Genomic DNA, 144,179 nt, shown 5'->3' with positions numbered 1-144,179 from the left:
CACTAATTGGCTCATCTACCATTTTAATGAGGACAAGAGAAGTCTGAGCGATAACGCGTACAGCATCAGCATCATACTCTGATACTAAAATCAGTTCCTGTTCTAAATGTGTAAAGATCAAGCCGTCTGCAGACGACTCTCATGTTAAATGTCCTGTGATGCAATTCTTCTTCTTTGTTTTTCATTTCATACATAATCATAATCATGTTCGTGTTAAGGCCTACAGCAATTATGTCAGAACAGTATAACAGTAACTATTCATTAATACAGAAACTTAGAAAGATAGTAACATGCAGAATACAAAATGTCTGGAACATTCATATTATGGTTTAAAGTGCCATCATTAAATCATTTTTACATACAGTTTAAATCTTATTCTCCTGTATACGTGCATGTTTTGCTGGTTTAAACTCACATCAATCAGCTGTTTGACTTCTTGTTTCTTGAAATCGCTGCTGATTTTGGCGGCCAGCAGGAGGCAAGCGGCAGCCACCAGCTTCCTGTTGTGCTTGTTGAGGCGTCCCTGAAGGACCAGCTTCTCGAAGTAGGCGAACGCCATGGCGATGGTGACCGGCTGCAGAGCACACTCCTCCCCCACCGCATGCATCTCTCGCTTCAAACTGATCCCGATGTCAGAGAGGGAAAGAGAGAGAGAGAGAGAGAGAGAGAGAGAAAGAGATTATATAATATATTTATTTATATATAAGCAGTAGTATTGTTTAGGAACGTAGACCATCCCAAGAAAAGCTTAAACTGCACGTTAACCTTCGAACTAGTTCACCTTTTTACTAATGTTTCCTCTAACTATATTCTGTGTGTGTATACATGAAATGTGTGTAGGCTTTAAAATACCATTATAAATTAACCATCAAAATAGTTCATAAAGTACTTCAAACAAAACAATTAAATTACTGTCCCTATCCCATTTCTCTGAAATTAAAACTTTGGCCAATTTGGATTTTAAGCAAAGTCAGTGTGTGTGCTGACTTTAAGCTGTTATTTACCGCTGACAACAAGGACGATTATACTATACAAACCTTCTAATCTTGCTGAGCGTGAGCTTGATGTGAGGAAACTTCTCCTTAAATGTCTCATTCATGTCTTTTTTCAAATCTGATGGCTTCACATACTCGATTACTGTAGTCTGAAAGACGCAGAGGAAGAAAGAGCATGAATGGATTAGGAAAAACACAACCAGACCTTTATGTTACAGCTTTAAAAACTATACATATTACCCCAAAGCATCCTACGTTGTTAGTGCCTTATGTAATGCTGATACTGCCTGTGCTTAAAATAGCAAGAGTGTGTTTTTTGTTATGCCATTTTTAAAAAATGAGGTATGAACTAAACATTTGTTTAAGAACAATTGTTATTAAATCAAATTATAATATAAATGGTCATTAAGCAATAAACAAAGTAATTAAATTACAGCAATTGTTTATAAAACAAAGTTTGCTGTTTAAACTGCCTGATACATCGTGTTACAGAAACACCACCCTTGCTAGAACGGTTTAACCTGTGAATACATGACTGAATTGTCTTAATGAGCTACAGTATATAAAAGGCCAGTACATGAGCTCTTATGTTGTTAAATCTATACAGTCTATTAGGGATGGGAATCACCAGTCACCACCTGATATGATATTATCCTCATGCCTAGGTGTTGATTCCATTTAAACTGTAATTTTACAGTATAAGTATCATGATTTTATAAATATACTGATTTGATACAATATTTTTCCAGATTTTGCTACAATTTAAACCCTTTTAAAATGTAAAAATTTTTACGATTCCTTATAACATTGGTTTTCTCACTTAAAAACCAAGTACAGCATTTAAATAATACAAACTAACTTAAATTACTAGAGTTTAACATTTAACTTCAAATTAAATTAGGCAAAAAAGATCTGTCATCCAGCATTATTTTTCTAAGCAAATCGTCTCAAATGCCTCCAAAATCGCAAAACACAACTTAACAGTGAGCGTGTGATTTTTTTTTTTTACTAATTCACACTCATGGTGTTTTGAGACCGGTGTAAGCGTGTTTAATAAGCGAGTTTGAAACTAATTCGCTCACAAAGTTTGGAGAAAAAGGCAAAGGCTTTTAACGAGTGTGATTTCGGATAATGTAACACCAAAATATGTTTCTGTTGCGCCACACTTAAGATTCACGGCCAATCAAACCAAAAAAAAAGCTGAATATGCAAAACTGAATCAATTTTCATCCCCAGTTCCATAGCCTATGCAGTCAACAAAGTCAATACTTTCATACAACTTGATCTCCAAACTGAAAAAAGGACACAACTGAGCAGTTATTTCTAAAATGTCCCACAGTTGTATCATTTTTAACTGTATTACAGACAAAATTTTACAGTGAGCCACAGTGAGAGGAAGCAAAATGTCTTTCTGTGCCAACTGAAACTATATGTCTCTCACTAAACTTCACAATCCAGAACACTGTTTTTGTACAGAATTGTGTAGGGATACAGGATGAAGTGGATCTACAATATGGGATACAACAACAGAACATATTTTTGTGCCTTTATCAACTTAGTTTTTCAGTCAAGGGCTGAGAGACTTTATGGATAGCTGAAAAGGAGTACCTAAAGTTTCCAGCAGTATTCAGTCTCTGCTTTTTTTGTTTTGTTTTTTTGAGTGCACTAATTTATTGACCTGGTGTCAAGCAAACATTGTGTCCCAACAAAATGATATTCATAAAATGTGTACTATATGGTCAAAAGTTTAATTTGATGTCTTTTTTCAACATCAATTTTCAGACTCGCTCCACATTCTGATTCTATAAAGACCCACTCTACAATAAAAAGGCTTTTAATTAAAAATCACAAGCAAACCTGTGTGAACGATATTTTCAGTAGTGAAGTCAGGCACTGGTGTTGGATTTTCAATGTAGATTTAATTTACAGTATTAAGGGAACACAGCTGTCCAACGCTCCCTGGCCCTAAGTGACAAAGTTATTACTGACAGCACCCCCTCCCCAGCCCAGCCCCAGAGAAGGATTAGCAGAAGATCATGGATGAACCTGAATCTGGCCTCCACACAGACACTGTAATAAATCACTGACAGACATGTCATACACTAATCCCTTCCTACAGAACAATATAAGAGGAAAAAGACAGTGTCGCTGACTCACAATAACAGTGTAGCTCTCGTGTAATTTAACATAAAAGGCAAGATATTTCATAAGTCTGGTTTTTATCATCATACCATATATGAGGCAAAGATCAGAACTCTCTTGTGCTTCCCACAAGGCCACTGAGGGTCACTTAGCAGGTTGGGGTCATAATCAGCATCATCCAGACCTGCAAAATCACACACACACACACACACACACACACACACACACACACACACACACACACACACATACACATACACATACACACACACACACACACACACATACACATACACATACACACACATACACACATACACACATACACACATACACACATACACACATACACACATACACACACACACACACACACACACACACACACATACACACACACATAGGCTTGATTAATATTCATAGTCAGTCAGCTCTTTTTCCTGGATTTTGATCCTCATTTATTACTTTTGCTTTACCATATTTTCGCATTTAAAATTTTGAAGTTTATGTTTTAATGCAATGAAAATAATTTAGCACGCTTTGCATGAGGATGCGCTTATATGTACACTCCTGATCATGTACACAAACTAAACCCTTGTAGCAAATACAAACTGTAAACAGATGACACTGATTAAATATAAAGTAAAATTGTATATTAAACAATTTGGATGTTTGCACCAATGAATGTCTCATTTCAGATTTGAAATTGGATGTCAGATTTGGTTCATGCAGCTTTTTTTTCGAGGTAGACTCACGTTTTAGGTACCACTAGAAACTCTGCCTTGAGCCTGAGTCAGCCGGTTTTGTTAATAGAATAAAAAAACTGAATTTTAAAAACTGGAAGCAGAAAATGATGACAGCCTTAAAATGTAATCTGTAATAACAAATTTTTTGGTTTTTAAAAAGTTGTGCTGTTGGCAACATAACAAATGGGATAACATTGGTATTAGTTTTTTGTAATATTATTATACTGATTAAATGACATCAGAACAACACTGACTACAAGACACCAGGATAACATTAAACAAATGCCCCTAACACAATGGTGCAAAAAACATAGACACCCAACTGGTGGCCTGCACGAGATTTAATGTCCAGACCCTGCAGTAAGGCCAAATGAAACAAACAAAAACAAAAATACTTAGCATTTGAGATCTGTTCTATGAAACCAGATATGATGCAATTTGGACGCTCAATATTACAGCAGAGTAGTTTCGGACTTACAAATCCTTCTTAAGATTAGAATGAATAACAAAAGAAAACAACAACAACTATCTAATAGATACATCTTTTTAAACAGCAAATAAAATTAAAAAAAAGTTTTTAATCCAAAATGCTCTTAGATCTACGGTAAATCTATATTGTTTCTTGTGTTTTTCTCAGTAGTTCCGCATCATTTTATTTTGTTGCATATTTCATTTTTACTTCTGCTGAATTTTTATTTTTCTAAAGAACACTTTAGAAAGCAAATAGTAGAATCATCTATAAATACTTCAACTAAACTAATATAAAATGTCAAACATTTAGCTTGTTCAGTTTTTGACTGTAGTATGATTAGATAATAGTCGCTTTATAAGATCGCCTATTCTTTAGCACTCTCATGTTAAAGTTTGTAACATTAGAAAAACTTATACAGACTCTGGAAAGGGTTAGAGAAGAAGAGCAATTGAGTTTCTGTATGAGGAAGTCTGGTTAGAATTAGAAATTTGGCATTAGCAGATTAGCAGAGTGAAAGAGTGATGACTCTGCAGTATAGCTAAAGTTCCTTACAGTATACCAGACATCCTGGATTAATGTCCTCACAAACCTTATAACTGACCGTTTAAAAATTATAACCTAAAGGGAATCAGACAAAATTGGCAGTATTTAAAACATAAAAGGAGAGCCTCCTGAGGCGCAGAAAAGCTGCTAGATTGATATATATTACAGAAATATATACAGGGCCTCGACGTGCCAGACCCAGGCTCTGGGGTTGTGGAACTTCACATCTCTGTAGGGGAAGGAGCCGGAGCTTGTGCAGGAGGTAGAGCGTTATCAGTTAGATCTGATGGGGCTTACCTTAATGCACAGCTTTAGCTCTGGATCCATACTCCTGGATAGGGGTTGGACTTTGTTCTTCTCCGTAGTTGCCCAGGGTGTGAGGCGCCAGACGGGTGTGGGGATACTCACGAGTCCCCGGTTGAGTGCCACAATGTTGGAGTTTACTCCAGTGGATGAGAGGGTCAACCCTCTGCGCATGAGGACCATGGGGGGGAAAACTCTTGTGCGGTGAATAAGGAACATCTAGAGGAGGCCCCTGTTCAAGAGGCCTTCAACTCCCACCTCTAGCAGAGCTTTTCCAGCATCCCTGTAGGAGCTGGGGACATTAAATCAAAGTGGTCCATGTTCATAGCTTCTATTGCTGAAGCTGCAGCTGTGAGCTTAAGGTTCTTGCCTTAAGGGACGCCAACCCTCAAACAGCTGTAACCCTCGAACAACACTCGATGTCTGGTATACTGTGGGGTGGACACCTGTGGTTAGGGAAGCTGTCCGACTGAAAAAGGAGTCCTTCAGGGATATGTTATCCCAGGGGACTCTAGAAGTAGTTGCAAAGTAACGGCGGGCTCAAAGGACATTGGATTGGTGTGCAGCTGAGTGTGAAACGGTAGTGATGAGGATCAGCACCTTCAAAATCTGTGGCCATGGTTCTCAGCAGGAAACTAATGGGATTGTCTAGCGAGTCATTACCCCAAGTGAAGGAGTTTAAATATTTCTGTGTCTTGTTTACAATTGATGGAACATTAGGACGTGAGGTTGGCCATAGAAACAGAGCAGCGGGGCAGTCACTTCGGTTGCAGTCGCTTTACCGCACTGTTGTGACGAAAAGAGAATTGAACCAAAGGGCAAAGCTCCAAATCTACCAGTCGATCTTCGTTCCAACCCTCACCTATGGTCATGAGCGTTGGGTCATGACCGAAAGGACAAGATGGAATACAAGTGGCCGAAATGGGTTTTCTTAGAAGGGTAGCTGGCTTTTTTTCTTAGAGATAACATGAGAAGCTCAGTCATCCGTGAAAAACTCAAAGTAGAGCCGCTACTCCTTTGCGTGGAAAGGAGTCAGTTGAGGTGGTTCAGGCAACTAGTAAGGATGTCACCAGGACGCCCCCTAGGGAGGTGTTCTTGGCACGTCCGGCTGGAAGGAGATCACGGGCCAGACCAAGGACTAGATGGAGAGATTGTATCTCCACACTGGTCTGAGAACGCCTCAGGATTCCCCAGTCAGAGTTAGCTGAGGTGGCTGGGAAAAGGGATGTTTGGAGTTCCCTGCTGGAACTACTACCCCCATGATCAACTTTGGATAAGCGGTTGAAGATGGATGAATAAAGAAATATATACAGTATGTAGAAAAATTACTTAGAAATAAGACCATCAGAGAAACATGCACATCATTAATATTTAGAACGGATGACTTTAAGATATTTTAGTGACAAAATTAAAAAAGAAAAAAAAAACTGAAACTGACTATTAATTAAAAGCAAGATAAATTAATAAATAACTGTAAAAATACAGACCAATATTAAATCTCGGCTTTATATCCTAAAAAAAAGTTGTAACACAGCAGTTATGTTGCGAATATAGGATTCATAAAGAGTAACAATATGGATTTAGCTTTATCATAGCACAAAGACAGCCATGGTTAAAGTCTTGTAGGTTAAATTGATCACTAATTGTTTGTTTATGTAAACGGTGCTCTATGCATGCTTATGGTAAGGTTTGGTGTTCTGCATGGTTCTGTTTTAGGCTCAAGGCTTTTTTTCCTCTATGTATAAAAATTATACGTAAACTCTAATAATGATGACACACAGTTGTATATATTTCAGCCAGATGAGAGACACAGTTTATCAAATTTAAGAAATAAAAGGCCTTAAAAACTGGATGTCTTTTAATTCTGACAAGCACACGGCACTTCTGAGATACTAATCCTGACCCCTTCTGATCAAGAGAGCTGCCTGATCCACCTTAATGTCCCCGTCCTTGTTGGAGTTCTCATCACTTTGAGAAACATTTTGCTTTCAGGGCTTGAAACTACAATTGCTGTGTTAGCTTAAGAACAGTTTTGCAGAAAGTCTCCAATAGTAAAAACTTTATGTTAAAACTAGATACATGATGTAAGTATATAAAACTTCTATAATGAATTTAATGGTTATACAATAGCACTTTTTGACAATATAGCAAACAGTTACATATAGAAAGGAGTTGTTTATAATCATACTATTTAGATTCACCCAGATAAAGGATGGATTTCCTTTTGCATCTAGTTCCTCTAAATCTTGAATTTACATATTTCATTGTTAAAAGTCCTACATATATAATTATTAATTGATTAAATTAATATCACCAAATTTCCCTTGCCAACCTTGTTATGCAGAATAATATTTCTCTAAAATCTCATTTTTACATGTTGAATGTATTTAAACCTTCGTATACACAGTCCAGCCAAATATGTTTCCCGGCCTCACCACACTAACACACAGATGGCAATACAATTGATGAAAAGTTGCTAAATTAGGCAACAGGATGCAGTGAGCAATAAGAGCTCGGTTAATGACAGACACACTGAATAACAAAACAACGTAACACACACACACACACACACACACACACACACACCCACACACACACACACACACACACACACACACACACACGTCCCTTAAAGATTATTATTAATGGCCAGCTGCAGCGTGTTCATTGCCACTTCCTTTCACATTCAGTGAGTCACTTAGCACTTTTAGGGCTATTTTAAACCCTCTCTGTGATATTGTTTTGTGTGTGTGTTTGTGTGTGTGTGTGTGTTTAATGCAGCCTTCATTTGGATTCTTCAGACATCATAGTGATCACTATTATACCCATATTTAGCAGACCTGTAGCAATTAGCTACAATGATTATGCATAAGTGCTTAAAGAGTTTAGGGATGGAAATTAACCTTTTAACTTTAAGTTAACCTTTTCGGTTTTGGAACCAACACCCATTAATACGAGAGGCTTGAGTATCATAATGTGATCCTCAACACCTTACATCAAGTTACTTAAAGTTATTATATTACAAACACGACACAGGGGTGTGAAAAGAGACCAGCTGCAGTAAAGCCAATTGCAACTGACTACAAGAACCTATTATCATCATCTACATAAAGTGAATTATGAAAAATGCCAGGAATTATTAAAAATAAAAAAGTAGTGATGACATACATTGCCTATGCAAAAAGGTCGCACTTTTGATGAGGTCTTTAGATGACATTAAAGGTGTGCTACTCCATAGTGTTTCCCAAATTACATTTAATGGGGTTATGGCCAGTTCATGTGTAAAGATGATGCCTCATGCTCTCAGAGTCCTGAAATATGCTTGTACCATCAGGAATGAAAACATGCATTGATGGGATAATCTGATCATTCAGCTGCCGCATAATGATACTGAGAGCAGACCTGACCAACTGAAGCAACCCCAGGCTGCTTCCGAAGGCTTGTTCAGTGGCCACTAGGTGCATTGCTTCATGTCTTCCACTAGGTGCATTGCTTCATGTCTTCCACTAGGTGCATTGCTCCATGTCTTCCACTAGGTGCATTGCTTCATGTCTTCCACTAGGTGCATTGCTTCATGTCTTCCACTAGGTGCATTGCTCCATGTCTTCCACTAGGTGCATTGCTTCATGTCTTCCACTAGGTGCATTGCTTCATGTCTTCCACTAGGTGCATTGCTTCATGTCTTCATGCCCTTCTTACCCTTAATCAGACTCAACCTTAACTCACCAGACCATATGGCTTTTTCTCTAGCCCCTAAGTTCAAAATTTAATATTCCCTGGCAAATTGAAGCCTTTTTTTTAGATTATACCCACCGAGCGGTTTTCTCACAGCTGTTTAGTTCCACAGCTATCCGTCATCACCCAAAACCCGAGGTTGGGTTTCCTGTTGAGTCTGGTTCCTCTCATAGTTTCTTCCTATTGCCATCTCTGGGTGATTTTCCTTGCCACTGTTGCCTTTGGCTTGTTCATCAGGGACTATCTGATCATTTTGATGTATATCATTCCTTTAATTGTGTTAAGCTGCTTTGCGACAATGACAATTGTTAAAAGCGCTATACAAATAAAACTGAATTCAAAAGTTTAGTCCCAATCCTGTGAGTTCTCGTCACATTGCATTACGTTTTACAATGCAGCCTCACCAAGATTTTAAGTGATCTTCAATGATGGTTATTTTTATAATTTTTTCAACCACATTTCTTCTGCAGTTATCGGTTCAATGCTGTGTAATAATAAGAAAAATAATAATAATAATAATAATAATGTGTCAAAATTTCAGTAAAGTGTTGGACAGTTCTTAACCCAGTTCCAATAATCCAGTAATCACCTCACTTGTCTCTTTGCTTGATGCAGGCCAATTATTTAACTTTTCCATGACCACAGTAGACATATTCCAACTTTCCCGGTCCAAAAATTTGACACGATTCAGTGCACCGGTTAGTGCAATTATCTGACTTATTTTGACTTAATTTGCCCAGGCAGGGAGTGTATTTAAAGTACTCTTAATTAAACCCCCCAGCTCCGGCACCATGACAGTGGGAATGGGGAAAAACGTTCTATTTGTACAAAGTATTTAACAGTTTAATTTTAAGCAGCTTTACAGAAACTTGAAAAGGAAGCAGACTCAAAGGAGAACCAGAGCACATCTGGGTGACAGGATATTCCAATCATAAATCATTATGACTGCCAGTAGAGCAGAAATGAAGCATGCCTTTATGAGCAGATTGTTGAAAAGGGTATATGTATGTGTGTGTTTGTGTGTGTATTAGTGTCCATGTACAAGTCATACCCAAGTCAAAGCCTACAGTGCTGTTGAGGCGGGATGGAGGGTAGCTGCTGCATGGGATGCTGTTCCTCGAGTAGGGCCTCTGCAGAGAGATTTCTGGTGGCTTCTCACGAACCAGTGCATTAGTGGGGTACAGAAACTGGGCATAAGAGACCGTCTGAAACACACACACACAATTTGGACATTTTTGTCTGTTATTTTGACCTCCACTGGGTTTTTCACGAGTTTAATTGGCATAATGATCAGTGTCAATTATATGTATCATTAAACACACACACACTGACAGGTCTATTAGCTTAATGGAAAGCTGAAATAATCCAGCGAGACTTGAAGCTCTTACCCTGCCATACATGCCAAGCTCCACCCCCTCCAGGCCAGGGAGCATCTCTAGGGTGGTGGAAATTCCCCCAGATGAGTGCCGCCGCCTGGGGGTGCTAAGTGCTGGATCACTGACGAGACAGAGAGAGAGAGAGAGAGAGAGAGAGAGAGAGAGAGAGAGAGTATGTGTGTGTGTGAGAGAAAGGAGCTTTACTACATTCATGTCACAGTTAAATATAACTTTGCAATAAATAGATAAATATTTTATTAATCACAAGGGACATTACAGGTAACAATCTTCTGCAGCCAATCAGTAATACACTCAGACAGACAGGTAATGCCATCCATGGTCTTAAGCTAACGCATTTCTCTCCTTCGACTGAGTTTTACTACAAAAACCCACAAAAGGCAAGGGAAGGGGCAACTCAATGAACAATACTTCACTGGAAAACATAAAAAATGCTTAGATTTATGAACACACTGCTGAGTGTATGACTTTACTTAAGTGTGTGTAAGGTCCATGTTGGTTATTGAGAATGGTGATAAAGTATATGATACAGAACAGTTACTTCCAACCAAGTGATTTGATTGGATGAGAGACATTCTACGAGTCTTGGTATATGGCTTAACACGAGGGGACATTTAACTAGGACTAAACCATATGTGCGCATTGCACATTTATGGACATTTGCATTAAATCACTTATTTACTTATTAACAACAACCCCTGATGCTATATGAGTCACACTTATTGGTCAAACGCACACTGTGAAAAACAAATAACTATTTATTCATCAGTCAGGCCAGAGATTAGTGAACGATTCAGTCATACAACTCGACCATTCCCTTCCTCATTTACGGCGGTCAATCCTACAATTCTAATTTGGCCTTTAAATTACTGTTTTAGTTCTTTAAACCGGACTGTAGCTAGATATACTAGAACCACACTAGAAGTATGTTAAGATTGAGCAATAAAACTTTTCTTGAAAAATTGTTTCAGCCCTACTTCATAGTAAACCGTGTTTGTGGAATTGTTGTATAAAAGCAATATATCACACTTAATGTTGTGCTGCTTGCTGGATATCAGCATGACTATAATGCCTCCAGCACAGTAGTCGTGCCCTCGTGCCTACAAGCACATCACAGCCATGCTGACATTGCTTAGTTTTCAAATACAGTAATAAGTCGGCATTTAAACAGATTTTATGCTTTTAGCACCAAAAACACACAACACAAAGAAATTTAGAAAGCATGTGAAACAGGCTAAAAGCAAATACTGCAGTGCTGATGCAGGGGATGTACATCGTTCATGTGCACTGCTCTTTCCTCCTCGGTGAATTGCCTTTTCTCAAATCGCAAGTTGTATTTGTAGGTTTATCCTATTTTCATCTCAGGGACGACAATAGAACAATAGAATACTTCTGCCCATGGCTCTCTCATCTGACATATCTGATAATTATGATTTATACACATTTCCTCACACTTTTTAAATTAATTTTCATATTTTTTTAATTTTGTAAAATCGCTATAAAAGTTTTATATAAAACAAATGAACTGAGTTGTTTAATATAACATGCCGCATTAGCTGGGAAAAACAAAAAAAAATTAAGGTGTTTACTGCATCACTGTAGCAAGGTATAAAAACGTTTTATAATTAAGCGAATTCTTATTCATAATTGATAAGCGCATGTTCTATTCTGCTACTTGACATTCTCTATCTTTATAATATATTATTAATGGAGCAGTCTAAATAGTTATTGTGAAAAAAAGTCACCACCAGCAAACCCTAAGCACATACGTTATTTAACCCTAACTGATGCAGTGAGTTTCTTGTTTCTTAAAAAAAAAAAAAAAAAAACTTGTAAAAAGAAACATATCATGGCAAAGATTTCGGAAGGGTCAGATTATTGGCCGGCATCAAGCAAAGAAAACAACCAAGGCTGAAACTACTAAAACTGGGTTAAGAACTGTCCAATGCGTTAATAAAACCTGTGACAGTAGTGAAAGAAAAATGAAATAAAATCATTAAAAAAATAAATAAATAAATTAAAAAACTTACGGCTATGTTTCATAGTGAAAGTAATGGCATTACCACATGCACAATGGAAACAGAACTAAAGCGATTGGGACTAAATACATTTACATTTAGGCATTTGGCAGACGCTCCTATTCAGAGCGACTTACATTTTTATCTCATTACACATCTGAGCAGTTGAGGGTTAAGGGCCTTGCTCAAGGGCCCAACAGTGGCAACTTGGTGGTTGTGGGGTTTGAACCTGGGATCTTCCGAACCGTAGTCCAATGTCCAATGAGCTACCCCTAAATAGCTGTTAAGCCTTAAGAAAACCACACATCAGGAAAAAAGGCTTCAGTGTATGTGGTCTGATGATTCCAGATTTACCCTGATGGGCACAGAAGACAGGCTAATGAAGTGGTGTGCCCATTAAGTCTAGTGCCTACCATCCAAGGTCTGTGGGAGCTGTGAAATAATCTGTGGTTGCTTCAGTTGGTCAGGTCTAGTATATTCAGCAGTGGTATAGGGATTATTAGACATAATTTTCACACATTTATTAAGTCCAGACCCTAACCCCAGTGAGAATCAACAATACAAGATCTTGGAGAGAAACTGATGTAATTCTTAACAAAAATAAATGTTGTTACATTGCTCAAGCTTATTGAAAAAATAGTGTGCAAAAGGTAGTCCAAGAAATAATGAAGTGTTTTCTGAAATTCCACATTTTTTGAAAGCTTGCGGAGAAATGCAGATTTACTGTTTACTTGATCGATTTTTAAATGTGCTAAAAAACAGGAAAATGTATCATGTATGGCATTTTAGCAGTTTTATTTTGACAGTGCCTGCACTTTACTCTTAGAATTATATATATATTTAAAAATCTGTAAACTAGTCTAAATTATGATGTCAGTTTACACTTGCATATGTCTGAAACCTATGTTCAGCTAAAGCAACTGGTGAATATTTTAATATTATTAAAGGTGTGGAAAATACAACCCATCATTAGCAGCTTAATTTTATTTATTACTGAGCACTTATAATTGATTATTCTGTTTGACTGAGACTGGAATGAGGTTTATCCCTGAATAGCTCAGACCATGTAGGCCTGCAAATAATGTAAACATGGCAAAATACTGTTGTACTCTGTACTGAGAGACTCTGTGAATTTTATATACAGCTAGGGTGTCACTGGATACAACAGCTTGGGCAACTCCTAGTCTATGGTTTCAATGGATGTGAGATGAAAGAAAAGATGAAACAGAATCGGACAGAAAATGAAGTGGCGTAGGTTGTGTCTCTTAAAAGCTCCCGGGCTGAAAAAAGTAGACAGACCTTCATCGATAACATTCACAATACATCCTGGCTGGCTCACCTCCCACACATCAGGTTGTGATTCCTTTTTCAGTCCTTTGGACACCTAACTCCTTTAAATAACGTGGTCCTCCATCACGGTCTTCGCTCTGTCACAGTCTCTCTGTTCAGACTTAGCCCTCTACAAATAGCAGCTCTTTACGCACTAACAGATGCGCTTAGGAAACTGACCTGAATCAGCCTGCTTAACACTGGGGCTGTCTTCATCACCATCGTCTGTGTTATGTCATTAAACACCTGTCCATTCTCACATCCATTCTCCATTAACCCATCAGGACTTCTCGGATACAGTTCACACACCGCTTCCTTTCAAGCAAGGCTTAACTTTTCTTTTAGCCCTTTAATATAATGTGAAGAGACTGTGAAGTTTCCCTGCATTCTTAGGATCATGGGAGGACATGTCAAGGGGATGGTGGGAATGCAAGTAAGGTCACAGTCTGGGTCCAGACTATTTGTGGGAAACTGATTCCAAGCCTAAATTTGCCGCCTGCCTCGTCATCCAGTCATATCATTAATCCCCTAGAGGAAGCGATACATCCTGAACACTGTGCGTCTAACACGCATTCTCTCTCTCTCTCTCTTCCTCTCTCTGTCTCTGTCTGGTATTTTATCATGAACTACATGAAAGTCCCAGGAGAAACAGGGCAAAGAACAGAAAATGGCAGGAACAGAGATCACAGTGATGTCGAATATGGGAAAGCGGTGACTCAACTTTGTGGCATCAAGAAAAAAAAAGGGAAAGAAAAGATCACAGAGATTCGATAAATTAGTTTGGCTGCTAGATAAAAAATACTGTTGATCTTGGGTACCTTATGTAGAAACTCTCTCCATATGGCAGCACAGAAAACGCAGCACATAGTGATCTCTTGGCACAGATAAGCACGATCCTGTGAAACACAAAAACACACATTAGAACACACACTCACACACACACACACACACTTCACCTTTTCTATTTCAATGTGCGACCGAACATAAATTCTTAATATCATAGGGACTTTTCTTCTCAACCCTGGCATGGATTATATTGCAGTCCACCTGGTGGACCAGAACTCTATCTCGTTGCATCGCTCTGTCCTTCCTCCTGTCTGCTTACTGCGATTGCGGTGACCGATTTAATTGTACTTGGGCCCCCCATCGCATGCAAAGTGTAGTACACTAGGCCGATCAGATGCAGACTTCATTGATTTGCGTACCAGCCAGTGGAAACTTTTTTATCATCCCATCGGTCCTTACCAGCTCGGCTCTCCTTTTTGCCTCCAAATATGAGAAAGTTATAAAAAGCTGAAGCCTGGGAAAAATCAGTGGAGCGGAGGGGCTGATGGCACTGCGGGACTGTTTATAATGAGGCTTTAATAAACAGAACTGTCGCTCCTCAGCTGGAGGAAGAGCAGAGTTAGGGCAGAAAAAGGCCATAACACTGCATCCAGATTCCTGCCATGTCTACCCCAAAATACTGTCCCATTCCTCCATTCCCTCTCGCCCCGCACATGAACTAACCAGACATGAATATTCTCAGCAATAAGACATAAATACTCACTACCTACTGACATTTTGGATCTTATCAATGCATGCAAAATAAGGCTTTTCATAAATACAGAACTAATAATGTACATTTATTACATGAACTGAGGGGGAGTTAAAAATCAACATCTAAGAAAGCAGTTACTGAGATTCTTGTCTTGATTTTCTTGTTAGAAAAAGAAAAAATACAGAATGCCCTAAGGCATGGCATACTGCATTGCCTAAATACATTGCAGTACAGATATGATCATCATATTGTACTTTATACACTGATCAGTCATAACATTGAACCCATTACCATTTAAACCACCTAAGTTCCTCTTGTTGCATAAAAACAGTTCTGATCCACAAGACCTGTAAAGGTGTGCTGGTACCAGAATGTTAGCAGAAAATCCTTTAAAAGTTGCCAGGTGGGGCCTCCGTGCACCAGACTTGTTTGTCCAGCACATTCCATGGATGCACGATTGTGATCTGGAGAATTTTGAGGCCAGGTCATCAACACTGAACTCTTTTCCTGCTAAGCTCCACACACAGAAAGCTGTGGTGCACTGGGTGTTCTGATCCCTTTCTATCATGGCCAGCCTGGACACGCTAGCCTTTGGTCCCCACAAGCATAGATGAGCCTTGTGTGCCCATAATTCTGAAACCAGTTTACTGGTATATAATATATAATAATTGTTATTCAGTTTGCAAATTTCCTGGATATTGCGTGTTACCAGTGCTTCTATAACTTCTATTAAGTACTTCTTGTTTTTTTTTCCGGTCAATTTATGTACAATTGAATAGCATGCCACATACGTATTAGAAAAACAAATACAGTACAGAAGCCTTGACATAATAACGACAGATACACACGATCAGAATTTCTGCTTTCATTTTATGATATTTATAGATGTGCTAAAAGTATAGGAACAAATAGAATTCAAATATGGTTGCACCGCACTTTCATGTGGTAACTGCATCAGGCCAGCAACCCGCTGACACGGGCAAACTGTCGCATTCTTCTATTGTGTTGCTTTGCCAGGCTTCTACCACAGCTTCTTTTAGTCGTGTTAGGGTTGCCTTATTTCAGTCTCGTAGAACTAGGTTTAACATCTGGTGATAGACTTTTCTTAATCTATAATATTTTCCCTTTTTTCTCTGGATGAAGTCCTTTAATGTTATCAGTGTGTTTTTGGGTCGTTTTGCACGATGAAGAAGTAGATTTACTTCTTCAAGATTTTGCTGTAGCCCTTCAATTTAGCCATTCTTTTGCTCTCACCATGAGTTACATCAGTAATAAAGATTAGTGAGCCTGTTCAAGTAGTAAGTCATGGAAACTCGACCAGTGATCAACCTCCACTCAACTTTTGGATTGTGAGCAGGTGCTTTCTTTGGCCACACTTTGCCTTCTCCCTTTTTTGGAGGTTCACCTTGGTTCCAGAACTTTTTATGGCTCATCTCCGTATTTCTTCTGATCTCCTGATTCTTACTGTTAATGAGTGGTGTGCATCCTGTGAAACACTGTGAGAACTGTAATCATCAGCTGTTACTTGCCTAGGCTGACCTGTTTGTCGTCTGGTTGGAGCAACTATTCTTCCTGTCAAAACAACTTGTTTTTTCTCCTGCAGAGATCTTTGTGGTCTTTATGCTAGTTTATCCTTTTTAACAAAAAATGCAGTCTTCACAGGCAAAATTCAGGACATGACACTGGGAGCTATTATGTAGTCTAACAGAGCACACTTGGACTGACACCCATCAGTCACATCGTCCAATGTTTTTTAACAGTTGAAAAATGGGCGGGTTAAAAAAAAAAAAAGGTCCAATCAAGTAAGCTGTTTAACACATGCAGATGTAAATATATGGAATTCAGATAGATCACCTCATATTAATCTTTTGAAATGTCTTTAGTGCAGGTTTGGATCTGATTTCTATTCAAGGTCAAAGGTTGGTGATAAGCAAATGGTTTTTATTAAACTTGTTGATAACTTCCAAGCAAGAAATTTAAGAAGGTCTAAAACAAATTAATTCAACCCTTTCATACATTCAAGTGACAGAAAGATTAAAAATCTGCTCCAAGTTAGTGCAAAAGTAATGGCACTGCCTTCAAATTGTTGCTTGTAAACCTAAATAGCTCCAACGTTTAACATTACAAAATTTACAAGTTTTTTTGTTGACAAGAGAATGCGTGAACACACCATGGTGTATTTGTTGGCATTTATTTGATGACTAAATAAATCGATTAAACAACCAGACCTTAAACAACATCGCAACAACACACTGTACAAGTTACAAGGTGCCCTAAGAGACTGTTCACGTCAAGTCTAGAAAGTGAATAAAACGCCGCTTTCTACTTCTTTCCAAAGTGCTCGCGAGCTTGTGCTTCCGTGGCGTCATTGCGACATAACTACAAGAAGCTCGCTGCATGACGACGCACATGAAAAACGCATTAGCGTCACGTTGGCATTGTGAGTGTGCTTGTCAAGCGTGTTCATTTTAAATAACACAGCTGAACACGCAAAAGGAGATATGTGAATAAAACAAAATACAAGCAGCCTGCACAATCTGAGAAACGCAACAGTGTGACTTGAGCCAGCTGCCTAAACTTTGGCAAAAAAGGTGTGGTTGATAGACAGATATGTGTACTCCATACACATGGAGTATATCAAGATGTTTACTGACATATGCTGTTTGCTAACTCGCTAATTTTTGAAAAGCCCCCTGCTAGCTGACCCTCGAACTCACAGCTAGGGCGAATTTCTAGAACACCGGCTGTGAGTGCTGCCATGAAACAATTATGATTAATCTTAATCTGGGCCAGGATTGCTGTAACAACCTCCAGATTACAAAACTAGCACTTTATTAATATGTGTACCATGTTTTATTTTAAAGTAGGAGACATACACTTTATTACATTTACATCTAGACTGACCTGCCGTGCGGTCTGTATCTGGACTGGAGCCTGGACTTTGAGAAGCACTGCTTTAGCGAGTATAGCTAAAACAAAAGAGTTGGCCTTGCTGTCCTAATACTTCTAAATGTACATATCAACACATCTGTAGCTTGCCAGATAACTCCCAAGCATTTCCAGATGTGCTATTGTGTACACAAAGTATGCTCAAAATAAGCATCTAAGTGACCTGATGCTGACAGCGCCCGTCATATCTGTCATCGCTTGCTGTTTACTAGAACAGAACCGAGCTGATGTCAAGCACAGGTGTGAGTGTGTCGTCAGTGCCCGGGGCGACGACCCCTCACCTATTAAACTGATAATAAACAATAATGATGAACTATTTTAATAACAACATCAGCAACGACACGCGAACACACACACGAACACACACACACGAACACACACACACGAACACACACACACACAAGCAAACGTAACAGAAACACGCAGAGAGAGAAGTGAAAATTTACAATGAGAACAGAAAGACATCATTGTCCACGTTTTCTTTAAATTGTTTTTTCAGAAAATTACACACTCGTATACACTCACACTTATAAGTCTTCCTGGAAGTTTATGAAAGCACACTGGATTCACACAAGGAAAATAATTAATCAGAGAACTTATAACTATGACTTACTGATGCACAATTATGAGATCCTTTTTTGAGATTTTTTTTTTCTTTAAGATAAAAAAAACTCGTCTATAGCCCCTGGCGTGAAGCATGTCGGCTCCAGTAGCTTTGCGTTTTTTTTTTCCCCACTTTAACTGTTGCACAGACAAGGCAAGCCTACGTGGCTACAGTACTGCACTATCTGTTTGGTACTGCCTATGTGGGGTTAAACTGTGGACGAACCCAGGCTTTCTAAAGGCACATATTGTATTTATCTTATATGATGCACAATGCGACAATGATGTGGTTATTAGAGGCAGGAATGACCAGATGACCCAATAATGACCTGTTATCCCTTATCACTTAAATAAGGATGGGTTCCCCCTGTTGAGTCTGGTTCCTCTCAAGGTTTATTCCTACTGCCATCTCAGGGAGTTTTTCCTTGCCACCGTCGCCGACACTCCTGGCTTGCTCATCAGGGACAATCTCATTATTATCTAAACACATTTTTTCTCACTCATACACAATTCCATGAATTTTCTTTCCATTTTGTGAAGCTGCTTTGAGACAATGACCATTGTTAAAAGCGCTACATAAATAAAATTGCATTGAATTAATGATATTATAAGTGCCAAGTCGTTTTTTTATTGTGATACCGTAAGTAATTGAAAATGTTTTAAATATTCAGAGGTCATATATTTGTTAAAGATTTTGTTGCAATTATAAACAATGTAGCAAATAATTAGCCGACTATACAGGATGTTGTGCTGCGTGAACAGTGTTTCATGCACCACCTGTAGGATTATGGAGGAACTGCAACATTTTACCACCTCAAATGCAAACGTACATCAAAAAATATACATATAAAATTTTGGATACATGGAGATGTAATGCTACACAAAATAATCACTATACATAAAACGATTTTTTCCCCCATCTCTAGCAGCTTTGGTTACCTGCTTCTCAACAAGGACTGCAAGGATTAATCGATGTTGTCAGCTTAAATTGCTAATCAAATGACTTGCCGACAAATTTAAGTGTTAATTAGTTGATGACGTCATCATGCTTGATTCTCGAACTGGGAATGCAGTGATGTATAGGTGTTAGGCTTAATGCAGTGAAGCGAGTATGTGTGTGTAATCTCTGAAGTGTGGGAACATTTCACTCTTAACTCAAGCAATAACAGTCACTAGAATCACAGGTAGAAAGGGAGCTGGTGGGGGCGTAGCCGATTTGTGAATAATGTGTATATCTACTGACTGAGTGTTGCTATGAGTCGGGTTTTTACTTCCAGTTTTTCCCCAAAGGATCTTCACACCCACAAGCCTTACTGCTGATTCTCGCCCTCATTGCTCATTGTGCTCTCCACTTTTCTCATGGCAACACACACTAATTAGCCATGTTTACCTCCTGTGTGTGCCTTTGCACACTTACCTCGCTCTCGGGCACTTCGCATGGCCACGCCCAAACACTGATATCTACCCAGAGACTTATGTCATAATGGCACAAAACCTGCAATAAAGGGAAATAACAAGGACCCCACCAACACACACACACACACCTGCTGCCTCTGGTGTCGTACTGTCTCATGTTCTTGATAAAGTGAACTTTCTTCAAGGAGCGTGGCCAGTGAGAACCTGACAGGTTTCGGGTCCTAAAGCAGAAAGAAAGAAAATAAGAAACAAAGATAAAGACAAACATTTGTAAGAATAAATACATATAAGCAATACATAGTCAGACTCGGTTAAAATGGATAAATAAATAAGTAAATGCTGTGTTGTATTCATTAGTTAATTAAGTACATGGCAGTTCTGGCCGCCATCCCAGAAAAAAAAATCTTTGTCCTTACAGCACATTGTTTCTTTCCCTCACGGTTTTATCCTGTAACACACCCTAAAGCGTTACACTCCTCATTCACACAGGCCTTTATGCATTGGACTCCACTATTTCCTAACCTGTTGCACAGTCAGTAATTTACACTTTTTGTCAGGTTATAAGTGGTTAGAAATTTACGTGCACCATGCACCAGCTCAGGTACACCAATTATTGGCCAGACCATTAGGCAGAAATAACGACCAACCGCACAGTGACTGTCGGAAGCAGAGAGCCAATTAGAGACACTGAGAGAGCACGAGGATGTACACAAACAAAATACACAAAGTGGAATCAAAAAACTTTAAGACTAGTAAAGAATTTTTTTCTCTTTTTTTCACAGAAAAGAAAGAAAAGAAAAGAAAAAAGTAATCAACATGCCACCTAGAACACTATTTCCACGCTGGTGTCCTTGATTCAGAAGAAGTGTCTAGTATGACATATATCTGTCGGAAGTACCGCACATACTGCTAGCTGTGTACAATACTCACTAACTGAAATGCTCTACTCTGGGGCTCTACAGACCTCGCTGACACCTCAATTCTCTGTCCTTTTTGACTGCCATGGTCTTTAACTACAAACATCCCGGGTCTAAGTCTTGCCTTTGTGCTCTAGGACTGGCTCACATTTCATGGGCAGTAAAGATCTAAGCATTCATGCAGAAGGTGGGATTTGCTGGAATAGGATGATATTTTTTACATCTTACATGTGATAATGAGCTAAGATGCGTAAGTTTAGCGCAGTTCTGTCAGTTGGAAACATTTAAATTGTTTTTTTATGCAATTAAACAAAAATCAGTCTGATCTGTCTTGTTCTCTGCTGATCATTTAGTTCAGTGTTGTGTGTTGTGTTGTGTTTCACTACAGTTTTGACAGTAGAGTGGCTGATATACACACAGCACACATCTCAGGATGTTAGACCCCTGCTTCATAACTAGGTGCTCTCCCTTTTACACAGATCATGTTTCATCTCTGATTACAGTACCTCCGTTCTCAGCCTAAAGGCGCAAATACATCACCCAATTCCGCCTCTGTGGCTTTCACATTTCACAACTGCACCGAACTGGCTGTGTAGAAGGTGCTTTTGAAACTTACATGAATTTCAAAGTTTTTTAGTACTTGGTAAGTCCCTTCTTTTTAATGACTGTGTGCACTGCAGCATTGACTTCACAAGTTTGTACAAAAACGTCTGATTTATTTTAGATCGAATCTATTAGAGTGTCACCAGGACATGTGCTTTAATAGAAGAGATCACGCATGAGACAAAGCAGTACATGGTCTATATTACAACTCTGCTCATATTTAAATAGAAACCTTTAAGTAGTGAAGAACAGGAAATATTCATGATCTTGAACACTTCTTAACTTTCTTCAAAATTGTACAATTAAAACATTTTTTTGATTACTAATTTAAAATAAAATAATAAAAAAAAAAAAAATGTCAGTTAAGTCCCAGACTTTTGGAAACCACTGTATCTAGCTCGAGTTGTTTATGGCATGTGGAGAAGTGCAGAGTGTTAAGAACACCTCCTACGTTCAGCCGTGGGTCCAGCACACACATCTCTACTCTGCGAGACTACCGTTAAGGCAACCGATTTCCATTTAACCAGATTGTATATCTTAGCTAGCCAGTGTTAGCTGACTTGTTCATTCTGTAGAATAGTATATAAAAGTCGTTCTATATTATGTAATGCGTTCAATTTCCATGGATAAGTACATTTATTTTAAATACTTTCTTCAGCAATATTATATTTTACGATTAAGGTAAAGCATGTTATTATATCACACTAACATTATCATAATAATTAACTATTTGACAAAATTGACTATTTTTGCCACTTCTTGGTTTGAAAATAATTGATAAAAACCGTTAGAATGCCCTATCATCCAGAGATCGCGAGTTCGATTCCAGAGTGATGGTGTAACCTCTCAGAGTCGGAGGTCCAGAGAGAGATAAATGGCCGAGCAGGTTCCCTTGCTCAGAAATCATGGAGGGGTCTACAATTTTCAGCATAGGTGCATTTCCACTGTGAGAGACCGAATCTAAAAAAATAATAATAATCCGGAAATTACATTGTATAATTTATAACAAGTTATTTGTGAATTACTGTGTCAAATAAGTTATGTATTACTTGCTTATCAGCCAGATTTCTGACCCTTAAAGACCTGTTATTTGGCTTTTGAATAGTCCAGCTACACTCTGCTCATGAGTCTAAATTAGTAGCACCTATTTGAGGCCGTTAGCTGTCATAAAGACACCTGTGCACCCCACAATCAGCCAAAGTCTAAGTAGATACATGGGGTATCAATACTTATTTGACACAGTAATTCACAAATAAATTGTCGACCACTCCATGATTTCTAAGTAGGAGAAATCACAGGGTGATCAAATACTTATTGACCTCACTGTATATAATTTTTTTTAAATAAATACTTTATTGATTAAGTTCCAAGTGACCAGCATCCAGCATCAAATGATTTTAAACACACTGTGGTAAGTGATTTCCCGTTAAATTTTTTTAATCTATAATAGCTCAATGTCATGATCAACTATGTAACGTACTGTACACAGTCTTAAAGTCCTTCCACAGATTTTCAATGGGTTTGAAGTCTGGGCTCTGACTAGGCCACGAGACTGTTTTCCTCCTTTCAACCACTGTGTGGTCAGTTTCGCCGTGTGCTTTGGGTTATTGTCATGTTGGAAGGTAAACCTTCTTCTTATAGACTTTCTGGCAGAGGGCAGCAGATTTTCCTCAAAGATCCTAAAGGCATTTTGGAGATCTTTTGACGGTGCCTTGCCACCCATAGCTGAGTGTTTGCTTCGGGTTGCACTACCAGAGAGTGCAAGGCTTCAGGCTGTCATGCTGAGATAATCAAACTGACCACAGCTCATCACAGTTTAATGAGCCACTGAAAAGGAGATCAGCTCCACCTGATTGAGTTTACAAGTCATGCTGGGTGTGTCTGATCCTTATCCATATCAGTGATTCTGGTTTTTTATATTTTTTTTCTGACATGTTGATGTTATACTGTTTCTTTCACTACAGTGTTAAAAGTTGTTTTGCTGGATAAAACAAAAACTGTGTGTCTTCATTTCAGGCTGCAAAGCAACCGAATGTGTTAATTTATAAGGTTGACGAATTTTTATACCCACTCGGGGGAAAAAAAAGGATATGTTTCACTGAAGGAATTTACTAATGTGAACCACTAGAACACTTTGCACTTCTACACCTATGTGAAATGTATCCTAAATTATACAGTGACTCAAGTTGTTTATGTTCTTGCAGAATAATCACAGTTACAAAACAGTAGGTGTGGACAATTTACTTCATCTAAGCAGTTTTATAAAATGAACGATGATATTCAAACAGGAAGTAAAACGATTCAAGCACTTAAATACAGAGTAGCCGTGAAGCAAAGTATTAATCCCTCAGTCTAATCCCTAATTCTTTTCCAGTCTGTTTATCACAATGTTGCAATTGCTTTTAAGATTTACAGAGATTTACATTTTTGGCCTAGGCTTTAGCTAGCGATGTGGAGCAACAAGATCTGCTCTGTATAAAACTGAGAGCAACCTCAGGCCTCTCATCTGTCCTTAATTTACGGTGACCTGGTGCCATGTGCAGTAATGAAAATTACGGTTATCCGCAGTAAATGAGCTGGAAGCTAAAAACGTAGGGGAAAAAGGAGAGCAGAAGCAAAACAAAAACGACCACAAGTATCTCTGAAATCAGGAACATTCAGATTCACTCCTGTTACTTTGTGTTCCAGACACCACAAAGTATTCAAATGTTAGGGAATGTTCACATCCAACATCAGACTCAAGCAAAACCGTGATCTATGTGACTCTGATCACGCCATGGATGTTGAAACCTGATGACTTTTAACTAACTGTTCAAAAATTTACACGATATAGAGAAAACAAACAAAAACAAACAAAAAAAAAAAACAGCCAGATTGCTTCAAGCTGCCAGGACGCATACAGTAACTCAAAACTATCACTTTAAAATAGTGGTGAGCAGAAAATCATATCAGCACACACAAACTTTGATGTACTCTTGACTGACACAAAACTTCAGATTACAAGAGATACAACTTTATCATCATTGTGCAAAGTAAAATGACAACAAAGTTAAACCTAATCTAACCAGACATATTTACAATAAATAATGTGATTAATGAGGGTGTAGGTTCATATGTACAAGGGTGCGTGTGATTAATGTAAAGAAGGTGCAGTTTGAAATAAGGACAGAGTATACCCGGTAAAACACAGTACAGCAGGGGACGCATTGTTTAGTGAAGACAGCATGTCAAGAAGACAAAATGCTCAACACGTTATACATATTAGTAGTATTAGAATAAACTGGGTATCATTCCAGTAGTGCAATAATAAACATAGATCTTGGATGGTGCAAAGATGCACAGTGAACGCAACATGGACTAAAAGTTACGGTGCAGTAGTGTAACATTCCACGATCAGCATGTCAGCTGCGCTAACAGCGACAAGGAAAACGCTACATTCCAGTCCGTTTGTGCGGCCGCTGGAGCTGCTGGAGTGAGGAGTTTCTTTGATAGATGCTCTTCTGCTCACCAAGGTTGTAAAGAGTGATCATTTGAATTATTATAGACTATAGATCCTCCTGTACTGTCCCATCTGGTCAGTTTCCTCTAATCTTGCTTATCAGCAAAGTGTTTTAGTCTGCTCACAGGAGGCGTGTGTGTTTGTGTGTGTGAGAAAATCCCAGGACATCAGCACTTTCTGAAATCCCGACTCCCATCTGGTCCAGCTGGTACGGAGAACCACACCACGGGTCACATTTCTTCCCATTCTGATGAACATTAACTGAAACTCTTGACCTTTATGTGTTATGCTGTGGCCACATGAGGAGCTGACTGAATAACTGCATGAACGTGCAGGTGTACAGGTACTCCTAAGAAACTGGATGTTGAGTGTTTATTACAAAGCCACTATCTGCGTTCTACCTACTGAAGATCCAAATCTTTATGACTTATTATCTGAAAAACACAGAACTGTCAGACAGAACCCTACAACCCTGGTGTTTAATGGTAAAGATATTAAAGCGTCTTTCCTCAACATAAGATAATAGACTACAGTATGTTATGCTTGCAGAGACATGTGTACAGCACCCTTAATAACCATCAATGCTTACGTACCGTATTTGATCCACGTAGCGGTTTAACTAGTTTCACAAGTTCAGTTATTTTCTTTAAGGATCATCTTTTCATATCGATAATAGGTCTTTTTTTTCTTTTTCTGTTGATCAAAGGTGAGCTTTCGTTACAAGGCCTTCTCTTCATTCTGTTGTACTGACTTTATACATTCACCTTAACTTCGATATCATTTTAGACCAATTAAGGATAATCCACTCTCCTTATCACAGGTCTATTATATCTGTACTTCTCCAACTTTCCGACTTCTGAATAAGTCAGAACTAGTAGCTGGACAGCTGTAACAGTCCCTAGTTACATCATTGGATTAAATGCTCTCTGCTAATCCTTGTCTGGCTTGGCATTAGCACGCACAGCATGCTGGGTCACAGGACATATGGTCTGATTTTACAACTGCAGTGTGTCAGCTAATGTGAGTGCTGCACTGGCAGCTTCAGCTCGGGATTCAGACTGGATTATCACAACCACGCTACAAGGTCGAAACAACAGAGTGACAAAGTGGAACATTAAAGAGCCCCAGGCTAGGAATCACCAATGGACTGCAAGTTTAGGGAGACTGTCCATTAAAAAAAAAAAAAAAAAAGCTCAAGCTGTTAGGACAAGTTATTTTTGTCCTCCTGGTTTACCTGGATTTCAGTAGCACCATTTGCGAAGCGTCAGAGACTGTTGTAGAAGTTGCTATTTGTTATAATATTCCTGTACTGTCCAATTGTTTTTGTGTTTAACTTTTATGTTTAGTAAGTTTCTTATGTTGATGCTTGTTTCTTCTTCACAGCTTGCCCTTTATGAGTCATGTGGTCCTATTTGTATTTAGGACTGCACCTACTGTAACGATTAGTTTTGTCCTTTTACCGAGTAATCAATCGAGGGTTTTTCCCCACCCTCACATAGTCGATGAGTCTAATGATTAATTTTTCAGGGTTAATCTAGTGATAAGACAGCACGGTGGTGTTGTGGTTAGCACAGCCGCTTGCACCTCCAGGTTCTGGGTTCGATTCCCGGCCAGGCTCGATTCCAACCTCCTCCCACAGCCCAAGGACCAGCAGGTTAGTCTAATTGGCGTTCCCAAGTTGCCTGTAGTGTGTAAATGAGTGTGTGTGTGTGTGTGTATGCGTGTTCCCTGTGATGGATTGGCACCCTGTCCATGGTGTGCCTGTCCTCGTGCCCTAAGTCTCCTTGGGAAGGCTCCAGGCCCCCCGCGACTCTGCATACAGGATTAAGCGGTGTAGATGATGAGTGAGTGAGTAATCTAGTGATTTTCTGGTTGGAAGATTAATTCTTTTATTAACTTAAAAGAAGCAAACCCTTCAATCCTTTATTCAAGCGTTTTCTTCAAAAATATTTATTCCACAAAAAAAGTAATGTCAAGGATTAATAAGCCCAGCGGCCTTGTGGAGAAAGAATTTATATAGGAAATTATATATTTATAAAAGAAAACAAACAAAAACACCCTGGCACCCAGCTTTGCCTCTTTCCCCGAAAACCTCTGAATAATATAAACTGCGCTTTCTCTCAGAAAGGCTCGTACATTAATCACTTATTGTAACATTTCAGTTCTCAAACTCTAACTCTACATCATTTAGGTTTTGTACACGTGTGTGGTATGAACGCTGTGGTAAGCCATTCCACTTCAGCACATTGCACAGAGCACTATTTTACTAGTCGATTCTTTAAAGCAATACCAAACGTCGGACAATCAAGTTCAGATTTTTTGGGGAAAAGTCTCATATTACACCATGCACCGGCAAAATCGGGAACAAAGCATCAACACACTCCGTGGAAGCCGACATATTTACATAATAGCTGAAACGCAGCCCTAATTGTATTCACATGCGCCTTGTTAGGTTTGATTACTATGTTTATATAGAGGCTTGATTCAGGTTGATTCTTTGTCTTGAGTTAAGTTTACTGTAAATCCTCAACAATTGATATTGAGATGTGTCTGCTACTTATACTCTGTAAAGCCTTCATAACAATGGGTTTTACAAATGCACTTAACAATACTGTTCTTGCAAGCACTATTCCAGAACAGCTGAACTTCTTGTCCTAAAATAACAACTGACTGTTGTTGTTACTTAATTACCCACTGCCATATGTGCTATTTTATAGTTCTGAAATTTCATAGTTTTAAAAATAAATCACTAAACAAGAACAGCAACAAAAAACCCATTGTGTGTCCAAACTTTTGACTGGTACTGTACATACCAACATCCATGACTTCTAGGGGACACAGAGAAAACCATTATAATTAATTAACTTAAGAGATACATTTGATACTAAGCTACAACGTACTGAGAAATTATACTCTGAACTTTGCATAGAGGAAAACAATGTTTCAAAATCATACGCAATTAAAAGTTAAAGTTTCCAGCATAAAAATGTGAAATGAAAGTAAAAACACTGCTGAATGAAAATCTATTCAAATATTAAAAAGTAAATGTGGTTATTTCTTTCCTGAGGAAATACATTTACATATCAAGTTTTCATGCAAAAAATGATTTACTTCAAACTTTCAGATGATCACAAAGGCTACATAGATTGATAATGATTATTAATCAATAATAATAATAATAATAATAATAATAATAATAATAATAAAATCTGTAAATATTCAATATATGGATGATATAAGGATGAGCTAGTGCTAATTTGACCTGGCATTAACGATGAAAACAGGCAAACCTAGTTTAATATAGCTATTTAATATAAAAAGAATTAGCTAAAAGAAATTAAAAAAGTTATATTTTAGTTTAATAAATAAATTACAGTATAGAGTTCATGCCGTCAAATGCCATCTCATTTTACATGAGTATTTGCTTACTTAACCTACGAGTCTGGTTCCTTATCCGTCTACAGCTCTAGTATTTATGATGTAGTGTAGCAAGAGAAGGTCTTTGCTGATGATGAACTGATTCAATTCTTACATTTACATTTAGTCATTTGGCAGACGCTCTTATCCAGAGCCACTTACATTTTTTTTTATCTCATTATACATCTGAGCAGTTGAGGGTTAAGGGCCTTGCTCAAGGGCCCAACAGTGGCAACCTGGTTGTGGGGTTTGAACCTGGGATCTTCTGAACCGTAGTCCAATGCCTTAACCACTAAGCTACCCCTGGCCCCTAACAAGTGATGAACAGTGGATGAGTTGTTGTTAAACTTAAATTCTATACAGTATAATACTTAAGTATAAACATACAGCATCAAAATATGAACTAAATAACAATTATTATTAATTATTAATTAACAATTATATTTTATAATTAATTCATTCATTGAATTTGAATTTAAAAGCATGACCATTTACAGTCATGTCCAAAAGTTAGTATCTCCTCTTTTAATTAAGCAATGCTAAGTCCTCCATACTGCAAGATTTTGATGGTCATATAAACCTAGCTACAATGAAATTCTTATTTTGTCTTAGCCTCTTGAGAACAAGAAGGTAGAAGGGCAGCGAACAATAAAATTACAGTAGGCGATACATATAAATAAGAAACAACATCCCAAAAAAAGGAATAGAATTTTAAATTTACAGTGTAAATAACCCGTAATAGGGTTTAACAACCATCTCCTAATACACTGTGGTACCAGTAAACAATTCAAAAGACAAAGTGAAGGTAAAGTGGTGAATGAGTGGTGAAAGGTGATGTCATGTATAATATGTAAAGTGTTGCAGTTTCCTAATCCTGATAACATGGAGTTGTGCAAGATAAAGCACTTGCACTGTAAACTGTACATTTGAGCAGGAAGGGTAGCCTTAGGCATGTTACATCGTGGAAGTGGTAGTGAGTGACAACTGTTTATCAGCCTGATGGCCTGCAGATACAGACTGTCCCGGGGTCTGGTTGTTCTAGCTGTAATGCTCCGGGACTTCATGAGGATGAAAAATGTGTGAATGGGGTGGGTGGGGTCCCTGATAACGTTGCTGGCCCACTTTTCTGTCCTACTGTTCCACAGGATTTAAGAGGGGAAGTTGCAGCCAGTTGCTGTTACTCAGCAGCCCTTGATTAACTGATCATCCGCAGGTGTGCAGACTTTTACAAAAGCAGATGTTTCGGCAGTTTGCAAAGAGGAGAAGACATAAGCCATGGTCTTAGAAAAGCAATTGTTACTGCACGTCAATCTGGAAAGGGTTATAAAACCATGACCAAACAATTTGAAACGGGAAAGATTATTCACAAGTGGAAAGCAATCAAGTCAGTTGCCAATCTTTCCAGGAGTGGATGTCCTAGCACATTCACCCCAAGGTCAGACTGTGCAAAAAATGAAGAAAGAAAAAAAGACGTCTAGATTTTAGACCCTACAGGCCTCCTCAGCATGTTAAATGTTGAAGTTCAACTTTGTCCTATAAACAGATAAGACCTAAGTGGTGATTTTTGGCCATACTCCCCAGCGCCATGTTTGGCAAAAAGCAAACAGCATTTCAGCAGAAACACCTCGTACCCGCGGCCAAGCACAGTGGTGGTCTTTATACCAGAGGATTCTAGAGCTTGGTTAAAATTGGGACAGACATTAGGACAACGAAGCACACCCAAAAATCTATACCAGGACGGCTGAAAAATGAAAAAATCAAGGTTTTGAAATGGCCTAGTCAAAGTCCAGACCTCAACGCAATTGAAATGCTGTGGTGCAACCTCAAGAGAGCTGTGCATAAGCAAATCCCCCAAAACCTCTGCTGTAAAGAAGGATAGGCCTGAATTTAACCATAATGATGTGAGAGATTATTAAAGGGATATGCAGGACATAATGCAGGAAATTACAAGTTATTACTGCTAAAGGTGGATCTATAAGCTAAGCCAGGAGTCATGGGGGTACTTACTATTGCCCATGTTTTTTGTTGCTTTTGGTTTCATTTTTAAATATCTATCTTTTGAACATTACTGTATAATTAAGAAAAAGCATTTAGGTCAGATATTACAGTCAGTGGAAGTTGTTTACTATAATATTTTTGTGGTCTTGAAAGTCAAAAAAAGAAAAAAAAGGAAAAGCTGACATTTATCTACTTGTTTGTTACAATTAAGCTAAAAGCACAAAAAATTGGAAAGATCGATGTTCCTGCTCTTTTTAAAAACATCAATTATAGTGCGTATGAAGTGTAGCTGCTAGACCAGGTTTGTTTTCATCAGACATATCTGTTAGACTGGTGAGACACTCCTTGCCCACAGGAATCCTTGGAAAATTACCTTCCTGTACTAATACAGCTTACAGGTACAGAGAGATAACTCCTAAGAGCAATGACGAGCACACTGGGAGAAACATTCGGAACACTGTGTTTTTCTTTCACAGTCTGACTGGTGTTACAATGATGCGTGTGTTAACTTCGACTTGGATCAAATTTGTTGTACACAGAGGCCCTGGTTTACTCAGATGCAAAATAATGCGTGGTAGATTTAGGAAAATAATTGAGAGTGCTGAACGTTCCTGGGTCCAAGTCCAACACTGACTAATTCCCTTGTCCTGTGCTGACGTTCCCCATCTCCTAAAAATATCAAAGAACACAGAGGGAACGGGGTCCAAATAAGAAAATTAGCATTTATTAAGTTTGTACTACTTTCTAGTCAAGTCCCTGGCCAGTGGGTTGGTATAAATACCAAGACAGTCGCAGTGCTTTTATTTATGTGAGGAATCGGATTCAGTATTTATACTAAACTCTTTTCTGAAAACCTGCTGCATGCATGCCATAACCATGGTAAGTACAAGAAGAACGTAATATGACCTTAATGCTGCCTTGACAATGTGGTCATGGACCTACCATGACCATAGCACAAGCCTGAAGACGTCGTTGCGAGAACTCTATTGATGTAGCAGCAACGCAGAGACAGAATGATTTTTAAACTTTTCTGTCTGTTTCATGCTCATAGTACGTCACAGGTTTTAGTTATGTTGATAACAGGTCAATGACGTCATTAATACATACTTATTAAGGGCTTCCTTCCCTTTTGCTACATACCTCACCATGCTTTTTTGAACGTGTCCAAAAAAGGCGCAGCAGCTCAACCCCTGGAATAACTGGATGATCATAAACCTTGGGTAACCCAAACACTGACACCACAGCAATTTTAGTATGATACATGTTATATTTAACCCAGAACATTAATATCCAAATAAGAAATGTAAAACAATGACACACAACCTGACTCAACCAAAACCTTTCCCTCACACACCCCCAACACACACACACCCCAAAACATCCTCAGTGGACAACAGCCATTAATATTAACCTTACTGAACTGCCCATTTTGCCTCTGACTCGGACTTCCCACAGTGCTGTTCCAGTCAGTCCACGCTGATGTAAAAACACTTACTTCTTTGTATCATGGACTATAAAAAAACCCATGATGTCAGGCAACTAGAAATAGCCTTTTTGTACTATCTACAGTAATACCATTAAGACAAAATAAAGAAGTCTAAGATTCTCTGCTTTTCCAGCCCTCAATTTTGTCAATACGAGTGTGATTAAAGCCTCAGCTACTAACTGCATTATTGATTATGTAAGTTTGACTCACAAATCACACATGTACAGCTGTTAGGTGTCTGCTTGAGGAAGTGTGTTCAGAGGAAGCAGGTGTTGGCACTCACCCTTTCGGGCTTGTGGGTGGAAGGTGCATTATTGATCATGTAGGTTTGACCAAAGTTGAGGTGGGCAAGCTTAATCATTTTCTCAGTGTACTTTGAAAAGTAAAAATAGCCTTGATTCGGCAGAACTGGCATAAAACATGCGCATACTTGTCCTTATTCACTGTGACCGGTGACTACATACATTGTTCTACATGACATGTACACACATGGAGCGCAACCATCCCACAGACCCAAAGGGCAAAGTGAGATTTTAAAAATGACTTAAACTTCCGCTTGTAGTGATGAAAAGACATTTGCTTTAAACAAGTGTTATAATAATCATTAAACAAACAACACATGAATGTATGAAATAATAGAAATGAGTCGGTGAGTCAAGGCTGCATGTGCCATTTCGCTCGAGTCTTACTGGTGACAAATTACGCATAGAGCTTTTTATCAAAAAGCAATTTTGGGCTTTGATAAACAATAAAAGAACAACAACAACTCTCCAAGATCTGAGTTTGGGGCACATTAAAATATGGTATGGAACATTTCCTTTAAAACTTGGGAGGGCACACAAAAGTCTTTGCACTAAGTCTTATGTAATATGGGTACGGTTAGGTTGGGCTATGACAGGAAATCAGTACTTCACAATAGTAAAAAAGAGCCATAATTTTCAAGCATCTGCACAGAACAAATGTTTTAATTCCAAGTTAATTTGAACAAACGAACAAACAGAAATAGAATTATTTGCTGGTTAAGCAAGAACTTGCGCACTGCTTATTTCATAAATAGCTCTGTCTGCTCTTCTCTAAAACTATATTACAGAAAAGGTCACGCAGCAGTCTCACACATCAGGAAGATTTATGCTTTGAGGAAATGACACTTATTGGCGTCATAGTAGCAGAATAAAGAAAATATGGATGCAATTTGAACCTCCTGCATGTTACTACACCTTTACTAATGTTTAAGGATGATGAGCAAATTAAAAAACTTTCCCACGTCTTCACATTTAGGAACATTTCCTCCAAACTTTCTTTGCCCCTAAAAGGTAGTTCAAGTGCACTCTAAACCTCTTCTAATGCTAAAAAGGGGAACATTTGCAGACTGTTGTTTCAGATATGACCATATGTTCAGTGCACTTTGATCTTTCCAGGTATTTCTGTGCATAACGTCAACTTCCTAACCAGGGTCTGGTAATTATTGTCTTTCTATATTTGTGCTAAAGTGATGCAGATGTGCCGGTAAATGGTTTTGCCACCAAAATTAACCATAGCCACAAGTATGATGAAGAAGAAAAAGCAATAAGGAAGACAGAGGCATACTAGAGAAAGAAAGTAAAACACCACGAACTACTCAATAGCGTGCATGCATCGAACCGCTTATCAGCCAGGGTGTGTGCCAGAGGTCTCTCACTGTTTTCTGTCAGATAAGTCAAGTAAAATGGAGTGTTAATGAGTTGTCCGATGAATCACCAGGTTTGGTTGATCACGACGCAGGAGTTCCAGGGAAGAGGTTGTTCGTTTTAGGGGCTGCTGATCAGCGAGAACGGGGTATGATCCTTCACCATGTCTGATTTAGTACAACACACACCTATAACGTACAGTAATTCCTACTGCAGATGCCTCATCTTCACCCACATGCACTGAGATTTTTGGATCTGTTGATCAGTTTCTTTTTCTTCCTTGTGCTTTTATCTGCTTATTTACACTGGTTCAGCCCCTTACAGGACACGTAAACACAGGAACATGTGGGAGTCCAGGGTTTCTTTCTGCTGATTATGATTTTCCACTTACAGTTGCATGCATTTAGAGGCTCTTCTTTCTCTTTCTTGTTTATTTATTTATTTATTTTTAAATAAGTGTCAAGTCTGTGTTCTGTTTGTGCTGGTCTTTGTACGCTGTTATCTGTGTAAAGCAGGTTGTGTTTCAGCTGACTGCATGTAGTTTGAGCAAGGAGACAAACTTTGCAAAGGTTTTGGAGAACGTGCTTAACAAATGTTAAAACAGGAATATGGAAACACTGTATGTGAGCATGCAGATGTGATGTCACTGTGCGCGTGGTGAGGTTCACGTGCGTTGCAGCGCGTATATATAAACACTACGGATTCAATCAATTCCACGCCGAACGCGGAAGTGTGAGTGACCAGAGCAGCAGTGCGGATTTTATATATTTAAAAAAAACACTGACACATTCGCTTGACTGAGGTTCCTATGACAGGCAAAGTTATATTACAAATGTAAGTTTTTTGTCAGTGTGGTGCGCTCCTCTGTAAAGAATAAGCTGTACATTGTCTCACCTCGGTCGCGAGTCCAGCGAGGACGCGCAGCTCTGGACGGACAGCAGGGTCGGGGACTTCCGCGCTCCCACCGGACTCGGCTGGAGGCTGCAGGGGGACAACAGGTTCCCCTGCGAGGACGAACGGGACCCCGGAAACGCCTCCGTGCTCTCGCCATTTTCAAAATCCGAGTCCGAGGGCAAAACCAGAATAGGAGGCACACTGAGGAGCGCGCTCGCCGCAGACAGGTTAGAGAAGCTCTCGGTCACCACCGGACCGACATCGGTGCCTTCAAAGTCAGCCGCGTCGTTTATATGAATCACCGGCCGTCCGTCCAAGGATATGTTCGTGAGAAACAACAGAGCCTCGCGTCTCTTCCGCGTGTCCTTGCTTCTCCGCGGATGCGCCTCACCGTGCGCGCTCGCCGGACAAACGCTGAGCGGACTGCACGCAGCAGCCGCCATTCTCCACTGAGGAGCTCCGAGCCTGCTCCAAGCCGCTCTACCCGCGGCGCGAGAAAACCTGTCCACGCCCACCTCAAGCTCATTGGTGGAGCGACGCGTATTATGGTAATTAGGTGGCGAAATCTGAGATGTGATTGGCCCTGGTGGTTTGTCACGACCCCTAAGTAACGGATACACATGAACGACACTGAAGCGTTTCAGCTGCAGGTACAGTACAGCTGCTTAGTCATTATAACTTTATTGTGGATTTTATGACATTATGATCATTACATTTAGGATCGACAGGGTAAACGTATATATATATATATATATATATATATATATATATACACAGTATAGTGAACTCTGAAAGTGTTAAATCAGCACTGGGGAATTTACTGGGTATATAAACAAAACTTCTGCTAGGTTGGCAGGTAGATGGGTGGATGGATAGATAGATAGATAGATAGATAGATAGATAGATAGATACACACATACATAATGTATACATACTGTATGTAATACACACATAATCTAGTATAGTTTATATATAGATAATATATTATATCTAGATAACTTATATCTAGATGTTGTATATATGGACAGAAGGTCTTCGTCCCCACCTTATATATATATATATATATATATATATATATATATGTATATATAAGGTGGGGACGAAGACCTTCTGTATAAACTTTTTGCCAATCTAAATGAGGAATTTTTACAGTGGTAATTGGCACAGTGGTGTAGTAATTAACACTGTTGTTTTGCACCTCCAATATCCAGGTTCGATTACCACCTTGGGTCTGTGTGCATAGAGGTTTTGCTATGTTGGTGGGTTTCCGGTTTCCTCCCAATGTCCAAAAACATGCAGATTAGGCTAACCGCTGTTGCCCCGTAGTGTATAAATTAGAGTGTGAGTGTGTGTACAGTATATGTGTGTAAGTGTCCTGGGATAGGCTCCAGGCCCCCCGTGACCCTGTACACAAGATAAAGGGGTATAGCTGATGAATGAGTGAGTAATTTTTGACATGTCTTAAAAGACACACTTTCCAGACACACTTCCAGTCTACATGATTAACGAAAGTGAAAACTTAAACACTGTCCATGCGGAGGATTGTCCTTGACCTGATGTGCCAGGAAGTTTGGAAGGGTGAGCTTGCACTTCTGACACAGCTTTTTTAAGTCAGCAGTTGTGTTGAAAGGTTGCATCTTATCCCTTTTTTTCATTAAAATTCTATAATGATGTTTTAGCAGTTTCATTTTCATTTCTGTAGTGTCCCTATAGCAAACCCCTTCAACTAAAAAACAAACAAACTCACATCTAGATAGTCTATATATCAAAAATTTCTTTTTAAGAGTGTACAATAAATCTTGTCTGTTTATTTGAGCCATGTAGCTATTTATTCCTGAGCTTTCCAGACACACTGCCTAACTGTTTTCAAGTTAAAAAAATGGATTAATTCAAGGGACTAGTCAAATCGGAATATACAACTGTAGTAACTAAGTCATAAATTTTACTTTGATATGGGTTGGTTGTGATTTTCACCGCTGTACCCTTGTATGGTGTTCATGTTTTTGTTACTCAGCCATTGTTCACAGGTCTCGTGGACCCATCACAATATTGGGATTTTTAAATCAATACAGCTTTAAACTATTTATTTAAAATACTAACCAGTTACTTTATCTTAGTTACAATAAATATTGCAGCATACAGTATATGGTTAATATTTGGCATTTACCAAAGTTTTAACACTCTACTCCCCCGGGGACCAGTGGACCCAAATACCACATATGGAATATTAATGTGTGTGTGTTGGGGGTGGGGACATTTATGTAAATGGTTCTCACATACCCAAAGACCATATAAGGGTTAAAAACTAAGAACACAAAACCCCTCTGGGATTTTTACCCCAGACCCTAATTTAAGAACTATTGGCGAATAAGTTCCTGCAGTCCCAGTAGGATTACTGTAAAAACAAAAAACTTCCATATAACCACACACACATAGACAGATATACAAAGTTCCAAATGAAGATTTTGTCAATGTTTTATCGATTTTGGATGACCTACAGTTAGGGTGGGGAGGTTCAAATATTTGACTGCATTTTCTTTTCTTTTTCTTTTTTTTTTTTGACAAGACATAGAGAGAAGATTTTTAAACACATACAGTTGATGTTTCCAGAATAGGCCTTTTGGGAAGAAAAAGAGAATACCATTACTGTGTCCCAGTAGATCTTTCTCTTTGTTGGAAGTGCCTTTTTATAGTTTGTGCTACAGTTAAATTTATATCACTACCAAAATTAAAACAAGGCACAATGAATAAGATTAAACAAGGTTTAATACATGAAATGTGTTGTAATGGGACACCATGTTAGATATAGCCAGACGCTTAGACCTCAGTGTAGCTTATTTTAGTTTTTTACAGTAATAAGTCCCCTACATACGAACATTTACATTATCAGAGTTATGAACTTTAGAAGATACGAGCAAAGCACGCAAAGTGCAAAGCGTGCATGGTCACTCATGGAAGTTAGATCTCGTTATTTTAACATTTAGAATTATAACATGTTCTTTAGAATTGTTCAAGCAGTAGCACAATTCTAAAGAACAAGGACAAGATCGAGGAATAGGTTAGTTTTGTTGCTATGTATAACCAATTATGTTAGTATCCTAGGATTTAGACAATGTTTGTTGCCCTTACGAACAAATTGGACTTATGAACGAGCTCTCAGCTCCCGTTTATATGTCTGGGATTTACTGTACATGCCTTTATAAGCATAGAATAAATACTACAAACAGTCAGTCGATCATAACTTATTTTATTTGAAATATACACTTTTACACAATCTTACTGATATGCTTTTCTCCACACAGGCACTTGTCAGAGCAGGCAAGTGACTTCTGGGAAGAGATACTTCACCAACATGTACAATTTGTTACAGACAAAGTTATGCCCAACTTTGCATTACTTTTGGTATAGCCCTTATAAATACTAGCCTTTGACGGTATGTCAATAACATTTTAAAAGTTGTAGTGAAACTCTTATTATTATTATTTGGTATTACACATTTACATGGTTGTGTAATAAGCATTCTTGCAAAATAATAATAAAAAAGTAAAAAAAAAAATTTAATAGACCATTGCAAATATCATATTACAGTGGAACCTCGGACTGCGAGTAACGCGGTTTGCAAGTGTTCCACAAGACGAGCAAAGATTTTAAAAAAAATGTGGACTTAAAAAAACGAGCAAGTCTTGGTTTATGCCTTAGGTAATCAGATACAGTTTTATTTAAATTACATATATTTGATGTGCTAAGAGATTTATGTTCCGTTCATGTGAAAGTTAGAACACTTTCCGGCAATAAAGTCCCTAAAAAGATCAAGAAAAGCTTAATTAATTATTAATTACATTTATTCTGTATCTTAACTACAGACAAAAAGTCAAGTTTGTTCTGCCATCACCACAACTCTCCTGAGGGGGCGCTGAAGGAGGTAATCAGGGAAGCCCTTCAAAAGGCTAGAACTAGCATTCTAGAGAACAAGTATTATAAAAAATATGTAAGTAATGACTTTAAAAAAATCCAATATACTGTTCAAGTAATAATCAGAGGTAGTAGTCCTCTTCCTCAATGTCTCCGTGTCCTTCGTCAAAGCCGAGGGCCTCGATGTCATGCGTGATATCACTCATCCTACTGTTGAAGTCGTATGATCCCTCGTACCCTCTCACAGCCGTGGCCGACATGTTGCTCATACTCTTCTTGATCCGCCCAAAACTATCAGTCAGTATTCCACCCTCCCGGATGCCAATGCTTTCCAGGAACGTCTCGAAGGTTCCCACATCTTGGTCAGGGATGAAGGGGCGCATACCTGTCCATGAAAGGAGACAGAAGAAACAGAACATTCCACTAATGATTATGTGCCTTAACTCAGAGATTCTTAACAAATTTTGACTTGGAAAACGAACAAGTCTTGGTTTACAGTATGTGTACCGAGTATCCGAGCGTCACGTGATCACAACTGAGCCAATGTTTTTTCTCTCTCTTGCGTTGCGGAATTGTGGGTAATCGTTTCCCCTGCTGTTCTCTCACTGGTATAATCAACATCTGTGCACGTGTGTACTGTTTACTATAACACACATGTTTTTTTTTTTTACTTTACAGCAGTGATTCCATTAGTATGCGCTAACGCGAGAGTCATTAGCGATGTTCCTTGCAAATTTTTCCGTTAATGTGTGTGTGTTTGTGTGTGTGTTAAACTCAAATAAAAGAGAAGGAAGGGTTACTGTGTAAGATGAGAAGAGGAAGGGGGGAGGGGCTGATTCCTCCGTTCTTCTTACTTTAGCGTTACACACATACACACACACAGTGTCTGCGCGCATAAACACTTATCTTTTAGGAGGATTTATTTTAACTTATTTTAAATGTAAAGTGCAGGTTAATTTGGTTTATTTTTACTTTATATTTTGTATTAAGTATTTTTATGTATTTATTTTTTGGGCTATGGAACGAATAATTTGAGTTTCCATTATTTCTTATGGGAAAGGGTATTTTGAAATACTGTATATGAGCTCACAGACTCCTGTCGTTAGTTACTTCCATTATAACTGAGGGGAAAGAGATTACGCCCTCTTTCTAATCTAGAGAACATTTTGCTTTCTTGGCTACCGGGCACTGATGGCTGTGGCATCAGTAGACTTTAAACTTGTGATTTTCCTCCGACTGAAAAAACACTTTTATATTCTACCCCTCAGGAACCTCTTTTTCAGCTTTGCTTAAAAAGTAAGTTGTCTTAGGAAAATTTTTAAGCACTTGATTTAATGTAATCTTATATTCTGGTATCACCCAAATTAGGATGGATTCTCTGTTAAGCTGTTTCCTTTCAAGCTTTCTTCCTGTTGTCATCTCACTGTGTACCCTGCCTTGTAGGCTCCAGGCCCCTCGTGACCCTGCATATACGATAAAGCGGTATAGTCGCAGATTGAATGAGAGACTCAATTTACTGTATTACTTCAAACCTTCAACGCAACTGATGGCTGGTCACAGTGACCTATGGTTTTGCGCCATTGGAAAAAGGGAAGTTACATGGCTGAGGACCACAACCTCTTGCAATATACAAGCACACACACACACTTGCACACCCACTGACAGTATGGTATCGTCTACATGCAGCATGTATTTGGACTGTGAGAGGAAACAGGAGTATTTAAATTCCATGCGCACAAACTTGTGACAAGATTTAAACCCCCAAAGGTTTCCTCGGGTTAGGGTTAGGGTTAGCCCTAACCCTCAGGACATTTAAAAAATGTACCTTAATCTTTACTATTGGCACAATGGTTACATCATGACAAGCTGTTTTAATGGAACTTGGGGACAATCTGGAATCCAGTTAGATCTTGAAAAAATTGTTAGATGTTATGAGCAGGGCTTAGTTATACACAATAAGGCAGAAACACACACACACACATTTATACATGGGACTGACAATGGCAATTCCACACGAAATAAACACACATGGATACATTTAAGTCATTTAAACTTATGTTTTCCCCAGAGGGAATGCATCCAAGACTTGTGTGAATTATTGTTTTGACATGCTTACACTACATTGTTATATATCTGCTGCTTAATGATCTTAGCTCTGCTTCATATCTCTTGAAACATACAGTGTAAAACGTCATAGTTCTGGGCTATGTTTGATGAGGATGTAAGCAGATAGATGTAAAGACCTTGTTGGTTATGTAACTGGGTTCCTGTACAGCTGTTTAAGGACAGTGTAGAGAACAACAATATGGTCTGATAAAAAAAAAAAAAACTTTTATGTGCCATTTATCTTTCATAAATCTATCATGTCCTATCGGCCCCTTGAGCTAGTTCATGACTGGCCTTAAATCAGGGAATCATTTTCTGCAAAAAAAAAATATATTGAAATTAAAAAATTCACACTTGAGGTGATGCTGTTGTGCTGGATCTCAGTAAAGAGTCTGATATCCAGCACGACAACACTACCCCATTTGTGATATTGCTTAAATCAAATAAGCATGTAATAGCTTTTAATTTTTCAATCTTTCACCTCAACTTTTATTTGTTTCCTCAAGACAAGTCTCTTCAACATCAACCCCAAGATCACAATGGATACTCAAAGCAGCAACAATTAATAAAGTAGCACTTCTTATATTTTAATGAATTAAATCTAGTGACAATGCAGTGGGGCTGCACGGTGGTGTAGTGGTTAGCACTGTCGCCTTTGCACCTTCAGAGTCTGGGTTCGATTCCTGGCTAGACTCAACTCCCGTCTCAGCGTGCATGAAGTTTGCATGTTCTCCCCGTCCTTGGTGGGTTACCTCCGGGTACTTCGATTTCCTCCCAAAGACCTGCAGATTAGGCTAATTGGCGTTCCCAAATTTCCCGTAGTGTGTGTATATGGGTTTTTTTTTGTGCAAAATTATGTAAAGATAAATATGTGGTCATTACACGTGTCAGATGACGGTTTGGTTCACTTACCGAGCAGGAGGAACTTGCGCGAGTCTCCATAGAGCTGGAGCAGGTCTGCGCAGAACTGGTCTATGGGAGCACCTATGCGGTACTCCCTCAGCAACACAGCAAACTGCTGAATCTCGTGGGGAGACAGCTTATTACGTAGCTGTAAACACCACAAACATGTCACACTAGTGAGGACTGAAACAAAAACATCTGCGAAATTCAAATGAAGGGCCTCTTAGCTAACAGAAAATAAACTTTATCACAGAGAGTTTTAATCTTAGATAGATAATACACATGTGGCACTGCCGCACAACATGGAGAAACAACAAACATGATGTATATATTGTAGGTTTTGTGATTCTTATTGTCTGTATCCATAATTATTCAATATTAATGCAAACTTTCAATTTTTTAATTCTGGAAAGCTGTTTGGCGAAAATGTCATAATAAATTTGAATTGAATTGAACTTTCAGGTTGTTATCTGACTATGGATCTATGGATCATTTCCATAATTTTCACAGTTTGTTTGTTTATTAATTTGATGCCTCAAGGAAAGTATTACTCATGACCTTATGTGCTGTCACAGATGAAGAGAGTACATTTTTTTTTACTGATTGCATGAGGTCACATCATTACCATGAGTTCACAAGTGAGTAGTACATAAGAAGCAATAAAACATATTATAAATACAAATTAGTATAAGTAATATATATATATCAAAAAAACTCCATGATCGTTCCTGATTTTTATTTCTTTCTACATTGTAAATGGTGAGATGTGTCTGCTACTTATGCTCTGTAAAGACTTCATAACGCCTCTAATCTGAGATGCTGTTAATTGGTCATTTTTCAGGCTGATGACTCTAAATGGACTTCTCGTCTGCGGCAGAGGTAGGTTTTGGTCTCGTCCTCCTGGGATGGCCTTTATGAGAGCCAGTTTCATTATGGTGCTTGACGGATTTTGCAAATGCACTTGACAATACTGTTCTTGCAAGAACTATTACAGAAAGGCTGACCTCTGTGTCTTAAAATAACAACTAACTGTTGTTTTTGTTGTTGTTACGTAATTACCTAATTCCATATGTGTTATTTTATAGTTTTGAAATCCCCAGTATTGTTGTAGAATGTAGAAAATAAATCACTAAACAGAAACAAAGAAATTTGCAAGTGACCCTAAACTTTTGAATGGTAGTGTATATATATATACTGTATATGCAATTCATGTTTTAATTTTTCTAAAGATGATCACTTTACAATAGACATGCATATCTCGTGAGATAGACACAAATGCATGTACGTCTCACCGTAATCATGTACTCTTGCATTAGCTGCAGGCTTGCATTACTGGGTTCCGAGTCACTGTGTATGGATGCCAGGCTGCGATGCGAGTCCTGATAGGAAAGAGACGAATTCTCACTGTAGTTCTCACTGTAGTATGGTTCAAAGGCATACTGAGATCCATCACTGTCGAAAAACACACATAGCACAAAGCTAAAAAAAAAAACCTAAGTGATCTTATCAGACTGATTCACAAGGGTACCATTATAGTTAAAGTCCTAGTCTACGTGCACAGACACATGTTTATATAATCCAGTCTACTGCCCACATACTTAAATACACAAATTCACACACACTCACACACACACACACACACACACACACACACACTAGTGTCTTACTTGTCATTCTTTCTTCCTTTTCTATTTATCATTGGAAAGGCTAAATACTGATACTGATAACACTAATACCTCATGTGTTCATTTCCTTGTTTTCATAAATTTGATCCTCAGTGGAAAAAAAAGACAGTAAAAACAATGTGTACAAACTATGAGCTGCAGCAGCTGAAGTCTGTGTCATAGCCATATGTCATATCTGTCAGACAGCTGTCACCTTAGAAGCACAAAAACAGAAATGAGCAGAATTGTTTTAAAAACATTTATCAGAGGAAGCTAATTTTGTAACAAATCAAAAATTGGCAGTGACTTTAATGCATTTATTCATTTATTCATTCATTATTTACCTAAAACTGTTGTGTGCATAAATTGATATTCCTGGAAAGCAGGTATTAAATCTGCAGAAAATTGTTGTGACCAGTTGATAATTTTTTTTTAGTCGTTAAAAGTTTTAGTCATAATAATCAGTAAGTTTAGGCCTATAACTACTCCCTTAGAAAAACAAGCCAGAACTTTTTGTTGTGGTAGTTTTGTGGATGTTTGGAAACATTTGGTGTAGGTTTTGAACGTTAAAATTACTAATCAGTCCAGAGAGTTATTTTTTTTATGACTTCAATCAGTCATTATGTCCATTTCACAATTATAGACGATCATAGAGAGTAGAGCTCATAGAGTATGTTTGCATTCAATTTATCCCAGTGCAGCTACAAGCTATCACATTCTTTCACAGAGAGAACACACAATGAAACTGCTAAGAAGACTCCTCAACATGCTGCCTTCGCTCGCATTTGGTATTTTACACTGAATTCATCAATCTGATATAAAGATGCCTTGGTGTGTACTTTTTAGGAAGCATGCTGGAATTCTAGACTCTGAAGAGCCATAGCAGAGTCGATGTCGAGTGTGGCGTATAATAATATTTGCGTAGTATAGTGCTCAAAATAAATAATTGCTAGTGAAACGGCTGCCGACTCGCTCACCGCGCACATTTCCCGTAACTCTTTAAACGCAAGAGCGCACAAACAGCATGTTGAGCTCCCAGACCTCACCGTCCTCCCAATTTGCTGCCATTTCTTACTGCTACACTTGTTTCATTTCTGCATTTTGGTTCCTGTTGCTAACTCTTTACTGTTTTTTAAATTTGAACCAGGTGGTGGGTCAAAACATGTCAAAACATTGCACCCCTTCCACAATGCCAGTTCTCCTTTCCACACATATCTTTGCTGTATCTATCCCTGACGCCAGCTTACAGGTGCAACAACAACAAAAACAACAACCCCCGTTCTGTCTCTGTCTCTCACAGTAAAGCGTAATAACGGCACAACAATCCCGCCTGTGTGAAAGAAGCTAATGATTCACCACCCATGTATTTTATTATTTGTAAATATACAGTATGTTCTGGAGCAAGGAAACAGCCAAATACCAGCCCCACCCCACAATGACATATCCAGCAGCATCATACAGTAGTAAAAGTGTGTTGTCTCTTATCTTTGGGTTATAAAAGACTGAAATGTAAATTGTTATGTTTCTGTCACTTACTTCTCTGAAGCCAGTAGCGGCCAGGCATGGTGTAGTGATACCCTGCCCTGTCTACACACTCAATGGTCTGGTGTCCATAGATGATTTGAAACATCTGACAGATGAGAGCACAGTACTCCTCTGCAGCATCCTGTGAATTAGTTGTTGTCATGTGAAGACATAAAGGGAATGACAATCTTAGGAAATCAGTGGGAGATAACGTTAAAGAAACAAGCATTATACAACGCACAAACAAAGACATGTACACAGATTACACATCTGCACAAACAGACAAACTGAAATCTATGGGATAGCACAGTATCCTTTATATTGACAAACCCTGCTTCTTTTAATACACTTGGATTCCTGACGCAGGACCATGTTATGAGTCTCTGTATTACACTGCAGACAGACTCTGAGTAAGCTGCTTACACATCTGTCACAACTCTGCTCATCAAAACTTACTGCAGAGCAAAATAAAGTCATTCGTGAGGTAATGAATGCTGCTCTCTAGTATTATACTGCATTTAACCCACATTAGAATCTTTCTCTATAAACCTAAGATCCACCCATCCATCCATCCATCCAGTTAAATAAACAAATAAATAAACATTTACATTCAGTTTATAAGAATTCAGGGGGTGTCAACAGCTATGTCAAATAAGGCATCTTTTCATGTGTCCGATCATCCATCCATCCATCCAGCGGTTAAATTTATTTTATGATATATACCGTATATATATATCAGCCATAACAAACAAACAATGATTTAGTGATATTTAAAAAATATTAAAAAAACAACAGCATTTTTTCTATTTTAAAAAGTTCTCATACATGTTTGTACACATCTTTATCAAGCATTCCAATAAATTTGAAGTTATCCATCCATATACTTGTCCACCCATTCTTAAATCTAAACATTTGTTTATTTATTCTCCCATCCTCTCTACATCATCATATACACATTCCCATAATCACTTCTTCTCCACCTGTAATTTCTCACCCTGTTCTCCACAGCCAGCACGACCAGGTTGCAGTAAGCGTCAGGGCACGGTGTGGGCTCCAGGGGATTGTGGCTCCTTCTCTCCCAACTTCCAAATGCCTTGCCTCTCTCCCAGCTTCCCATAAAAGCATGCCTTCGTTCCCAGCTGCCCCCTTTCCCATGCTTCCTCTCCCAGCTACCTCCACCTTTACCCCCTGGTCCGTGTCTCTTCTCCCAGCTGCCACCCACACCCCCTCCACCTTTGCCCACAGGACCACGGCGCTCCCAGCTGCCTCCTACAAACCGTCTCTCCCAGCTCCCGCTCATGGGTCTCTTCTCCCAGCTTCCTCCGCATGGCTTGCGGGTTTGGCGTCGCTCCCAACTGCCCCCAACCTGCCTTCGTTCCAGACTGCCACCTCCACTGTTGCCTCCTCCTCCTCCTCCACCTCCTCCTCCTCCTCCCCCGACAGAACCAACTCCCCCCACACCAGTGCCAGTCTGCTTTGACTCATGGCGAGACAACGGCTTCCAGTCCACACCACAGATTGTATGGCGTCGCTCCATGGTGCCCCCTGCAGGCCGAGGGTCAGCATTGCTCATGGTCTGTCTACGACCTTCTAGTCCAGTAGGTCTTTTTTCAAGACTGTCTTCTGCTATAATGGTATCCACATTCAGACCTGAGACATATGCAATAAGGAAGGAAGGAGTCATAAAGGTCTTATGGTCAGTTGCATGATTTGTTTGAATATTAACTGCTGATTTATGAATTGATGTTTTATAAAAAAAAAATAATCAAAAACTAGTCTGCAAATTTTCCTTATTTTCTTAATGGACCATTAGCAGAACTACATAATATTTTGGTCAAAAATATATTTGCATTACAAGTATCACTATGGGGTACCCTGCACTTTTGTCACCTGTTTTCAGCACCAGTAGGTGCAGTGCATCGTCTCGCAAGTAGGAGGCAGCAGCTATCTCATGTGTAGGGATTCGCAGCAGTAGTTTCTCATTGTCTCTCCAAGTGAGCAGTAGACAACGTGCAGATAGACTCAGGATACAGTCCTGTTCTACAGTTGTCTGAAGAGGCAGGACCTTCAGCTTCTACCAGTGATAAAAGAGGATTTATGTACTGCGTTTATAAGCCCAGGCTCAGAATTGTAATAAGGTAAATACTGTATGTCCTCACTCTGGCAGTGTCCAGTAGCTGCAGCAATTCGTCCCTGCTGGAGGGGTTTAGGGAGCAAGACACCCATGTCAGATGACCCAGAAACTGAGGTTTACATTTAGAAAGAATTATATTCATTACTTGGAGCTTTGGACAACCCAAAGATTATCTGTAAGGCAAGTGAGTACTAAAAACTCTGTTAGATTGCTTATAAAACCCAATGCAATTTGATAATATTATTTGTAATATAATAATATTTTTACACACAACGTTTCTTTATCAAAATGTAATAAATTGATAATCTGTAACAGCACAGACTCTTTTGTTTCTCCAAAAATGACATTTATATGGCAGATGTTCCACATTAATTAAATACTAAATTAGTCAATAATTAAAAAAGTGTTAAATAATTGTGGATAATCTGTAATGTTAGTAAATCTTCTGACATGAAAAATTGGTCTTGATAAAGGAGTTTACACATTGTGGATTCTCAGTAACATGACAAACTGCCTTTTATGTCTTATTAACTTAGAGAGAGAGAGAGAGAGAGAGACTGGTGAGGCTTCTATTTATAATAGCTTGATCATTCATATATATACTGTATATACACACTATATTGGCAAAAGTATTCTCTCGTCTGCTTTCACATGCATTTGAACTTGTGTAATGTCCAATTTTTAATCCATAGGATTTAATATGATGTTGGCCCACGCTTTGCAGCTATAACAACTTCAACTCTTCTGAGAAGGATTTCCACAGGGTTTGAGGATGTGTTTGTGGGAATTTTTGCCCATTCTTCCAGAAGTGCTTTTGTGAGGTCAGAGAATGATGTCGGATGAGAAGGCCTGGCTTGCAGTCTCCGCTCTAATTTATCCCAAAGGTGTTCTATTGGGTTGAGGTCAGGACTCTGTGCAGGCCAGTCAAATTCTTTCATACCATGTCTTTATGGACCTTGCTTTGTGCACTGGTGCGTCGTCATGTTGGAACTGGTATGGGGTTGTGTTTTAGGAGTTGGGCTCAGTGCCTTACTTGACTAAAAGGAACTCTTAATGCTTAATGCTCTTAATGCTTTTTGAGCTCCCAACTTTGTGGGAGCAGTTTGGGGATGGCCCGTTCTTGTTGCAACATTACTATGCACTAGTGCACACAGCAAGGTCACTCACCAACCACAAAAAACACCTCCGAGTGATATGGATATCAATGAAATGCTGGAATACTATTTCGAGGAAATTTACTGATTAGTAAAATTTATGTTGCTAATGGTACAAAACAAACAACAAGTATGGAAACACTGATGTCGAGCAAAGTTACTGTCCCAAGTAAGAAAAATGATCTTTCGTACAATGCAATAGTATAATAAAATATATTGTTATCCTTCTAATCATATGAACTTGTTGGATTTATTAATAATTATTAATAACTGCAGTTTTTGGTACTAGACATATACATGTACTCTATAGGGCTCTAGGACATAAATGTGCCAATGTTTAGTGTTTGGCTGACCTTCACTTCCTTCTCCACATAGTCGTAGATGAGGCGCTCAGGATGGATGAAAAAATCTGGTGGGTAAAGAGGCACAGTGTGCAGAGGCCTGCGGTATGCACTGCCCCTGTCTGCCTGCCTCCGGGCTGACTTTGGGAAGACCAGTCGTTTTATTGGTAAAACAAACCCCTAAATAAGCACAGGAACATGAATATATAATGATGAAAATGTGTCATGCCAACATTTCTGCAGGGACATAATGGGAAGTTATAGGAAGCATTTACACACATGGATAAATTTGTTGGTACGATTCCATTAAAAAAAGAAAAAACCCACAATGGTCACTGAAATAACTTGAAACTGGCAAAAGTACTAATAAATCATTATTTAAACATTGATTATTAGAAATCAGACATTGTGATAAATAATATTAATAATAATAATAATAATAATAAAGAAAAACTAATAAAACTGGCCTGGACAAATTAGTCGGTACACCTAGAAAAGATTAAATCTAATTTTAGAATAGTAACATATTAAACTAAGGAGATCAGAAAGAGTAAAGTCCATAAGACCATCTCCAAGGAGTGTAATATTCCTGTGACTACAGTTGCAAATATTATTAAAAAGTTTAGAGTCCATGGGACTGTAGCCAACCTGCCTGAATGCTGCCACGAGAGAAAAACTGACATCAAATTGAACAGGAGGATAATATGGATGGTAACCAATTTCCAGACAATTTTCCAAAGAGATTTAAAGTGAACTCCAAGGTCATGGTACATCAGTGTTGAATCTTACCATTCATCTCTGGTTGATCAAAAGCAGACTTAATAGAAGGCGACCCAGGGGGACTTCGCTGTTGAAAGCAAATCATATAAAAGCCAGACCGGAATTTGCCAAAATGCATACTGACAAACCACAATGCTTCTGGGAGAATGTTCATTGGACAGATCAAACAAAACTTTTTTGGAAAGATATAAAAATGAAGCTTTGAAAGAAAAGAACACTGTTACTATTGTGAAAGATGCAGGGGGCTTGTTTATGTTTTGTTGCATCTGCATCTGGCACAGTGTGTTTTTATTTGTTAAGGGTACAATGAAATCTCAAGACTATTAAGGCATTCTGGACAAAACTTAGTGCCCGGTGTCCGAAAGCTAGCGACATTGCGATTGCCATGAAAGATTGTGCAACAAAACATTAGATTAAGGAGTTTTGTCCAGGTCAGATAGATTAGTTTTGTTTTTAAATTTTTCTGTTGAATTCAAAAGCAGTGCCTTAGTTCATTAATAGATGTTCATTAAAGTATTATTTATTATTACGTTATTTTAGTGATTATTATTTTTTTTTTTGATGAAAGGGTACCAATAAATTCAACCATGTGTGTGTATACTGTATAACATTCACTATAAAGTACGGTTATTGATTCTATTGAGGTATTTGGACCAATTCACAGAACTAGAGTGTACTATTGCCATGTTGTAAAGCCCAACAGGAGGAAACCTTATCCTCAGCCATCACGTACATATTTGAGATATTTTGTGAACCAGATATTAAGTAAGTTATTAGCATTCTGTCCAAAGCTTTCAGTGTGGCTTTGGGGGGGAAAGGTATTACGCAATGAAGACTGATGTAATCAATCAATACATCAGTTTTATTCACGTAACACAACAAACCATCCAGTGATTCTATTTTAGCTTTTTCATGTTCAGCTGTATGACTTAATTAACTACTCTTGCCCAATTTTAGGTACTAATTATTAGTGAACAACCTGCACCTCATGCTGTGACAGTATCGGAGAGAGAGAGAGAAAGAGAGAGAGAGAGAGAGAGAACTATTAGAAAGGACTGTCTCCTGCAGTGTGGACCAGATGAGATAACACATGTCAGATCAGCCACATGCTGATTTACACGTGTGAATGATGGAGAGCATATAAAATCACACCATATTCGAAAGTGTATTCCTAGATGAGACACTCATTTTTCCTAGGATGGATGAGAAAGTCAGGGTTCTCGCAGTATGCTCACTAATGGCCTATTAATCATCTTCATTCAGTGTTTCAGTGTGGAAACGAAGCAGTGTGTTCATGTGCATGTGAATTCTAAAATCAATTGGTCATTCGAGCCTGTGTGTGTGTGTGTGTGAGTTTATGTATATTACAGTTAATGTTAACAACATTTCTTGGATGATATATTGGCAACGAAATACGTTCTGGCATAATGGAAATATCTCCAATTCATTAAAGCTAAACAGACACTTTGCTTTATTAATTTGTCCCTGAGAAAACTGGTTTTAAATAGATCCAGTAGAGGGCAGCTGCAACTATTAGATCTTCTTTTAAATTAAAATGGTTTGTTAAATGTCTTCGTTCTTCTAATCAAAGCTGATCAGTTATATTACCTGTTTTAGCACACACTCCTAGTGTTGTGAATCAAGGCAAGAAAACCCAACAGACCTTTAAAATTGAATTAAAGCAAATGGTTGTTTTACATCTTAATCCATAAATTAAGAGGGAAGAGGAGAAGGTACTGACTGTATATGTGGAAACATTAACACCTAATCAGTGGTTAAGAATGACACCAGCTAATCTGCACTGACTGAGGTTTAGCACTCTTAATTAAAAAAAGAAAAAGAAGAAGCCATTTTAAGCAGAGCGGAAATGCATGGTAACAACCTCAAACCACACGGGACCCTTGCTTGAGCAGATCGACACATAAAAACAGCTAGCTGTATGAGAGACAGTAGGCTAATCTAGTCATATAATAAGCAACACAAACCACAAAACTAGACAATAATATTGCCCATGGCGTGCAAACACAATTAGAGAACTAAGGTACGTCAGTCATGTAAAACAAAATACGAGTACACATACAGAGGCAATGACGGCCTGTGTCAAGCTAGAGTGTTCACAAAACTAGTAATTTTTTTTGTGCGCGGGGTGATTGTCATCACAGAGAACATTAAACAAATAAATAAATAAATAAATAAACACTGAGCAGATCTTACCTTTTTGATTTTCTTGGGCTCATAGTCCATGTCAGTTGGTAGTGTGTAAATTAGTATAATAGTATAGTAACAGTGGGTGAGTGAGTGAGTGTGTGTGCGTGTGTGTGTTTGTGTGTGTGGGCAGGGCTGGCTTGATCTTCCATTAGCCCCCAAGCAGGACATCACAACTAAAGCAGGAAATAAGCTTCCTGTTGAAGAGGAAACTCCACCAGAAAGCCCAATCTAAACTCTCCTGAAGCAGCTCCAAACTGAGTACACACACACACACACACACACACACACACACACACATTTTCCTAAGATTCCTAGCTCTATGCAAAAAAAATAATCCCACACATGCTGTACAATCTCCTGTTAAAATATAAATGGTTTGAAATTCACAACTTACATATATTCATTCGTTATTGAATGTTTCTAGCAGAAACTGAAGACGTTTTCTATGTAAGCACCTATCTGAAAGCAGGGAGGAAGCAATTGGAGCCCCAACTACAGTATGTGGGAATAGTGGCATACAAACATCAACAATTTGACAGCAAAATGAGATATCTCCAGTCATGTCGGTTTTGAGAAACAAACTGCAGAAAATACACAGCTCAGCCATAACATTATGACCACCTGAATAATATTGATTGTTCCCCATTTTGCAGTCGAAACAGCCCTGAGACATGGACACCACTATACTTCTGAAAGCCAACATTAGCAGATCCTTTCAGTCCTGTAAGTTGCGAAGTGCGGCCTCCACAGACCGAAAACACAAACACATTTTTGGATTGAGATCTGGAGAATTTGGAGGCCAAGTCAAAATCCCTAAACTTCTTGTTGTTTTCTTGAACAATTTTTGCAGTGTGGCCTGGCTCATTATTCTCCTGAAAGAGGCCACTGCCATCACGGAATACCGTTTCCATGAAGTGGTGTACTTGGTCAGACAATAATTTAGTTAGGTGGTATGAGTCACGGGAACATCCACATGGATTGCTGGACCTAAGGTTTCCCAACACAGCATTGCCCATAAGATCACACTGCCTCCGCCGCCTCGCCCTCTTCCCATAGTGCATCCTGGTGTCATCTCTTTCCCACCAGGATGCACTATGGAAAGAGCATCCTGGATTTTCTATTACATCGGTTGTCTCTGATGTAATAGAAAATGTAATTCATCAGACCAGGCCACATTCTTCCAATGCTTCATGGTCCAGTTCTGATGCTCATGCGCTCTCTCAACCTGCCATGCACTGGGTGTTCTGACACCTTACTATCAAAAGTAGTATGAAAGTTTTCAGCAATTTGCGCTACAGTAACATTTACAGATGCCTTATCCAAAGTGGCTTATTTCATTATACATTTGAGCGTTAAGGGCTAACTTGGTTGGCATGGGATTTGAACCTGGGACCTTCTGAACCATCGTTCAATGCCTTAACCACTGAGCTCCCCCTGACAATAAGCTCTTATATTGGATCAGACTACATGGGCTGGCCTTTGCTCTGCATTTGCATCAGTAAGTCCTGGCTGTCCATGACCCTGTCACCATTTTTTTTTTTTTTTGATCCTTTGGCAGGTGCTGAAGATTCCACAAGTGCTGCAGTTTTAGAGTTGCTCTTTAGAGTTGATTTCTTTCTGCTTCCAACACATCTATATCAGGGACAAAATATTCACTTGCTGCCGAATGTTGCCCGCCCGTATATATTCCAGGTGCTATTGTACCAGGACAATCAATGTTGTTCATGTCACCTGGCAGTGGTTATAAGGTTATTTACGTTTTTACATTTGGCAGACGCTCTTATTTAAGTGATTAGGTTTTCGTCATTGGTATGTGGGTGCGAGGATTAACCCAATTACTGAAGAAACAGATATGTCTCAAGTAGGTTATGGCTGATCAGTGTATTTTTCACATAGTTTTATATATATATATATATATATATATATATATACAGTATCTCTTTTTACCTTAAAAGTCTTCTTCAACTTCTTTAATAATTTGGTGGCCAGCAGTGTTCGGGGACGTTACTTTTTACAGTAACTAATTACATTACAAAATTACTCTCATTAAAAAGTAATCAGTTACATTACAGTTTTACTTTCTGATAAAAGTAACGAGTTCGGGTACTTTTCCATTGCAGAAAATGAAAACTTCTTTGTGATTCCTCATGCATGTTGTTTTAGTCAGGACCTTTAAAATTATTCTACCATCATCACTCAGCGCAGTTTGGCCCATAATCTGTTAACTACTAATACCCCTATCTCACTTACGCAGTTTCGCGCAGGGGTCGTATGTACGGTTCATCATGATTCACCGCAAGTTTTGGCGCTGTGATTAGGTTTCCATCTTTCCGCACGTCGGTCCTCACATAGTCAAACCGCATAGGTGAGATAGAGGTATAACAGCAGGAATACACATGGGGCGGGTTATCGGGGGCGGGGCTTGTAGGACGACTTTCACACACACACATACAATAACGGATTGGGAATGATTGCTGTCTGGCTCATGCATTGCATAAATTGTCTCGTTTATTATAAACAAGTATAAATTACTCTATTACATTAAAAAAGTAATCCAAGTACTCTGCTGGCCAGTAATCGTTATTGTCAAAATGATCTACTTATTGTTTCCTGATAAATCCCTGGACCCACTGGTGCCGTGGGCTTGTGCTCCTGTCTGAAACCTGATGTGAACCTGGAACCTGTCGTGGTCCCTCCACTTTAATGTGTTGAGAGTTCTGAGATGCTTAAACAGTGTTAATTGAGTTATCATTGCTTTTCTTGTCAACTTGAACCAGACCTTTAACAGCAAGATGTTTCTACCCACAAAACCACTGCTTATTTACTCATCTATTTATTTATTTATTTTTGCACTATTCTATAGTATGCTATGCATGAAAATTCAAGGAAATTAGCAGTTAGGATTTACTTAAAAACACTAAGTAACTGAGCTTTTCTTACCATTTTAATGTTTGATGTAAACACTGGATGCAGCTCTTCACTGGTATCTGCATACATTGCCCTGCTGGCACATGATTGGCAGATCGCAATAATGTAAAGGTGTTCCTCTGACAGCGTCTAATTCATCTGTTATATAGTCAGACATAAAAATATATACACACTTCAGGAAAAGAAAAACATACAAATATTTGAACATTTATTTTAAAATGTATTGCTATATGATGCTTTTATGATAATACTGTAATATTAATATTAAATACAACATACTATTTTTCTTTTCCTGAAGTGTGTATGTATAATTTGTTTTGGCTGACTCTGTATAAGAGAATGAACATTTACTGTAGTTCTCATCTTTGCCCACAGGGGGCAGTAGGAGACCAACACAGTAGTGCTTACCTTCTTGGAACAGAAAACCCCAAAACTCATGTGAATCTCAGATGATTGTTTCCATACCAGCCATGGAGGAACAGCAGAGTATATTTTTGTTCCCCTGATGATCTTCATGAAAAGACGTAATAAAGTAAAGTTAATACAAACACAAAACTTGAGTTTAAAAACATTCCTAGATCAGCTATTCCGAACTCTGGTCCTGAAGGTTCTTCTGCTTTGCACATTTTATTCTTCGCTTTATCACACCTGCTAAAATCCCGAAAAGGCTGTAAAGTAGTTGGTTAGCTGATTAATTATAATGTGCTGGAAGCTGAGAAAACAAGAAATGTGCAGTGCAAAGGGTTAGAAACTGCTGATCTAGTGTAGTGTTTACTAACCATCCTGGTCCACAATCGGTATTTTCCCTCATTTAAAACGAATGTGATAATTAGTGGTTAAATTTATTTAGATTCACACTTTCTATTTGGGTTTGGGGGATTTTAACATTCTTAAGTATGTGAATAAAGGTTGTTTTTACTGGTACAGCACTCAACCTGCAAGTAGTTAAGAGATTATAGGTTTGTAATGCAGAAAGCAGTGTGTGTATATGTCAGGTAGATACAAGAAACGTGTTATTCGTGTCTATGAGTTTTTAAGTGACACGTGGTATGTCATTGTTTTACACAGTTGTTGACGCTAAAACTCACCATATAAGTCTTAAGAGTTGTGGAGCTAATGGGAGTTCCTCCCTCTGTAGGGACATAGTGTGAAAAAGCACTTCAGCAGGGATCTGACGGAGCTCAACAGACCCACAGTTACCACAGCAACCCACCAAAAAGGGGCTTTTATGAATTGCATTAACTGACCTTAGGTGTCTCTATCAGAAAATCTAGAGTCTTGCAATTATCCGGTATACTGTAGGGCTATTAATTTTTCCTGTAGAATCCCCTGTCAGGTAAATTTACAGAGCTGTCTAAACTGGAGTCGATTATTGCTGTTGTGACATAAAACAGTTTAAATATCAACACAGACATAAGATATATTCCCGGTTTTGAAAAAATAAAACTCTGATAGACATGTGATTAGACACATTTCCCTGTTCTGGAGAGGAAAGGGAGCCTGAAACTCAAATTTAGTGCAGTTGAATTCTGTAAAAGAAATTCACAACAACATAATGCAAAAAAGACTGATTTAAAGCTTTGTCTGCGGTGGACCTTATAATACTTATACAGGAACTAATATAACATTAACAGGCTTTAAATGAACCAGTGATGTATATTTATACTGATGCATTGTGTAGCGTTAAAGCTTCACAGCTTTAGTGTTTCTAGTGCTAAGTTAAGCCCTGATTAGCGTCTGTATCAACTGTCTGTTTTCCCCATGTCTGTATGGGTTTCCGAGGAATTTTTCCCCTGTCTTCCAAAAGCATACCAGTAGCTTGACTAGCGATTGTAAATTTCTCCAAATGTGAACCCAGTAGAGCTGTGAATCATAGGTAAGCTGTGGATTTTATTTGATTCAATTTTTTGGCCACTGTGCTTTTTTGATTCGATTCAGCAGAACTAATGTTTACTGTCTGGTTTGTGTTCAGAAGCTGTATTTCCTACAGTAGCTTAAGTAATTAAACCGAATAAAAGTATTTAATAAACACTGAAATGCTGTGTAAGGCGCCCGTCACACTTTGAAAAAGACCATAAAGTTCCCTTTGCATCCTAAAAAAATATTAAAGTATGCACTGGGAACAGGATCCAAATTTGCATGTATCAAGTTTAAACTACTTCTTGACCATGAGGAATTGGATTCAGTATTTATAGTATATTCTATAAATAGACATGATAATAACTTGCTGCATATGTGCCATATACTGTATGTGGTGAGCACCAGAGAAAGAGCTTAATAAGGTCTACTACAAGTGGCATGGTCATAGGACAAGTCTGAAGAAGTCACTGTGAGGTCTCCATTAATGTAGCAACAATGCCGTGACATTCCACTGTAGTAACAACTCAGTCATATCGGCATTCAATCTTATTGTATGTAAATAAAGTCCCTAAGAGGCGTTGGTTACACTGTTATGTGGTCAGTGCTGTTGTTAATACGTCCTGCACTTCCTGCATCTTGCTTTGATCACGTCCTCACTAGGCTTTTTTTTAAACCTGTCCAAAAAAACTAAAAGTGTAGCAGCTCCACGTCAAGGGATCATCACACCAAGAAAACTTTATCCTTACTGGTTTCTCCTGTGTTCCAGCCAAATGTTTGCGGATGAACGTGCCTCAGTATGACTCCTGTCCAGTAGGTGGCGGTGATGTACTAACCAACGTTAATCTCAAAAGAAGAAGCGATACTCGCGCAAAATGTGACTGTTTACGGAAGATGCACATGGTTTCTATTTTTTGCAAAGACTGTGGTGTATTGTTGAAAAATTCATCAATTAATGAATAAATTAAAAAAACAGCTATTTTTAGAATTAAATAATAAGTGACATTAATTTTTTTTTATTCTTTTTGCTGTGCAGCAAAATGTGTTGAAATGACTGAACATGATAATCAGCCATCTGTCAAGAGGGAAGTAGATAGTGAGTATTCTGTCGTATTCCTTTAAGGGACACTTATTTTTAAGCGTTACTACATTAGGCCTGGTTGCCTTTTATAAAAACCAGTGTTTCTTGCGCTATCCAAATCAAACGCTGCCCAGCAGTAAAATGCGGACAGTCAGAAAAAACATTTCCAACAAAACCAGAGTCTCACAATCAGGAGTAGAACCTTGTGGTAAAGTAAAACACAATCTTCTTTAGGTGTCTTTTTTTCCCAGGGCTCTTGACAGCCATTTTACTGAAATTTTTTCCAACTACATTTTAGTCATAATGCATCATTATCAGGGCATTGTTAACCCATTTTTTTTCTTCATAAATATTTTTTTTCTGTCCTTTACCGTTACAGATAAACAATGCAGTATGATCAAAGACCAGTTGAACATACAGACAACCCAAAAAAACATTCATACGTACCTACACAGTGATACCATTCCAATATATTGTATACATATAACAAAATGATTATATGTATACGCTGATATACGATAGAAAATATTTTTTATCATCGCCACATAGTAACAAAAAAATAAATCTACTCAATCAATAAATAAATCATGATGATTCAACTGGGTAATCTTACCATTCACATAAGCAATATAATACACAACTGGTACTGTTTTCAAGTTACTAACATTCATTAGATTTAGACCTGTGCAGCTCCCAGGACAGTCCAGGACTGATTGGCCAGTTCTTCTAGCATTGAACATGTATCACCTGAAATCTCCTACTTATATTTATCACCATCATCATCACACCCATGCATATCATCATCAAAACATCTATGGACAGGTCATCACCCCTCTTTTTAGGTCAGTACTTATGGCTGGCATTGTGGTAGAATTCTTAAATATCACTCTCATTTACAGTTAACCCTTTTCACTCAACTTTGTGAACTTTCAAGGCGAATTCAAGGTCCCATGTTCTGTGCACCCAAATGCCTTAGAGCACCAATGGTTTTCTGGGAACCTCCCAGCATTGCTTTCCTCTTCACTTCTTCTCTACACAGAGAAGCAGAGCCACAGGCGAGGTCCCTACTGACAAGAGGTCAGGAGTTGCAACTACACAGTAGTCTCATACTCCATCACCTCTTTTGGGCTGCCAAGGCTGCGGTACTGAATCCTAGGCGTCACGGGTGATGTATTCTCCAGCACCAAAATGGTTTTTCTTAACCGGCGGTCGATGAAGTGTGCATCCCAGGCTGGATAGCTCTTCCTGGGGAGGTCGATGCGGATAACAGGGCCCTCAAGTTTTGGTGTTCGAGGAGAAGGAGCAGGAGCCACACTGATGGACCTCACCTGAAAAACAGGCAGGCAGCTCTCCTTGTCCCCTGATTCCCGTTCCCCATCCTTAGTCCTCTGCAAGGTTCTTGGGGGACTTGTCACAACATCTGGTTGGGGCAGAGGTGTCCCCAGGTCCCCCATACCCCCAAGTCCTATTGCACCAATTCCTTCCTCCATGCAGCTCCAATGTGAACCCAGGACTGGGCCATCAGGATGGAGCAGGCAGTAATAGACAAACATAAAAAAGGTTCCCAAGGCATAGCTACATACTACCACACACACAATGATAAGGGCATAGAAGTCTGAGGTGTGTGGGCCCCTGTATGCATACCAGGTGGCTGTGAGTACAGCATTCTCCACCAAAATCACACAGTAGTACGTGGTTAAGCGGCATCGCGCTGGACCCTCCTTGACATTGAACCAGCAGAAGATGTAAATGATGCCCACAACCATATTGTAAATTATCTCCTCCCACTTGGACATGCAAAAGTCAGTCTCGCCTTGGATGATCCAGAAGGTCATGGCGCACCAGTGAGCCACAACAAAGATGCCAAAGTACAGCTGGAAGACAGAGGCGAAGAGCGCGAATGCGATGGTACGTGCGCCAATGGTGAAGAGGTGCCATAGCATCTGCACAATCACTGCCTTGTAGGACATGGGTAGCTTGTCATCTCTGGAGTCACGAAGGACCTTCTGGTAGGAGGCAATCATCCAGGCTAAGGAGACCAAGGAGGCCGAGGTGGAGAGACCTGTTTAAAGCAAAGCGACAACTCAGTAAGCTTCACGGATATCATTTCCTTAATTAAAGCTTGAACCAAATCCATGCATCTAATTTTCATTTCATTACACATTTTCGGATATGTGCTGAACATCATGTTAATGTTATTGTTAGGGATGCACCGAAATTTCGGCCGCCGAAAATTTTCGGCCGAAATAGCATTATCGGTTTCGGCCGAAACGTAAGAAAGTGCCGAAAATAAAAGCCGAAATTATCGCCACGCCTCTCCCATCCTCCCGTCTCGTTCGCGCTGTCATTACGCATCAAACACGGAGTATGTCGGCGGTTTGGAAGCACTTCAGAGTTTCAGATGAGGACAGCAAAGTTGCAATATGCAACATTTTTTTAATACAAACAAAAAGAAAATATTTTAAACATGTTTTTAATGAAGCCATTTTCGGTTTCGGTATCGATTTTCGGCCAAGTGCATCCAAAAATTTCGGTTTCGTTTTCGGCCCAGAATTTTCATTTCGGTGCATCCCTGGTTATTGTTATTATACCTCAGTTTACTCTGTGATGCTGAATATAAAGCCTGATCAGAATCATTATGGAAAAATGAATACTTTGCCATTCTCAGAGCACCGCCCCTCAATATTTAATTGGATCCCATGTAATTTATTACTAATTGGACATGCTATTGCATTATTAACGAAAGAACAATGAATAATTCATGCATTAAATTATGTCTCTCATTACCTGAGACTCATTCTTTATAGGAACAACTATGAATCTGAGGACATTTCCTGCTTTTTGACTGTCTAAGGCTTCACCAGAAAATGAGACACTGAAGAAAGCTAGTCACTCTTAAAGTATTGCAAAGCACTGAAAGGCATTCATTTAAATGATATGACAGGTTTCTCATTTAAGAGAAGACAAGGCTTGAATGATGAGCTACATTTGTGGTGTGTTTATCACTTGCGCTTCTACAACTTAAGATATTTTTCAGGAGTGCTTCAACACCTGCAGGGTCAACAAGTTGTTGGCAGCTGCCTGGGATGTTGCATTCCACTAGTGTGTGTGTGTGTGTGTGAATTATTTTGACAGATGCCTATATATTTTTTTTAGTTTGCAGGTACCCTGGAGTGTGACCAGGTAAAAAGTTGCCTTTTTCTGTGTATGTATTTGTGAGAGGGAGCAGGAAGTAACCTCCGGGGCTTCCATAAAGGTGAAAACATTACTGAGATCAGATCTTTAGTAAGTCTAGGATGTTTGTTTGTTTACCTGTCAGGTTCTTGCTGATATCCTGCTGTTTTTCTCCCCATGATATTGCCAGACCCACAGAACAACCAAGACAGCAAAGATTTTTCACCCCTTTTCACCCAGAGAGCTTTAGCTTGAGGGGCTGAATGATAATGTGTCCCCTTCAAAGCGAAACTTTAGTCTCTCTCTCTCTCTCTCGTACATACATACACCTAAATTAAAATTAAAAGGGATCTCAATTAGCAGTGAACTGATAGCTTAATGTACTGTTTTCCTGCTCTGCCTCTGGCTAGCGGATGCTTTCGCTTCGAACTTGCCTATCGTTTTCCTGCTGCTCTCATGGGACATGCGGATAATCTTAATTAAATCAAACATCAGACCACAAAGAACGTCAAAGATTAGAGCATGGATTATTTAAATGCAGAGCTGGCAACCTGCTGTGAGAAAACATAATGGGACAATAGGTTCTGTTACCTAAATGAAGCTACGTAGCAGCTTGTTCTAGAAATCAAATGGGAAACTGTGAAAATGAAAAGGTTTTTTTTATTTGTTTTCGATCTGAGCTATTTAAACATAGATGACTAGATGACTATGTGCACATACACCTGAAGCCAAAGAATATTTCAATTTCAACATTGTGTCTGGAGTATTTAGATTTTTGTTCAGTCCTTTATTCACGCATAGTGGCCTACAGTACACCAGGAACATGAACCATGATTCCAAATTGTGCACTCTGAAGCTGGGAGCATGGGTCATGGGGCAGTACTGTTTGTCCGCAAATTTTTTATTTCTTTTTAAGTACTGTACTATTTATTTGGAAAATCCACTTTTGTACTAATATAAAACCAGACAGAAGAAACAAAACAGAATAGGAGGCCTCCAAGTGGTGCAGTGGTAAATGCTCGCCCTATCATCCGGAGATCGTGAGTTTAATTGAGGAATTAAACACGACTAAATTAGGGAGAAAATCCAGGAAAAATCACCATAAAAAACAGAATAGATGGTATAGGTTTTAAATCATAGTAATTAACACAAAAATAAATTTAAACAGAGAAATCTAACAAGGATTAATGTGTAAAAACATGAAATATTTACTAATTTTGATGCGTAATCTTTGTGGAAACAAGACTGCAATAGACTGCTCTGAGAGAGCAAGGAGAATGAAAAAAATATACACACCATTAGGTGAAGTAATAAATAAATGAAAATGTAACAAACTAGATGTAAATAGACAAATGTTGAATGCAACAACCAAACAACCAGCAGAGTAGAATGCAGATCATATGCATGATCATGCACACACAGATCAGCCATAACATTCTAACCACTTTTTCTTACTATAACAGTGATGCACTGTGTTCTGACACACAACCAGCATTATCATTTTTACCAATCTGATCTACTGTACACTAGCGCTTTTACTGGATCGGACTGGATCGCTCCTCGTGAGCATCAATCAGTATGCCCTGGCCTCCCATGATCCTGTCGCCAGTTCACCGGTTTTCTTTTTTCTTTTTTGCAAGGTCAGAGCAACCCCAAAACTGCAGTTCTTGTTGGATGTTTCCAGGCTGCAGTGGTCAGAATTTAGCAAAAGTGATCCAAGGAAGAAACCGGTGAACTGTGTGACCAAGGCTCACTAATGCACGTGAGGAGTGAAGTCTGGTCCAATTCAATAAAAGAGCGAATGTAGCTCAAATTAAGGAAAAGGTTAATGTATTTTAACAGAAATGTATCAGAACACATAGAGGTGGGTGGTCATAATGGTATGGCTGATCAGTGTATGTATGTGTTTTACTGCAAAATAAATTATATAAAATAAATTGTTGCAAAATATGCAAAGAGGATTACAAACTGAAGAATATGTTGTGCATAGTGCGGAAAAAGGCACAAAAACTTTTTTTCTGTTTGTTTAGTATTTACTTAAAAAAAAAAAGGAAACTTTTCTATTGTGTTTAGTAATAAATCATACTGGCAACAAATAGCAAAAATGGTTTTAGTTTTGTTGCACAAAAAAACTAAACACAAATTATAACTAACCTTATTGATTGACCATAAAGAAAAAAAAATCTAAAGACAATACAAAAATTTCAATGCATCATCAGTATTGTCAAAACACCATTAGCACCTTTCCCCCTTTGATAGTTATCGGGAGTGCCTTATCATAGGAATTCATGTCTGTTGCGGTAAATGCAATAGCAGTAGAAGACTGCAAACATTCTTTTCTCAGCTTTAGCATTCTCCAAAAATCCAAAAAATGCATTGATTTTATTCCCCAGCAGTCACTATTTTGCCCAGCAGTACTTTTGCTGTACTGCTCCCATGACAGAAACAAAGAGCCGGAGGATAATTGTGAATTTACACTCGTGCAGTTGTTAGCTAAATGTGTGGAGGTTCTCATCGCAATGACTAGGAGGAATGAAAATATGTAAAGGCGGTTAAACACATTTAAAATACCCAAGTGTGTCATTATCAGCTACTATTGACTATAATTCACAGAATAACATGCACACTCATAAACAGTGACTAGAAACAAACACAGATTTGCAAGCATGCAATGACATTAACAAATCTGCATCTGATTCATGAAACATTTGTTTGACATCTCGAGTGGTGATTTGAGCACAAACAATGAATCAGCTTCAGCTGCATGGACACAAGCGCCTGTCTGTGTAGGCCAAAGTTTACAAGTCATATGCTTATACTACAGTCTATCCAAATTTACTTTTAAATACATTTAACACATGCCATACACACCTTCATTTATAATAAGGAAAGCATTCGACATGATTAAAATATGAGGGCCAAATAGATCACTGTCAAAAAAGTGAACATATCTTAACATTTTTATGTGAAGCTATTATGTATTAGTAATTTTACATTTATTAATATATAATTTCTTACAATAAGATTGCAAAAATGTTTTTCCATTTTTTACCAAAGCTTAACAATGTCTATACAACTTTCTAATCTTAATACCCAGTTCAAAGTTTTCTTATAATAGGGAACATTACATAAATTTCACTGTAGCCAATATATATCCTCTTAATTAGTCCTTTTTTTCATTGCACTAAATAAAGGAATTTCAGAAAAAGTTCTGGAGTTTTGTCTTCATGTTTCTGCAATAAAAGGACAATCATGAAAATGTTCTCAGTTTTCTATGAAGCAGTTCAAGGCTTGTATCTTGTATAAAAATGAACAGCCTTTCAATTTTATTTGTAGATAATAATTTCTATTTATTCAGTTAGGTGTTTAATTCGCTGTAAAGTCAAAGGCCATGGCGAAATCAGATATTATTTTTAAAGCTGTATTCATCTTATATATATATAAAAAAAGAAACTGGGATGCTTTCTCATTATTTTAACTGAAATGGTAACCTTAAACACTTAATGATATCCAAATGTCTGAATAGCCTCTGGGTGTGCTTCACCTGCACATTCTAATTTAGATTTTTTAATGATTATAATGAACTTTACTTCATTACCCTCAATTTACTTATACAATTGTGGTTACATTTTAGCAATTTTTTGTTTTGCTTTTTAATAAACATATACAGTAGGGCTCAGGATTGTATGGTTATTTTGGTTGTTTTTATAACCAAAAAATATATAATATCATGCTAATTCTGAGAGTTGTACATTTTTGCAACGTAATTTACTTATTCCAGTAGTGGTCAAATTTACCTTAATAAAAATAAATAAATAACTTTCGTTCTAACTGACATATCCAAAACCCAAATACACAGTTTGATGTCTGAAGCCTTTGCGTTAACACACACCAGCAAAGCCTTCATAGAAGCACACACACACTTTTTTATTATTAGTATTTTTTTTACCGTCATTGACCTATGCTGTTTTGCCTGACAGATCGAATGTCATTAGAGAGATTTCTTGTTAATTTTTCAGATAAAACAGTGTTTCTGTTTGTGCGTGCAAGCGCTGTGTATGTGTGTGTGTGTGTGTGAATCTAAAGTAAGCTCCCCTCTCCCCCTTCTTGTCTTACACACTCTAACCCTTCCTCTACTCTTTCCACACACGCGCACGCACACAACGGAAACACTGTTTTATCGGAAAAATAAACAAGAAATCTCTCTAATGACACTCAATTGAGCGACACACTAACGGAATCACTGCTGTAAAGTAAAAATAAAACAAATTAACCTGCCTTTGAAAAGAATCGCAACAGAGCAGTGTTTCTGTGTAGAGCAGAGAGAAAGAGTGTACCTGTGTGTTTGTCGGTGAAGGTGAAAGTAGGAGGGGTCTGTGTGTGTGTGTGTGTGTGTGTGTGTCACGGTGTCCAATGGCACGTGCGCACACGGACAAAGAGCAGGCTAAGACCATTGGCTCACTCATGATCACGTAATGCTCGGCGTCAAAACAAGAAATGCATGCGTGATACATGATACTCAGTAAACCAAGACTTGTTCGTTAAATTATGAAAAATCTTTGCTCATCTTGTGGAACGCTCGCAAACCGCGTTACTCGCAATCCAAGGTTTCACTGTATTTATATTGTATTCTCAAATATATATACACTTCCAATTAATCAGCCTTACAGATCCAGGTAAAATGAAATTGCACTGTAAAAAATATTTTGCACATGAAAACACAAAGTCCGATTCATGTGCAAACTCCCTGAACTACTCTTTCTCAATCTGAGTCTTGGAATATGCCTGCGCTATCAGGGAAGAAAAAACAAATCCATGGATGCGATAACCTGGTCATTCTGATTAGAACAGATTATAACCCTCTCACAGAGGCTTGTACAGTGCACACTCTATGCATGATGGATGCATCGCTTCATGTGTTTCTTTTTTTTACCCTGACACACCCATTGCTCTGGCATAGGGTAAATCTGGACTTATCATACCACATGACAATTTTCAATTGCTCCTCAGAACCACGTGACGTCAGCCGACCGTATCTTTTCAAACTGCTTGCTTACGCACCATTGGTAACACACTCTGAGGACAGTGACTCCTTTCACTTACGTGAGCTCATAGATGCCCCTGATAAGCTGTAGAGTCATGATTAAGCAATTTCCCTCTGAGATTAATAAAGTTCTTTGAATATTCAATATTAATGTTGGAGCACCATGTTCCTCTCATCCCTCCCCTCTAAGAGAGCTCGGCCAATCAGCTCTCTCTAGGCCTCCAGCTGTGAGCGGTTTCAGCATCACCTGGGAATCGAACTCTAAAAAAGTGTTAGAAAGTTTTTAACCCAAATCCAGTACTTACATCAATTTCCTTAGATTACTTTGCTTGACAATTTGTCCTTACTGAAACTGCGGCTTTATTTCAGGCAGAGGACATTGATTAACTGGATTTTTTTTTAGATATTTTACTTATTTTAAGGTGGACATTGTGTCACTTTGCTAGCAGATTGTTCTACTTTCCATTTCGAAAAGGAAATATGCCTAGACATACTGTAGGCTCACAGGTCTTCTACTTAAAATGAAAATTATTAGATAACTTTTCCTGTTATATAACAAATCTTCATTTGCTAAGCGATTTTTTTTTGCAGTGTAATGAATAAGAAAACTGATGATGCGTTCACTTGGTTTATGATCAGATTTAACTTTATGTCAGGAAGGTCAGTGTGCTTACTGATGCATGATCTAGACTTTTTTCTTCACTCCACAGATCCCATTCCCCATACACCCGTCTGTCCTCTGTCCACCTCTCCACTCTCTCAGCCTCTGACAGAACGAGACATTACTCGTATATATCGAATCAGAATTAGAATCGGGTTTTATTCGCCAAGTATGTTAAGACATACAAGGAACTTGGTTCTGGCTGTTTGTAGCTCTTAGAGTACAGACAAAACATTTAGCTTGTAATTAAATAAGATTAAATATGGAAGGAGGATCCTGAGTATGTGCAGTATAGTGTATTTAAAAGGAATATATAAAGGGATTGTAGAGTTGGGCAAGTAGCCCTGTGTGCATCATATGTACTATACTAGGTAGTGCAAAAGTACAAGTACAAGTAGTATAGTAGTAGTGAATTTATGTGCATGTAAGGAGTTCGATGGAGGCATGGTGGTGCTTTTACACAATATACTGTATGATACTAGATGTTCTATTTCTAGTGCCTGCCAGAAGGGAGGAGGTAAAAGAGATTGTGTCCTGGGTGTAAGGGGTATGTGGAGATTTTTCCTGCCCGTTTCCTGGTTCTTGTAGAGTACAAGTCATGGAGTGGGGGCAGGGAGCTCCAATGATTTTTTCAGCTGTTTTGAGCAGTTGTTTTCTGCAGTCTGTTCCTGTCCTGTTTTGTGGCTGCTCCAAACCAGACAGTGATAGATGAGCACAAGACAAATTCAATGACTGCAGTGTAAAACTGTTTCAGCAGCTCCTGAGCCAGACCATACTTCCTTAGTTGGCGCAGAAAGTACATTCTCTGCTGGGCTTTTTTGAAAAATGTTGAGTTCCAATTTCAGGTCATGGGAAATGGTAGTTCCCAAAAACTTGAAAGACTCCACGGTTAACACAGGATTGTCGAATATTGTGAGGGGGAGTAATGTTGAAGGCTGTCTCCTAAAGTCCACTGTCATCTCCAAAGTTTTGAGCGTGTTCAACTCCGGGTTGTTCTGACTGCACCAGAGCACCAGGTGTTCCACCTCATGTAGCTATGCAAACCATCTTGGATGAGTCCCATGAGCGTAGTGCCACCTGCAAATTTTAGAAGTTTGACAGCTGGGTCTAGCTCGAGATGTTGGAGAATGTAATGAAGTCCAATGTTAACTGCATCATCCACTGACCTGTTTGCTCTGTATGCAAACTGAAGGGGATCTAAGAGCTGCTTTGTGATGTTCTTTAGGTAGGCCAATACAAGTCATTCAAAGGACTTCATGACCACAGATGTTAAAGCTATAGGCCTGTAGTCATTCAGACCTGTGATGGAGGATTTCTTGGGGACCGGGATGATGGTGGATTGTTTGAAGCATGATGGGACTTCACACAGCTGGAGAGATCTGTTGAGACGTTGTCGTGAGCCAGTGCGAGAGTTCAAAGCCAATGAGTCAGTCAGCGAGGCAAAAATCCGAAAGGGGAGCGAGCAGAGACGTAACCGTGAACCGAAGCAAAAGGTCAAAAACAGCCGGGAAACACGGACAAGGGGTTGGTGACAAGGCGCTTGATTTGGGAGACATGAAAGGTGGGGTTTATCCGGTGCATAGTGGAGGGCAGGCGTAACCTGACAGAGCACGGGTTGATAATCTTGGTAACGGTGAATGGGCCAATGAACCTAGGGGACAGTTTACGTGAAATGGTTTTGAGGGAAATGTCTCGCGTGGCAAGCATCACTCTATCGCCGATCCTGTATCTAGGGGCAGCCGAGCGTCGTCTGTCTGCTTGTCGCTTGAAGGTTTGTACTGATCTTGGGAGTTGGGAACGGGCTCTCTGCCAGGTCATTTTACAGCTGAAGGGACTGTAACCTCTTCTTACTGAGAAGGAAACAGGGGTGGTTGATACCCCAAACAGCACTGGAAAGGAGACATTCTTGTAGATGAGGTGGGAAGGGAGTTGTGGGCGTATTCTACCCATGGGAGCATCCTGCTCCATGAAGTCGGATTCTGTGATGTCATGCACCAACGCGGTTTCCAGTTTCTGGTTTGTTCTCTCTGTCTGTCCATTTGACTGAGGATGGTAACCCGACGACAGGCTAGGCGTAGCACCGATGAGTCTGCAAAAGGCCTTCCAGAAGTGTGCAGAAAACTGGGGTCCCCTGTCAGAAACAATGTCAACAGGAAGTCCGTGGAGCCGAAAAACATGGAGGATGAGCAGCTCAGCAGTCTCCTTGGCTGAAGGGAGTTTAGTCAGGGGGACGAAATGGGCAGATCTGGAGAAACGATCAACGATGGTCATAATGCGGGAGTTCCCCTCTGAAGTTGGAAGTCCTGTGACGAAGTCAAGGGCGATGTGAGACCAAGGACGGTGAGGGATGGGGAGGGGTTGAAGGAAACCGGCTGGAGGTTGGTTGGGTGACTTGTTTCTTGAACACGCCTCGCATGCAGCCACGAATCCAAAAACGTCTTCCCTCATAGTTGCCCACCAGAAACATTGCTAAATCAGGTACAAGGTGCGGGCCCCCCCGGGGTGACAGGCCAGTCTGGAACAGTGTCCCCATTCAAATACCTGTGGGCGAACTGATTCGGGGACAAATAGGCGGTTGGAAGGAGCGTTGCTTGGGCCTGGTTCTTGATCCAGGGCCTGTCTGACCAGGACTTCGATGTCCTGTTGGGTGGCAGCCACAAGGCAGTGTGGTGGGAGGATGCTTTCAGTCGGGGAACGATTCTGGGGCGACAAGAATTGTTGTGAAAGAGCATCTGGTTTGGTATTCTTAGAGCCTGGGCGGTAACATATAGTGAAGTTAAACCTTGAAAAAAATAAAGACCAGCGGGCTTGGCGAGCATTTAACCTCTTGGCTAATTTTAGGTATTCAAGGTTTCTGTGGTCTGTCCAAACCAAAAAAGGATGCTGAGCCCCCTCCAACCAATGTCTCCACTCTTCAAGGGCTCTTCAAGGGCTAGCTTGACGGCTAGTGGGAACAACATTTAAAGACACCAACATGTCATCAGACAGTGATAAATCAGTAATAGTAAAATTATCGGGGATGATGCAGACCAAGTCCAAAGTATGACCTTTTGAGTGAGTAGGCGCTTTGATAAATTGCTGCAGTCCAAAACTATCCAAACATGATGAAAACTCTGTTGAAAAGGAGCTTTCTGAATCATCTACATGAATATTGAAATCACAAACCAACACCACATTAGGGGACAGAGAGCAAAGAGAAGTTAAAAATTTTAGAAAATTCCTGTAGAAATGCTGGATTGGCCTTTGGAGGTCTGTACACCACAGCAAGAACAGTAGAAACAACTCCATTAATTTGCATTGCTGCCGATTCAAATGTTGTGTATTCGATTTCAGGAACGGTTACAACTTTTCATTTCGCCTTATGCAATATTGCAATTCCCCCGCCCCGGCCAACAGTTCGTGGTTTACTGGTAAAGACATATCCAGGAGGAGTAGAATGATTTAAATGAAAAGAGCCATTGCTTTGTTGCCAGGTACACATAGGCATTTGGCAGACGCTCTTATGCCAGGTCTATGTTAAGCAGAGGAAATCGAACTTACGATCCGTCAGCAGGTCATAAACAAAAGGCCCCTTGTTGGTCAGTAAACGTAGATTTCACAGTCCGAATGAGAGATCATTCTTACCAGTATTTGTGGAAGTCACCTTAGTGAGCCTTACTAGCAGACTAGGATCAGCGGTACGAGTGTGTTTCCTTCGAGGACGGGGATTTAAAGACCAGAAAGATGGAATTGGTTGTGTAGAGTCGAACTGAAACCTCCGACGCGATCCACGGCAAGGTAAATAAACAATTTTATGTTGTTTATGGTGAAGATACAGCGCTGGTGAAGATTGGCTATAATGGACACGTAACTGAAACAGTTCCGCTGCCAAGTATTGATGTAAAGACGACACCCGTGTCCATTACAGCCAATCTAATTTGCCAATCACCTAGGAGCCGAGAGGAATCCAGCTAGCGGCGATATCCAAACTGGTGTTAGTCCAACCAAGTTCTTGCGATGTCGCGTACAGTCACAAGATAGCAGCGTTAAACTTGTCCAACATAAATAAAAAAAAAAACAACTAAAATTAGAGATCTAAAAATCCAAAACCTTCCATGGAGCAGCGGCTACTAATAGCGCCAGCGTTCGACCCAGAAGTGCGTCGACCACACAGGACAGACGTGCCCTACAGAGGGTGGTGCTATCAGCTGAGTTCATCATCCGCACCGAGCTCCCTGACCTCCCTGCACTTAATCTACGGCAAGCAGTTTCTATAATTTCTAATAATATATATTTATATATAATATATATATATTTATAATAAATTTCTATATCTTCTATATTTTTCTATATTGCACAGAATATTTTTATTTGTACAGAATATTTGTATTTTTATTTCATCCTAGCTAAATTAATTTTCTATTGTATTTCTTTTTTTATTCATATTTTTTTTTTTATCAATTGTCACGTTTTGGGTGTCTGTGTCGGCGTGGCATAACTGCAGAGGTTGTGATGACAGTTTTAAATATGCTCTTTATTGATAAAGTAAAAAACTAAAACAAACTTTACTTAGAACACTTCGAGATCTTTGATATAACTATTACTAAAAACACAACAATAACAACAACAAATGCTAGACGCCTGACTGAACTTCAACAACTACAACACAAAAAACGAAGTCTTTGGGCGCTTTGGCGCCCTCTAGGGGTTAACCCTTACAGTACCCCCCCTCAAAAACCCTCCCCAGGAGCGCCAGCAGAGGTCCAGGACTCCTTCCCCATGGTTCTGCATTCGGCCTCCTGATATAGAGGCTAAAGGTCCTGGGCCAATGTTCCCGAAGCAGGGTGACGTGGCTGGCATTGGGGCTTTAGTGCCAGGCAGCCCAGCTGGCACAACGTCTGCGGGGCCAGGTTGAGGTACTGATGTGATGCCCGCGGAGATTGGTGGCAAAGAAGCTGACGCGTTGTCCTCGGAGCTTGGCGGCGGTGGAAGCACGATGTTCTCGATGTCGAGCTGAAGCGGAAGAGGAGGAAGCATGATGTCTTCGCTCTCGAGCAGCGGTGGAGGAGGAGGAAGCCCGACGTCCTCGCTCTCGAGCGGAGGCTGAGGAGGGAGCGCGACGTTCTCTATGTCAAGCTAAGGCTGAGGAGGAGGAAGCCCGACGTCCTCAATGTTGAGCAGAGGAGCTTGCACGATGTCCTCAAAGCCGTGTGGCGGAAGAAGAAGTGTGATGTCCTCGCTCTCGAGCAGCGGCGGAGGCGGAGGAAGCGCACTGTCCTCGCTCTCGAGCAGAGACAGAGTAGGGAGCGTGACGTCCTCTATGTCGAGCTGAGGCTGAGGAGGAGAAAGCGTGACCTCCTCGCTGTCGAGGAAAAGAAGAGGAAGCGCTGTCTCCTCCGTGTCGAAGATCAGTGCCCGCAGCGGGGCTCTTGTGAAAATCAGTGCCCACAGGCCAGCTCTCGTGAAAGATCAGTGCCCGCGATGTGGCCCTCGTGAAGATCAGTGCCCGCAGCGCAGCTCTCGTGAAAAATCAGTGCCCGCAGCATGGCCCTTGTGAAGATCAGTGCCCGCAGCGCGGCTCTCGCGAATTTGGACGAGCAGGTTTTGAAGCTGTTCTACCTGCTCTGGCTCAGACTCTGTATACGCTCCTGATCTTGCTTCGCCCAAAGCATGCAGATATTTCTTGTGACTTCCCCCCTCCATTGCCACTCAGCCTGGGGTTCTTCTTCCCCCTCTTCACCGCCATACCTGACTCTTCTGGCCCGTACCTCGTGGTCGGTGCGGGAAATCCTGTCTCCCCCAGCTGCGTCCTTTTTAAACGATGTGCGTCAAATGGCAAGCCTGCAGCCTTCCCAGCACTGCTGCGCCCCTCGCTTACTTGCTTCCTGTGCTCCTCGAAGTCGCGCAGAACGTCCGTTCGCTCCGGCTTCATAGTCACTGCTCCCCCCCAAAAAACATCTAGGGGTGAAACCTCTGCTATGCCAATATATAGGTCTAGCATTCTGTCACGTTTCGGGTGCTGTGTCGGCGTGGCATAACTGCAGATGCTGTGATGACGGTTTTAAATATGCTCTTTATTGACAAAGTAAAACAAAACTAAAACAACTTCACTTAGAGCACTTCGAGATCTTTAATATGACTATTACTAGAAACACAACAATAACAACAACAAATGTTAGACGCTATTTATAATAATTAACTTAATTACTCGCCTCACCTGGTGCTGCCCTCACCTGACCGAGGTGCAGTCTGGAACATGAAGTTTCCCGTCAAAAACTACAACACAAAAACAAAGTCTTTGGGCGCTTTGGCACCCTCTAGGGGTTAACCCTTACATCAATAAGATTTTTTTAAAGGTCACTGGCGGTCGTATTAGCATTTCACTGCATATCGTACTGTGTATGACTATATATGTGACAAATAAAATTTTAATTTGAAATAAAAACTGGAGAAAAGTTGATTGGAATGGCTTTCTGACTGTTAAGCAGTTCTTCTCTAGTGTATATGGTAGAGTTAGGGAATCCAAATACACAGACAATAAACAAAAACAAAGAAAGTACTAGAGCACGTTGTGCAGAGGCTGCCATCGTGAAAGCGATGTAATATCCTATATCATATAGCAATGTTCAGCATGTGTGTGCACATATTGGCTGGACAGGTAAATCTCACACCACACTACACACAGAGGCATAAATTTGTAAAGTGACACATCTGGACCTTTTCTTTCACCTTGTATTATGACTTCTTCTCTTTTTCATTCTCTTTCCCCCCCTTTCTTTTCAATCTCATATGATTTTTGCCTCTTTATTTCTCCAACATGCCATGTATGTGTTAGGAATCATGATATTACATTAAAGCAGAAATGGAGAATGTGTGTGTGTGTGTGTGTGTGTGTGTTTACCCTGTAGGCTGTGATAGATCAGGATGCCAGAATGCAGCCCCAGCTGAAAATCACATATGTGAAGGCAGTGTACATGCATTGATGCCATAGGCAAAGTATCTGTCTGCACTGTGTATGTGTGTGTGCGTGTGTGTGTGTTAGCACTCACCCTGCAGTGGCAGGATGTGTTTGCTGTGGATCATGATGCTGAGCTGCAGGACAAGCTGTGGCGCGCTCTTCAGGAAAGCCTCCAGCAGCCTTAGCATGTTCACATCAGCCGTCTCAAACATCAGGCGCCAGTAGCAGTGGCGATACCAGTGGTTCTGCACACCCAAGTACAGCGTGTGTATGTACCTGCACACACACAAACACACACGCAAGATGGATTTCTTTACTTCTGTTTAATTGGATTTTTTTTTTTTTACAGCAATTTAAACAGCATTCAAGGGTGGCGCTAAAGAAATCCAGATCTGGCCTCATAATATTACATTCAAAGGTGACAAAGATAAGAATCAGCACCCTGGGATAGCATGAAAAAGAATCCTCAAGAGGAGTCGAACACAAAAAAAGCAACCTGTTCTCCTCTGATTGGCTTTGAATGAAGTTCGATTGATAGTAAGCTTGTGGGTGTAGGACACGTTCCTGAAAAGCATGCTTTAGTGGAAAATGTCCTCCACAGCACTGTATTTCAGTTCCCTTTTTTTGTCTCGATGAATGATTGAAACACAAAATGAACAACAATCCAACATTGCACATAACGTGCTTTGTAATGTCTAGAAACCTGGAAACCTAGAAAGCATTTCCAATCTTAGGTGTAGTGTACTTTTCAGGTGATATGTGTGTTAGCTGTATAATTCAATCCCACTATCTTTATCTCTAAGGTAATCTGTTTCATTCTCTTAATAAATTTTTTTTTTTAAAAAGCAAAAAGGATTAAAAAATGCCAAATATTTGCGCATGTTTGCTTTAAATCACAAGGTTGTTAAAAAGCACAAACAACAAATATTTCATCCAAATCCTTTTGGTCATATTAGTTTCATCAAAATTAATCAATCAGCTTGCAGCTCTAAAAAATATAAACTTCCATGTTTACATTCTGTTTTTCTAGTAAGTCACTGGCAGTAAATTATTGTTGGGGGAAAAAAAGTGTTGAGGTTTGTTGCGTGGAAAACCTTTTTTAATTATAAAGATTATAACACAAATCTTCAGTTTACAGCATCATCAGTCTTCTCCTCTACCAGTTTTAGTTTTACTTCTGTACTTGACTACAGAGTCTTATTATACAGTGGTATACGTAGGCATGTGCATCTCATCTGTGTATGCTTTGTCCATCTGCATAAATGTCTGTGGTCCTCTAAGGCTTTATCACAGGTCAGAAATCCCAATAAAGAAAAGGACATAGCGGAAAAAAACAGACATAGCAAGCACAACAGCTTCCCCCACACACCGTGTGTAACTTATGTCTCTTGTATACATATCTTGTGCATTTTACAGTGTCGGAAAGGTTATCTCTCTGCTTAATTTTCTTTTGAAAATATTACCGCAACCTGCATCATGGCTCCCAAAAGTAATAGCATGAGCAAGAGAAAACAAACAAGAAGTGTAGATTTGACAGAGAAACGGAAGACTACACTTCTACAATCCCATATAGCATTGTTAAGTTTATAATAGATAGATACTTTATTGATCCCGAAAGAAATTCCAGATACCATACAGTAGCAATAGAATCCAAATCAAATAGTATCCTGTTTTAAAGAATGTATTGTACGTATTTACATTAAGTGACACAGACCTGTGCTAATAGAGTGACAGAGTGTAAACATTGTTATTAGTGGTTTCAACATTCTCCAAAAATCCATTAAACACATTTAATTCACTCATATTTTGCACAGCCAGTATTTTTGCTTTACTGATCATGTGACAGAAAGAAGCAAAATGATTGCCTAATTAGGATGAGTCAAATTTAGCTTTGAAATGCGGCTGTTCCATAAGGTGGAAGTTCAAAGTTTCTAAAAGAAAGATACAGTATGTAGCAGCTTTGCAATCATACAAGCTTGCTCTCTCCAATCAATCACAATGAAATCACATGTCTCAGAGGAAACACATGATGGCCTTCGCCCTCCCTCCTTGGTAGTTGTATCCTTGATGGGAGTGGGCCCTATGATTAGTAAAAAAATCTGAAGGAATCTGGAGGAAAATAAATAAAAAATAAATACATTTGGGTGTGGCATATTGTGGAAGGGATTTTTTATATATATTAAAAAAGAGATGTGTGCAGGATCTGCAGAAATCTTCTGTAAAAAATGTAGAAATCTTTCTGAAAACACTTTTCAATGAATTTTTACTTGGCTGAATCTCCTAAAATATATCTGCTCTCATGTCTGCATGAAAGCAGGTATGACGTTCTAAATAAAACCTGCACCTTCTATACTTATACGCATTTGTGCTGCTCTGAACACATTAACCGTTCTGTCCAAATGTGGTATTGATATTCATAACAACCCGTGAAGGAAACAATAAAAGGTGTCAAAGAGAAACTATTACGAAAAAGAAGGGGCAAAAGGTTTTAGTGAGCATATTTGGGAATAATGTGAGGACAATATTAAAGAGTTGAACATTTTTATGCATACAAAAAAGAATTGAAATAATGATTTGCATGGGACTGTTTTTTTATTATTATTATTTATCCTTTTCATAGAGTCATTTGTTTGCACCTGCCTGTGACATTTTCTAATAAATTTACCTTTCAAAGAAACACTTAAAAGTGTCCTATTCCTATCTGTATTTGTCCTGTTTAGAACACATTACCATTCAATCTGAATAATGCATTCCTATTCGGCTTTTAGAATAATGCTGGTTGAAATGTCTTGAATCAGTGCAGAGACACGTTGTGTGGGAGAGGAAAGGAGGATAAGGACAGGTTCGCTCTCTTACATCCATTCAAACATACTCCAACATGCAACTGATAGTGGTGAAAATCATCCATTTTTAATGTGCTGTGAATTTGGAGGGATGAGCAGAAACGCTCTCTCTCGTTCTCTGCCTCTCTCATGTTGAACCAGCTTTAGGCTGCTTCTTTATCTGGAAAGCTGCAGAAGAGGCAGTATTCCATGCCCTCTGCAGTGGGAAGAATTTTGGCTCATGCCTTCGTCTATTAGCCCCCGCAGAAGATTGTGTTTCAGGCATAGCTATGAGGGCTTTTATGGGGAAACAGCATAAGAACATGAGCATTTCACATTTCAAATGGACATTTTAAAGTGTGTGTATGTGTGTGTGTGTGTGTGTGTGTGTTCGAGGTCTCAGACAGGCTCTAAGCAGATACTGTCTTTATCTGGATGAAAAGACTGCCTGATCTAAAGGCATTTGTGGCTTGAAGTGGTACAATGAAGGAATTACAAAGAAACCTTCCAGTGCCGTGATCTACTTTCTCCGGGCTGATCTCTCAATGAGACCCATTTGTATAGTTTCTCAGTGCATAGCTGGCTGTGATGACCTGATGACTGTAGCATAACATGCACAGCAGTGAAGCCATATCAACGTTTAATTAGATGTTATTGATCTTGATGGTGTTACTTGCTAGATGGCACTGACCCTTCTGCTCAGAATGAATGCCTGTAATTTCTCCTTTGCTGCTGTTACCAAGTAGCCTTGGTTACTTGCATATACTATAGTCTTCAGATTCCTCCTGTACTTATCATCTTATGCCATGCAGTTTAAAGACAAATAAAGGGGGTAATAGCTTTCCTCTCTGAGTCGCATGACTGGCATGTTTTAGCAGCTAATGGCCTCATTTGAATCCTCAGAAAACATGCATTCAAGCTGTTTTATACAGACCATTTGTGTATAAGCGAGAGAGATGGGGAGGGGTGAGAGAATAAGAATAGAGCATGTTAATATTGTCCTGACCTCACTCCGGGCCATTTCCACATGTTTGGGCCATTAAAGGAGGTCCTGTGAGGCCAGCGTTTCAGAGCTGAAGCAGGCAGTCCAATCATGGCTCTTTTTATCTTGATAAGGATGAGGGTAAGGGCAGTTGTGTAGAAAAAAAGGTCATTTCTGTTCTCATACTGTGACAGTGTTCTGTTATTCTGCAGAATTAAAAGTTCTGGTTTGACTTGAACACCCATCATAATTAACCAGAGAGCTTGGAGAAAAGCAATATGGACACCTGAACACATCCAGAACCAATTCTCTCCATCTGTTCTGTACTTTTCTACCCATCCTGAGGCATCGGGAGATTGTGCCAGCTTCAGTAGACAAAGACATCCCTATGTTAAACTGGACTTCATGTTAATTTAAAGAATTTCTGGTATATTGAACTTTCAGCTGCTTAACACACATAATGTTATATAATTTCTATTCGTTATCACCCAAATGAGGATGGGTTCCCTTTTGAGTCTGGTTCCTCTATTGATATCTCAGGGAGTTTTTTTCTTGCCACCGTCGCCGTCACCCTTGGCTTGCTCATCAGAGACATTTCATTCATCATTTATTCATCTCATTATTATCTAGACACATTTTTCTCACACATACACACTTGCAAAAATGTTCTTTTCATTTTTGTGAAGCTGCTTTGAGACAATGACTATTGTTATAAGCGCAATATAAATAAAATTGAATAAAACTGAATTGAATTGATGAACCTAATAAGTGAGAATGACTTGCCATTAAGAGTGCGTGCCTGAGAATTTTGACCTGAACAAAAAGTTTGTGACTCGGGTGGGAGGACCCCCTGATGATGCTGAGTGCTCTGCAAAGGCATCTAATGTAGTGCATGTTCAATAGCTGGTAGCTTGGTGCCAATTATTTTAGGTGGTTTTCACCACCCTTTACATAATTTTCCTTTCAGAAACTGTGGAGCTCCCCTACCAGTCCGTGATAGAGTTGGTCAGGATTCTCTCAATATTATGATGATAAAAGCTTTCTAGCATCTGGGGAGACAGATGCACTTTCATTGTGGTTTCTAAGAAAAAGTGAAGTATTATTGTGCCAGAACAGGCCCACAGAAATGTAGACCCCCAGGAACTTGAAGCCAGGCACACGTTTGTCTTCGGCCCCATTGATGTAAATGGGAGAGTGTTGGCTCATTTTTGATTTGTGGGAGTCCAAAATTAGCATTTTGGTTTTCTTGGCTTTAAGGGTAAGGATGGTGAAAGGACACTATGCTGCTAGGCTACAAATCTCCTCCCTGTAGGTCAACTTATCTACCACTGTGGTATCATCTGCATACCTACTGACCATGTTATGAGTTATGCAGAGGCACAACCCTGTGTAATGCCAGTGTTCAGAATGAGGGAGGAGAACATGTGATTATCAAACCTAACAGATTGAGGTCTGTCCAGAATCCAGTTGCAAATAGAGGTGCCAAAATAGAGGTGAGAAAATATCATGCCTTCGGCATCGTTACTTTGGCAACCAATACAGAAAGGTTGACAAGGTGTCAAATTTGGGCTGGCAATCTGAACAAAGCAAAAACCGATTTAAACACTTTCAAATGACAGCGTGGACAAACAGTCTTAAAGATCAGGTGTTAAACAAATCAGATTTAGCCGCAGTCTGAACCAGACCATGGTGAGTGCAAATGAGTGAGTAGGAGTGTGTGATATGGTGGGTCTGAGGATGTTCTTTAGAGAATTCATTTCTGTGAGTGAATTATTATTATTAATTGTGAGTGAGTGTAAGGCAAAGTAAGAGGGTATGAAGTTAGTTAACATGTGAATTATTGACTAAAACACACATCCTGGCTTTTTCCACTGAACCAGGTGGCACGTGTCTATTCCCTTTGGCTTTGTGTACAGTCTGTGCTGAGGCTTACTTTGTCTAATTAGCATCATTTGGGAGAGTTAATGAGTTTTCACTTACAGACAGTGTGCCGAAAAGGGCAGTGTACTGAGAGCTACCTAAACTGCTTTCAAGTACCTAATGCGTGTGTGTGTGTGTGTGTGAGCATGAAAGAGTTCTGGGTAGTGGGATTGTGAGTGACCATTAATCATCTTAATGAGTGGAGCTTCAGTTCCTGAGCTTATCAGACACTGAATGAGAGATGAACACAAACTGAAACGCAGAACTTGCAGCAACACTTTCAGCCCAGTCTGCTAGTCCACTTTTGCGTACTCTATAAACAGTTAACTAACCAATTACAGACTGTATATGTCATGCTCAGCTGAAGGCATGACAAAGATCATCAAAAAGTATGTATGTATATAAATATATATATATGCTTTTTAATTAATTAATGCTTGAAAATCGCTGAGTTGAAAACATAAAGGAAAAGAGAAGAAAAAAAGAATCCCCAAAAAAACAGGCTGGGTTTAGCAGGGCGTTTTGATTTAGGGAAAAAAAAAATCTGAACCGATCTGTCTATAATCCTGTTTTAATTGCATGCCACCTTTTCTCTCTGGGTTTATGTGTTTCTCTTGTATGCCTTTGTTTATTGTATTATGTGTCTCTCTTATCTATCCATCTCATTTGTCTTTCGATGTCTCTATTGTGTCCGTGTTGTTTATTTAATTCACCTGCCTCTTTACCTGCCATACACACACACCCAAACACACATAAACACACGAGCATTATAATATAATTCCACTATCTACTGTACATCTGTATCTTGCTCCAAACATGCATTTGGCTTTAAGTATTTAAGTATTTGCTCCGTCCAGATTAAAACTTTTTTTTGCATATTTGTCACACTTATGTGTCCGTACTTTTATAAAAAAAAAAAATTCATAAAAATATTATCTATTTGGTATATTAAGGGATATTATGCCATAACATGGGACAATTATTAATAGGGATAAATTAACACTGGGGTGGGAAGAGAAAGAACGAGAAAGAAGTGTTTCTGTAGAAATTATAAATGTGGGTTTAACTAAATCAAGGTAATTATCCTGAATGCAGAAAAAAAACTTTTGCACATTAATCATAAATTAGAAGCTTAATGGAAGAAAGCAGTATGGGTCCCCGAATGATATGGAGTCACCTATACATTAGTCTTGCTAAATCATTACAGTATGCCTCAATGGATAGTAATTAACGATGGCCTTATTGGACAATAATTAATGTCTATAAACTATAAGAGCTTTTTTCTACAAACTCTCCAAATGCTGCGAGCGAATTAGTCTCACACTCACTCATTACACACTCTTATACCAGTCTTATAATATCATGTGCGCTTATTAGTCTCGAAACGCTGGCGGGTTTTAACGTTAGAAGCCTGCCCGCGTTAAAAGCAGTGGGAGGCCGCAATGCTCAACTCATGCTCAAGACATGGAGTCATTTGAGGTGGGAAAAGCGTCACGTTAAGAGTTTCTTTATATTACTACAGGTGGTACACTCTGAACTATTCCCACACTGGCAGCCTGTGTGGTAGGAGAGAATTATTTGCAAAGCTTGAGTAGAAATAATAATTAATTTGGATGACAGAGATATTTGCTGCTTAGTAAAAATATGTTACTAAAAGTTACAGTGGTAAAGTGCTTGCCCTATCATCCTGAGATCGCGAGTTCGATTCCCGGGTGATGCTGTTACCTCTCGCAGCCGGAGGCCTAGAGAGAGCTGATTGGCCGAGCTCTCTCAGAGGGGAGGGATAAAAATACAAAAAAAAAAAAACATTTAAACATTTTGTATTTAAAGGTTTTATATATATTTTAATGCTCCCAGTCTTGTCACAAAAATAAATAATGAATCAATAAATGAAATAGGCTCACACTTCTCCCCAAAATCATCATTCCTTGATATAGCCTTACTATAATAGATGTTTTCGTAGAAAATTTCTTCAATCCAATTGAAATTGTTCAGATTAGTGTTTCCATGGATCCTGATCCGATGTGCATTTACATGCTCTAAGCGTTTAATCCAACCACTTTTATACCTTTGCAAAGTGCTTCTGCCTGCTGTGAAGTGTTTAATCTGCTGGAAATATAACAGAAGAAGATGAAGGAGAGGTTTTTTTTTTAACCTTTGAGCAAATTCAATTAGTTCAATAGAAGAAAATGACCCACATCATGTCATGACAAGAATATGTGAGTTTATCCTGTTCTTTCTAATTAAGCAACAGTTTCTAAAGAACGAAATGCTCCTGCGATTTTAAAACGGGAGAACAGGACCTTTATAGCTTGTTAGTGTTGACTTTCACATACCTCCAGCTCTGAATGAAAATCACTTTCAATTGGGACTTCTCGGGCTGTTCTGTTCTGACTGATGTCAGGACATATTGAGATTTCATACACATTGCACTATTATCCGGATTATTATTAGAATATTAAGCATCATGCGAATGCAGATAGTGTTACCACGAACCATCAAAGCAAAAAAATCTAAATGTAATCTGACTTATAAATAAGATCAGTATTGTAAAGGTAATATATATATAAATATAAATATAAATAAAAGAAAGCAACTTATTATTACTGATATCTACTGGAGGTTTTTTTTTTTTTTTTATTTAAAACACACACACATACAAAGGATGCATCATTTATGCATCATATATGCATGTTTTATTATCTAAATCACTTTAAATTAATTTATTTTCATTTTGTTATTTTAAGCATTTCATCATACGTATCCCTTCTATTCCCTGTGTAAGTACTTTTTTTCTGTTTCCATGACGATGTGACAGACAGGCATCTCAGACATTTTGACATTTTAACACCTCGCCACCTCAGAGTAAGAAATCGCTCCTAAGAGGCCAAAAATTCTCACACCAATTTTGTCCTACTTTTAAGAGTAGGAGTAAGAGCTAATTATCAAAATTCTTAGAATAGGAAATCACTCCTATCTCCACCAGAACTGGATGTAGGAGAGCTCCAGAGGTGTCCTAAATGGTTAAGAGAAGTGAGGAAATGGCGTTCACGCATGCGGAGGAGAGACGTTTTAGTAACATTGAGTGACATGAAAGAGCTTATAAAAGACATGTTTGGAAAACAACTAAATACTTTTCCCCCCTTTTTTAATCGCATGCAGTATGTAACTTGTCCAATAATGAACATGTCATGTGCTGACAACAGTACCTGCTATAATGCAGCTTTTTGAATAATAAATTAGACTCTGCTCCTGCAGCACTGCAGATCTTGCAGCGTGAAATCAACAATAAAACAAGCTTTCATGGATTGATGGAGTTGTGGGCATCATCCATGGCACACACATTAAAATAATTATATTGATATATAAATTTTATATATTTAGATTAAAATATTTAAGTGTACACAACTGTTTTTAAGATCCTCCGTTGTGAGCAGCACTTCATTAACACGGCGTATCTCTGTGTTTCACACTCCTCGGGGGTACATGTGGCAAACTGACAGGTAGCATTGATGCTTTCACACACACTTTTTATCTTCAGAGGTAAGAGTAGGTCAGAATTTTGCCTTGCAGAACTATTTCTTTACCTTTTACCTCCTCCACCACAAGCCAAACGCTCTCATACTCTCTCCGGTTTCACTTTCTTTTCAAAATCATTTTGATCAGATTATGACAGTAGTACACAACTATTATAGGGACTTAAAACAGTTGTGATTGGAGCAGGATTGCAACATGCAGAAAGTCATGCATCTATAAGTTTTGTCTGCGTGCATAAAGCTTTCACACAACTGTCGCTGATTTCACCATTTCGCTTTTTTTCACTACAAAAACCTGTCAAAACTACAACACCCATTATAACATGCAGCCTCATTTGCAGCTCTTAGTGTCGTAAAAAGTGACATCACACGCTTTCCTTGGCGCAGTCTTAATCCTTGCTGAAAGTAAGAATAGGAAGTTTTTATCTCCTACTTTGAGGTGGGAATATTTTCAGAATAAGAGTGGTTCTGACATGCTTAGTGTCTACAGGCCCTGTCATATTATTATGAAAAGGCTTGATTAGACTGATGTCCAAATTATTTTAGCATATAGTAAAAACATGACCAAATTCAGCACACTTAGTACACTTAGGATACACAAGTATATGCAGATCACATTTATTTTAAACTGCTTCTTTACCCGACAAGATCTCTGTATGCACACCAACATGGCATACTAATAACCATGTAATTTTGGATGTATGTATGTATTTCCGGGTGGCACGGTGGTGTAGTGGTAAGCACTGTCGCCTTGCACCTCCAGAGTCGGGGTTTGATTCCCGTCGCATGGAGTTCTCCCCGTGTTTGGTGGGTTTCCTTCCACAGTCCAAAGATATGCGGGTTAGGCTAATTGGCATTTCCAAATTGAGCATAGTGTGTGTTACCTCTAATGTATTGGCACCCTGTCCAGGGTGTACCCTGCCTTGTGCCCTAAGCCTCCTGGGATAGGCTCCAGGTCCCCATGACCCTAAATACAAGATAAAATGGTATACAGTAGAAGATGAGTGTATGTATTTCTTTTTTTTTAGGTAGATTTGTCAAAACACACACACAAACACGCAACATCTCAAGACCTCTTTATGTTTGTGAAACAATTTCACACTTTCCCCTCAGTCCTCAAGACATCTTGATTCTGACAAAGTAATCATCATCATCATCATTCAGGTCTAATGAGAATAAATGTGCTGCTAACGGTGCACTGACAGCCCCCCATTAAACACCATTAGAGAGAGAGAGTGTGAGCGAGAGCGAGCGCACGCGCATGAGAAAGAGAGAGAGCGACTCATTACCATCTATGCCACCTGCATATCCATGTTTCTCGTACAGGATGGGGGAGGGAGGGGGCGGCGGCACCTCCCTCCAAATGTCATTAGTCTCACAACAATGTGAACATTAAAACACACCAAACTAATACCCATTCTGTTCATAATTAGGTGCCTAGTGGCGCAGTCATTTTCTATGACAAAGCCGAAAGGGCGCACACAAGTGACAGAAGGATCGTTTCTTTAAGGGCAACAAAAAAGCCATGCAGCTGAGGCAGAGAGCAGCTATTCCAACCTATGGTCTTTGAATGACACTAAATATGGCAGGTGCAAATGAGTCTGTGAACAGCCGGCTTCACAGCAGAAATAAAGCAAACAGAAGGAGCTTCCTGGCACTGCACCCTCTCCCCTAACACCACCGCGCAAAATACTTCTCGTCAGAGACATGATATACCCGCTCATTCACACAATATAGCTAATCAGGTTCATAATACAGCAAATTGGACATATAATATAGCCAATCATAATATGCACTACCCAGTAATTACTAGTGCATTTATACTGGTATATAAAACACATGGGCAGACACACAACATTGGGCTTTGAATCCCTAAGATGCAAGTTTATGAGGAAGGCCTTTTATTGACAAGTGATTTAAAAAGGCAAGTCTAAAAAGCCTTTAATAGCTTAAAAATGTTTACATAGGTCTATGTGTTTATGGAGGAGAAAATGAGAAAATGATATTTGTATGTCGAGCTGATGCACAAACTCGAAAGGGCCGTCTGTTCCTTTGCAAAACAAAAAAAGTCGATAAACATTTTTAATAAGGATGATTTTGTTATTCTTAAGAGATTTTTAAAAATAATGATACAAAAATGTGTCACGGTGGTGTAGTGGTTAGCTGTACACCTCCAGGATCGAGGGTTCGAGTCCCGACTTCTGTGTGTGTGTGAAGGGTTGCCTGTTCTCCCCACACTTGGTTGGTTTCATCCGGGGCCTCAGTTTAGTTTGTGTGTGTGTGTGCTTGTGCCCTGTAATGCATTGGCACCCAGTCCAGTGTGTAACCCACATAGTGCCCCACGTCCCCGGGGATAGGCTCCGGGCCTCTCGTGACTCTATAAAGGATAAACCGTATAGAAAATGAATGAGACAGAGAGAGTGAGAAGTTTGCATCTGCTCAGAACGATTTGGTTTATTTTTAGACTATTTACCTTTTATAAAGACCAGCATTTAGCTGCAAAGCCAGAGTCCTGAGTCAGACCTTTCCCTTTATTTCCCCCTTAACATCGACAGTAAAAAATGATATCAATTATACAAAACAAAATGTTCATTTTAAGAAAAATTGCCGACCCATGCTCTGGGGCATGTTTCCTTTCTGCAGCACCAATCTAATATTTTCTTGCACCTTTTTTTTAAATCACCTTGCACTTTTTTTTTCTTTTTTAATTTGGTGAAAATTAAAGGTGCTACAGTAATCAAATTTCTTGTTTCCTGAAGCTTTTGGAAAAAAAAGTGTGAGATCTGAAAACCACATGTTCAATAGATTTAGTTATGTTGTCAAAGGGGAGTTCAAGTCAAACCGGGACTTGTGATAAACTTTCTCTTGCATGAGGCATAAAACTGACTGATATTGAAGCATAGTACAATGCAAAGCGGTAAAACATTTAAACAATGCAAACGTTTTAAAGAAGGCCAGACACACAGACCCTTGCACAATCCTGGAACTAATCTGGGAGTTATTGCCTCACCCACCGAACAGTCCAGACCTCGTTTCAAGCCATTTCGACATATTTGGGCCTTTAAAGGAGTTCCTGGGAGGCCAGTGTTTCAGACCTGAAGCAGACAGTCTGATCATGGCTCCAGCAAACTGACAAAACTTTCTACCTCGATGGTATCCCAGTACTACTGACATGCTGGGATACATGCATTAGTGTAGTGGTGGATTATATAAAGAAATAAAGAGAGTTTTACTCTCACACTGTAAATGCGTCCTGTTATTCTGCGCAATCAAAAGTCCTGGTTTGATTTGAACAGTCCTTATATTTTTGTAGTCTGTAATGACAGATTTAAATCATGCATTTAGCAGCATAATATCTGCCTATATCACGGTATCTTTTAGATTACAACTGAACGAAGCACTTTGGTATTATTAAACATGACTTCATTAGGATATGATTATACCTAGGTTAAGAATGATCAGCAGGTAAGGCATATAAAGTATAGTTTAAAGTGTAAAGAAGTTTTGAAGAATTGTTCTGCAGTGTTCCAATGATCTGTCTTCTTGACAGGATGCTTGAGAGCATCTACTGTATAATCCCAAATAAGGTCCAAATATGCCTGCAATCCTCCTTGTCATTTATCAGTTGTTAGAATGAAACAACCTAGTAGCAGAGATTTTAACGGAGTGCTGTATGCAGAGCAACTCAAACGCTCACAATTCATCCAGGCATCAGTGATGTGTTCTGATGTGAAGGATAATTGCTGGCATGGGCCACTGTCGGAGACACCTGTTTAGTTGTCCCTATCAAAGCACTCAAGTTGCGATCCCTGTATATTCTGTATAAATCACCTCTTTCTGCTGGATACAAAGATTTGGCAGCGGTAAATAAACACAACTGCCTCCCTAGAGACCTCGGAACTGTGCCAGGAATAAGTTCCCAGGAGGCTCACCTCCACCCAACAAAATATACAATCTTGTCTCCACTGGAGAGTCACATTATGGAGGTCAACTGCTAATAAACTACTACTAAATTGTCATCGTAATGTTCCATGTAAGACACTACTGTACTCATAAGATGGTTTACACATCAGAAAGGGATCCAAGGGGTCAACCACTTTAGAAAAGTTGAACCTTCTGTTTCTATACAAAGAACCCAATACTGTTTAGCTCTAAGTAAAACTACTTTGTTTTAAGAATCTACACAATCCGTCTAAGAGTAAATTAGAGTACCGCATTAAATATAGGAAAGTACAAATATCTGGTACATATTACATACTGTAACGTTACTGCATTTGGCAGATGTCCTTTTTCAGAGCAACTTGTTTTATATCTCATTTCACATCTGAGCAGGTGAGGGTTCAGGGCCTTGCTCAAGGGCCCAGTTGTGGCAACGTTGGGGTTTGGACCTGGGACAATCTGTAGTCCAACACTGTAAGCACCCCTGAGCTACCCCTGCCCCATATTAATCATGCAGAATTAATCAAATCTTAGAATAAAACATAAAAGCACTGAGTAAGCATGCAAAAGTTTGCACAAAGATTCTTAGGCTTTCTTAAACCATTTCATTGATTTATCCTTGGCTTTAATCTCTCCACACAATAGTATAGAAAGTATTTATGCACTGTATGCATACAGGCCTGGCACTTTTCCCAGTTTGTTAGAAAACGACTGCTTGCAAAGAAGTGAACAGATATTGGATGAAGCTCGTGCTTGGCTGCACAGGATCATCATCATCATCATCATCACAGGCTAAAGCTGTAATTGGATCAGTGAACCAGCTCCGGTCAGTAATACTCACTTGGTGGGGTTGTCCACGGCTGACTTCTTGCTCAAACTTTCCTATAAAAAAGCTCTAGCAAACTATGGAGTTCCAAAAAAAAAAAGCCTTCCCAATGTCCTTAAATCAATTTGTCTGCAGCTGACCCTTACTTGCTGAATTGCTGCTACCTTCCAGATGTTCAAAAGCATCTGTCCTCTGCAGCATAACAACCAGAACCACGATCCACTGGATGAGAAGGTCAGCCTGGTGTAGCTGTTTCCACCTAATACCTCCTGGAGTTTAGGAATTAAGGCTGACTGCATGGACTAATCGACTGAGGGATATGAAATCATGAACTCTCCGTAATGCATAACTGACGGAGACCCGTGATTGTCACTCTGACTGACAGTGGAGAGAGTAATGACACCCTAGCACGTTCGGAGAGATGAGCTCTCTTGTGCTCCTCAACCCAGATGGCAGTGGCATTGTCAGGATCCAAACTCACAATCTCCCAAGAATAGGATGAACACTTGCACCACTCAGCCCCTTAGATTTATTTGTTTTTGGATTACCCTTGAAACCGTCTGTCTGAAAAACGTTTTTTACATTTCTAACATGCATTAAATGTGAAGACTGGATTACATGTTGGTTAGTGAAGGACTGCACATTGGTTATTTGTGGATCAAATAAATTACCTGGAGACTTGTTAACAGTGAAGTCATACAGAGTGTATAATAATAAAACGTTATTAATTATCAAATATGTTTAAACATTGGAGGTGACATGGTGGCGTGACATTTGGTCTTAAATCTTTAGGGTCAGGTGTTCGATTGACGCCTCAGGTATGTGTGTGTGCCTGGAGTTTGCATGCTCTCCCTGTGCTTAGTGGGTTTCCTTGAGGTACGAGGTTTTCCTCCAGCAGTTCAAAGACATGCAGGGTAGGCTAATTTTCATTTCCAAAATTGCCCAAAGTGTGTGTGTGTGTGTGTGTGTGTGTGTGTTTGTGTGTGAGTGGCATCCTGTCCATATTGTAGCCCGCATTATGTCCCCGAGTCACCCTGGGATACAATCCAGGCCTCCCATGACCCTGTACAGGATGAGCGGTATAGGGCGTCAGTGAGCGAGTTGAATTAAACATTGTCATGCATAAATACGGTAATAAAACAAAATGAATCTCTCCCCAAATTTAACACGATAGTAGGAAAACGTTTGTTCATCATCTGTCATAAGCTCTGTGGCTGCCAGTGAACTCCACAACAGTGTACAAGGAAACAAAAGAACACATTTGTAAGTATACCATTATTTTTACTTGTCACACTCTCATTCTTCCTTCTGTATTAAACCCCCCCCCCCAAAAAATAAAATAAAAATAAAGTGTGTGCCTGCAGGAAAACAGAGCCCTGGCCTGTAAGAAATGCTGCTGACTTATTTTGGTTTTCGCTTGAAGTCAGGGAAAAAAATAATAATAAAGAATTGCCTTGGCGTCGGTGCAAAGAGGGCATTTCAGCCAGCAGTAATGTTGACACAATTATGGACCAGTGTGAAGTTTATCACAGCCCTTGTAAAGTCCCACCGACCATTTTCAGTGCCGGATTAATGATAGGAGATGCTACTGTATATCAGCTTGTGCGAAAAGAATTACTGGCATCTGTGTCATGGCCAATGTGAATGTGCTGCAATCTTTCGGCTTTATTTTGGGGGCTTTTAGCTTGTTGTATTTTTAGCATGGTAAATGCATCCTGTATTGGATTGGGCAGCCAAGTCTTGGCCTTGAAAAACTTCAGGCCTGATCGTTTTTATTTTTATAAAAAAAATGTTTCATAACCTGCTGCAAAAGCAGAAGAATAATAATCCAACTAAGTAAATTCCTGGTGTAAAGACATATTATTAACTCCCCCTCAACCACTCACTTAGTCATTCTCACTCATTCTCTGTATCGCTCTTCCTGTACAGGGTTGGGGGAAGCCTAGTGTATCTCAGGGGACTTGAGGAAACAAATATAATAGCGAGAACAGCATAAACAGGTGAGTAAACACTCATTCTGATATTACTCACAATAATGTAATGATGCTCTATTAGTTGAATGGTAAGATAGCAAGCTCCTACATAATCATTCAAGTGATAATGATGCCTACTGCTCGCAACGATCTCTGCACTAAACCCAACAAACTAACTTTTTAAATACACACTTATGGTGCCACACTGGCATAGTGCAATCATCACATTTATTCACAGAACCCACTCGTCTATACCGCTTCATCCTTTATACAGGGTAACAGGCTCAGGAGACGTAGTGGTGGGTATGCCCTGGAACAGGTGCCAATCCATAGCATGGCACACGCATACACATACTCACATCATTTGGTAACGGCAATTAGCCTAATTTGCATCTCTTCAGTGGTTATGGCAATGGACCATGGTTTGGAAGGTCCCAGGTTCAAATCCCAGGACCACCAAGTTGTCCCTGTTGAGCCCTTAAGTCCCTCAACTGCTCAGGTGTATAATAATATAAAAATGTAAGTTGCTGTGGATAAGGGTGTCTGCCAAATGTAAACCCACCTACCAAGCACAAGGAGAACATGCAAACAGACCTGAGGTAGGAATTGAACCCAGGCCCTGGAGGTGCAGAGTGCCTAACACTAAGCCACTGTGCCATGTCTTCACAGAGCGCTTACAGCATTGAAAAAACAACAATCCGGTGTGGTATGCATCAGATCATGTTCTTGTTCCAATTTCTTTCATTTTTAAAAAGTCCTATATATACCTAGCTTAGGACGATTTGCAGTGACTAGAATTATTTTTGGTCAACAGTCAGTTGTAACGTTGGAAAGATTTAGAGAGAATCCTTACTCTGAACGTTGGATAGATGAGGCGTATAAGGAAATTTACACCGATCAGTCGAAACAGTAAAAACATTTACCCCACCAAAGTTTTGGGTTCCACATGTGACGCTTGCATGGGCTCATGAAGACATAAGTTCTTCAACTAGGAGGCAGATTTTGTTTCATGGTGTTCCTGTATCTGTTTCTTTTGGTTACATCATACAGTCTACAGAATTCACTTGTATATATACTAATAAGCCACATACTGTAAAATTAGATAATGTATAACTTGCAACTCTAGTCACATTATTTACATCTTGTTTTGTCCTTGTGAAATGTTAGATGTTGGAAAAACAAGAAGGCAATTGAAAGTCTGTGCTCTAAAAAGAGATCTGATATCAATTGATCAGTTGCAAGATTGCACTACAAAAAGTGTCAAAAATGTGGATCTTGATTTTGCTATTAACCTGACCTTCTTACAACATCTTTAATATCAGATTTTGAAATGTGTATGATGGCTCACGGCAACACAGTGGCGTAGTGGTCAGCACTGTCGCCTTGCACCTCAAGGGTCCGGGTTCGATTCCCATCTCGGGTCTGCATGCATAGAGTTTGCATGTGTATATAATCTGGTTTTATTAGTTTTAATGTATTTTGATTTATCTCTTTCCACCTCTTTCGTGTGAGTTTTAAAAATGTATTAATGAAGAGTGGAATTAGATGCATCTTTCATACTACAGAAGGTTTTTTTGTTTGATTGAATCTCCTGCTGAGCGCACCTGACTCGTACCTCAGTCTCAGTTGTATGGTTAAACATACTGTAACAGCTCAACTTTTATTTCCTAATCAGTTAGTACTCAACTGTTTGAAATTATACACACTTCTGTGCCATAGTGTGCTTGCTGCATTAGTATTTTCGTAGGTCCGGTGGCTTAGTGGTTAGCACTGTCCCCTTGAACCACCAGGATCTGGGTTTGATTCCTGGCTTGGGTCTGTGTGCATGGAGTTCGTGTGTTCTCCAGTGTTTGGTGGGTTTCCTCCGGGTACTCTAGTTTCCATCCAGAGGCATACAGATTAAGTTTATTGCCGGTAGTGTGTGAATGTTTGTATTTAAATATGTGTGTGTGTGTGCCCTGCAATAGATTGGCACCCAGTCCAGCGTGTCCAGTACCAGTAAGTCTCCTGGGATATGCTCCATGCCCTGTGACCATGAACACAGGATAAAGTGGTATAGATGATGAGATCCGTCTATCTATATTTTTTTTTCCAAAAGGGTGACAACAACCTACAAGTTAATGTGTGTAGTTTAAAAGCATTGGCAAAATATACTTTTATTAGAGATAAATATACTATTGCTCCACAGTGGTTATTTTTATATTTAACAATTTTACATTTCAATACGTTTGCAGGCATCTTTGTGCCTTTGCAGACTTGCACAGTACTGTACATATCAGAATAAACATCTCTACTGATCTGATTGTATGTATTGTACATGAGTGAAACACACAGAGAGAGAGATAGAGGGGGATGGCGAGAGAGACGAAATCTAAAAGGAAATGTCTTTTCATTGAATAAATACAATTCCATCCTTTTATTTCCTTGTCAATCCATCTCAGAAAGGCTGTAAGGATAAATGTCATAAAACAATCCTGCTATCCATCCATCTCTGCCGTCTAACCATTCAACAGAGCTGCCAATCATGCTAGCGGTTCCTTCTTTCCATGGAGACTGACAGCTTTAAGAAGGCATCAACAAGTGACTGAAAAACTGGGTTGTTAAAGAGTGACTCACCCTGAAACCAATTCAAAAGTTTCGTCAAACTTTGTGAATTCAGAGACGAGATTTGGGCTGCGTTAAAGCATAATGTGCTTTTTCTACTGTATGTAGCGTACTAGTTCCTTTGTTCCCACCCAGCACTTCAGGAATATATCGATTCGGTCAACAAAGCTGCCGTTCTGGAACAAAGCAACGTGCCGGGCAATCTCTTTTCCCATTAGACATGTGCTTTAATTAGTGACACCAGCGTATAACACGCTTCTGTACACATACACACGAGGGGTTTGCATTGCACACCTCATGGTTCCAACACTCAGCTTATACTCCACATAAATCATGATAATAAGCAGAACTTATTATACATTTGAAAGGCAAAAGCTATTGTCTCACTGACTCCATAATATTGATACATAGATAGAGCAAGATCGGGGCAACGAAAAAAGGAGACACTGTACAGAATTTATACAGCACTTAATACTCTGGATTTATTGCAGCATGGGTTACTTAGTTGGGATTTTTTGTTTAAAATGCATTTATTTGAAATAGAAACTTACCTGACATATTTTTCATCCTAGGACAGACATCACTAAATTGTGGGCTGTGGTCCGGATCTGGACCAAGTGACAGTTCTGTCTGGACCCTGCTGCTTCTCCAATAAATGAGTATAATTAATATACCAGTAATCTAGAGCTTTTTTACCTTGAGGTGGGCACAGCTATACAGTATGTGTCACTCAACAGAGCCAATCAGTGCGATAGAGTATCGTGTATGGACAGTGTGTGCAGAAGAAACAGAAAAAAAGTGCGACAGAGCGTGGGTTTCTCCAAGAAAAGGAAAGCAGAATATGAAAACCCAACCTTCAAAAATGTGTGTATACACACACATACAGTATGTATGTATATGTAGTTTAAAACCAGTTTGTCTCATATGCTTTGAAACCATAGCAGTAATATGAAGGGTCACTCACTCAATCATCTATACCACTTCATCCTGGTAACCTCCAGGTCCCTGAGATCCTGTATACATGGTCACGGGGGGTCTGGGTCCTATCCCAGGGGACTTACGGCATAAGGTGGGGTACACCCTGGACAGGGTGCCAATCCATTGCAGGGCACACACATTCACACACTACGGACAATTTAGGAACGCCAATTAGCCTAACCTGCAGATCTTTGTACTGTGGGAGGAAACCGGAGTACCCAGAGGAAACCCACCAAGCACAGGGAGAACATGCAAACTCATGGATCAGGGAGCCTATCTACCGCAGGACACACACTTATTCACAGACTAGGGGCAATTTCATGCACGCCTACTCTGCTTTGTCATGGGACTGTGAGAGGAAACCAGAGTACCTGAAGGAAACCCACCAAGCACAGGGAGAACATGGAAACTCCACGCACACAGACCTGAGGCAGCAATCCAACCCTTGACCCTAAAGGTGCAAGGCGGACCACTACTCCAGTACGCTATCTATTATTAAAAATATAAGTCAACACGAAAACTAGACTTTACAGATAATCAGTGCATTTACAGGAGTTCACAGACTATCTGATTGCTTTTATTCTACTCTACTCTCATACTTACTAACAGAATTATAACAGAAACCATGCCAGGAAGAGAAAACTAAATATCTCCTTGTGTGACTGTAACGTGTACTGGTGGACATAAATCGCAACAATGACACCCCACATATAAAAGTGAGTCACTCTGTATGTAAAATTTATTTGAATTGACTTGCTTTTCAATACACTTCGTCCATCTCTCAACAAGCTTTCGTATTCCCTCATTAAGTCTTTTTAAGGCTGAGGTACGAGCCACGAATGCACTGCTGTCTTCACTTCTTCATCAGTTGTGGTGGCTCAACTGGTGGGTCACGACCCAGTGTTTGGAAACCAATGGTCTAGATCAACGTAAGCGAATTGTTACAAGGATGTCCTTCTTGGCACTAACTTTTAAGGTGGAATACTCCTTAAAATATTAAAACTGAAAGAAGCTTTAGAAAAAGAATTACAGTATCTCAGACACTTGATCTTGCTATGATCTTAATCCTGCCTGGTTTTGGAATTTTTTTTATCAGTTCGTTGGCCGGTTACGAACATAATGCCACATACACCATGTAGGGCACTATATGGTGAACAGGAAATGTCAACTGTTTCTTCCCTGCTTCTGGTCTAATGTCCTGACTTCATCTGTAGACACTGGCAATCATATCAGTTCCAGAAGTTCTCGATTCTTACTTCTTAGCAACTAACTGGCCCAGTTTTAGCAACGTTCACTCGTTTATTCATTTGTCCAGCTTCAGTAACTGCTTTATCCTGATCAGGGTTGTGGTTCTCGCCCTGGGATCATTGAACGCAAGAAGGGAGAAATCAATCAGGAGTCTCATTGCAGGGCGCGCACACACACACACACACACACACACACATTGAGCAGCTGATCCTGTTTACTTACATATACTGTGCTGCTTATGCACGAAGCAAATACTGTATATTTTATGGATTTCTCTTCTGTAAATACTGTATGATATAAACATGCATATACTCTGTATCCTGTATATTCATGTACATACAGTACAGTATATCCTACTCAGCATGTTATGTTATTAAAATTCTCTGTATATGTCAAATAAAATAAAATACTGTATATGTAAATGTAACTTTGCACTTCTGGTTAGACAGTTTGGATTTGTGTATTTACTTAATGCCAATGAAGTGTAATCATTAACAAAAGTCAGTATTTCTGTTACATCATAACCATAAACCGAATGTTGTGACAATAAATAGCAACAGTGTTTAGCAAGTGTATACCTATTAATATTAATGTATCTAATCTAATGACAAATAACACGACCATATGATATAATCCACAGCATGTAGACCTTCTATGTTTTCTCTTCTTCTATCCTCAGCTCCTTCTTTCCATCCTCCAGTCTGACCCCCGGGTTTCCATGACAATGTGAGGGTGGTTCCATAGACTGCTGTTAAATAATAAATACAGTTTGAGATTTGAGATTACTTATGAGGCTACTGAAAACGACCGTTGGCTTCTTATGGAACTACAGCAGCAGCTGAATTATATCTCTGAAAGCCAATGTTTGGGTCATAAAGCACTCTTCAGTTGGAGGAGAAAGCACTATTAAGATAAATATTCTCTCTTTCGATCCCATCTCTTTTTTCTCGATTTCTCTCTCTCTCTCTGTGGGCTCTCACACATGGACAGTTTGACAGTCTTATTTACAGAGTGCTCTCTTTCTCCATACTTACAGCTGCTAACTGCCACTATCACTCTTTTTTGGAAAATGCAGAGATCTATCAATCAAAAGAATGAGGGAGAGATGGAAAGAAAAAAAAAATAAAACCCAGGAGAGAGAAGGGCTGGCGATCAATGTATTCTGCCAAGCCTCTCAGCTCTGATAAGATCTCTCCGTGAGCTGTAGTGTTTAATTAGCCAAAGGAAACTGACTAAGAAGGTTGGAAGTAGCACATAAAATTGTGCGCAGAAAGGGTGTTTTAAACACACAATACTTAATAGAATACTACTACTACTACGAATAATAATAATAATAATAATAATTATTATTATTATTATTATCATTATTATTATTATAACATATGCTAACTCCAGGAAGGGATCGAACCCTGTCCATTTGTTCCCCAAAAATGTGCAGATAATAAGCTACATAAACATGTTTACTGTTACAGTATATAGGCTCAATGTTCAAGTGTAAAAATCGAAAAATCTATTCTCAATAAAAAAAATACAAATAATCAAACCAGATAAGATTTTTGCTATTGATCTTTATGCTGCCTAACACATTGAGACCTTGTTTTCTGACTAGATTCAAATGGTTTTCTCATGGCCACACAGCTGTTTCCTCCCAATACTGTAAGTTACTGGTGCATATGGAAATGCTCTCACTTTCAGCTGTGATTTCTATTGTTGATCTTTTTTATGATCCAACTTCAATTGTTTAAGTAATCACCATTGCTGATTTTTCTTTCTTACAACAACTTGTACTTAATGGTTACTAATGTCTCACTAATTTCATTTCTCCTTAGCTGTTTTCATTGCTTAATGCAACTCAATACTTTGAAGCTTCTTAAATTTGGACTTATTTTTAACTTTTTTTATTTCTTTTGTTGCCAATGTACTGTACAAATGCTTTCATTCTAACTGTATTGTATAGCACTATTTCGGGGTTTCTTCATAAATTCTCTAGTTATGTCCCACCAACTGGTGTACATACAACTGTAACCTTTTTAAATTTGTGAATTAATGTATACAGTACATGGACTGAAGTTCTGATGTTTCTCATGCTCAGTGTTCCTGGTCCAGCTTCCACATCCTACACAACCTTAACCAGGATAAAGTGTTTTCTAAAAATAAATGAATTAATTAGTTACTTTTCTGGAAGTATGAAGAGGTCTATACATTTTAAAGGAATGCTTGGCCACAAAAACCTTGGGCACCATGTCTCGGGCCTACCAGCTGTGTCCTTGACTTATGACATCTCAGTTCATTTTGTTAAGCTAATTTTGGTAGTCTTATTACACATAGCACATTCACCACTTAGCCTAATTTCTTTTAAAGACAGGTGTTGTTAAGCAAGATCTATGGGCACATGGCTAAATTGGGGATGTGTGATCTTAAAGTTTTTTTTTTTCAGTATGAATAATTGGTCATAAAAATACAGACTATTTTTAAAAGCTACTGTTTAATTACTGCGTCGTTTTGTAATTATGTTTATTTCATGCTAGCTGGGATAAGAGAGTTTTTGTTATATGGGGCTAATTTTAGTAGGGGTGCCCATTCTATTTTTAAAAGCGCAAAAAACTGGGTTCATACCGGTGGAGGAAAGAATCAGCCCAAGCCCTCCTCCACACCAGGAATGATGTGCTATTACTTTTCTTAGAAACTCAACCGAATAGGAGCCCTTAGTTAAACAGACTCCTTTGAAATGGTATCAAAAAGTTCAGCTGGGTCTTCCAAGCGTAAGGGAATGATCTCTACCTCACTGCAAAACGCACTGTTTTTAAGTCGCAAACTACTTTGCTCCCCAGACTCCATCCTGGCTCGTTCTTGGCCTGTTGGAAAACAAGACATGTCACATCAAAGGGCTAAAAAAACTCCACTCTACTACTTCAGCAAAAATCATGTTGATCATACAAAATGAACCCCTTCAAAAATGGTCCTGAATTCACTGCAAAAATCACTCCATATACAACAATGGAGTTTCGACAATGGACACACTGATTCAGCAAAAAACCACCTCCGTCTCTCTCCCCGTTGTGTGTTGATTTCTGCACACACACGGAGCCGGTTCTCCTGCCTTGTTTGCCCTTTAAAAGCGAAAGACTGGTCAGTGTCTTTGGGAGCTATGAAAGGCTGTTTGGGAATGAATTTTGTCATAAGAATCCATTCATTTTATACTCTAGCTAGAAAAAAACAACAACTTTTTGACCACTTTGGACAATCTTTTATCCTGCTCTCAATTTAAAAATACACACATACTTGAGATTCCACAAATTTGAAGCCTTCTCTCTCAAACTGTCTGAGAAACATGACTCTAGCGCCTACATTTTACGAAATATAAGTAGGAGAAACACAAGAGGCAGCAGCAAGTGGCCCAAATATAGAGACTAATAACTTTGTAACTATACGGGCTAAATTTTCCATTTTCAGCCATTTTCAGTATTTGCACAGGAAAAGCAATGCACCACCGTGCCCTACACTTCAATACAGTAGGAATCATCTAGTTTGGTTTTTATTGATTTATTATCATTATTATTATAAATATTATTACTTTTATCTAATATTATTATACTATTATATATTACTATTTCCAGTTATTGTCAATTCATTAGAATTTAGAGTTTTGTTTGCAGTCTTGCTTCACCTTCTGGTTTTCTTAAAAAAAAAAAAAGATCTATGTGGTAATTATTTTTTATAGTAGATTGGGAGTGACTTATTTTCTTTTACCCATTTCACTATTAAACCCCTAAAATCGACTGAAAATCAGACGCCTGTATAAAGTAAACTATTTTGACATTTTTATTCTGTTGTAGCTAATGTAATATTATCATGGTGTGTGCAGTGTAAATATGAAATGTTGTGGTCTTGCATTTATTCAATTTGACCGTGTCTCAAGACATGCTTTATAGAGAAATGTGCATTAAATCCTGAATAATTAATGTTACTTAACAACACATGACTTACAATACATTACATATGTCTAGATACTGATCAGGTCGAAAATGAAAAATATTTAAATTTTTGACAGCAGATGTTGAGATCATGACTCCAAATAGCAGTGTCTACACCTAGACCTATATTGGGAGTGAGAATCATAAGTGATTTTACCTGGGAAGTTGATAATTCTATTTAGGTTGATCTAATTATTGTCTGCTCTCTCACTTTCAGTCTGTATCAAACATAAATTCAATTTCATCTTCTTTCTATTTCTATTCCTCTTTCATACACTACATATATTCCTCTCCTCATGCCCTTCACACATCCAAGAAATAAGAGTGTGTGTTTGTGATCATTATGGCCTACAAGTGTCCTGGAAGAAACAGCAGGTGACTTATCACATTTACACCAATCAGCCTTTCTGGTTGTGGTGTCTGGCACTGGGATGTTGGTAGCAGATCCTTTTGGTTGCACTGGGATGTTAGTGGCAGATCTGGGGAATTTGGAGGCCGGGTTTAAGCTCCATAAATGGCAGGCTGTGATGCACTGGGTATTCTGATATCTTTCTATCATAGCCAGTTATGATATCTTTCTATCATAATGCCCCATGCTATAAATAATACGATTATATTCTTATTATATGTACAATGAATCTGCACAGCACAGTACATACTGCATTTAACTGACTTTTAGCATGAATCTGTGCTAGATCAGGTTGTTTTGTGGGACTGGACCGAACAGGCTAGTCATTGGACCACAGAGGAATGAAAGCTTTTTACTGATAGACAGAAATTTACTGGAATATAATTGATAATCAGTGCACCTGGCAGTGGTGTTATGGCTAATCGGTTATTATGGCTAAACACATCACCAGTTGAGTGTAAGATGGTATGAACAGTATTGTCTGTATGTGTTCCATGCGATTAGTGTAGATGGGGTATAAAAATATTCACTCCTTTAAGTTTTTTTCACATATTTTTATATATTTTGATATTAAAACCTCTAACTGAAATGAATTTTACTATTCGAGTTACACAGCCTGAAACTAAGAAAGAAATGGATTCCATTCAACTGATGACAAGTGGCTGCACCAGAGCATACGCAGAGTGGTACATTCGAGCCCTTATGTAATCAAAGTTTTTGTTTTTTCTAGTTTTGTTTTTTGTTAAAAAAAAAAAACTTTACATACTTTTGCAAAATTTTAATACCCCACCGCAAAATGTAATACCCCATGTAATGCCCCCATGCTATAAACAATACATTTATATTCTTATTATAAGTACCATAATTATCCATTATGCATGGCACTGTACAGTACATACTGCATTAAACACTGGAATTGGTGTTACAGTGATCGTTGCATTAACAGTTACTATTACAAGTTATTCTTCCCTAATTCAAATGAATTTTATTGACATAGCACTTTTAACAATGGTCTAAATTTGCAAAATTTTATTATATAACAATCTAACTAACTGCATCTTGGGTACTATAATACTGTAGCTGCCAAAAGCCACAAATAAATGGTGGGTGAAAATTAACTAGGCAATAGTATTACATTTTAATTTAATGGCTATAGAACTTAGTATCACTCGATCACCACCCCATGGTGCACCACCCTATTTTCCTCTTACTATGCGTGCGTGGTTTAAAGATTTGCTTGCATTTTGTAATTTCAATGTATTTCTAATTTGTATTAGAAATATAGACTTTATTAACAATTTTTAAAGCCTAGTTTCTTTTCACCCGCCCTGTATAAAATGTAAACACTAGTGTAGAAATAAGTCGACTACATTATATCTCTGAGTTTTCAGAGTTTTTAAGATATACTGCTGCAGGCCATGAGGCCATTTAAAACCTACTTATACTATTCCTTATCTCTCTCTCTCTCTCTCTCTCTTTCTCTCTCTTTCTCTCTCTCACTCTCTCAGAGTGCCTTAGGTGTAAGATAACATTAATTAGTTGCATGAATAATTATGTGTTAATAAATATAGCAGGTCCTTATAAGAAGAGTAAGACAATATGAGGAGTTTATAAAAATTCATGTTTAAAACCTTAATTTAAAAAAGACAATTGAAATTTAAATTTTTAATATATAGACAACTGGAACTCTCCCTCATATACAGTATGCATACTAAAGATTATTCTTTGGGGGTGACAATAACCACAATTTGCAATTCTAAATGTATTCAGTACTTCTTCAATCAGCACATTTTACAACACCTGAAAATGTCTCTTGATCAAAAGAATACAATTGACACTTCCTTACATGGCATGTCTAGCCGAGTTTAGTCTGTAATTGACAAGCTAGCCGGGGTACGGAGGGAGAAAATGAATTTCTTTGACAAGGAATCAGAGACAAAATCTGTTTCTTTACAGGTAGCGTCAGTGAATATTGTCATCAATCAGCACAATTATTCACCTGCACACTATTAAAGCAGAGGATATAAAGGTGCGTGTGGCATTGTGTAGCTTTGCATACCCATTCGTTTTAGCTAAAAGCCAGTAAGAGATAGGAAAGAATTCTCTATAGGAGACGTCTTATTAAAGCCTGAAAATCACATCTCAGATAGGGACAGGTTAGTATGGTCCAGCGTGGGAGTGAGTTGAACAAGAGATGATTATTAAGGGGAGCAATTTATCACAATATATTCCTGAACTAACTACATGGCCTTTTTCGGCTCTTTTGGCCACAATACAACTAATTTGGCGTTTTTCACTACCTGACAACTGACATATTGTTAGGATATCAACTTACTGTAAAGTACAACTTAAATGCCACAATAGTATATATTCTTTATTAGAGATATGTATTAGAAATGGGAGAAAAAAATCGATTCAGTGATTCATTTTGACTTTTTTGAGTTGCAATTCATCAAAATCAAGATTTTTTTTAATTATTTTTTGAATGTACATATGTATAAAACGTTTCCATTCTATTCACACGTTGGCAGAAAGCACAGCATCCCTTCTCATATATATATATATATATATATATATATATATATATAAATATTAATTCTGAACAATGATAGAATTATGATACTTGTAGAATCGCAATGTATAAAATATCATATTGGACGATCCCTGTTGTTTACCATCCCCAGTATGTAATGTTAAATATGCAAACACTGGAAGTAAATACTCATACTAATAATACACATGACTATCTCATACAGTAAGTATTAATGCAAGCCCATTAGGATGTAATTCATAAACTACAGAACTGAAAGAAAAGGGTGCACATCCATGTTAAGCAATTTTGTTATGAGAATTATGACTGTGCTGTAACAGTGAAGGTAATGTTGATTGCAATACACGAGGGTAATTGAGTAATAACAGATTTTAACTGCTACTCTCTGACATATATCTAGGAGCAGTGGTCATAATGAATAGAGGAAACAACAAAGAACAAACATTTACACAATTTAATACGAGTCATTAATAATTCAAGGCAGCAGAATGTGTGTGCATGTGAAAGTGTGTGTCTTTAAGTCAATGTATGCATGTCTATGTGTAAGAAACTGTATAGAGTCAATTAGCTATAAAATATGAGATCACAATATTTCTGCACCGCTAGTACTATTTTTATAATAACTATAACATTACTTATTTACTTATACTCCTTACCATAGTATATATAACCATAGTGTATGTATATATATATATATATATATATATATATATATATATATATATTATAAAAGGGATATAAAGTATAGATTGCAATCTGTGCGCGCGCGTGCGTGTGTGCGTGCGTGTGTGTGTGTGCATGTCTTGGATGGATGGGTGTGTGAATGAGGGGTGCTGTAAATCTGAGGTTGAATGGGGCACATCACACGACCATTAGTCAGGCTCTGCTGATGCATGATGGGAAAAGTTTATGTCTGCACTTTCCTTCCTTTAATCAAAGTAGATGCTGTCATCAAGATTACCATCGCAAATCTCTCACGTTCTCTCTCTATTTTTTCCTCTCTCACCCTATTAACAGGAACAGGGCATGCCATATCTTCTTGAGTTCCAACACTGAAAACCAGGGCCAATAAATTCTCACTGACAAGAAACTCTCAATCCCAGAAGAAAGTAGCATACAGACACTCCGTAAATTTAAGACTACTTTTAATTCTCACAGTATATATGAGGGTTTCTAAAGGGGCTTAAAGAGCCAAGAGTTGTAAAAGATGGCAGCAGTGAGATAGAGAAGACTTTCGCATATACAGTATACACTCACTTTATACACGGTTGATTGGTCGGTTATGTTTAAATGTTGCTTGGTTTGTTAAATGCTGTATGGGACAAAAACCCCTTGCTTATCCTCAGACCAGTGGTAGGAGTAGACACAGGTGAACGTTCAATGTTTGTGGGTGTGTTACTTCTTGCATAACTCAATTAACGTAATTTAATTAAATTCAACTTTAATTAAACTGCTGGATTACTTATATGCCACCTTGTATACACGGGTTCTCTTTCAAGCATACGTTTCGGTGTCTCACTATGGGATACGCCCCTTCCGCGTATTCCTCAGAAGCCCTATTACACTACGCCAGCCCCAATTGGCTGGCAGACGTGACGTTGTGTCTGGGAGTGGCCTCCCCCCCCTCCGTATAAAGGGAGCAGCACAACGTCACTTCGCTATTCAAAAACCTCTTCTCGCTTCACACCAGAAACGACTGGTCACCACACCGTCTTTCGCCTAGCTCCTTCTATTGACACTCTAGTCGATTCTAGGACCGTTTTAAATTAATATGGCTGCAGCAACGCAGACCGCCAAAGCTAGAGAGGGAGGAGATGTGCGTATCTGTGCTTGTGGGAACAAGATTTCGAGCAAAGACACACACCAGGTCTGCTCGGCGTGTCTTGGGCTGAAACATGCCCAACTAGCGGTCGACAACCCCGGTTCATGCGAACACTGCGCACGCTTTACCGCGAAGAGCCTTCGTCGCAGGCTAGCGCGCCGAGCTAGCCTGTCGGGCCTCGACCCACTCCTCTCACCTAGCCCCACTCCAGCTACCACCCCACAGGTATCCATCCCTGTAGAGCTGCCCACCACGGCAGCCTTATCCTGGGGTGAACAGCTCGACGTCTGTGCCCCTGTGCCCAGTGTGCTCAGCACTGACGAGGAGGAAGGAGCGCTAGACTTCGAGGAAGAGGGTCAGTCCGACTTTCTCCTATCTGAGGAAAAGGAGGATTTCGAGGACTTCCCTTTCCTCCCACCCGTGCACTCAGCACAGCCTCTTGCCGCGACAAGAGCCGCTAAAGCTATGGACGGGGCACCATCCCCGCTCCTTAGCGTCGACCTGCAGGGCGTGTGCAAACGCGCCGCGGAAAAGCTAAATATTCAGTGGCCGACCGTAGTAGCGAAGACTGCAAAGTCTCGCTATGAGGGCAAGAGGCTGCCGAGAGCGAAACGGGCGGCACGGCAGCTCCTTCCAGTCTTCCCAGAGCTCTTGGAGGAGCTCCCGGTGACATGGAAGGAAAAACCGTTTACAAGTAAGACGCCAGTGCAGGGGGGATCTGCACTCGACGTGGAGGGCATGGAAAAAGAGGGACTTTTCAGGATGCCCCCCATGGAACAGTTAGTGGCTGCGCACTTGCTTCCGAGACACACGGCGGCTGCAAATCCGTTGTTGCCTTCGAAAAATGGAGCGTTTCCAGTCAAATATGACGGAACGCGCATACAAAGCAGTCGCGCTCTGCGTCAAAGCTCTAAACGCGACCTCTCTGCTGACCGCGTACCAAGCGGAGCTGCAGGACGAAGCCTCGACCACACCAGGTCAGACACAGTGGGAGGAGATCTGTATAGTGACGGATCTCTCTCTGAGGCTTCAGAGGTGCGCGGTACAAGCCGCGGGGAAGGCAATGGCCACGAAGGTCATTCAGGAGAGAGGACGGTGGCTCAACCTGGCGAATGTCTCCGGAAGAGAGAGAGAATGAGGGATGACAAGGCTTTACAGCTCTGTATGCCCAGGAAGGCACAGTCGGCAACGCCACCCCCCCCCCCCTTTCTTCTAAAATAAGAAGAAATTATCTGCCAGCGGCAGCTCAGATGGCCCAGCCTGCCTCTCAACCCCATCCTCATCCTCAACTCCACCTTCAGGGAGTGAGGAGGAAGAAGAAGGCCGTTTGATGGGGTCTTTCCTCGGGAAGGGAACCAACAGCCCCCTAGTTCGCTAGTTCCCGACCCTCAAAAGTTGAAAAGGACAAGTTCTGAAGTCCAAAGTTGTTCTGTGTGGAGGGGAGAGCCCGGTTGGGCCAGGGGCAAGACAGTGAAGCGAAAAAGGAACGGTGCAGCGGTGTACATACATCAATGTATCACAAGCATGTTTTACGTTCAAACCCCAATAAAGTTTTCACTAAACCCCCAAAAAATATCAAAAAATATATCTCCCCAAAAAATGTTGCAAAACATATCAATGAAATACAATATAACGTCACCTCGGGGAGCTGTCGCTCTCACAGAGGTGATGGATCACACAGACTCTGTCAAAGCGCTAAGTGCCCTGGAACCGTCCGCGTCTCAGCCGCGCGAGGGCGCCAGAACACTGCAAATACGCAGTTGGCAAGAATGCACGCAGTCCCGCTGGGTATTAAAGACAATACAATTCGGGTACAGACTGCAATTCGCAACTTCCCCTCCAAAATTCAAGGGGATAATTCATTCCCAGGTGAGGGGGGAGCTGAAGCATGTCCTTCAGGAGGAGATTTCCTCTCTGTTGAACAAGAGGGCAATAAGAGTGGTTCCACCCGAGGAGAGCCGCAGCGGCTTTTATTCGAGATATTTTCTCGTTCCAAAAAAGGGAACCCAAGCCCTCCGCCCAATACTAGATCTACGTGCGCTGAACGTATACCTAAGGAAATACAAGTTCAGAATGCTCACGCATTCTACACTCCTACAAATGGTGCGCCAGGGAGATTGGTTCACATCAATCGATCTGAAGGTTGCATATTTTCAGTGAACTTCAGGGCGCGACTATTGGCAGACAGGGTGAAAAGATTCACCTGCTGCATGACCCACTTTCAGAGGGGAAACAAGGTTTCCTTTCGTACATGCCTCAGATTATTAGGACTGATGGCCTCAGCCCTGATAGTTATCCCGTTAGGGAGACTACATATGAGGGAATTTCAACGCTGGGTAGCGTCTCAAGGGCTGGACCCGGTACGTCACTCACGGAGAAGGGTAAGAGTGACGTCAGAGGCAGTTCTAGCACTGTGCCAGTGGAAACACCCGAATTTCCTGATTCAAGGGGTAACCATGGGTGTAGTTCGACACAGGAAAATAATAACAACGGACGCGACGCTGTCCGGTTGGGGGGGCATTCACGAGGGCAGAATAGTGAATGGGAGATGGGGTCAGCATATGACCAATCTTCACATAAACTATCTAGAAATGCTAGCTGTCTTTCTGACACTAAAGCATTTTCTTCCTTTTCTGAGAGGAGAACATGTTCTTGTGAGAACGGACAACACTACAGTTGTAGCCTACATAAATCGTCAGGGAGGCCTTAGATCACTTCTTCTGCACACGTTAGCACGCAGACTGATCTTATGGGGCAGTGTCAACCTTCTATCCCTGAGAGCGACACAAGTACAGGGTGTGATGAATCGGGGTGCGGATCTGCTGTCCAGGGGAAATCCCCTCTACGGGGAGTGGAAACTGAACAGCGAAGTGATCGAACAGATCTGGAGCATGTATGGCAGGGCGACAGTGGATCTGTTCGCGTCCCAAGACAATGCCCAATGTCACCTGTTCTTTTCCCTGAAGGACCAGAACGCGCCCCTGGGAATAGACGCGCTAGCACACGAGCACTCTTTTATACGCGTTCCCACCGATAGCGCTGATATCACCAACACTCTGCAGAGTAAGGGAGGAAGGTATGAAACTAATACTAATAGCTCCGAGATGGCCGGGGAAACACTGGCTTGCAGAGATTATGCATATGCTGTACGACGAACCGTGATCTCTCCCGCAGCGCAGAGACCTTCTGTCACAAGAGGAGGGGGAGATCTTCCATCCTCATCCGGAACGGCTGGCACTATGGGCCTGGCCCGTGAGTGGTCCAATTTAAGTAAAACTGGTCTACCCAACAGTGTCATCAAAACCATACAGAATGCCAGAGCGGCATCAACTAGGTCTCTTTATGACTGTAAATGGAATCTGTTTGAGCGCTGGTGCGCAACTAGACACGAGATTCCTTTTCAGTGTTCAGTGGCAGTGGTTCTTTTATTTCTTCAGGAAATGATAGACAAAGGCAAAGCGTTCTTAACCATAAAAGTGTTTCTGGCTGCTATATCTGCTTGTCACATTGGTTTTGATGATAAGACAGTGGGACAACATCCTTTGATATGCAGATTCATGAAGGGCGCGCGCCGCGCCCTGCCGGTCTCTAAACCACTTACCCCATCATGGGATTTGGGGTTGGTGCTTGATGCATTGTCTATGTCCCCATTTGAACCACTAGACAAGGTTGATTTCAAGGCACTGTCTTTTAAGACTGCACTATCAATAGCTTTGGTCTCAGCGAAGCGTGTGAGTGAGATTCATGCGCTTTCTGTGCATTCAGCATGCTTACAGTTCATGTCCGGGGATGCAGGAGTAGTTATAAAACCTAACCCGGCATTCATGCCTAAAGTCATTAATGCGATAAACCCTCTTGAGTTAAGGGCCTTCCATCCACCTCCTTTTGCTTCATTAGAGCAGCAAAAGTTAAATACGCTGTGCCCAGTGCGCGCTCTGCGCATCCATACAGAGCGGACCAGAGGTCTAAGGGAGAGCGATCAGCTGTTCGTTTCTTGGATGAAACCTCGTACAGGAAAGCCGATCACTAAGCAGCGTTTATCGCATTGGATAGTGGAGGCGATTTTGTTGGCATATTCCAGTAAAGGTCTCGAACCCCCAACTGGCTTACGCGCGCACTCAACAAGGGGAATGTCAAGTTCCTGGGCTCTATTTAAGGGAATCACATTACAGGATATCTGTGAAGCGGCGAGCTGGTCATCTCCTCACACATTTGCCAGATTTTACAAACTGGATGTTAAAGCTCAGACTTTAGCTCATGCAGTACTGAGCGTAGGGACAGAATCTAAAACTAAACTCGTTCAGCCCGGAATGCGTTGGTTATGGTTGGCAGAAGACTTCAAGACAGGCTATCTGACAATACGGGAGTTAGGATATCCCATAGTGAGACACCGAAACGTATGCTTGAAAGAGAACAATAGGTTACTTGCGTAACCCCGGTTCTCTGATAGCATTAAGTGAGGTGTCTCACCAGATGACCCTCCTTGCTGTGTGAAGCGAGGAAGAGGTTGCTTGTTTTGAATAGCGAAGTGACAACGTCACGTCTGCCAGCCAATTGGGGCTGGCGTAGTGTAATAGGGCTTCTGAGGAATACGCGGAAGGGGCGTATCCCATAGTGAGACACCTCACTTAATGCTATCAGAGAACCGGGGTTACGCAAGTAACCTATTGTTTTTGACATGTATGAAAGAAAGGTTTTGTCTACCCTAGTGAAAAAAAAAATTCAGTGTATTATAAAATATATTCAATAGTACTGTACATTGTGAATACTAACAAAAAGTTGCACTATTAGTTAAGATAGAAAAAGTATACTAACAACATGTAGTTAACAATTTTTGGAACTAAACATTAAACATATTAAACTTTAAACATATTTTAAAATAATTTTATTATAGTACACTTTCCAAAAAATATATTATAAGGAAATATACTTTAACTGAAAGGTCAGCGTAATTTCCAAAGCACACTTATTTAAACTTTGTTCTTTTAATAAATATTTGGCATGTTTTTTTAAATATATATATATATATATATATATATATATATATATATATATATATATATGAAAGTACAGTATACATTACAATCTAAATTTTAAAATATGGTAGTCTTAGTATATTTTCTGGTAAATTTGGATGCACTTGTTCATCATGCTTATATTTAGTGCACTACTCTTTCTCGTGAGTATACGCTTTCAGACTCGTTTTTGCACGCTGAATCTGTCTCCCACAACTCGTTTTTGCATGTTCAAGATCAAATTTATGTTATTAAACTCTGTCTCTTTTGTGTGCTCAATATGATAAAGTCACTCTTGCCCGACCTGCAGCAGCTCAATAACTCTGCAACTATGCGTCCAACAGTGGGTGTGTCTTAAATTAACCGCTAGACAGAATTTAATGAAACTTTGACAGTGCTTAGATACCTGTCCGAAGTTAAATGTTAAGTTAAAGCGATTTTATAAACAGTTATCTGCCAGATTTATAATCTACTTTAAATTTAATTAAAGAATTTTGATATTAAATTGAGTTAGTAATAAGCTACCTGCACGACAGATATTAATTAAAATCACTGAAATAACAGCGATAAAGTGGTACTAGTGAATTTTAACACACTGGAGTCATTTTGACAAAACTTAACCTTTATCGAACAGGGAGTGTATTTGGCTGATGACAAAAAAGTACCCCTTAGCGTAAACAAGGTGTAAGATACTCAACCTTACAAAATTGTATTTCTTTTGTATTAATAAGTTATACAGAGAGACCTGCTATACAGAAAGACAGGCAGACATATATGTTGGCTTCAACCTGAAATAATAATATCACAGTACCATTAAAGCTTAGCAAGCTTATTTGTTATATAAAACAGTCTCATGGACTTTTATTTCTCATTACGCTTATTGGATAATGCTTTTCACGCTAAGCATATCCCATATAAGAAAAGTTACTTTTAACCGCTAACTCCGCAGTTTACTACAAACTTCATGGTTCCTTGTCAAAGGTTGGTTTGACAAATCCAGCAGGACGTTATCCTCAACGCTCTCTAAAAAGAACGACTGACAGCTTAAGGAATAAATCCATTAAACAAGTATCTTCTGTAGTAAAAAGAAAAATGCAAGCAATACGTTGGCTGTAGAAAACCTTACAGGATCCAAAGCCCTGGATGTGGGTTAAATGGCAACAGACACAGATAGAATAGTGGAGTGGTTGTACTGTATGATCAAGTCTCTCGAATCAGTAGTAGGACAGAGATGGGGTTCTTCTACAACTCTAGAATGAGAGTTGTAATCTTCTAGTGTTTTGAGAGTCATAAAAAACCCAATGGACATGGCATGTACTATTCTTACACTATTTTATTTATTGGACAATTCCTTTATCTGGGTAAATCACACCGAAGCGGAATTGGAGTATAAATAAAAGAAAAAGGCACATCCTTGGGAGGAATCCCGCTTCCTAAAGAAAGAGATAAAAACCTCTGAAAAACAGCGGGATATGCTTGTCTGGGACACATAGAGCTGAAAATAAAGCCGTAATCTGTAACTGTCCTGAAAGTGTATGTTACTATTACAATCAGCACATTATTAAATAACTCTAAACATTATTCCACCTTTAATTTGTTTGACTTCATTTTGTCCACATTCCTGCAGCTGGCATTATGACCTGGCCTCTGTCCAATAGTCAGCAGGTATTTCTCTAAAGTAACCCGTAGTCTTGGCATGTGCCTCATTGCTTTTGAGTGTCGACTGCTGATATGACCTCTGCTATAAACTTTGGCAATGCTTCTCCGATTGCAGTTGAATATCGTAAGATCTCCTGTTTTTGCTTGTTACAGAAAAATTCCTTGGCATGCTAACATGGTTGTTAAGGTCCAGTCTCTGTGACGTTCACCGAGTGGAATCTCTCTCGTCTGTCTACCCGAGAACACCTGCTCGGTATACTGTATTTTCCCTGAGGGTTTCCTGCTCTAGTACCACAGTTATTTGCAGCATATCATTGGACCTACGCCAGAACAATGAGGCTTACTGAAGTACCGCAGACTTACTTGTGAGGTATATATGAGGCAAATAGCCAATAGACAGGATATGAAAAAAATTATGTTTTTCTTTTTTTGTGGGAGCCAGTCAGACGCTGTCAGTAAGTTCAACTCAGTCCAACGGCTGCTCCTGCTGTTTATCTCGGCAAACGAGGTCTCTCGCTCACCTCCACTCTGTTCCCTTTTATCTCTCTCCTGAATGTCTACTCAGTGTCATCTTGATACATTCTTAATAAAAAAAGTTTCATCATTTATTTCTATACAGCCCTTCAAGTAGACATAGACACGCGTACATGCACATACACCTCATTAACGGACTGTCGTAGTTTACTTTGAGCTTACTCTAACTTTTCTCATTACCTGTAGAATGCTGAACCATTTGTCCAAACACACCCACACACAAACAGGCAATGTCCCAGACAAAACTGGCACAAAAAAACATGATGTTAAATGGACATTTAATGAGTGGGCTAAAGTGTGCGTGTGTGTGCGCGTCTGCATCTGTGTGTCTGTGTACTGTGTCTGTGTGTGTCCTAAGCCATGGCCCTAGCAGCTTGTCTATTCATTTGTCAGGATTGTGTGCTCATAAATTCAGTCCCACTTGTGTGTACTTTATGTTCTTCATAGAATTACTAGATTTTTATGAATAATATAATGTATTTCTACATACTGTATACACACAGTGAGATTATTAGGTCTAGAAAAAAAGAAAAATGAAAAGAAATACTTTAGTACTGTAGAAGGCAGGATAGAAATGCATATGAATGTAAAATATGCTTTGTCCCAAAGAGATAACAGTCACCTTGATACCTTGCTGCCAGCGCTGTCTCGTATGTCAGCGTGAGACACTTCAAAGGCAGCAATATTTTACAGTGTTGGCAAGACCTGACATTTGCTAAATGTCGCTAACCCCAAAAGCCTCAACTAGAAAGAGTAACTTATCCACATACTGCCCTTCAGGGTGCCATACCTGAACTGACACACAGGATTATGGGATACTGTAAGTAGGACAGGAACATATATATATATATATATATATATATATATATATATATATATTTAAAAACTTTTTTTTAGAAATTGCTTCTTTGCATATCCCGGGGTCAGAGTGCAGGGTCAGCCATAATACAGCGCCCCTGGAGCAGTTAGGGTTAAGAACCTTGCTCTAGGGCGCAACAGTGGCAACCTGGTGGAGCTGGGGATCGAACCGCCGATCTTCCGATCAGTAACTCAGTGCCTTAACCCTACTGACTTACTGGCTACTTTATTAGCAACACCTGTATATTTATGCAATCAAAGCATAAAAACATGTCGAATGAGGTCAAGCGCTCCAGTTGATGTAGAGAAAATGTACTGAGAATGTTTTTCCAATCTTAAACTATCCGGTTACATTGAACTCATGCCCACTGTAGTCTCAGATTGTCAGCTGGCAAAAGTGGAACCTGATATGTTTCTTATTTTCCTGTATTTTGTGCTTCACACTATTCTGTAAATAAACTCCAGAGACTGTTTGAAAATCTCAAGAGATCAGTTTCTGAAAAACCCAAACAAGCAACTGTGTCACTGTCAAAGCTCTTTGGATCACACTTTCCCCCATTCCGCTGTTTAATGTGGATGTTAACAGCTCTTGGCCTGTTTCTGCATCATTTTATAGTTAAAAAAAAAAAAAAAAAGGTCTAATAAAGGTAATTGCAGAACAAAGTATTTTATTTGTTTCATTGTTTTCACTTGGTTTATCACCAAATACATCTAGGCTGCATTTTTTGGACACACTCTATACTGTAGCTGGATTTCCATAAAGCTGTTTTGTGACAATGTGATAATTGGATTGAACATACAGTAGTATCATTCTATTTCCTGCTTAAGTGTCACGATATTTGACAATGTAGGATTCTGTCCTCAGTCAGGTCCAAGGTGTACATGTGATTGGCTTAATTGACAGAGGCTCCTACTTAACATACACAGAAACATAACCACATCGGGCAATGTGATTGGGATCATTGTCAAGCTGAAAGACAATGTTTCATCTTCAATGCCCTTGCTGATGGAAGGAGGTTTTCACTCAAAATCTCACGATACATGGCCCCATTCATTCTTTCCTTTGCACGGATTAGTCGTCCTGGCCCCTTTGCAGAAAAACATGTTTCCACCCCAATGCTCCACAGTAGGTATGGTGTTCTTTGGATGCAACTCGACAAGTTGAGTTTTTACCAAAAAGTTATATTTAAGGGACACGTCTGGCACTGCAGGATTTGAGTCCCAGGCGGCGCAGTGTGTTACTGATGGTAGCCTTTGTTACTTTGGTCCCAGCTCTCGGCAGGTCATTCACCAGGTCCAACGTGTGGTTCTGGAATTTTTGCTCACAGTTCTTGTGATCATTTTGACCCCACGGGATGAGACCTTGCGTGGAGCCCCAGATCGAGGGAGATTATCAGTGGTCTTGTATGTCTTCCATTTTCTAATAATTGTTCCCACAGTTGATTTCTTTACACCAAGCTGCTTACCTATTGCAGATTCAGTCTCCCCAGCCTGGTGCAGGTCTACAATTTTGTTTCTGGTGTCCTTTGACAGCTCTTTGGTCTTGGCCATAGTGGAGTTTGGAGTGTGACTGTTTAAGGTTGTGGACTGATAACTGATGCCATTAATATAGGTAACGATTGGAGGACAGGAGCCTCTTAAAGAAGAAGTTACAGGTCTGTGAGAGCCAGAAATCTTGCTTGTTTGTAGGTGAGCAAATACTTATTTACCGAGGGATTTACCAATTAATTCAATAAAAATCCTGCAATGTGATTTTCTGGATTTTTTGTTTCTTATTTTGTCTCTCATAGTTGAGGTATACCTATGATGAAAATTACAGTCCTCTCTCATCTTTTTAAGTGGAAGAACTAGCACAATTGGTGGCTGACTACAAGCTTTTTTGCCCCACTGTATCTTTATCGGAAATCTGCTCAGCTGGCAGCTTGTATTCTGAAGCACAACAGGGCCAATGGCCATTTTTATTAACAAGTATATCTACTGCATGTTCACTTGAGTATGTTTAGCGTGTAAGTTTCTGACACCCTACAGAGTATAATAACTCATTAAGACCTAACAGATTTCCCAGCACTGCCACATAGTTTTAATATTTAGGATGATGTAATAAATCTATTCAGTGTGATCATTTTCTGGAATTGTTCCTGTTCCTGTGTGCATGTTCTACAGTGTGTGTGTGTATGTATTTCCACATTTCGTCTTGTTCCCTTGACCCAAAACTGAACCAAACCCTGTGTCCAAATCCAAAATAGTGCTGTACACTCTATACCACACATACTGTAAATATAATGGATATATGGTATCATCTAGGGTGTATTATTTACATTATTCCTTCTGAGCAATGCATGGTGAGGTTTCATGCGCACACTCAATGTTTTCCATTATAGCAACAAATTGGCAAAACTATCAAAATAATGCACTACTGTACGTGGGTTGCAGTTTTAGATGAAACAAATGTAATCCCTCCTTCCCCTGTCTCTAAGGAGCATATTCTATGCCTTCATTATGGTTCTTTCATCTATGGGCTTAATAACACAGCAGGGTTGTAAATGAGAGAATTACTGCAGGACCCTCGCTTTGATTCGAGTCAAGTTGCATCGCTGGAATCTGATCCTAAGCTTATTTCGAACAAAATGAAAGGCAGGTCTATGGACAAGCACATGCACATATAAGCATACATGTTCTGATACATATGAATAATCATTTGTAGCAATGAAAGAATGAATTCAAGTCTTTTAAGAGGTCTGTAGCATTGGTTTAGCATGCCCCAAGTGATGGATTTTAGCATAAATCAAAGAACAAAAAAAAACAAACAAACAGAAGGTTGGCGTCCCACCTCCACCAATCTTGTCGCTATTAGGCCATGTCTGCCTGGGGGGTGTCGTATAATGGCATATACTCCTAACAAAGCTTGTATATGTGAGGAATAAAGAATTTCACTGTGCAGTATGTGAAATGAATAAGGAATGAACTTAAACAAAACATGTAGGCCAGGGTCAGATGAAATAGTTAAGTCTGGAACTGAAAGCATGCCACTCAGAAGCTCATCATCAGTGCTTTACAGCTCCATGAGCAGCTCTGATTGGATGTAGGATGTGTACAGCAGTGTCTTTTTAAAAGTTGATTATGATCTGGGAGATGATCCAAAATGTCCAACTTCAGCCTCAAGCAGCATCTTAAGAGAGCCGTAGTGAGCTGGCAGGAGTGGCATTGAATAGTGACAAGTAACTAATAGCATGGATTTTTTTACTATGGGGGACATTACAGAATTTAATATGCTATAATGCAATAAAAAAAAATCTGTAAATGACAACAATATACGTACAGTATTAGAGGATAGAATTCCTTAAAATCGATGGCACAGATAACTAAGAAATTGATACTGTCATATTGTATACTTTTCCACAGTGCTGTCTTACACGATGTCTATCTGACTGTAGAATTGGTTTCAACATGTCTGAATATTTTCGGACTAAATTAATTATTCCATTTAGCGATGCCTAATATGGGCTAACACCTTGTTGTTCTTTCGGCTGCTCCTGGCTGGAGGTCACCACGGTCTGCACACAAAAGCTTGGCACAGGTTTTACGCCGGATGCACTTCCTGAAGCAACCCTCACATTTTTATCCAGACTTGGGACCGGCACTGCATCCAGTTGCTGGGGTTTGGGCACTGGCTGGGAATCAAACCCAGGCCTTCCACATGGCAGGCGAAACACCTCCCATTGAGACACCAGTGCCTCTTAATATGAGCTATTAAGAGAATGTTTGCCAATATTTATCACCTCGAAAGTAATTACAGTAAGAACAAATACAGAATTTTTGACAGGCTCTACATAAATTTCTGATTATGCATATATTACTTAATATTATATACAACGTGTATATAATAAATTGCAGCTTTTTGATATTAATTGGTAATTGCACAGGCTCATACTATAACCAACATTTCTTTCCTCTCCATCTCACATTGTTTCCCCCAGTCCCTCTACTAGCTGACATCATTGTAGTGGTAACTAGTGACCAGTGACTAGTGACTTGTTGAACAGTGAACATCTATGGAGTAAATACATAAAGGTTTCTTAAACATGTCCTTAAAGTATCTTAACACTGCTAAGCAACTATTTTATAATGACCTAAAATAGGAAAACTAATTCTGGAGTAACATGATTCGTGAAATTTTTATATATAAAAGTCTGTATACTCCAAATACTGAGATAGGAATCACTGGTTTATTGGTACTATAGGCCTCTCACCTGCCCAGGCTGTTATGGGAATAAGAAATATATAAGTCCTGAAAGTTTAATAAATTAAAATTTGGACAATCTCTTCCTGTCACACCACTTTCATCAATTCAAATATCTGATTACCTTTAAACCTGTCTAGACTTCAACACTGGGGACTGAGTCGGGAATAGGAATGCAAGGATTCGTGAGTTTGGTTTGGTTGAAACCTCAGCAGGAAATTCTTTTACAGCAGCAGAACAGACATACCGTACAGTGTAGTCACGAAGGTAATGTCTTTCCCAGCTCTTTCTCTGTCTCTGCCTGTCTATCTTTTTTCTTTTCGGATTGTAAATTTGGTGAACTGGTACTTGACTTGCACATGAAGGCAAAGTCATATGGAAGTGACTCTGACAGAAATGTCATATACACTGAAGCGACATGTTTTTTAAGATTCCACAATGTACGATATGCATTCATTGAGCACCAAAGAGGCAAAGGATCCTTAAAAATCACAGAAATAACAAAGCTCTAGTAAGGGCATTAAATATTAATATTATTTTCAGCTGTCTACAATAACAAGGATATGAAGAAATGTATGTAACCCATTTAACGACACCCTTTCATTGGTCATTTCCTTTGCCATGTCCTGGTGTGTATGTTTCACTTATTTAGTGTTGTTATGTATTCTCTCTTGCTTTGTCTAGTCTAGCCTATGTGTCTAGTCTAAGCCTTTGATATTTTTCCCTGTCATCCTGGCTATGCTAAAACCTACAGTACGCCTACTCAAAGATGCATTCCTGTTCTTATGATAGTTTGTTATTGTGTTTTTTTAGTTTCATTATTATTCTAAGGATTCTATTCAACTTCTTCTATTATAACATTTATTATAACAATTTCGTTTTTTTAGATCCACTGTGCTAATTCTGGTTTTCCTGCATGTTGTGTTGTATTAAGCCCTCATGCACCAGTGTGTCAGTGTCTCTAAACTGGGGCGAGGAAAAGGGTAACATGTTCTTCCTCTGAGACACATGAAATTAGCTACAACTGCTGCTCAACAAAGAATACACTCACAATAATAGCTGCCCTTTCATGAGCATACATGAGCACAGATTTGCTATTGTGACTTGATTGAAAGGGGATAGTGCAGTTCCCAAATTTATATCACTGCCACACTATAAAAAAAAACTGTAAATTTACAATAAAGTGCTATAGTGTACTGCACCCCGATGCAGGAATTGATCCCAGACCCTGGAGGTGCAAGGAGACGATGCTGACTGCTGTCGTTATATGGCAGTATAGTGTTTTCAGTACACTTTATCCATTAAGTAGTAATACAGTAAAAACATTGCATTCTGGGATTGATTTGTCCACAGCACCACATCCAGCTCATTCCAGGTTCAAAAACTCCTAGCACATCATTTTAACATCTTTCCCAATAAAGGTGCTTTATGCCCACTTTTTCGGGTTTTAAAATGAAGATAAAAACAAATATTCAAATATTCCTCCTTGTTGTGGACAAAACTTTTGTTAAACAAAGCCTCAAAATAATAATTTAAGGTTATTAAAGTTTAAATAAATCATTTATTTATATTACTGTTTTAATAAGATAAGCCTGTGGTTTGCGAACTTGTAAATGGTTTTTAAGCTCTTGTGAACTTTTATTCCCCTTTTCCGCATTCAGATTGCTTGTAATGGAGGTTAACTGGACAGCAATGTACTGTATAAGAAGATTCATATTTTTTGTCTTAAAATTCTAATGTTTTAGCCAGTGAGAAGAATAAATAGACTTTTTTATATAAAAAAGACATATAAATAATAAGAAGCTTTTTGTGTACACACACACAATTCGTAGCTTCTCTCTCTCTCTCTCTCTCACACACACACACACACACACACACAATTAGTAGCCTTATTAAGAATAATAATAAAAAAGATTTCATTACAGTGTCAGAATAAAGAGAAAAGGTCCATGTGGTCTAAAGAATGCTGATTGACCCTATTCTAGAGTGATGGGCGTGTCAGAATAAGGAAAGAAAGCACATGAAGCCATCATGCAGAGTGCTCACTGATCAAACCTCTGGGGTCAGTGTTATGATCTGGGGTTGTTTTAGTTGCTCAGGTCTGGGCTCATCAACATTATGTGGCAATAAAATAAAGTCAGCTGATGACCTGAATGTACTTAACGACCAGGTAGTATATATATATATATATTGAATGCCTTCTTTTTTTCTGATGTGACGACACATGACTTAAGGTTATAGCATTTACCTGTTATAATCATAAAAATGCTATGGTGTCAGTTCTGTGTTTGTTCAGTGCTTTTAAATCACTGTTATCAGCACATGGATTTGCACATTTTCGCAAAAGGCAACTCCTGATACTTGCCCATTTCTTTTTTCAACTAATGCTGTAAAAATGACAAAAGTATATATTTTTAATAATATTCTACAAGATAATACTTTTTTAATGTACAATATGTACGGGATATTACTATATTACAATGAGACACTGCATTTGGGTATAAGATCGCTATACTCTAAACATATGTACCCTGATGTACACTACACTCTAGTTCTATAAAATACTAGTAAGAATAATAGTAAAAATATATAATAATAATAATAATAATAATAATAATTCAGAATGTACAGTAAAAAAAAGTCTTGCAATGCACCCTGACAACACTGTCAGTTCTGCTGTCTTAGACTCTCGGGTAGGCTGTGTCAGTCCTGCAATATCACACTGACACGGTGAAGTGCACTGGCCTGCACTTTTTTCTGTGTGTGTGTGTGTGTGAGAGAGAGAGAGAGAAATGCAGACTCTTCACTATACACTGTCTGGCCTGTAAAACTTCCAAAGCAAATTGGGCTCCAAAGAAAATGAAGTGTTTGTTTTTTGTTACTCTCTTGGCAGAGGCTTTAAAATACATCCTCTACTTCACATTTATATATATACACCAATTTCTCAGGACTCTAAGGTGTATGAAACCAAACCAGCACTAGTAAGCCTATCTATTAAAGCTAAATGGTTTTCCACAGACCTGTGTGAATAATGATGATTGAGCATAGAGTTGCGTCCTCAGCTCCGTAGGCCAGTAGCCTTTGATTTGAACACTGCTCTTAACTGCAAACCATTTATATACGGTACTGATGTTACCTGAACTGATAAAAAAAAAAAATGTATTCAGACCTACGACCACATTGCCAACCTGTATAAATCTCTATAAATCATTTTTCTATTTACAAAATGTTCCTCATGAATGTTTGTGGATTGTGGTTCGAGTCCTGCCTTCAGGTCATGTGCATGGAGCTTGCATGTTCTTCTCATGCCCGTTGGCTTTCCGTTGGCTGCTACAGTTTCCTCCTTCAGTCCAAAAACATGCAAATTAGGCTATTTAGAGTTTTCAATTTAATTGAGCTTGTGCCCTGCGATTGACTGGCACCCTGTCTGGGGTATACCGTGCCTTGTGCCCCAAGTCCCTCAGCATAGGCTCCAGGCCCCTGTGACTGTATGCAGGATAAGCAGCATAGAGAATGAACAAGAGCAAGTGTTAGTGAATTATTCCCAGTGTGCAAAAATATCTCATGGTTAATGAATAAATAAGTACTTTGTGCTTCTCTACATTGTTATTAGCTTATTATTACTAAATGAGACTGAGTCAATGGTGTGTGTGTGTGTGTGTGTGTGTGTGTGTTTGGGGTCCCTTCTTATCATCCTCTCCTTCTCTCTCGGTCTCTTCCCCTCTGATTTTTCACATAAGGTGCCACAGTGAAAACCTGGCGTATTTTTAAATGATGACAAAAAACAGAAACAATAGATGGAACAAGGATGAAGATATTATGAAATGAAACCAAAAAAAATGGAAACCATAAGAGATGGGATAAGTTTCTGTTCTTTGTGGTTAAAATGTATGTAGTGACAAAAATGACCATCATCAAGATAATAACAGTAAAACCATCCAGATGTTCAGTATACAATCATTACAGCCAATTAGATTCTCCTAATATGTTTGATGGACATAACTAGGAGAAAGTGATGTAGACAGCAACGAAAGAAAAGAACGAGTGCGAGCGTGTCATCCGCACAATGTTACTTTAAATATTAGGGACATGGTGGTGTGTGTGTGCATGTCCAAACTTGATCAAACCCCAAAATATCCTATCTGATTTACTAACAGAGTCTCCTGGGAACTGGATCTTTCAAATAAGCCAAACAACACGTTTTGCTTCTGCCTTTATGAAAGTGCAATCGGCTGTGTTTCTAGCCAACATGTGAAAACTACATGTCTATGCAAATAGATTCATTTAGCTCCTGCAGTGTGTACTGGAAACTGAAATTAACTCTGGGAATGGCAATTGCCTGCACCAATTAATAAAGCTGAGAGAATAGGAGTAAATTATTAAAGGCCACTTCTTGTTGTATAAAGGAGGAAAAAAAGTGTATTCAAATTTCTCCAAATTACGTCTTAGAAGAGAATAATAACACATAACACACATAATAATGCAAAATAAAGTTTTAGTTTTTGCTGCTCTGTTAACAGTGGCTTTAAAATTCATCATCTATTCCACAACTACAAGTCAATTCACAGACACTAAGGTTCAGGAAACTGTACTACCACTTCTACTACTACTAATAATAATATCCAAGGAATAATAATACTCAGCGCACAAGGCAGGGTTCACCCTGAATGATGTGCCAACCCATCTCGGGACATGAGCACACACTTACACACAATCACAGTTTAAGTTTATTTGGGAAGAGCGATCAGGCTACATTACCTTAAAGGTGTTTCACACTAGAGGACCAAGATCATTCCTGAGAACACTTGGCCATGAAGTCTGGTTAATTCTCAGTGAAATCACGATTCATTAATCCAGGCATTGAGAATCAGGCAAATCAGATATGGAAGCCAATTGTACCTGAGCATGGAAGTAGATCGCTCATTAGACATGACGTCATCAGTGCTGTTGATCTCCTCCGAAATCTGTGTGCATGTAGCACACGGCAATCACATCCTTCGGCCTTTACAGCCAACGCTAATAAATTAGGAAGGCACGCAAGAACGCTGCTCTTTTTTTTTTTTGATAATGATAAGTTGACTTCCTCATTCTTCTTCTCTTGTGTTTAATGGCAGCTCACAAACCAAGTAGATGCACACTGACATTTTACGAGTGTAAATACGCAAGCGTGCCTGAGAACAGAGAACAAAAAACAATGTGAACGCTTGTCAGCAGGTGAGTGTCGGGGGGGGATGGCTTAGTTAGTTCCCTTAGATCGTAAAAGGAAACAAGAGGAACCAGAGAAAATCCACCAAACATGGAGAGAACATGCAAAGAGACGCGCACTAAGACCCAACAGGGTAGATGATTACCCACAGCACAAGAAAGAGAGGAAAAACCATTGGCTCAGTTGTGATCACGTGACGCTGTACTCGTAAAACAAGACTTGTTCGTTTTTCAAGTCAAAATTTATTAAAAATCTTTACTCATCTTGCTCAATCAGAGGTTTCACTGTATTTTAGTCGTTTTTTTGCTGGATGGAGGCCAATAATCTGACCCTTCTTAAAGACATTAACAACTTTTCCAAGATCACAAGAGATTTTTTGAGAAATGAGAAGCTACCAGTGATGGGAAGTTTGGGTTATTTTAGTTACTCGGTCCTTTGAATCTCGCTCATCAAAGTGAACAAATCTTTTTTTAATCATTTAGTTCATTTCGTTCTTTTAATCAGAAATAAAATATAATATTACAAAAATAAAATCTTTTGAATCTGTTGCACTGCATAGCGTCTATGGGAGTCATGTGACAAAAGATCCTACGATACAGAACAAAAGACTTAAAGGTAACTACTCATTTCCATTTCCTGTTCATAACCTACGGAGGTTTTGCGATGCTTTGCACGGCCAGTAAAAAAATGAACAAATCACTCCATGAGACTATTCGTTCTTCTGAGTCATGTTAAAGACTCTAAAAGAAATGTTGCAAGCTAAAACATACAGTATTAATCATTGCAGTAATTATTAACTAAAAGGCCCATATGTATTTTTCTATTTAAATTTAAACAGGGAGGTTAAAGTTATTTTATATTCAATAGTCTCCAACACCTTTGCACGTCGTATTATACTGTCATCCCAACGACTGTTAATAGTACACTATACATAACTGTTACTCACATACGAAAAACTGTGAGTTTCGACTTTTACTGTACAGTACGAGGAACCATGAAACATTACTTTTGCATTACATGTGGCCTCTCCAAAAACAGACAGAAATCTTGCAATCTTTAATGCTTTTACATGCATGCATGCTTTTTTTTCTCTTCTTTATTTTTGTCCATGGGATCCCAGTCACAATCCACAAATCTAGCCTCAACCCTGTTATCTTATTTCAGCGCCTGATAATAATACTTGCCAAATATCTGAAGGAAAAAAGAAAACAGATTAGCAAACTAAAATGGATTTTTTTGTTGAATGTGACAGTTTAAAGATACTCTTCTATATAAGCAGCTGGTTTCAGTTACCAAGCTAGAAGGAAATGTTTCTGCTTTTAAGGATAAATGCCTCAATCTAACACAACATCATAAATAAAAGCAGGAAGGCAAAGATTGACTGCAGTGGTGTTAACCTCACTCTCTGCCTACAGGTAAGACATTCACTGCAGTGGGCAAAATCTCTAACGTATTGATCTGCACACATACTCTGGGTACAGACCTACTTTCACCACTGCCATACTGCTTCAGGCATTTAAAAACAAAAAGTTTCAATTATTAATCACATCATTTTGTTTTGATTTAAACATTAAACAATAAAACATTATTACGTTTTGTATTTTTTTAATTAGATTTTTGGTTTTATATGTAAGCCAGTGTTATACTTGTTTTATAGTGTTTTGTGATTGTGTTGTGGAATTGGTCGATATTTTGTCAGTGTTTGCATTAGGCAACTGTCAAACACACTGTTTTGTAGAGCGCGTGTCACAGCGATCGTATGTTAGAGAAGATGCAGAACAGGTGTTCAAGATCTGTTTTGTAGCTGCAATCATTTTACTTACATTATCATAGCGCAAAGTTTCATTTCAAGGGTTTCACTGTTGTGCTACATGAAATATCTAGCACATGCTGTATTCTTGTGTAAAATTCTCATTTGAGCAACATTTAGTTTCATCTCAGCTAGGTTTTCTGGCGGCATGTGACTTAATGGTTCTCACTGTTGCCTTGCACTGCCAGGTCCTGGGTTCGATTCCTGCGTTGGGTCTGTGTGCATGGAGTTTGCATGTTCTCCCTGTGCTTGGTGGGTTTCCTCTGGGGTCTGCAGTTTCCTCCATACTCCAAAGATTAGGCTAATTGCCTTTTCCAAATCGCCCGTAAATGGTCCTCTGGAGAGGGACATGGCGACCCCCTTCCAGTACCCTTGCCAAGAAAACCCCTAGGAAGGCCTGGCATGCTATAGTCTATGTGGTCACGAAAAGTCGGGAACGACTAAACAAATAAAAGTGTCGTCGAGACTCTTTCCAAAATACGGTTACAGCAACATAAATACAGTTTTTCACTAATGTCCACTAGTTATACGTTTGTCATCAATTAATAGTGGGTACTTAAGAGGACCATAAAAACCCATAAAAGGAGGCTCTAAACCAAATCAGTTATAAGTGTTCAGCAGTGCTCGAAATGCTCAAAAGATTTGCAAGTGCAAAAGCAAAAAGAAGAACGAGAGGGCAAGCTTCTTTGAAAACTAATTGTAGTAGTGCATTTTGCAGGATGAGTGTAAAAGGGAAGAAAACAGCTATGCAAGCTTTGTAAAGACCACTGACAAGGTCACGACAGTAGTAAAAAGAAAAAGAATCGGAGGTAGCGTAAATGTTTAGTGCCTGCAGGTTCTGAAACTTTAATGAGAGGTCATTCTAAAATGATGTGATGGACACATGGATGCCAGGCTTTCAGAGAAAAAAAAACATCCTTATAGTGTTTCTTAAATGAGGAAAAGCTTGAAAAAAGGCAATTAGAAGGAATATTAATCCTATTTACACCTCCAAGGCTGACAGGGAGATGTTCCAGCCACTGCTCCACAGCCAGATGTTCTGGGATTAATAGAGTGAATAACACTGATGAGGTGTAACGCTCAGAAAAGGATACTGAAGTTGGTCTGCTGGCGTTGTGAGAGATGCAACAGGTGGTATTCCGGCACTCATGCATCAGTGTTGAGTAAAATAATAGGTTTATATATTTGTTGGTGATTTGTAGACCTGTCAGCTGTGTTGCTGTGGCTGAATTCAGGTAAACAGGGGAAAAAAAAGGGGGTTTTAATAAAATAGTATTTTTCTGCCTATAACATAATTCAGCTATCACATTCGGTAACCAGATTAGAAAAAGCTAAACTTGACTTATAGGGATGTGCAAAAGGTTAAACCTATTTCACCTAAGAAAATTTCACTATGTGAGGGATTTTATCAGTGATTTCAAGTTTCTATTTGGATAGTCAGTGTTCGTAATAATATTATACACATAGAACTTTCAGAACATATCTAATGCTATCGAAGTGAGTGTATTCTCAAAAAGAAGTGCAGAAGTGAGGCTCTCAACCCTTCTAAAAATGTACAGTATTTGCAAACTGACATGCACAAACATTCTCCAAAAAAACACACATCTTACTATAGTGAATACACACACTCGTAGACATAAAGAGTATCTGTGAGGCCCTGCAGGGAACTAGGTCAGCTCAGACAACATGCAGGTTCAAGAGTGACAGCCAGAGAGAGAGAGAGACAGAGAGAGCGAGAGGGAGAACACAGAAGACAAGCAGAACACGGAGAGAGACAAGAACACAGAAGACAAGCTTCAGTGAAGACAAAAAAAAAAATATATATATATATATATATATGAGTGACAGAGCACCAACAGGCCACTTCTAACATATTTCCACAGAGAATGACCAAATATCACACCCACTGAAACAGACACAACAAACAGCGCCAGCTGGGAGCGAAGGGGCATGAGCACAGCTCTGATGAAGGGAAGGTAAAACTGACGTGAAATGTGGTTTGAATTCCGCTCATGTCTGCTGGCTTCAGTCTGGTGCCTGCAGCTCGGAGAGAATCTCCTCATCAACTCTTATAATGACCTCACAGACACACACCGCTGCTTCCCAACACCTGCAACACACACATCACACCCCTCCATTCCAGCCTCTTCCTCAGTGGATGTGTGTGTGTGTGTGTGTGTGTGTGTGTGCGTGGAATAAAACTTCGCTGCATCTTTCCTAATGCTTACAGATATTAGGTCTGGGCTGAGACCATGGTGAGGGCTCTCGTTTTCCCAGGTGGGAAATCCCAACAATGCCGCTAACATCTGTAGCCAGGCACCACAGAAGAAAAACTTGCCATGCTCTCTGGGTAGCAGATGACGCCAGGTAGTGCATTCCTTACAGTCTGTTACGGCGGCAGTGCGAATAAATGCTGTGGTTATCTTTAGGTGTTTGCCCCACCCTCCTGGGTAATGTTATAGTAAGTTAAAACTGGAGTAACCTTACTGTAATTATCTATTAATGGACAACTACTTGGCTTAAATTATTATTCTTATTTTTATTTTTTTATTATTATTATAAATTAAGCAGTGAATTTTTACACACCACTAAGACGTCCTGAGAAACTGCTGATGGGAGTCAGTAACCATTCTATAATCTATTATCGATTGGAGTTATTGATTAATTATTGGTTTAACTGCACTGTACAATGCTTGTTTCCTGAAAACCAGTCCCAACGTCCCCATGTATGTGAATTACACATACGTACATCAACTAGGATTACTTGCATAAGTATCTAGTGATAATTAAACATAATCGGATCATTCAAATGTTCTTGCATATACAGACATTTATGTGTGTGCCCTGCGCTGGATTGGCACCCTGTCCAGCATGTATTCACCTGTCTAAAGCGGTATAGATGATGCTGATGAGTGATACAGACGTTTATAGTAAGTTAAAGATACTTCAGATATTAGGCTATACTATGGATGTTTGCTGTAGTATGGCTGTTACATACACCTTAGCAATAAACTCAACATACTGTACAGGGCGATGTGGGCAAAGCTGTCATTAAAAAACTCATACCCAACAATCACACCTCATCACCTGTGGAGACACGGCCTCAACAACACTCTAAAACTGCCAAAGGATCCAGAAATCAATCCTTAATGTGTGAGAACATGATTTAAATTTGCTCTTACCTACATTGCGTCAGTCCTGATATGAAAAAAAAACTAGCTTAACCCACAAAACCCACCCAAAAGAACACAATTACTAATCACGTTACAATTTGAGCTTTGTAAAACTGTAATAGCATGCAGTGCTTGTAGACGGATTCTGTGCCAAACACATCTCTAGGTGATAAAATTCTCTATCAGATTTTCTCGATTCATTTGGTTAATTTCCCAGTCTTCGAATCGTGATTGCACATGTTCGACAGCACCATGCACACCTTCTAATTCAATGTGTTTTTGTTTGTTTAGTAATTTATTTTCTACATTCAAGAACGTGGAAATGAAATGCAATTGTCAAGAGCATTCGCAAAATCCATCAAGCACCATGATGAAACTGGCATAGATGAGCCTGTTGCTGGCCATGATCCCGTCACCAGTTAAACTGGTATATAATTGATACTGTTATTCAATTCCCATGGTCATGGTGTTAATGTTGTGCCGTATAGCTACATATACATTTTTGGATGGTCCCAAGTATATCTGATGCATCAGAACCAAGAAAAGCAAATGGAGTAGGACATTTAATAAATGTATGGTTAGCTGATTGATTGACAGTGTCAACCCCTACACTAAGTAACATGCAGGAAAGCAGTTGGCAGCCGTCTTTCAGCACCACAGTGAATACAGTTGTGTTACTAACTAACATTATTTACTCACTCACTCACTCACTCACCTTCTATACTGCTTTACCCTGTACTCATGGCTGTGAGGGGCCTGGAGCCCATCCCAGGAGGCCTAGCGCAGAAGGCGGGGCACACCCTGGACAGGGTGCCAATCCATCACAGGGCACACATACACTCACTTACACACTCATTTCACACACTAAGGGCAATTTGGGAACGGCAATTAGCCTAATCTGCATGTCTTTGGACTGTGGGAGGAAACCGGAGTACCCAGAGGAAACCCATAGCCCACATGGGTACATGCACACTCAAAAGCACAGCAAGAACTTCTTATATTTTTTGGAATAAGATTTCTTTTATTGCATAAGCTTTTTACTATGAACAGTGATGTTAATTATACCTGATTAATGTATGTAACCTTGATACATTAGGAACAGTGTATATACAGTATACACTTCACATGAGCCACATATGCACACACGTAATAGGTGCTCTCCCTGTACTTAAAAAAAGAAGCACTACCTCTTCCAGTCCAAAATAGCACATACCTTGACAAATTGTAGTCATCTTAAAAAGGAGAGAGAGAGAGAGAGAGAGAGAGAGAGAGAGAGAGAGAGTCATACTGTATGCTGAGTTTAGGGCATGTGCAATGTCAGGGACACTGTTCAGTCCTCCGCATCCTCATAATTACCTCCATAGTCTCAGTGACTCAAACTTTACACTTCATATTAGTGTATGTAGGCAGGTAAAAAAAAAAAAAAAAGTGCAATCAAAATCCAATTTTGGTGCAGTGACTAATACATTTTGCTGTTTTACACAATAAAGATGTACTTAATTATCCCTTAACCTCCTGAGACCCAGACTCTACTGCTGTTTACCTTGCAATATCTACTCATTGTTTCTCCTCATTAGCACCTGATAACTATGAGCCTAATTCTAACAGGAATACGTCTGGCAAAATAATTATAATAACTGTCTTCGTATTTACATTTAGGCGTTTGGCAGACGCTCTTATCCAGAGCGACTTACATTTTTATCTCATTACACATCTGAGCAGTTGAGGGTTAAGGGCCTTGCTCAAGGGCCCAACAGTGGCAACTTGGTGGTTGTGGGGTTTGAACCTGGGATCTTCCGAACCGTAGTCTAAAGCCTTATCCACTTATGATCCTTATGAGCTACTATATATAAAATCTATTCAATTTAATTTGTATTAACAATGGTCATTGTCGCAAAGCAACTTTACAGAATCAAAAGAGAATTATAGACATGTGTGTATGAAATGTGAGAAAAAGTGTATAAATTAAAATGATTAGATTGTCCCTGATGAACATGCCGAGGGCGACGGTGGCAAGGAAAAACTCCCTGAGATGGCAGTTAGGCGATATACTGTATAGACAACTTGGAAGAAAATTTCCTGTCCTCATAGGAGGACGTTCTGGTCTCCGTAGGTTAATCTATACATTATTTATAACCCAGGCAGAGTGTCACTGTGTCCCGGCATATAAAGCAAGATAAAATAATATAATAAAACTGAAAAAAGATTAAGATGCCAGACACTACTTGTATACAGCATCCAGGTAAAAGAAGGTATTTTTTGTTTTCCAATCCATGCGATTAAAAGTATTATGTAAATATAATATATATAATTAAATTTAAAATGTACAGTGAAATATCCTCTCTATTACAATGAAGGTATGTCTCACACTGACAGCACTACTCCCTTTTCTGTTCCTGGGAGAGACAGTGTGGGACGCCGTCATACATGCATGCCCACACACACACACACACACACACACACACACACACATACACATACATAGACACACCTACACTGCAATTCATACATCTTTAGGGTTCTGTAACAATATTATGACCTGAAAGAGAGAGAGAGAGAGAGAGAGAGAGAGAGAATTTCATTTAGGAGCGGAATGACATGATATGCCATATCGTCTCTCAGACAATTGCTGAGGCTCATAAGTCCTCTCCATCCCCTGTTAATAATTCAAAACCAAACTACCAGGAAACCTCTCCCTCTCCCTGTCATACACATGCACAGGATTGAATTAGTTCTCCTGGTTTAGAACGATACAGCCTGTGAGTGCCATGAGGTCCAGTTCTGCTCGGTCAGGACCTCAGCTACAGACACAAGGCTTAATAATGCTGCAGATGGGTTTTATCCAGAAATGGATTTAATGTTATGGCTCAGCGTGAACTAGAGATGCATTTCTGGAAGAAAATGAGGTTTTTGAACTGCAGCAGAGGGCTGTGTACAGGTGACAAAGCGAGTAACCTCACAAATGGGCAAACATTCGACCATTCATTTCACTGGACAAAAGAAGGATAAACAAGGACCATAACCAAAGGACAAGAAGGGGCATTACAACCATTTTTCTAACAGCACTACATGTGTTATCAAAGAAAATACCAGAGTTCAAGCAGTGCGGATATGTAAAAAGGTGCAGAAGTGGTGTCGAAAAGCAATGGAATAAGCACAATAAGCGTGAACAACCAGACTAAAATGAATGCTGTGACTCTTCTGTTTGTCTCTGTCGTTTTTTTTTGCTTAAAGAAAATTTAATACACCAGACTCCAGACCTCATTCACAGTGATATGCAAAAATATTAACCCACTTCAAAATAATTCACACCTACGAAAATTTTCTATTTCTATTCCAACAAGATTGAATGTATTCTAATCTGAATAACCTTTCACCATTCTTTGGTGTGGCAATTTATGTCTCGCCACACTGACTCAATGATCATTTAAAAAAAATGTCTTGCACCTCCAGGGTCCGGGTTCGATTTCTGTCTTTGTGTGAATGGAGTTTGGATGTTCTCCCCATGCTTGGTTGCTTTCCTCACACAGTCCAAAGATATGAAGATTGGCCTAAATGGTTTTCCCAATTGCCCAATTGCCCATAGTGTGTGAATGAGTGTGTATGTGTGTACCCTGTGAAGGATTGGCACCCGGTCCAGGGTTTACGCTGCCTCATGCTCTAAGTCTCTTGGGATAGGCTCAGGCCCCCGGGACCCTATATACAAAATAAAGCAGTATACACAATAAGTGAGTCGGTTTTTAATTCTACAGGTGGTGCGCTCTAAACTATTTAAACAGATCAGCAGCACAGCTTGTGTGGTAGGAGTCAATCATTTGCTACATTTTGTTTAGGAAAAAATTATTCAAGAGATTTATTGAATTGTGATACAAACAGAATCGCAATACAAATTGAATCTGCACCTACTGTAGATATCATAATAATCCGATTCCTATCCCTATGATTAACCTACTTAAAGTCACAGCGTATGGGCCTCCGAGTGGCGCAGTGGTAAAGTGCTCGCCCTATCATCTGGAGATCGAGAGAGCTGATTGGCCGAGCTCTCTCAGAGGTGAGGGATGAGAGGTACTTTGTGCTCCCACATTAATCACGGCATCAATCAGGGGCGTCTGTGAGCTCGCACATGCGGAAGGAGTGACTAGCGCTTTTCTCCGAGTGTGTTACTCCGCCCCTAACGGTGCGTGAGCAAGCAGTTCGAAAAGATGCAGTCGGCTTGTGTCACGCGGCTCGGACGAAACACGTGATAGTCCTCGGCCCTCCTGGCTAAATGGTAGTAGCTTTAATGTGGGAGCCCCCTAGTGACGGGGAGGAATTGGCCACGACTAAATTAGGGAGAAAATCAGGAATAAATTAATAAATCACAGCTTATACTGTATTAATTTGAAACATATAAATTTAGCCACAATAAATTACTCAGTAACTACAGTACACTGAAGCTAAGAGGAACAATACATTGCCAATACCAGGGGTTCATATGTGTTTAAGGAGCTAACTGGTAACAGTACTAGTGGTTAAAATATCTGAAGGGATGGGAACCGATACCAGCGATATCCCGATACAATATTATCACGATACCTACAGTAGGTGCTGATTCGTTTCTCCTGCTTTGTGCATCCAGTATTAGACAGCATGTACGTGACTACAAATTTGTTGATGTTGCGCTAGGACTGTCTCCTGTCCTCCACATGTGAAGTGCACTGTACAGTACATATGAAGTGAGCTCTACTACTGCATTTACTTTAATGAGATATTTCATGAGCCATGTAGTTGTATTATATCGATAATGCTGTGGGTACAGAATAAAATATGAACTGTACAAATGCTAACCTGATATGAAGACTAGAAGCTGACAAATGTGTTTAAATATTATTATTTTTTTATCTTTTAATTATACACTGCCTGGCCAAAAAAAAGGTGCCATTTGCATTTTAATAAGCACTTAAATTCTGGGAGGATATTTACTGCCGTGATTAATATGTTTCAGCTGGCAACAATTCTTTTAACCCTAACTGACGCAGTGAGCAGCCTCTCGTTTCTTAAACAGCCATGACGGAAGATGTATATCGTGTTCATGAAAAGGAAGTTATTGTGTTTCAGTAGGGTCAAATTACTGGCCTACATCAAGCAATAAATATTACTGGGGAGTAACGCATTTTTAAAACCTGAAAAAAATTGTTGTGGACCATCATCTTCACAACCATCATCATGTAGTCGGAAAAATAAAATAATCATGAAATGAACTGGAGACACTTGGAGAGGTCGCATCGTAAAGAATTGATAGTAAAAATCACAGCTATGTTAAAATGTTTAACAGTGAATGTTCATGCATTTCCACATACAGTGTCATGAGAACTCACAGGATTGGACTAAACACATGTGTGACCATAATAAAACCACTTGTTTATAATGAAAATCAGGGGGAAAAAAGCTTCAATTACCTAGAGAGCATAAAGATTACACTTTGAAGCAATGGAAAAAAGATTGTGTGGTCTAATGAGGCTAGACTGACCCTTATTTTAGAGTGATTGGTGTGGAAGCACGTGAAGTTATGGATCCAGCATGCAAAGTGTGCATCATAGAAGCCTCTGGAGGCAGTGTTGGGATCTGGGGTTGCTTCAGTTGGTCAGGTCCAGGCGCATTAGCATTACATTATGCGGCATTAAAATAAAGTCAGCTGACGACTAAATGAGCAGGTTAACCCCTTAAATAGATTTTTTTTTCCCTTGTTCGTACATGCATACACCAGGATGACAATCCCAAAATGTATCAAGCTCACATTGTGATTGGGTGGTTCTGGGAGCATAAGGAATCGTTTTCACACATGAATTGGCCACCAAAGAGTCCTGACCTTAACCACATTAAAAGCCTTTGGCATGTGCTGAAGAAGACTTTACAGAGTGTTTAGACTTTCCTGTGATCAATGCAGGGTCTCGACTAAAAATGAACAAAGCTCTTGACGGTTTAAGGTTCTAATTTTTCAAATTTTTTTTTTTATTAAAATGTAAATAATGTGACCTACATTCACATTTAGAAACTTTTGTCAGCTCCAAAATCCTGCCTCTAGTCTTTACCCTACCCGTCCTAATTATTCATAAAACTGAGTTATATAAATTGCTGCAAATTAGCAAGCATGATATCGTTCATTACTTGAGGCTGCAGGTCACAAAATCAGACAGAACGTAAATGATCATTTGTTGTTTTGTTGCTGGCATAGCCTAAAAAAGTCTAAAACCATGTTAATTCAGTTCATGTTTATTAAAGACTTTATTTGTTAAAATGTCATTTTTCAGAAATTAAGAGGTTTTAAGGACCCTGTACGTTTAACTTGTGTCTCTTTTTCTTATTTTTCTCTTCATATTTTCTATTCTATTGTCCTTTATTCTCTTCCTGCATTCTCCCTTGGTGATACACACATATCGTACACATTAAATATCCTTAAATGTACCTGAAGCAGCAAAGCCTTTTTAAAAATATAAAAAGTAGAGAGGTGCTTTCTTTCTCATGCACAATAACACAGATTTAAACACAGTTTTCTCTGACTGGGTGAATGGCAATTATATGTGCTCACAGTCAGCACGCGTCATACCAGCAAGGGCGATTTCCTCCAGCTGTTTAAACTCCCTCCGAACTGCATCACGGGAGGAAACTTTGACGCCAATGAAAGGTAGATTATGGGATGAAGACAAACAGCGGGGCGAGCAGAAGCTAATGATTTACCCAGGAGAAAACTGACCCAGAAGCCACTGTAGACATGCGTTCAGGCTTCCCATACTTAGCAAATAATGACCCAGCGGGATGACAGAAAATCAGTGAAGGGGTTGGAAAGCTGTGTTTGCTTTGTCAGGAGGTACCCTGGTAGAGTTTACAATTTATTATTTAGCAGGCTGTGTATAGGAATACAAAAACGGACAAAAGAGAGACCAGTAACGTTTGATATTTAATAATTTTCCCATCATACTACACAATGACAAAGTAAAAAGGAGTTGGAGTGCTTTGTTAAATTAAACTGAAATAGGTGGCACAATGTGGCACAGTTTCTTCCTCCAGTGCAAAGACCTTTATATTAACCTACAGTAATTGGTGTTTCCAAATTGTGTGTGTGTGTGTGTGTGTGTGTGTGTGTGTGTGTGTGTGTGTGTGTGTGTGTGTGTGTGTGTGTTTGTGTGCGTGTGCTTGTGGCCTGTAAAGGACTGCCACCCCCTGCAGGGCATACCCTGCCTAGTGCCCCAAGTCTCCTGGGGTAGGATCTTGGCCTCCTGCAACCCTGTTCAGGATAATCTGTGTTGAGAATGAGTGAGTTAAGTAAAGACTGAAATGTCTGCTTTGCATAAATATTAATACAAATCACTTAGTACTTGGTTAAAGCAACCTCAAGTCTGCTTATGAAATGATGCTTATACATGATGTTACAAGCTTGGCCTTTTGGTTATTTCTCTCTTTCTTCTTGGCACAATCCTTCCCCAAGTTTAACCAGGGGGATGGGCAGCATTAGTGCGCAGGAACTGTCAGGGCTCTCCTGCTCTACTGTATTGGGTTCAGGTCCAGAAGTCCAGTGACTGGGCCACGCCAGGACTTTCACAGTGTTGTTGTGAAGCCACTTGTGTGTTTTCTTTGGGTCGTTGTGTTGTTGAAATGTAAACCATCTCCTCAGCCTGAGATTCTGAGCCCTCTGGAGAAGATTTTCACTCAGCATGGCTCTGTATTTTTCTGCATTTGTTTTGTCCCATCTTCCTGACCAGGCTCAGTCTCAGTTGCAGAGGAACTTCCCCGCAGTACGATGCTGCCGCCACCGTTGTAGGGACGGCTTTAAGAAGTTGATGTGCAGTGCCTGATTCCCTGATTCCAAATAGTTCAATCTTTAATCATCAGACCAGAGGGTGTTCTTTTTTATGGTCTGGCTTCCTGCATGCTGTAATGTGCCTTTAAGAAAGACTGGCTTCTGTCCAGCCCCTCTACCATAGAAGCCTGATTGGTTGAGTAGTGCAATGATGGTTGTTCTTCTGAAAGTTACAAGGGAACTCTGGATTTCATTTATAGTTACCCTTGGGTTCTTGATTACCTGTGTGACCAAGGCCTGTCCTCCCCAATTACTCAGTTTGGCTGGACGGCCAGATCTGGGAAGATTGCTGGTTGTACCAGGTCTCCTCCATGTGTGAATGACGGAGGCTACCATACTTCAATGCTGCAGAAATGTTTTTGTATCCTTCAACAGGTCTACAGATCATTCTCTCGACCTCATGGAGTTGCTTTCACTTTGACATACACCATCTACTGTGAGACCTTATACAGACAGGTCTGTGTCTATGGAATAAGATCACTGTCAAAAATATTCGTCCGTAAAAAAACGATTTGTGTGTAATTCTGTCTTTCTTCGTATATTCCAAAGTTGTATTGTAACAAACACACAAAATCTCGTATCTGTAAGCTGTCGTGGCCGTAGGTTTTGGAATCCAACTCAGACAAAAGACAGAATTACACACAAATCTTTTTTTTACGCACAAATATTTTTGACAGTGATCTTATTCCATATGTGCCTTGCCTTATAATGGCCAATGCATTCAATTAGGCACAGGTAGACAAGTCCATCTTAAGGACCACTGATACGACGAGTAAGGTGCACGAGAGGTCAATTACAATTGTCATAACAGAGGGTCTGAATATTTATGTAAATAGGATATTTCAGTCTTTATTTTTTTTATGAATTAACAAAACACAGCTAACACCTGTTTTCACTTTGTTACTGTAGAATATTGTGTGTACAATGATGAGAAAAAAAAGTATTTGTATCCATTTTATGACGAGTGTGAATCATAATAAAATGTGAAAAACTCACTCAAAAGGGTCTGAAAACTTTTTGTCTCTTCAAAGGCAAGTTTGTTTTAACATGGAATTTATCAATGTACTGTACTTCCACCTTGCTTCCAGTAGGTTTGTACATTGCTGTCATTTTACACCTGTTTCACCATTTACACATTGATTTGATTTTTTTTTTTTTTTTTACATTAGTCCAGTATGGTCTGTAATTGAGTATGCATCATATTTATGCATCTCTTTGTGTGTGAATTCAGATAGGATTACAATTAAAACCTTTTTTTTTTTTACTTTAGAATGAGCAACACCAAATCCATACAGTCATGTTTGCCATCACTTTGTAATTCTCCCCTTTGAAAAATTCGAGCCCCTTACTGTCGAGTTTGTGTCGATAATATCCATTTCAGCATAATCCAATACCCGCCTGTCTGTGGCACATGGGTCTTCTTTGCTGTCCCCTGGCACCTCATCTAGGCTGGCAGTACAGCCTGACCAAACAGCACACACAGAGCCAACCTAGCCTGGAGAATACTGCTCACTGCTTCCATCTGTCTTCTAAGTATTACAGAGGAAGCATAAAAACTACAACAAGGACACATTGTCAACTAGAATATGGAACAACATGCACAGATGAAACAGACTGTGTGTAATTTAATAAGGATTTTGTTGAGGCATTGGTAATTGTCCAAATCTGCAACTAGGTAAAACGAGGGCACAAAAGTAACACTACCAGTAGGCTACAGATTGAGCAGGTACTGTATAGTGTACACCAGACGGATATAATACTGGATCAATTCAGAGTGTAACTTCTGTAAAGCATTCAACAAGGCAGAAATTCAGCTTTTGGGGAAAATTCTGTATGTTTTGCTGTTCATGCATGATTCGGCAGTACAAATGCAATGAGAGCTGAGTAGGTCTGAAATTACTTTCTACACATTGACTAATAACTAATGTGATCCTCTTAGCAGTGCTCCTGCACAGATCCTGCTCTGTGGATTTCTCTTGTGTTAACAAGTTATAAATATGCAGTTAGGTTACATCCTCCATTAACATAATTAATTTATATAGATATACAGTAGGAACATTGGGACATTTTCAGAATGATTGATTGAAATGATTGAAATGCTGTTTAGTTTAGTTACTGACTTGACTTAAGTGTGAAAACTGTTTTTTTTTTTTACTTTATCTTTACAGTCACTGAATAAACTACAGAAAGTGTGTCAAAATGCCATGCTTCACACTACACGAGGGTGCAGAATGTCTGCAGGCACCGCCTCGAGTGATGTTAAGATGCTCCGGACTTACCTCCACATCTGGCCGAGCTGCAGGATGTGCACGAGGGACTGGAAGGTCCACATGCACGCGCGGCAGCACTTGAGCGTGCGGCTCCGCGAGCGCGCCGCAGCCGCCGCCGCCGCGTCCTCTTCCGTCTCCACCGTGTAGTCGTAGACGAACCAGCGGAAGCTGAGCACCTGCACCACGGCGGACGGCAGCGCGGCGAAGAGCAGCGTGAGCGCGAACCACCAGTAGTCGCGGCGCGCGTAGTAGTCGGCCGAGAGCCACACGTCCGTGGCGCCGTCGCAGAAGAAGACGAGCAGCGCGCAGAGCACCCAGCAGCAGTCGAGCAGCGCGTGCCGTCGGGAGCGGTCCCGGAGCTCTTCCGGTCCCGCGAGGACGCACCGCGCCTCGGGCTCCTTGTCGCGCGCGCACGCGGAAGCCGAGGTTACGAGAGATGCAGCGGCTCCGTCCGATTTGGCGGCCATGTTTGTTTGTGCGAAGAGAAGGAGGGGGTGAGGAGAAGGGAGAAGTGGAGGCAAGGCAAGGCTGGTGTGTGCGCGCGCGTGTGTCTGTGCCCGTGTGTGTGAGCGCATGATGGGAGGTGAGAGAGAGAGAGAGAGAGAGTGTGTGTGTGTGAGAGAGAGAGAGAGAGCATCCTGGAATGATATGACAGAATCTCCTTTTGGGAATGTTGGAGATGGCTGTTAAGTTAAATCTTTTTTTATTGGCATGAGCATGTTCTGTGTTGGCATAACAGATGTCATGTTACAGTAGATCCAGAGCCTTTCCCAAGAACACATACAATGGCACATACTCAGCAGCAGTCCATCACAAGAAACACACTCATTTACATCCACTCTAATGTAATGTGCTCTGGTTGGGATGTGTGCGGAGACTGGGGACGCTTCCACTTGACCATGAAGACGGTCTTGGACTCGGCTGATGCAGACAGCTGTTCTCTGATGGCTTGTGACAGTGCAATCACTCCGGACTGGAATACACCTCTCCTGTCATACTGAACTTCCAGCCTCCTAAAACACAGTATGACTGCAGATCAGTCACTGCTACCCGATATCACCCAAATGAGGATGGGTTCCCTGATGAGTCTGAATCCTCTCAAGGTTTCTTCAATATAACTGATACATAAATACTCACACATTTCATACTCATTTCCCGTTTCTCTTTTTGTTTAATTCTGTAAAACTGCATTGTGACAATAACCATTGTAAAAATTACTATATAAATAAAACTAAGTTGAGTGTAGTTAATGCATGAGGAAACCTGAGAACCTAAAAGAAACACACACAGAACTGGGAGAACATGCACTGAGAAAGCACAGTAATTCGAGCTCAGGATCGAACTGAGGGATGCTGGGGTTTTGATGTGGCAACTCTTGTTTCCATGTGCTGTCCAGGAACATCACTGATAATACAGTACATTGATAAATAGGGAGCCAGGAGATTTTTATTTTGTTGATTTCAAACCTAAAGTTCCCTTCGGTTTACAGGCCTCATTCTCACTCTTCAGCTTGGATGCCACTTGTATTGCTGCCTCATCAGTGTTTGAAAGGACATTGACAGGAAAGGGTTATTTTCCACTTATCTCTATCAAAAGTTAAGCCTTTCAAAATCAAGTTACCCACCAAAGTAAAAAAAAAAAGGCAATGCATATAATGTTCTAATGCTTCATAAAAACATCAACTGACGTTTATTGCTTTCGTCTGCATTAAATTAAATATTTAATAAATCAATAAGTTACAGTAAGTTGTGAGGTGTTCCTGGTATACAGTATTTTGATTAGTACCTATCAAAAGTGGTACATGGAAAAATGTCTCAATGGTGTGGGTTTGAATTGATCAAATTCCACAGAAGAGCTACTGTGGCTGAAATTGCTAAAAAAAAAAGTTGATGCTGGCTATGGTTTAAAAAAAAAAAAAAAAAAAAAGCTCTAAGAAAACGCAGTGCATCTCACCTTGCTGTGATTTGTTTGCCACAGACTAGTCAGGGAGACTGTGCTGGCCCCTGTTTACTCCCAAAAGCACCTACAATAGAAGAAGGTGGCCTGGTCGGATTAACAAATTTACTTTTACATCAAATGGGCAGCTGTGTGCTTGTGCATCACTTACCTGGGAAAGAGATGGCATCAGGATGCACTATGGAAAAAAGGCAAGCCAGCAAAGAGAGTGTGATACACTGAACAGTGTTCTACTGGGAAACCTTGGTCCTGGCATGCAGGTGATTGTTTCTTGACACATATCACCTTCCTAAACATTGTTGCAGACCAAGTACACCTCTTTATAGAAATAGTATTCTCTAATTACAGTGACATCTTTCAGCAAGATTCTGTGCTCACAGATTTTGCCACAATGCAAAAATTGTTTGTTGCAGAAATGGTTTGGCATCACATGCATGGCAATGAGTTCAAGACCTTGCAAAACTACTGTATAGGTTGTGCTGGATAAACAAGTCTGATCCACTTAAATAACTTACAGAGATGTGTTGCTTACATCTTGGTGCATATACAAGTGCACATCTTGTGAAGTACATGTCTTGAAGAGACATAGTTCTTTCGATAGCATAAGACGGTCTACACAATATTAGGCTGGCTTTAATGTTATGGATGATCATTGCATGTGACAGCCAGGCTTTTCAGCAGTCTCGTCCTTCCAGCAGAAGTCTAATAGCAATTAACTTAATCATCTGGAGTTGACAGGGAGGTAAACATGTCACTCCACCTATGGGAAAATTTTGTAATTTATTTTTACTTTTTTTTTCTTTATTGTTAAATTGTGTAGGTGAATGAATTATTACCTGAGGTAAATATTGCTTATGACAACATGATTAGGATTACTTCCCTTTTATTATGGCACATAAATATCTAACAATTTAATCAATGCCCGATATGTATTCTGTTCACAGCACAGTTATCTAGCAAGGCTGTAGACATGATTATGCAGTCAAAGTGTGTTTACCACTGTGTGTGTGTGTGTTAAACTGCCTCTTTTTAAGATGTTATAATTTCAGGCAAAGTATACTTTATCATATTTTATTTTATTGTAACAAAATTGGAGATTTTACATTTCTTTCTTTACTATTAGCATTTTGCCTCCTTACTTTCTTTTTCTTTTTCTTAGTCACAAACACTCATGTAAACATTTTATTGCATATCATACGGTGTATGGTTGTGTATGTGACAAACATAAAAATTAAATTTAAATTTTTGCATTTTTGACTGATTTTTTTCTTTTTTCAAAAATAGATTTTTGAAAAACTAAATTTTCAGTAATTTTAGAATAATATTAAGATATACAGTTATGGGTTGTCTATTTCAAAAGCAATTTTGTGAAAAATTGCTATATAGTTGTCTTTTAGAAGCTTTGAACTTTTACTAGGACTAATTTTGCTGCACTTGGGAGCCATGATGCACTTCATTTACTACAAAAACACAATCAAAGCATGAGTTTGCTGTATTTCTTTAAATTAAAGCAAACATAATATTAATAATAAAGTGTGTATTTACATGGCCACAAACAGACACAAACTTTTGCAGCGTGATTTATCCATTGTGAAAAAACTGTGGCAGGTGGTGTTGTAGTGTTTTGAAAAATCATGACAATTTTCACAGTGAAATAACCCAAACTATTTTGAGTATTTTTTTAACCCCATTGTGACTCAAAGAAATGGTGCACAAAAGTTTTTTAACAGCTTACAATAATTTTGAGAGCTGTTTCTCTCAATATTTCCAAAATAGAGATATCTCATTTTACAGTCAAACTGTTCAATAACAGTTTGGACGAAAAACATCTCCATTTTAATCAAAACAGGAAGAACAATATTGAACCACAATCTGGTTTGCTCACACAATGTCACAATTATCAATAAATAATTAACAATAAACTTGTTTTGTCCAAATAAAATATATAAAAAGTTGTGAAAAAAATAGTGCCTGGTAAAAAAAAACCTTTGTTCAATGTTTAGAATAAACAGTTAATGTATATTAAAAATAATTGCAACCAAGTTTGACCTTTTTAATCTATTTCTGTGTCTTTTCCTTTGTTAAATAATGCCTCTAAACATCTGGTACATATTTGTTAACCTGTATCAAGGTCACGTCATATTTCTTGCAAGGGCATGAGGTGCATTACTCCAGCCATATTTATACATACATAAACACTGAATCCGCTGGCAACTAGCATGCAATTTAAATCACTTTGGTCCAGAATGAGAAGGGTGGTGAAAGCCTTTTATAATCTGTTCACTTAAAAAATATTAACCATCTGAGCACTTCATCTGCAATTATTATTGCAATGAACATATTCTTTCTGTGCCTGTTCACCCCATGTGGGAGAAACATGCCAAGATGAGTTTCTGGGAGGAATAAAAACATTTTTAAAATCTGTAAATTTTTAAAAGAGCTGTAAATAGCAGCAGTATGATTCTGTTTAATTAGAAATAACAACAGAAATGCAAATATTGTATTCATTCCACAATGTGGACCCATCTTAGTCAATTTCTTTTATTTAATTAATTACATTTTCTCCAACATGTTTGCTAGATCACAGTCATAAAATCCCACCTAGGCAGGGGTGAAATCCACCCACTCCCGTAAAAGAAAAAAAAGGCATCATACTAGCAGTAGAGATTAATTATTTATGCATATACTTTGATTCAGTAAAATTACTAGTCCAATAATAATAAAACAATTGCAGGTAATAAAAATTATCTGAAATTATTTTAATCATATTAAAACAAATGTCCATATCACTACAGGTACTATAACCAGTTTGTGGTATAAATTTACTTGACATTTATTAAGCATATATTTTTCTTTTTGTTTGAAGAAATTTGTAACTTAAAAGTATGTTCACATTTTCTTTCTTTTAGTAATACTAATAATAATAGAAATAATAATAAATTTATTTAAGTATACGGGATATAATCGGGATCTCCTTCAGATCCAAACCTCAATCTTGCTCTGCCTACCCTTCAAGTTTAAGGAATGTCAAATAATCTTAATGAGCCTTATTTCCATTAACTCTATTAAGGTCGTAGCTTACTCAGGGAACTGGCAAAACAGCTGCTGGGTAAGCGTTATATTGTCCAGCACACATAAATCCAGTTACAGTTTTGTTTTTGTTTTTTTTTGTTTGACTTTGTGATCCACCATAAACATACACAACAAGCAAATGGCAACAACTGCATTACCCCTTAATCACTTATATTGAGCTGTTAGCAAACCGCGGCCCCATTTCTGCTGTTGTTTTTTCTCTTTTTCTTCGGCAGGTGCGGAAGCGAATTTTGACGATATTCTCTCCCCCCTCTCACCCCCCCCCCCTTTTCTTTCTTTCTTTTTTTTTTTTTCTTCTCTCTTTTCCCCCTTTTTTTTTTTTTTTTTACTCTCTTCTCTTTTTTTGGTCCCCGGTCTTGTCTGTTATAATATGGGAAACAAACAAAATAAATAAATAAATAAATAAATAACTATAAAAAAAAAAAAAAAATGGCTGTGAATGATGATAGAACAGCTACACATACTCTCTGCTATGTGTTATCTGTGATACTGACAGGCCGGGAAAAAAAAAAAAAAAACACAGCCCCATTTCTACTTATTCTGATTTCCCCCCTTTTTCTTAATCTGTTTTATTTAATTAGACCTCAGGCTATTCTTTACCATTTTGACCACTGGTCTGCATGGATGCACATAAATGTTCGCACAGAAAGATGGAAACGTAATCACAGCGCCAAAACTCGCGGCTTCCGCGCGAACCGGCGTAGGTTAGATAGGGGTATTAGTAGTTGGCAGATTATGGGCCAAACTGTGCTAGGTGATGATGGTAGAATAATTATAAAGGTCTTGACTAAAACAACATGCATGAGGAATCACAAAGGAGTTTTCATTTTCTACAATGGAAAAGTACTCGAACTTTTATCAGTAATGTAACTGATTACTTCTTAATGACAGTAATTTTGTAATGTAATTAGTTACTTTAAAAAGTAATGTCCCCCAACAGTGGTCATTACACACCACATATATAGATACATATATACATATATACATATATAGAATATGGCCAAGGGTCACTGGACATCTAAGTATTTAACACCCCTCTATGTTGCTATTACAATCTCTACGTTTGTGAAAAGGCTTTACACTAGATTGTGGAATTTGGTTGTAAGTAGTTGGGCTCATTTAGTCATAATAGGTCAGGCATTTACACTACCAGTCAAAAGTTTGCACCCTTCTTTTCTGATTGAAATGTATTTGACCATTGTAAAACAATGCTGAAGGCGTCCAAAATATGCATTAATCTCATTAAAAATTATGCTCTTTAAAGTGCTCATAATGGCACTAATCTGAGGTGCTGTTAATTGATAATTTTCGAGAATGTATGAATTTCTCCTCTGAAGCAGAGGTATGTTTTGGTCTTGTTTGCCTGGGAAGGTCTTCATGGGAGCCTGTTTCATCATGGTGCTTTGTCATCGTGTGTTTTGTAAATGCTCTTGACAATAATGTTCTTGAACTATTTAAGAACAAATGGCCTTCAGTCTTAAAATAATAACTGATTCATTGATTCAAATGCTCCCCCCCTTGCGGTCATTTCACATATTTTGATAAATTAAGAGTATGTTTGGAGTGTCTAAAATATCTCATTCATATAAATATTCAGAACCTTTGTTATCACATTTGCAATTGAGCTCTGGTGCATACGACTCCTATCAATGGTCTAACACGGTGGCAGCATCATGCTGTGGGGATGTGGGGAAGGCTAGTCACTATAGTGGGAAAATGGATACAAAAAAATAAAGAGCTATTTTAAGTGAAAATCTTCTCCAGGGTGCTCAGGATTTCAGGCTGGGGTGAAGGTTTACATTTCAACAAGACAACGACTTAAAGCATACTGCCAAGAAAACACATGAACTCTATAAAAGTCCTGAAGTCTGGACCTGAACCAATCTCTGGAAAGACCCGAAAATGTCTGTGACACTGACACTGCCCGACCAACCTGGTTGAGCTTGAATGAAGAAGAATGAAAGAAATGTCCAAAAGAAAGATGTGCCAAGCTTGTAGCATAATTTACAAGTCAAGACTGTCATTGCTGCCAAAGGTGCTTTAAACAAGTACTAAGTGATTGGTCTAAATACCTATTTTTTAAAATATAAATTAACAAACACTTGTTTTTACTTCGTGATTGTGGAGGATTGTGTGCAGAATGATGAGGAAAGAGAATTTGAACCCATTTTAAGAGTGTGAAGCTAAGAAAAAGTAGAAAACTTGAAAGATTCTGAAACCTTTCTGTCTGCTCTGTAAATTTTTTACCTAAAAAAAGAGAAGAAAGGGAGTATGGTGGCGTAGTGGTTAGCACAGCTGCCTTGCACCTCCAAGGTCTGGGTTTGATTCCTGTCTCAGGGTCTGTGTGCATGGAGTTTGCATGTTCTCCCTGTGCTTGGTGGGTTTCCTCAGGGTACTCCGGCTTCCTTCCACAGTCCAAAGACATGCAGTTTATGCTTATCGACATTCCCACATGGCCTCCAGTGGTCACCATTGGCCTTCACGGTCCCTAATTGGACATCAGAGGTTACTATGGAATTGGATGGAAACAAAGACAGAGTACAACTAAGGAAATTTGACATTTGGATTGGCTTAAGAACTGTCAAACACAGTGTTAAAACCTGGAAGGATGGTGCTGAACCATTAGCTTCATGGACGAAATGTGGTCTGTAAATATTCATGATCATTGTTGAACTAAAAAATAAACAGTAAAAATTGCAGGTATGTTGATAAATGAAAGTAAGAACACTTAATGTGATAAGAACTCACAGAATTGGGTGTAAACCGCTGTATGGCCATTAAAAACCAAATTACAAAAAAAAAAAATTGTTTGTCAGACTAATCGGAAAATGTCTTCAATTTGCTAGGGATTATAAAGTAATAAGAAAAGGTCATGTGGCCTGATAAATACAGATTTACATTATATTACATTATGAAAATCATGTTGGCATCTTTAGAAGAGAGCACACATTAACCAAAATATTGTGACATTGTTACTGATTTAAGAATTTTAAATAGCGAATTAAAAGCATATTTCGTGTTCGTATTATGCTACTGCATATAATATACAAAAAAATGGTATATACTCTGTAAGGCATATGAAGCAGGCATGCAAAGGAAAGCAGGCTAAATAACAGGGTGGTCTTAAGAGAAAGATTTAAGTTTTACACCAGATCAAGTTCATGCACCAAAGGAGAGACGACAAAGCTGCAGCAGATAAAAATAGAAGAGAGGTGCTGGAAGTAGCATGAGAGTGGGAAGGCCTTGCTGATGAATTTAATGGACCATTAGCGGAACGAGGGATAGGTTTTTATCAAACGAAGTATATTAACTTCAGGAAGGCATGGACACTCCAGTCAGCGATTCACCAGCTTCCCATATCTTAATGAAAACGATCCCTTCACACACACACACACACACACACACACACACACACACACACACACACACCATTCTTAGCACACTCAGTGAACTGAGTTGTTTTTATTGAGTTTTTTTATTGACGTTATTTTCCTCTTTCATTCACTTATTCACTAGATTAAGATAGTGCCATCATTAAGAAGACGAGACAGAAAAGATGGAGGCTGCAGTATTCTTTAGACATAGTGTGGGAAGCTGTCCCTGCTTCCTGTCTGTCTTCTTTAATTAAAAGAGAAATCCTTTTCTGTGAGAAGATGAGGAGGATTAGGGCAGAAGGGTGGAGTGAAGACTAATGTGGCTTCAAGCAGTCTTTATTAATTCTCTGCTGCCCTGCGAGGAGTGTTTGAACTTGAGGCATTTATTTGTGTATGCATGTGAGCACCCAGGGTCAGGAGCAATTGAAGAAACTGTTATTGGTATTGCCCCAAGACTAACTGATGGACTAACCGAGCTAGTTGGCTAATGTTACAA

The 144,179-nt window shown here is 39.3% G+C and overlaps 3 protein-coding genes across 4 annotated transcripts in view; all 3 read right to left on the bottom strand.

The window, feature by feature from the left end:
* The window catches only part of cables2b (Cdk5 and Abl enzyme substrate 2b), a 41,162-nt gene extending 5,876 nt beyond the window's left edge, over positions 1-35,286 (bottom strand). The window contains exons 1-8 of the mRNA XM_053482098.1: positions 34,667-35,286; positions 20,314-20,406; positions 14,496-14,573; positions 10,325-10,433; positions 9,988-10,141; positions 3,227-3,321; positions 1,038-1,144; positions 416-620 (exon numbers count right to left, since the gene is read on the bottom strand). Of these exons, the coding sequence (XP_053338073.1) occupies positions 416-620; positions 1,038-1,144; positions 3,227-3,321; positions 9,988-10,141; positions 10,325-10,433; positions 14,496-14,573; positions 20,314-20,406; positions 34,667-35,109 (1,284 nt within the window). The 5' untranslated portion in view covers positions 35,110-35,286. The remainder of the gene's footprint in view (positions 1-415; positions 621-1,037; positions 1,145-3,226; positions 3,322-9,987; positions 10,142-10,324; positions 10,434-14,495; positions 14,574-20,313; positions 20,407-34,666) is intronic.
* Positions 35,287-37,896: 2,610 nt separating this feature from the next.
* ccm2l (CCM2 like scaffold protein) lies at positions 37,897-51,510 on the bottom strand. 2 transcript variants are annotated; one of them, XM_053482096.1, is made up of 10 exons: positions 51,399-51,510; positions 48,417-48,584; positions 46,935-47,018; positions 46,666-46,849; positions 45,770-46,425; positions 44,788-44,917; positions 43,402-43,465; positions 42,880-43,039; positions 41,597-41,735; positions 37,897-38,963 (listed from the first exon to the last, which is right to left on the bottom strand). In XM_053482096.1, the coding sequence occupies exons 1-10, from the start codon at positions 51,426-51,428 to the stop codon at positions 38,701-38,703; spliced, it is 1,878 nt and encodes a 625-aa protein (XP_053338071.1). In that variant the 5' UTR covers positions 51,429-51,510; the 3' UTR covers positions 37,897-38,700. The 2 variants fall into 2 exon arrangements, with proteins under 2 accessions (XP_053338071.1, XP_053338072.1); XM_053482097.1 differs by lacking the exon at positions 37,897-38,963 and adding an exon at positions 41,293-41,466.
* Positions 51,511-57,534: 6,024 nt separating this feature from the next.
* xkr7b (XK, Kell blood group complex subunit-related family, member 7b) lies at positions 57,535-135,727 on the bottom strand. The gene is made up of 3 exons (XM_053482867.1): positions 135,270-135,727; positions 73,166-73,350; positions 57,535-59,320 (listed from the first exon to the last, which is right to left on the bottom strand). Exons 1-3 carry the CDS (start codon positions 135,725-135,727, stop codon positions 58,350-58,352), a joined length of 1,614 nt encoding a protein of 537 aa, XP_053338842.1. The 3' UTR covers positions 57,535-58,349.
* Between the last annotated feature and the right edge of the window lie 8,452 nt (positions 135,728-144,179).

This window comes from Clarias gariepinus, chromosome 22, assembly GCF_024256425.1.
Source record: "Clarias gariepinus isolate MV-2021 ecotype Netherlands chromosome 22, CGAR_prim_01v2, whole genome shotgun sequence".
In the NCBI taxonomy this organism is placed as follows: domain Eukaryota; kingdom Metazoa; phylum Chordata; class Actinopteri; order Siluriformes; family Clariidae; genus Clarias; species Clarias gariepinus.
Note: the sequence above shows the minus strand (reverse complement) of the source record. Positions and strands in the feature narration are given on the sequence as shown.

What these genes read in the sequence shown, in the direction of transcription:
- ccm2l (XM_053482096.1), bottom strand. Translation starts at nt 51,428, where the DNA reads ATGGACTATGAGCCCAAGAAAATCAAAAAG. An exon ending in AGCTACTGGACACTGCCAGA is followed by an intron (nt 46,850 to 46,934) that starts GTGAGGACATAC and finishes TATCACTGGTAG; the next exon opens with AAGCTGAAGGTCCTGCCTCT. An exon ending in TGCAAGAGTACATGATTACG is followed by an intron (nt 41,736 to 42,879) that starts GTGAGACGTACA and finishes TGGTGTTTACAG; the next exon opens with CTACGTAATAAGCTGTCTCC.
- xkr7b (XM_053482867.1), bottom strand. Translation starts at nt 135,727, where the DNA reads ATGGCCGCCAAATCGGACGGAGCCGCTGCATCTCTCGTAACCTCGGCT. An exon ending in CAGCTCGGCCAGATGTGGAG is followed by an intron (nt 73,351 to 135,269) that starts GTAAGTCCGGAG and finishes GTGTGTGTGCAG; the next exon opens with GTACATACACACGCTGTACT. An exon ending in ACACATCCTGCCACTGCAGG is followed by an intron (nt 59,321 to 73,165) that starts GTGAGTGCTAAC and finishes TGCTTTAAACAG; the next exon opens with GTCTCTCCACCTCGGCCTCC.